Source organism: Pelmatolapia mariae, linkage group LG5 (genome assembly GCF_036321145.2).
Source record: "Pelmatolapia mariae isolate MD_Pm_ZW linkage group LG5, Pm_UMD_F_2, whole genome shotgun sequence".
In the NCBI taxonomy this organism is placed as follows: domain Eukaryota; kingdom Metazoa; phylum Chordata; class Actinopteri; order Cichliformes; family Cichlidae; genus Pelmatolapia; species Pelmatolapia mariae.
Genome location: NC_086231.1, coordinates 28,463,915 through 28,585,800, shown reverse-complemented (window position 1 = coordinate 28,585,800; position 121,886 = coordinate 28,463,915). Strand labels below are relative to the sequence as shown.

The following is a 121,886-nucleotide window of genomic DNA, read 5'->3' as shown; positions in this document are numbered from 1 at the left end:
AAGGCGCGTGTGTGCATGTGCTGTGCGTGTTCATGCAATTATGTGGCGTACATGTCTCCACACGAGCACGCATGTGTTGTGTGCTATCCACTGTGACCAGTCTGCTTGTGTATGCCACTAAAGGAACTGGAGAGAAAACAATAGGATCGTGAAAAAAAGTCCCGAGCCAGAATTTACTCTTCCTGTGAGTGTTTTCACATTTCTCAGCCAAAGGAGACTGGGAGGATGCAGATACTCCCGCTAGTGAAACACACGTCTTTGGCAGAGCTTTTATATAGTCTCACGCAAGTCTGGATGAAGGTGCAAGCACATTGTGCATTGAGTTATGCAACAACGTGGAACACAAGAAAGGATTTCATTTAACCCCATGGACAGGAGTCAGATGTATTAGAACGGCCGTCATTAGCTAGAGTGCCTCCACTCCAGTTTATTTTTGACAATACGCCAAAGCTGCAAATGAAAATATCATGCTTAAGGCTGCTTGAAGCTGTCGCATAAATAAGGAGACACATCCTGTTCAATGGCAGCACTAAAACATACGTCAAATCTCTGATAAATATAAATGAGCACTATTCATTCCAAGCAAACGCCTGCTCATAAACTTTTTGTTTCAACAACAATGGTAGCCACACATGCACGTTACAGCAACAACATATAACATATCAGCGGGGCTTTCCACTTTCTTCTGACAATGCACCTTTCAAGATATTGTCCTGGTGTGCAGATACGAGTGACCGATGTCTGCGTGCACGCATGTGTGCGCTCAGCCCTCCATTATCCAGATAGCTGCATCAGAGTGTGTGGAAAACACAGATGGCTGTTGCTTTTGCTTCTTGTGTGACCTTTTACACAAAGATAACAGGGTGGTCTCTTATCCCCATGACCCCTCCCCCTCTTCCCCCGAGCCCCCCAAAAAACAGCGAGGCCTGGCAGCTCAGACAGAGGACTTCCTCCCTTCGAGCTGTCTGATAGAACAATATCAACAGCCAGCGCCACAACCTTCCTTTTGTGTCTCCAGTAGGCTTTTGTTTTGGAATAATTAAGTCCTTTCTAATCACGATGGGTCCCTAACTGACAGGATATGAGAGATCTAGAGTACATTAAAACAAGATTAGGTTCAGGTAATGATGTAAGATACATTTAAACTATCTGGTGATATATACATGCATTTTTCACCGGCATTAGACACACTGTTCCCATCGTGCAGTGCACTGCAGTAAGCTTAAGAGCCTGAAACTGATATAAGATTGTTTTATAAAAGTTGCATTGCACTTTTCCTCTTATAATTTGTAGTTTTTAAAAAGAAATGGCACTTAAATATCACTTTATTTTAATTAACACTATTAAAACTATAAGCTACATTTATCCATAGATTCATAAATCACTTTAAGCACTTTCTCTCACACACACTCACACTGCCATGAATGCATCTGTGACATTTCAGGGTCCAGGATTTTGCCCACTTCAGCATGGAAACTGAGCAACAGTTTTCTCATTTACCATCTTTTACCAAACATCAGTTGATGGAGACATCAGATTTATTTATGCAGTTACTCCAAGTCTACTCATCATAGTTTGCATCAGGCAACTTTTGCTCACTAAAGGAATTTCGTGGGGGTTATTTTGCCCTTTTTTTCACTGCAATCTGATGCACAACTTCCCTTCATATCACCGTGACGCTCCCATTGGCAGGACATTTCTTCCCTGGAGCACTGGCATTTATCTGGAAACACAAGGTGACTACACCAGAGCCTGTTACCATGTAGACTTGAATTGAGAAAAAACTTGACTTTGAGTCTTCTTTGTTTTTCAATCCTCATAACGTCCTCTTTTATGCTGTTTTTTACTTTTTCTTTGTTCTTCGTTTTATCTCTTTCTCATGAACAAACACCCAAGGGGCAAGAGCGGTTTAGCTGTCCTGTCTCTGGTCAAAAATTTTGCTGAGGTGGTTTCAGCTGGGGCTTTCTGTGTATTCTCACACACAGAGAGAGCCTCGGGGGATGAGGGGCGTGTTGGAGGGGGGTGCACAGGATGCTTCATATACAAACTGGAGGGTTTTCGACAACATCAGCACAAACAAAGCACGCTCAATTTTCAATTATGGAACACCGCAAAACCAGTAAAGTGTAGAATATGCAGGAGCTTATATATGTGATCATGTTAAAATCATAACAGCAGCGCATAGGTCACAACATTGGCTCAGCAGTTTGGTTAAATTAATGATTATGAAAAAATAATATTTTGCAAATTGTGTCTAAAACTAATTTGCAACAGCAAAAATCCTTTTAATTACAAAGTTAGTGTAATTTGATCATTTTTTTTAGCTGGAACAGAAAATGTTGTTAATTTATGCATTTCACAAGTTGCAAAAATATCAGTACTGAAAATACAGATATAACGCTCAATGACAAACGTTTGAAACAATAAATAACTGGTGAGACCACAGCACTCTGCAGTGTTTTATGAATCATAAAGATCGTGGCTTGGCTTAATTCTGAAAACATCCACAGCAACCGGACACACTCTTTATTTGCATTAATCTTAAACAAGTTATGATTCTTTCCATATGCATTATCCTTAATCTATAAAACAAACAAACATTTGTGTGCCAAAATCAAACTACAGACCACAATCCAGTCACTGACTATGTTGCCATCTAAGCATAATTGGAAGTACAGCTTAAAAGACTGTAAATTTTGGCTATAGGGTGACTGTTGGCGACAAACAGATGAAGGAGAGTGCACTTAAAAGAACATTATCTGAAAGTGATATCTGCCCCAGGTGACAGGTGTCAGTCAGCAGCTATTGCTACTATATAGTGTTTCCATAGCAACATGGAGGTCAAAAGGGTGAACTTTGATACAAAGAACCACATTCGATCGTTACTGTCGTCACAACGCATTGGCTTGGTGATATTGTGCTGTCATTATTTGGAGCAATGAAAATCCTTCTTGCACGCTCTCCTGGGACTCACTTCTCTCCTCACCCCTCATTGACCCAGTGGCCATTGTCTGCAATGCCCACACACTTGAGCGTGGTCTGAGCTCTGCTGTGTTGTATCGCCTTATGAATCCAGCACTGTGGCGCCAGAGCAATAACAAAGATTTAGATGTCAGGTGATGGAGCCACTTTAGGCTTAAGTAGGTAATAAAGATGTATCGCTGTGAAAAAAAAGTGTCTCCGTGTCAAGAACGTAAAGGCTGAAATATCTGTTTTTAATTCATGTGTCTCTGTGTGTGTGTGTGCGTAGGCAAACAGATATTTTATCTATTGTTTCATTGTCCTCTAATGAGGTTAAGTGGCACCTAGATGCAGAGCACAGCTGAGGTCATAGCCAGACAGCCAGACAAAATAATTCGGAGCATTCATATATGTCACTTTTTTAATTCAGTCGAGCTTGCGTCCTTAAGAAGCCAAATTCAACCCAAAGTACTGAGTAGTAAATGTGCAAAAGTCTCCAGCAAACCCTTATTCCTTTAAAATTTTGGTTCCAAGGAGCCATACATTCTTGAATTTTTTTGAAGTGGGCTCCATCAAAAGGCCTCAAGGCTTTATGAAGGCCTTCCAAAGTTCTTCTTTTAACATTGGGTGCTTTGTAACTCATTTTCAGTCCAGTGCCTATACCAGATCGTTTTTAGAGGAATGGTTTTTTTTTTTTTTATTGTTTAACACTGACCTATGAACCATTCAAATATTAAAAAAGAAACCTAACTCAAGGGATGAACCACTCTACACATAACAGACAACTTAGCAAATAACCAATTTTCAAATTGTATATTTAGGTGGCCGGTTGCAGAAACACATCATTTGTTCCCAATTTTTTGAATCTATGAAAAATGCCAAAGATAACACAGTTCGACAGGCAAACGATCAACAAACAGCCATTAGCCAAACTCTTGGCATGTCTTGGCATGGTCTGCAGCAGAGCCATTGTTAAGTAAGGGAAATGGGGATAAAAGGCTGAGGTATGCCAAATTACACAAGAACTGGACTGAAAATCAGTGGAAACACATCTTATGGGGTGAAATTTGGGGTTAAAGGCATCAGCTGTTGCCAGTATGTCCATGGGAGGTTCAACAGTAAGCGTCTACAGCCAACTGTAAAACACAGTGGAGGCTCTGTCATGGTTTGGGACTGTATTTCAGTCAGTGGTGTTGAGGATCTTGTCAAAACTGAGGAATTATGAACACAGAAAAGTGCCATCAGACTTTAAACCACCATGTAATACCATCTGGAAAGCATATGTTTGGCATTACAATGATCCCAAACACACTGCCAGTTCAGTAAAAGCATATCTGGAGAGAAAAAGACGCCACGGAGCACACAATTAGTCAAGGATTGGCCTCCCCTGACCCTAGACCTTAACATTACTCAAGCAGTGTGGGATCATCTTGGCAGACAATAGAACAAAAGGAAGGCAATATCCAAAAACCTGAAGGCTGTTACAATTGTTTCTATGTGTATTTGTGCATTTTTCAAACATCCATCACCTATTTCCCATTTTTCTTGCAAAAAGAAGTCACGAGTGGCTCAAGACTTTTGCACAGCACTGTATCTAACTGAAATACATTTTGTAATGGAAGCGACACCCAGACCAAACTAAAATGACTGAATGAAATGTGGGCGATCACATTAGATATAGTTCTTTTTCAGGGCACAAAGCTGTCGTTATCATCATCAGAGACTGAGTGAAAAAGCCATTTGTGTATAGCTTGTATCCTACATTAAAACGATTCAGCCTTGGAGTGAGTTGTGTAAGACGTCAGTGTTGTAAGTCATAATATTTGAATGTTCCTATCATATGTATCATTTCAAAATGTAGCTTCAAGAGTATCACTATCAAAAAATTAAATTACTTATCAATTGTTTTTACATTAAAATGAAACATTTAGAAAAGTACAAGCATCAGTGCTCTTTCCATTGTAGCAGCCATAGGTCCCCACTGTGAGAAAATCTGTGTCTTCAAGCAGTATGCACATTTTATGAGCTCCATTAAAAAGTTTGTGCTAACACCGACATAAAGAGGCCATAAAATGCACAATATCATCCTTGGGGCAACCCTCACTATTGGATTCCTGTTTTCTCAGGATGGACACATGCTTATTGTGCTAAACCAAACCTTGCTCTCTTTAACACCTTTCAGCACTTTTCCCCTTCCTGCCTTTGGGATGTGTATTTGTGTGTACATGCGGGGAAGCGGCCCACATTTTATCTACAGCGGCACTTTTCATTACTCTCGTAAGGTGAGGTCAAAGGGTCAGGTCTTACAGCGTGGGTGAACAAGTATTGTCAGTGAAATGAGATGTAATATGTGGCAGAGTAGCTTTTATATATATATATATATATATATATATATATATATATATATATATATATATATATATATATATATATATATGAAAGTGGCTTTGTGGCAGACACTGAGCTGAGCAGATGGTGACAGGCAGGGAAATGAAGCTTTAGGTGACAGCTGAGATGGAGCAAGAGATGTCTCAGTCAGATAGATAACAGCAAACAGCAGAGCCGCTGATCCCTGCAGAGACCGTCAGCGGAGCGAAACATAAATCACAAGAAGGACACATTTACACTTGTAGGCAATGTGGTGACCAGACAGGCGAACAGAAATTTTCATCAGAGACGTGCTTTGAACATTTGAGATATCAAATTTGATGATATTAAAGCAAACTTCTAAAACACATTTCCTTTTATGCAGCTGTGACCACCGTCCTAACCTGCGGAGGACAAGGATGTCCCAATCTCATCTCAGATGTGCATCCATTACTGTGTGGAATTATAATGGGACAGAGTCACTACAAGGGCAGAGTCAAACACTAACATGATTATGGTAATGACTGCCAACAGCTACTCCTCCAAGCGCAAGGGAGATGACACTGAAAAAGCCAATTCCTAACAATTAATCAAAACACATAAGTAGACATAATGTCATTGACTTTCACTCTTGGCAGACAAGTGATTGGTGAATATTGTTGATACCTCTAAAGCTATTCAATCACTGTGATGCAGGTGGTTGGAGGTGGAGGAATTTGGCAGGCTATGATACATCATGTCAACATTTACCTTACACTTTGTAAGCAAATGTAATTAGCCAGTATCACAGTTTCTCAGGTCTCTTGCATGTAAAATGGTTGGTTGCATTTCGGATTTAACTGACCGAAGGTGTTCCTGCTGTGATGACAAACTGCAATTTTCCTCTAATGTGATGTGGAAAATTGCTGAAAATGATGCTTTTAACCGTGTAAAGCAGGAGGGCAGTGAGAAGTTTAGACAGTGGAGAAACAGAGGCTAAATAAACTTGAGTCCTCAGCTATGCTAACAGCTCTGTGAGAGCTACCTATAGAGTGTATATGAAAGATGAATGAAGCCACCATGAAATCACCCACTAATTCCTGCACTCCACCTCTTTGTCCAGAAGTGAGGACTAGCGTGCAACTGTTGGCTACAGATGCCTGTGTCAGCACACCGGTCAATCAAAGCCCAACTTTAGGCCTTAGCAAAAATCCAAATGGATGAGTTCTTTAAGCATCTCCTTAGGAGTTATTAATTATTAAAGAGGAAACTATTCACTGAGGTTAAGCCCTTTTTATATCACTTGGTAAACTTGCTATTAATGCTGTTAGCTTGGACATTTTAACATGGGAATTTCTGGGGACTGACTTATTTTTAGAGCCAGTCCCATGTGACCAAGGACCTGCAGCTTTGCCACATAAGCAGTGGTTTAATTTTTCAGTTCTGGGAACTAACGCTTGACTTTCAGTCATGCTAGCAGCCCTGTGAAGTTGCACATGCACAGCTAAGCTTTGAGCTAAATGCTAACATGGCAGCAAAGGTAATCTGTCCACATGTTGTTTATCTTAGTTTAGAATGACCAGAAGGGATGGAAATTATTAGAAATAGATTAGTAAGAGAGGCAAAGATGAGCTGGTTTAGACACACTGAGTTGAGAGACTGTGGATATACAGGACAAAGAAAGTTGAAGATGGAGCTACCAGGCAGGAGGAAAAGTGGAAGACCATGGAAAAGATTGGATGTAGTGACGGAGGACATGCAGAGGGTTGGTGTGACAGAAGAGGAGGCTAAGGATGGTGTGAAACAGGAGGAGGTGATCTGATATAGCTACACCTTAAGGGAGAAGCTAAAAGAAAATAAAAATTTGTCTTCTTCGTTTGTGCTTCTAGGTTTATCTTTGCTTCTAGTCCTTGGTTCCTTATGATTTTAGTTTCTTTCTATGTCCAGTCCTTAGTCTAAGTCTCATTCTGCGTCTCCTGTCTTGTGTGTGTGATGTTCAGTTTTCTTTCTCCAGCCTCATCAGTCTGATTTTGTCCAGCTGTGTTCCCCAGCTGTGTCCACTCCATCCCAATCTCCTCATGTGTATTTATTGTCTGCCTCTCCCTTTGGCTCTTAGTCTTGTTCTCCCTGATTATAGGTGATGTTTCTGTTTATCTGTTTTCCTTCCAGTCAGTATATCATGTCCTGTTTACTTTTGCATTTTGCTTTTTCTTACTGTTTTTACCAGCAATGAAACTGTGATTTTAAGTTTTGTTCTGTTTAGCTGAGTCCTGCATTCTTGGTTGCCACACACTTGCTTAAATGACAATTTGCTGAACACAAAATACAGCCAAGGCAATGTCAATGTCTATTTGCTAATGACCTTGGGATCAAGTGAAGTGAAATGGACCAGTGTCAGCAGTAATGCAGGCATGTACTTGTCTTCTGAACAGGAGCTGAGTCAAAAGGTGAAGCTTTCAATTTACCAATCTAAATTTCAGCCCTCACCTACAACCATAAGATTAGAGTAATGATCGAAAATGTAGGGTCACAAAGATGTGGCAGAGTCAGCATTAGACTTTGCATTAGACTCTAGGGTTGACTCTGTGGCAGAGTCAACTGTAGAGTCAGCATTAGAAATAGAGTGAGGCACTTGGACATCCAGACAAAGCTCCCTGTACAGGTGTTCCACATTGCTCAAAGGAGCCAGTTGAGGTGGTTTGGGAATATGGTCAGGATGCCTGCTGCCCACCTTCCTTTGAAGGTTTGGAGATTATAGATCGCATCTGGCCTGGAAAAGCCTTGCGGTCCCCCAGGAGTATCTCAAAAGGGGTGACGGGTTTAAGTGGAAGATGATGGATAGATGGATGCTCAGTGAGAAACCAAAGAAATCTTGATGATGATATTAAAGGTTAGAGGATGAGCAAAGAAAATACATTCCATTTAAAGGAGGACACGAATGCTGATGCTATTAATATAGCATTATAAAAATGTCTTGTACACAAGGAGCTTTTATCCTAAAACTGGGCTTATCTGAGTGTGAAGCTTATGAAAGCAACACTTTCCTGGCATGCCATCTTCTGATTGGATCTTCCACTGCTCACTAGAGCAGCAGTTACCTACACCGGGTGTAAAATGCCTTTGAGCTAACTTTTTTTTTTTTTTTTTTCACAGGAACATCCCACCTCAGCACATACGCTTGGTGATCTGTGTGATCAGTCGAACATATGCTTGAATGCAAGTGTTCAGTACTTGGTCCACAGAGACAGATGGTGCTGTCTCTTTTTCACACCCCCTTTCTCTCCCAGTCTCTCCCCCTCTCCTTCTTTGAAAAAAAAATACATGGCTTTGATTTATGTTCTCCACCCATTAGCAACTTTCTCTTTTCACCCCCTTTCTTTTTAATTGCCACAGTATTTTAGTCTGTCACCACTTTCTCTTTAGGCTTTTGGGTAGGAAATAATAGGAGAAAGAGCTACTATTTGTGAGGTTACAATAAAGCTGTTGTAGTATGTGGCTGCAGGCTTTGAATTTAGTGATAAAGCCTATCTTGTGCTTTTCTACCTAAAGCTGCACCTAAGGACAAGATTGGCATCTAAGAGGATTTTATATATATATATGTTTCATATAAAGTACCCTAAATGTCTTGAGGGATGTTTCTGTTTATCTTGCTCGTGCCAAGTTATTGAAAACTCTAAAACCACACTAAACAGTAATCTTTTTCCTTTAGCTTCATTTATGTTTCTGTCACTTTCCTCATAGCACATGGTATAATACTTCAACCTCAATACTGCTATGGGGGATGTACAACCAAGACACATATGGGTCTTATCAAACAGTATCTGTATTTCAGCGAAGGCCTATCACCACTGCATTATCTCAAGAAAAATATAATACTGGAACAACTGATCTTGTCAGATTTATTATCATTTATTTGGAGGCATGCACAATATGTTTTTCTTCTGAAACGACAGTAGAGATCACTTTTCTAGACATTCTTTGCCTTCAAGACAGCTGGAAGCACGACTTCAAATGCTGCCGATAGGCCAGGGGCAGGTTAAATAGAACCCCCCCCCCCCACACACACACACACACACACACACACACACACACACACACACACACACACAAACAATATGTGATGTGTGCGACCACATCAGAAGAGAACAAAATTTACTAATCCCGCAGAATGGTCAGTGTGTCGTGGATTTGGTTTGCTCAAGTGGTCTTCAAGTGGGTGATGGTTTGCATTTATTAGAACTGAGGGAATGGCTTAGTCCTGATGGAGTCGTATCGATCCTCCGTCAACATCCCACATGCTAAATCCTCATCTTGACAGCTCTGATTGAACACTTTACAGATGTTTGCCTGTGGGTTGTGTGTGACAGTTCTATGTTAGAAGTACAAATTGACTACAGCACTTCTGCATTTGTAGTCAGGCTTTCGTCCAGGTCTTAGGGGCTGAGAGGAGGTTGTGTGGCCTCCATCTTAGTGCAAATGTGATATTGTTGTCTAGGGTTAGGGTTACCCTTGCTAAACCAGGTACTACAGTCATGAAGTTCAGTTGAATACTGTAGTGTGCTGAACCATTAATTAGTGTTGATATGTTTTTCCAGTTTGGTATTTCAATGAGAAGCTTTCATTTTAGATTGCTAGTGCTTATCAAACAAGCTAATAATGTGCATGTTACGGTCTCCAAAATATAGCATAGTACTAACGACAACTGTCTGTCCCCTGCTGTGTTAATAGATTACTTCACTTTGAAAACAAGTAAATTAACTGTAGGGAGACAAAATAAGAAACACAAAAAGCAAACAGATACACTAAAAACTAAGGGGCCTGCCCTAGGCTGCTCATAAATTGTTTGCAGTGAAATCTGTGCACTTGTGTCAATTGCCATTTTTTTTTCTACATACCTGTGTGCACAAGCTGTTTGTTGTGTAAATGATTTCGACTCCCAGCAGGAGTCTTTTCCTAGTATCTGATTCAGTGAGCTTGCACGTACACTTTAAGTAATGCTGGTTTTGCAATAGTGGTTGCTCCAGAAATGCACCCACCAGGACATTTTAGGAACAAAAACAAATGTGGGATGATGTTTTTAAACCATAAATTTTGTATACGTCTTATTGTCTTCTCTTCAGGGTAGCACTTAGTTACCTTTTTCTATCCTTACGTTTTATGCCCGTTGTTTATTACTTTCTCTTTACAAGAGACAAACAACTGTTGGCAACTCGTAAACTAGGTTTTCAATAAAAAAAGTTATCCAACTCCCCCAGTGGCAGAAGATTTCAAGGGCTTCATTTATAATCACGCATTCTGGTGACTTTGTGCCGACTGTTATGATCACTGGCAGAACCATTATCTACTTCTACAGAGAGATATAAACTTAATGAGTCAGCATAATCTCATTTTCCACAACATTATTAATCTGTTCCTCGGCAGCTGTTATCAGGAGGGGAAATCTGTTCAAAATGAATGGCTATATCATGCTTGTTGCAGTCACGGTGCAGGGTGTTCATCGCGTCTCACTAGCTAATAATGAACAAAAAAAGGTATGATATCATCTGTGAAAAATATATTAGTGTTATGAAACAAAAAGAAACCTAAACTTATACTTTGATCTTGCAGTGAAAGGCATGAGATCCTAGGAAAAGAATAGCAATATGCTGATTCAGATGAGCTTTAATTGTGTAAATAAGCAGCTGCAAAGTCTTAGTGTCCATATGCACAAAGACAAACATGTGTGTTGAGGGTTAATCCAGCATTGTAGCTCTTCCACCAAATTCAAAAAGTTACCGTGTGCATGAAAATATACTTATAATGGATAATTTGAGATCAAACTGCCTGGCACACCACTCTCACCCACAGGCGAAGACTACAGCTGTGGGCATGCTGTTTTTGGAAAAGCTGTAAATCCCCACTAGATGAGGTGTAATGAGGGAATGCTGAGCTGATCCCCTCTGTCTGGGCTTAATATGGTAATACCTGCCCCCACAATGCCCTGGCCATGGGCAGAAAATACAAGCAGGATTTACTCTCTTTATTACCTCGGTAGAGCATTTAATTTCCTGGGCATTTGGGTGGGTTTGTGGTACAAGCAGGCGGGTGTCATGACTGGCAATCACTCAGGGTGATGCTGGGAGACAGTGACATACTGAGAGATACAGAGAGAGAGAGAGAGAGAGAGAGCCTTTGTTTGTTATATTGAACCACAGCTGCCCTGGGTTGAGAAACGGGATGTGTGCAATGTACACTTGTAGCTGTTAAATATAAATGTGTGGGTGTCCCTTTGTTTCTGTGCAATATAAGATACATTCAGTAATGCATAAAGAGACAGCTATTACTTCACTGAGAGGCCCACAGGAGCAGATGACACTGTTTGCCCATCATCCTAATAAATAAGTTAGCATCCAAATTGCTTTAATAAACATTCTCCTTTTAGTTGTGCATTTGTTATGGTGGGAGGGGAGAATGTGAACTAGACACTAGCTGGCACTCTGCTTGCATCTGCACAAGGAGAAACACAAATATGCCATTACAGCTGAATGAGTGAAGTGAATGTACAGGTATAATAGTTTCTACAGGTGAGAGGATGGGGTAGGAAGCTTTCTGTTTACCCTGTTAGTTAATTTCATCTTCTTTTACACTTTTTTCCCCCCACAAGTGATTTTCTAAGTGCTTCGCATGCTGCAAAGTTCACCTCTCATTTATTGTAATTATGGGTTATATTCCTTGCATAGTTCAGCCTTATGTAGACATCATTTACAGGTTATGTGGGCTGTAAAATGAAACTCCTTTTTCATCCTTTTATTTTCTCTCTGCTTACTGTGTAGTTACACAGTATTATGCCTATAAATTAGGGGAGTTCTCTTTTCAGTGTGATTATAAGCAAATGTTCGGTAAGGAGACTGTAACCATATTAGTAAAATGTATTTATGGATTAATTGTCTTGGCCATCGATTTAATATTTTACATCCCTCAAATGAATACGCGTATTATTAATGTTTGATATGTGAACAAGGAGTCTCATGATTACAGCCCACCACTTAAAGTACTCAGTTAAAATGGAATAAAATGTTACTACTCTTTTCATTAGTCATTATGAATGCATTTAAAAATCAATTATTGCTTCAGTAAATATCACTGATATGACCAGATAGAAGGCAAATATTAAAAAGCTAAATAGATTTTATTAGAGATGCAGTGAAGCTGGTACAATAGAAGAACCTGTTTTACTTTTACAATGCAAATCTCGTGAGCGTTTTTACTTTAGTGCAGTTATGCTGCCAGCTAGGCTGCTGAGTATTTCAGTATTGCAATCTTCTGTGACTGCTTTGTGTGAATATTACCTGAATACATCTCAGTGCAGTGATGGAGGAGATATGCTTTAAGTTGCTTGTGGTTTCTGAATTCTTGCCAGTGTTGCGGAGACACAGCCATCCAAACCCACGGCCTCTCCCCTCAGTCATGTTCTCATTGGAGAGGAAGGATATACCCCACTTCCTACAGCTCCACCCTGGCCCATGCTCTGTAGAGGAAGAGGGAGAAAATAAAATGAAGGGCCAAAGATCTCATAGTGAAACCTTAGGGTGGGAACTAGCATGACCCTAACCCTCTATTTTGGAGAAGACAAAATGTACTTTTTTGGGGAAAAAAAATAGGTTTTGAAATGTCATTTAGAATGATTATTTTCTTGTCTTCTTGTTGCCAAGACTTGGGAGAACAATTAAACAATACATATCTGGATTGAATTGAAGATTACTTTTAGGGTTGGGGTCATCACAGACGATGACTTGGACCTCAGAGGGTTACATTCAAACAAAACTCGCCACAAATAAAGAGGTCAGAGGAAATCACTGATGCAGTTTTCATTTGCTGACTACATGAGTTCTGCAGTAACTCTGGGCCTTACCTTGTTCTGTCAAAAACTAGAATACCAGGAGCATTAAGGTTGTTGAAGCAGAAAGAAAATTACATTTCCTGTGTCACAAACATCTTTTGAGGGCATTTGAATGGGAAATCAATGAGACTTCTTTGGGGTTATGATATATTTTCTGCCCTACAGTGACATAAGAGTAACACGTGACAAGTGCAAAGTGGTGAAGCGCACCTCTTTCTTGTCGTTTATGGACTGCTAGTCAATAGATTTAAGAAAAAAAAATGTATGTTCTCTGTTCTGCATGTTCTTCTATTTTATGTTTTCTTTTGTTTTGCAAGAGTTGTTTGTCACTTAATTCACTTCTGTGAGGAAACTGTAACTGCTAAAGGACTGGATGTTGTCGTTACTATGTACAGTGTCTCCTTCAGGCATGCAAAGGACAACGGGGATGGAGGAACAGTAGAAATGGCAGAGCAGGAAGCATACCGAGGAGGCCAGGAAATAGGAAGTACAAGCAGGAATAAAAGCAGTTGAAGTAGTCAGAGGGAAATTCTGTCTCATGGTCTTAAGGATTCCCGTAATTCCTCTGGAGTCCTTGAAAGAAACCTAGAATTAGCCTCTCCCAAATATCCGTTAAAAGGAATATATCAGCGTTGCTATCAACACTACACAGATGCAAACCAAGAAAGATGACAGATTTTCCAGATGCTAGAACAAATAGCAATAAGCTACTTGTTCCAATCCTATCCCCAAGGTAAAGTCTACTACTAAGGTATAGATGTCTCAACTCAAGCAACCAAGAGTCGAAATGAAAGTAAAAGAATTACAGAGAAAGAGAGACACCTCTCCCATGTTTATACATTGTTATTCTCTTAGCTTAAGATAAACCGGAGAAGCAGTGACATCAAAAACTCACTAGCATAATATATTTCATGTGATTCATTTCCTGTGTACTTCCAATTTTCTGTAAAGACTAGATAATGAAACTAATCATCTACTGACTGAAGCTTTAAATTTAGTGTAAGGATGAGTGTGGTATGCTATATATAATGAAAAGTAACAGTCCCTTTAAAATCTAACAAAACAACAGTAAATAAATAATAACATAGTGCTAAATACACCCAAACCAGTGGAATGGCTGTGTTTAATGAGTTGAGTTACATTTCACTGAGCACAGCTGTATACCTTTTGCTTTAAAGTCACCTTATAGTTGTTGCTCTTAATGTTTAGCTCTCCCTCCAGTGCAGAAATAACTCTATTGGACAAAATTGGGAAGTTAAAAGAAAGAAGAAGAAGCAAAATCACAACAACAACAAAACACCATGTGCTGCAAGGTCAGAGCGAGTCCCCCTCCCACGTAGGCAGGAAGTGTCAAGCACAAATTGTCTGTGGGCGCTGCCCATCAGCAACAGGAAGAACAAAGTGCAAACCAACAATGACGCCACACTCCTCACATCATAGGATGATGGATTATTTGATTTGAACACCTTGGAGACGGTACAGCCACCCTGAACTTTCTATTTCACTTCAGAATGGTGGCAACAATGCTAGCCTAAAATTAAGAGCTGTTTCCATACAGTTTAAAAAAGGAGTTGGATCATGTAATTACTTTTAAAGTATACATTTAGTGGGCTTTTAATCTTCTAAATTGTCATTATAAGGTGAATTTTAGATGTGCTCTGTGTCTTTCCACTTCTCCTGCCATACTAAGGACATCTCGACAGACCAAAAATCCATTGACCCAACCATAAAAACAGCAAGGGTTCATTTTCACAGCAAATATCTACTCGCAGAGCATCCTGGTAATAGCCAAGTGAAAACACTCCAGACAGCTTCAGTCAAAGGCAATCCATCATACACTGAATAAATCTTGTATCACGTGCAGCACATTTCCTGGCTACATTTCCTACTTTAAAACAGAAAAGTGTGCAAGGTGAATTTGCTTTAATGTGAATGTATTCACACTTGGCAACCATTTAGATGCACATCAGCAAAATATACTGTACTAGATGTATGGCTATGAAGATAACTCATAGCACCCACAGGCACAAAAAACACACCCACACTTGCTGGCATCCCACAGTATAGCAGGACAACACTGTTTTGTTGAGTGTATATAGAGTCTAATTATATTGTGAGCAGTGGCGATAAATCACTGGAGTCTTAATCAAAGCACTAGAACAGAGAGAGTCATCAATCACCTACAACAGCACAACACAACATCAGCCTGAAGCCTCTCCTTGTCTTCTTGGCTGGCAGCTCTGCTTTGTGCCTAACTAGGGCCATATCGCTGTGACACATTATCATTAGCACAATCAACTCTACTTTGGATGTCCTGACAGAAAGCAATCAGATGGCAAATGGATGTGAGATATATGGAGCTATAAAGCTGACAAACTCTGATTCCCATGTCACTACATACAGAGGAGAAAGCAAAAGATCTCTTTCCCTGTTTTCCGGGGAGTGCACGCAGCTCCTCTGAGGTTCTACTTCCGAGCAAGGTGTCATTGTTTTGATAGCCTGCCACGATCTAGTGAAGGCCTGCTTAATTCTGATCTCTTCGGTCTTTGCATGAACCTTAACTGCAGTTGGCTGTGATGGATCGCCAAGAGTGGGGTCACCTCAAAAGCACAGTAGTGACATTCAAAATGTCCCAGCTTAAGGTGGGGGAGTGACAGATGGCATTTCAATGGAATCTATAAAATGTGTCAGCACCAGAAGATTTTGACTTTGCCCTACTTTTCAACTAGTGTACATCTAAAATAACAATACAGGGAAAGCCAACAGAGCTGACACTGCTGCAGTCTGGAGCATACCTAACACCTTAATAAAGTGCCCAGGAGTAAACCCACGGCAATGGGTTTCAGTCATAACCAAACTGGTTTTCAAGTGTCTTCTGGGAATCTGTTTTCTTTTTTTTGATGAAACGTTATCACATCATTCTGCTGTTTAACATGAGAGCATGTCCGAGGTTAAATGAAAGAGGACAAGGTGGATAGCACAAATCGAGAGAGAGAAGGGCTGAAATGGTGGGCAGTCAGCTATGAAGGACGTGGCCACAGCAGTTATTTTTAGTTATCAGTTTTCAGAGGCTGTCATTCGGAACATCTCATTAAAAATCAGTTTTGAAAAAAAAAAAAACCCTCCAAAAAACACCACCACATTCAAATCAAAGAAACTCTGAGGCTTGTGTCCTGCGCACATATGAGCACACACCCCAGCGTCAAATATTATGAGCTCATAAGGTTATCAGCTATCAGCGCATACATTAGCAGACTTCTGGTGACCTCTGTAGAAGACACCTTTTCCACATTTGCTTTAATTTTAGAGGCGGTGTAGACAGGTGGATTAATTATGTCCACAAACCCACAGGCACCACTCTTAAAATGCAAAGAGGCCAATCCAAGGTTTATTAATCATTCTATAATAAGAGATTCATTAACACAATTTGGACACATTAAATCAGATGCTGAAGGTAGATGCCCTTAAGTAACATAATACCAAGATTTAAATTTCCTGTCTCATCACTGCAGAGTGGAAAACAACTCAAAGCAACAAATTAATTACTTTTTATGTAGTGTAGTAGAAATGCAGAAGAAAGGGTGCTGTATATTTTAGGACTTTATTTTTCATTCAGTTACTTTGCATCCACTGTGGACGATAAGATTAATTCATCAGATAGTTTTATTCCACTCAAGCAGGCCATTTCGCTCTTTAATGCTCATTAACTGGTTTTATAGATGATTGCTAGTTGCGGGGCTAAAGCACATAAACCAGAGCAATTATCAGGTAATTACTAGTATAGACTTTATTTAACTCTCAGTGCCATTGTTAAACTCCAGTGCCCCACGGTGATTTAGAAAAGTTACACTAAGATTGCATGAAAAGTATCAGCATTCGAACAACTGTGCTAAATACAATCGCTAAAAATTGATTTCAGTGATATATAGTGACAAGAGTTTAAAAGTAAGTGTGCACAAATATACGTGGGCATAATTATTAAAAAGAAATCAATCTTCTTAAATCATTTGGCACTAACAACAATAACTTGTTTTATGAATGAATGAAAAAAAGATTCATACTGGATACTTCACTGTGGTCCAGCATTTTAAAAGCTTTAAATCATTATCCTGTTAAGCGATAGAGCCATCTAGCTGTATGTTTCTCCCCATATGTGTCTCAATAATCTCCTGATTTTATCCTGCAAGGTGCCCTATGGCACACACAGCAAAGCATCCCCATAAGACAACTGAGCCGCCTCATAGATCACAGAGGGCAGGGCGTGATGCTCCTTAAAAGCTTAATTCTCTCCTGTGAACATGATGACACTTACTTTTTGTTTCTTCTGTTTGAAAAGCAGCTGCTCAGTAAGGATTTTAGAAAAGCAGAGTTTTTGTAATGTCTCCCTTTCAAAAGTGGGCTTTTCCTGTTGTATTCAGAAAGGGGCGCACAGTACAGTCACAGTGTTTTGATCTCGGAGGTCAAGTAGTGTATGTTTTGAAGTTTTTGTTGTATTTTTTTCCTGTGTCAAATAGGCTACAGCCACATCTAAGGAGTTTAAATATGGTCCCATAAACTTCAATGTCATACAGAGATCAGATGCTAGCAGAAGAAATTGCAGCCTTTACCAAGACCATGCATGGCAATTATTTTCTTCCTCTTCTCTTGTTTTGTTTCTTGTCTCTGTTTACTCTGGTGAACACAAGAGCACAAACATTTTTTTTTAATTTTAAATAGCCTGAATGACACAACACATGATTGAGAATCCCTGTATTACAAAGCAAAGGCAATAATCTGCGTGAAATGTCACATTTCACAACATATTTGTGGAATACCCTTAAGCATTTAATCTCTTTTCACAGTTTTTTTTGTTTCTTTGCATGCCCAGTTGATAGTATGCTAGTGTTTAGCACAGATGTTTTAATTTCAACACTTATCAGGATGAGCAGAGGACCACTTCAGTAAGGTGTACAGTGTAAGGGTACTGTATTGTACCAATATGGACAGTATTGATACCAATACTGGCACTGGTATCAAATCGATGCTAGGTGATAGGATCGTTACTTTGTTTTTATCAGTATGTATTGTGAATGAATGAATGATGTCAAATAATTGTTTTGGAGGGGGGTGAAAAAATATAAACATGCACTATTAAAAATGTCTGAACCATTTTGTTTTGACTGTCACATCTATTTTATTTATAGCCTATTGCACATGTAAACAACAGATGATGAAAGCTTGAAAAGATGAAAGGTGTGTTTTGTTACATTTACTAATTATTGTGGACAGTAAAAACATTACAGTGGTTGATGGTCATTAAAATGTGTTCAGAATTTGAAAATGAATAATTCATCTCATAAATCATGACACACTGCCCCTCCTACATAAGCATCGGTATTGGTAATACTGGTCCTTGATTTACTTGGTACTGGATCAATACTAAAATGTGCAGTATTGCCCAGCAATACAAGTCTGCGCTTGAAAACTGGTGAGTTGTGAAGCCGTAACAGGTAAATACTACCATCTGTTGGAGCTTCGATGTAATTTCCGCCTTTATGGCCAACTATTGACAATGCTACCTTCATGATAATGGGAATATTGAAATTCCACCTAAGTAATAAAATTACAACTAATTTAGCATATATAGATTATATGCTCTACAGCCTATAGCTGCGGGACATATTAATTCTAAAACTGTAAACCAGAACATTGTCAACAGAGACTTTTATCCAACAGTAACGCTATTGTTGGTGACAGATTTCTTGTTTACTACTGCTAAATTGGACATTTGAAGTTACTCAAAGATGGCGGAGACGGACGAGCCGTAAGTAGCTGCCGAAGAAACAAGCAAGAAACCCCGAAAGATGCTTTCAAGTCACCTTAATCTGCGAAAGCACAGCATGAATCAACCTTCTTTTATTCTCTCTTTTTAGGGAGAAGAAAAGAAGGAGAGTAGTGGAGCTGACTGAGAAGTTAGTGATCAATTGGTAGAACTGGCGCAAGGTTTGAGGTTAACATTAGGAGGAAGGTTAACATTAGCTAGACGAAGAGCTAAGCTAATGCTGGTTGTAAATGAAACTTGTGAGTAGCTAGTTGACAGAAATATCCTGCCTAGTTGACCGTGAATAACTAACACGTCTGTATAGTGAATTAGCAGTGGTGTTAATAATCTCTGTGCGAAGTCTGAGGTCTGTTGTACCTCCTCACTGTTGACATGTTAGCTATCCACTTAGCTTAGCTGCCGGCAGGCTGGGAGATATTACCCAAAATTCAGTGGGTCAGAAACGCCCACCCGTGAGACAGGCAGTTTTAGTAAGATGTTTAAAGGGGACAAATTATGCTCACTTCCAACTCTTTGCTGACTATTTTTAATTTTGGACTCTTTTCAAGAAGTTCATTTTTTTTTTCATCTTATACTGGACCTTGGTGTAGCCCCTCAGGCATTCTGTCCAAAGCCCTATAATCACTTTCAGCTCCCGCCCTTTAAAGGAGCTTTCATCTGATTGGCTGCTCTTCACAACTAGAAAGTTTTAACATGAGGTCGGTGGGGCTTATGTGGTCACGGCCAAAGTTGTGTGCCTGAGATGACCATATAAGTAGAAACAAGCTTTTGAAACTGAAAGCTTTTGGCTCAAAGATTTGGCCATGTTTAATGTGAGCATCCACCGCCCCTTTAAAAGAGTCATATATGTGAGAGAACAGAGGTTGATGTAGAGTAGAGTAGACATTAAAACATAAGTGAATGATGCCTACTTAGTTTCCTAAAAGTCATTTAATTTTCTGCTGTAAATAGCACTCTTCCTGTTAACATTAATCACAACATTGAGCATAGGATTTGGTTCATTTCCATGCTGTACAATTTAAGTAGCGATAAACGTTTTGTATGTTATGGGGCCATATGTTGCCATGCATGCACTATTTAACATTTTTGTCAGAGATACTGTTGATAATGCATCCTAAACACGAATGCCATCCTTAGGATGTTGGTGGATGGAGACACTGGAAGCACCTCTGACTGGGATGACCGTTGGAACCATATCAAGAAGTTTTTGGAAAGATCAGGTCCATTCATGCATCCTGACTTTGAACCCAGCACAGAGGTAATATTTGCAGTGAGGAATCTGATACAGATATCTCATTTTTTCTGTCCTGTGCCATATTTGATATCTCTGATATGAAATGTATTCTCCTACTTTAGTCCTTGCAGTTTATGTTAGAAACCTGCAAAATCTTGGTCATTGGTGCTGGTGGTTTGGGATGCGAGCTGCTAAAAAACCTGGTATTATTATTGTTATTATTATTATCATCATTTGAATGGTATAATTATAATTGCATTGAATATTTCAGTAGTATTTCAGTTTCATCTTTTTGTTCATCTTGTGGCTCAGGCCTTATCAGGCTTTCGCAACATTCATGTTGTTGACATGGACACCATTGATGTTTCCAACCTAAATCGACAGTTCCTCTTCAGGTGAGTAGAATCAGTCAGTTCTGTGTAAAGTCTGATCCTTACTGTGTTATGTTTTATCTTTGATTTTCATGTGTCTGTAATTTTCACTAGAGCTAAAGATGTAGGTCGGCCCAAGGCGGATGTTGCTGCTGACTTTATAAACAGCCGTGTGCCTGGATGCTGTGTAATCCCGTATCCTTTTGATTGAGCAACCATTCTGAGACTTCAAATGCTTTATCACGCGCACATGGCTAAAATTTTAACGTACAGTCATTGTGGACAAAATGTGAAAAATGTTCAGATATTACAGTTTAAGAATGCAAAGACACCATACTACTTTTCTGTGATGCGAACAATATGAAGTGAATATTGTGTTAAAACCCAAACCTTTCCTAAATGTTTTGTGCAGCTATTTTAAAAAGATTCAAGACTTAGATGAAACATTTTACAGACGTAAGTATCAACAGGGCAATCCATTACTGGCTTTTGTAATGTCTGAATGGATTTGCTCACTTGAGATTAATTTTGTTTCACATTAAATATCTCACTGCAGTTTAATTTATTTTTTTTTAAGTGTGTGTAACTTACTCTAAATGAAAAGCCATTGCACCACTTAATAGAATAGAGAAATGTACTTCACATGTCCACTTTCCTGTGATGTAAACCAGCTTCTTAATGATCTCACTTGCCATTAGCAATTTACATGTTAACTATAGTTACTTGAAAAAGAAAGTTTTCACAGGACCCCATGAAATCCTATGAAAAATCCTCTGTGATATTCTTAAAAACCCAAGGGCTTATAGCAATGTTCCCTCTAATTTTTCATGTGTCTGAGCAAACACATAAACTCCCTGAGCGGTCCCTTGGACCACTGTGAGGAACAGCAGATGTGTTCACTGTGGTCACGCCAGTATCGAATCCATCCAAGTTACATGGTTTATTAAAATAATCAAATTACAGCATTTATGTTAGACTACTTTTAATTAAGTGCTTTAGCCCACTTACAATAAAAATTAAAAAAAGTCTTGTTCATGACCTGTGTAGTATGTTAACAGTATTGGAAGTAAAAATAACTTGAACTCCAATTTTGAAAACACAACTTTCTTCTTTTTTTTTCTTCTTTTTTTTTTATATATAAAGCTCTGACTTGTATTATGAGTCTGTGGTCTGGGAGAGAGTCCTGTAACTCTGTCTGCAAAATATAGTATATAATGACCAATGTTGGGCAGTTAATTATATAGTTACTTCTTCAAAAAAGTAACTGAGTTTTGCAAACAAAGTTTTTTGCAGCTGTTTACCTAAAAATGCAGCCAGGGCGTTTTTTAAAATAAACATTTCAAACTATTTACAGAACAATCAGCTGTTCTGCATCAAATTTGATGCCACACAAATTATTTGTGCCACTCCAAAAAATAATTTCTGTCCACTATGAGATAAAGGAGAACAACAGCCTGATACCTGCAGGCCTGACAACAGGAGATGTATCACTCCTGTAACACCTGTAACATTCAGCAGTCGCCTCATTGTTCTGACACACACAACAAAACTACTGACTACACTACACACTAACTACACAAGATTTGCGCTAAATGTCGCAAATCTCTCACATCTCAAAACACCGCCGTCACTCCTAAAACTTCCCCCCTTCCTAAACAATAAATGCCATGTTGCCATATCATTTTTTGATTGGTCGACATGGTACATTTTTCGACCAATAGGAAAGGGTGCGGTTTTTTGGTTTTGTTTTTGCTGACAGGCGGAGAGTGCTTTCAAGCGTTTTACTTATAAAACGCCGTTTTTACCGTTTCTTCCCGCAGTAAATATAAACAACGATAGTATTCAGGAAGAAAACCAAACATTGCATATTTTTTTATCGTAACTCTGGTTTTACGTGGCCTATCAACACAATTTAAAAACTGGTATAAAGTCCACACTTTTTCCATCAATTGTTCCGTCTGTCCTGCTCACATCTCCAATGGTTGTACACGTTGTCATTAACGTGGCTTCACTCCACATCAGCCACGCCGCTTTGCTAGCTAAAACACCGGTGTCGGCACATAAGGACGCTGTCATAGCCTGTCAACCACGTTGATTAGCTGCGTATATACGAATGTGAATCGCATTATTGGCTGGACTATGGGATAAGGTGGCATCGTTCTAATCCCATACGGGAGCAGCCAGTCACTTACTGACTAACACTGCAAAACAGAATTGTTAAAGTATTCATTTTAATTTCAATTCAGGTTAGATTTTTTTTTTTTTTGTGCGCAACGCAGACTTTCTGTGCGCAGAGACCGTGCCAGCAGTGCGCAATTGCACACGCGTGCAGCTTGGAGGGAACATTGGGCTACAGACTCTATAAGTCTCAGTTAACAGGTCAAATGCTAAAGTTCATGACAGCACAGTTAGAAAAAGACTGAAGAAGTACAGTTTGTTAAGAAGGGTTGCCAGGAGGAAACCTCTTTGCTCTAAAAAGTGGGTGATGATTTTGGATCTTTTTGCAGCCACAGGACACTGGGCACTTTGCTGTCTTTGATTCAACCATGAACTCCTCAGTGTACCAAACTATTCTGTGAGGCCATCTGTCTGATAGCTAAAGTTCACAGCAGCGAATCTATAACAGAAAGGTTGAAAAAGAAAAGGAAGGACTGTTACTAACGCCCAGTCCAGATCTGAACCTAGTTGAAATGCTGTGACAAGACTTCAAGAGAGCTGAGCATCTTAGTGCTGCTAACGGTGGTTCTGAAAGCTACTGAATCACAGGATGTAGTTAGTTTTTATACTTTATACTCCACTTTTTGATACCTCCACTTTTTTGACATTTTCTTCACAAAATTTGAATTAAAAAAACAATTAGATTAGAAAACGTAAAAAATTGGATTTGACTTTGTCCCTCTTTCTATCTTTACCTAGAATTCCATATAATTGTGTGTGGATTGGACTCTATTGTGGCGAGGAGGTGGATGAATGGTATGCTGGTAAGTTAAATCTCTTTATTGTGATCTTTAACATGATCTGTTTAGCTCTGCACAGTTAAAAATGACTGGATTTCTATCTGTAAGACAATGCTAGCTAAAGGGAACATATTTTAAATGTAAACTCCGTGTTTCTGTTTTTGTGTAGCTATCTTTGCTGGTGTATGAAGATGGTGTCTTAGATCCATCATCCATCATCCCTCTGATTGATGGTGGGACTGAAGGCTTTAAAGGTAATGCCAGAGTTATTTTCCCTGGCATGACAGCCTGCATTGACTGCACCCTTGAGCTTTACCCTCCCCAGGTAAGGTAGCAGATGTTTATCTAAAATAATGATCATAGCCATGAGTTAATTATCCTTCAGAACCAGATCCCAGTCAGTTTTTCAGTGCTAAACCCAATCTGTGTCTGTAGATCAACTTCCCCATGTGTACAATAGCCTCAATGCCTCGTCTGCCAGAACATTGCATTGAGTACGTGCGAATATTGCTATGGCCGAAAGAGATGCCCTTTGGAGGTAGGAAGTCACACCATATTATATATATTTTTTCAATAATAATTACAATTATGAGGTAGTCAAACCTGTGAACAGAAAGTATGTTTCAATTTTTGTTTATTTTATTATTATTTTTTGTTTGTTTTAATGTGGATTAGATGACGTGGCTCTGGATGGAGATGACCCAGAACACATCCAGTGGGTGTACCAGAAATCTCTGGAGAGGGCAGCAGAGTTCAGCATAACAGGAGTCACATATAGACTAACACAGGGTGAGCTTGCATAAATAGCATTTCTGTGGACATGAGGTGACTGTTATTTTTCTAGCTACTCCTGTGGAAGATGAGCCATATAAAACACAGCAAGCTGATGGTGCTTTCATTTTGTGTGGAAACTCTTATCTTAGTTTGTGTCAGTAAAACATTACAACACTCCCTAAAGTTCATTCAGATCAGATGATTTGTACAGCTTTTCTTTCTTTTGCCCAAACTGCATTTTCCTCTTTGTTTTCTTTCATGATTAGAGATATAAAAAACTCATTGGCTTTAAATGTTTCAGGGGTTGTTAAGAGGATAATCCCTGCTGTAGCATCCACAAATGCTGCCATTGCTGGTAAGTAGTTAAGATTGTAAAACCTGTGGACCTGATTCCTCTATGAATGATTATAAAAGTTAATCATTCACTCGTAGTGCTCTGTAAACAGCATTCGTTTTTTTCTCTGCTTTATTCGATGCAGCTGCTTGTGCAACTGAGGTTTTCAAAATAGCGTCAAGGTGAGTTTGCAGGTTGTTTGCCACATGTCAAAATGTGTTTAAAAACTGAATGCACATTTCACAGTTTCTAATAACATTACTATTACCTTTTTGTACGCAGTGCATATTTACCTCTGAATAATTACATGGTCTTCAATGATGTTGACGGCTTGTACACCTACACCTTTGAAGCCGAAAGGAAGGTTTGTGTCCCACTCGCATCTGTTAGTTCATGACAGAGTTGCCTGTTTGGATAATGTGTGCATGTTTGTGGTTACTCTTATTTCAGGAAAACTGTTCAGCTTGCAGCCAAGTACCTTCGGACCTACACTTTTCTCCATCTTCCAAACTCCAGGAGGTGTTGGACTACCTGACCGAGAGCACCTCCCTGTACGTTTACCTCACTTACTGTGATGCCCTAATATTAGTTCCCACCTTGTTTGTATCACACTACCAGCTATATTCAATTTACTTTATGTTGCAATGCCTTCAACAACCAAATACAATGGATTTTTTCAGACAAATGAAATCACCTGCCATAACAACAACAATGGATGGAAAGAATAAGACTTTATATTTACAGGTAATTAACCTCCCATTTAGTATAGTTTTGTATTCAAGTTCAATCTTTGAGCAATTTGAGGTGTTTTCTGGAGAAGTTCAAGTTTTGGTTGTAGCTGAAGTATTTTGTTTTACAGTCGGTTGCTTCCATTGAACAGAGGACGCGGCCAAATCTGGCCAAAACCCTGAATGGTGAGTTGGTTTATTTACTGAAAATGTTTCCACATTGGTCATATGAGTTCACTGTGAATATGCTGACTCACTTATGTTATGAACATGTTTTCCAGAGCTGGGGCTGGCTGATGGACAAGAGCTGGCTGTAGCTGATGTCACCACACCTCAGACTGTGTTGTTCAAACTCTGCTTTACCTCATAAGACAGAATCAAGCACCTCTACAACTCATCTAAGAGCTACAACAGTTTACTGCTTATTCAGTCAAAATGTCAACCATTATAACCTATTTAACTGTTCCAGTACAAGTATTGACTAAAGTTAACATTTTCCACTGAAAAGCCAAATCTTAGTTCAAACTTGGTCATGTTTTGGTGATACATTGATGTCAGATTTCTGCATTAATATTATTTTTGCTGGAGCCTATAGCATGTTCTGTGCAATGACAGATGCAAGGGTTACTGTTTTAAGATTACTTTGTACTTGTTTTACAAATTAATATTTATTTATTTCAACTCATTTTTTTAGATGTTTAGCCACTGAAGTGGTAAAACACATCGACAATGATGATGTGTGAACTGGAATAAAATAATATTTTTTTTGTTTGTTTTACAAAGTTTGTGTGCACTTAATGTGTGGCAGGAAGAGGAAAGACAAGTGTTTTGTTCGGGTTTTTTTTTTTTTTTTTGATTTATTAATTAATTATGCAGTAATTCACACATGCATGTTCCTGAGGAAATACATTTTATACATTCATTTTAATATCTTCTATTCATTTAGACATTAAATTTGACTATTGTTTGATAATTAAAAGGAAAATGAAGAGAATAATTATAAATAAATATTTGTAAATGAACTATTAATCCATTAAATAAAAATCTTTTTTTTAAAGAAAAACTGATTTTCAAAATCTTGGAAAAAAAGGAAAATATTGGATTCAAAATTTGAATTGGTAAAACCATATAAAACCAACTTTCTGAAATTTACATTTGTGATTCCTCCACTTTTTGATTTAGTGTCCTTTTAGTTATAGGATTAAGGTCAGTGGCTGCCAAAGGTTCTTTTATTCATATTAACATATTTTTTTAACATTAGTGATGACAAATGATCAGTGAGAGCATTATCAGGTACCAGTACCTCTGAAATGGGACCAAAAGTGCTCAAAACATGTAAATTCCTGCTGTGACAGTGAGTGACTGTTTCAAAAATAAAACGTTCCCTTAGAATTTTGTAATTCTGATCTCAGTGACAACTATAACTTTATAATGGGACAGCTGCATATCTGCTAGAGGATAAAACTGATCTCAGAAGTTGACCTCCACCCCTAGAGGTAAGACCACTCTGCTGATAGGATAGAACTATTGTTACCACACTATAAAAAAAACAAAACAACAACAACAAAAAACAAATACAGTATAAGGTGCTAAATGAATGTGAAGGATTTTTTTTGTATTAGTTATTTAGAGTTATTTTTCTGTATTTCTTAACTACTGAAATGAATTGTGGGAGCAAGAACCCCAAAAGAGGGGAGGGGGGCATTTACATTGTAGATTCTTTTTGAAGGCATCAAAATTATGAATGAACACTTATGGAATTATGTAATAAACAAAAAAATGTGAAATAACTCAAAACGTGTTTTGTATTTTAGATCGTTCAGAACAGCCACCTTTTGCTTTGATTACTGCTTTGCACACTCTTGGAATTCTCTCACTGAGCTTCATGAGGCAGTCACTTGAAATGGTTTTCCAACAGTCATGAAGGAGTTCCCACAGGTGCTGAGCACTTGTCGGCCCTTTTGCCTTCACTCTGCAGTCTATCTCATCCCAAACCATCTCAGTTGGGTTTAGGTCAGGGGACTGTGGAGGCCAGGGGATCTAGCAGAGCATGCCACCACTCTCCTTCTTGGTCAATTAAACCTTACAGAGCATGGAGGTTGTATTTATATACCACTACTGTTGTGAGATTTGTCTATATTGTCCTAGTAAGGCTACCAGAGGGGGCGGCCACGGCAGGACTCTTTAGGACAGGCTATGCTACTGAGTATTGATATAGCCATGTACGCTCCTGCTACGGTTCAATAAAGCAAGTCGTGTTGAAGATACCCTGTGTCTTATTACTTCATATCATGACAACTACTATATGTCATTAACCTTTCTCTTCTATAACTAATAGGTGTGGTTTGTCCTGTCTCTGTATGCTTTCCTTTTTCAAGTCTTGTTCCATTAACAGCCCCAGTTGGACCCAGCAGAAGGCTGCCCCTCCCTGAGCCTGGTTGTGCAGGAGGTTTCTTCCTGTTAAACTGAGGTTTTTCTTCCCTGGTCTTGCTAATTGCTTGCTCACAGGGGATCATTTGATTGTTGGGGTTTTTGTCTTGAGAACTGTAGTTGGGAATTATTGGCTATATGTGGTATATATAAAAAAATGAATAAAATTTAAGTTAATTTGAACATAACTCGTAACCGAACTTCAGTTGTCTAATCCAACAGACATACAGCATAATAAAATAAATAAGATGCAACAAAATCGACCAATATTCAGTTGAGGACTGACTATTTTGAGTCTCCTTTCTGATTCATTTTCTTGATTGTCGATTATAACCTGTTCATTTGACTGATTATACAATTTGCCATGTTGGCATTTCTCATCTCCTTGTCTTTACTTGTCCAGGTCTGAATATAACACTGGTATCAATGTTTTGGTGTGGTAGCATCTCCAGTGATATGATGAAAAAAGAAATACTTCAAAACCAAGAGGAAAAATTGGAGAAGCACTAATGTTAGGGGTTTTGTTACACTCTGTATTCTCATTTCCTCTTTTTCTGACATGCTGAAGCGTCCTCCATCTGACTATGAACCTATAAGTAACCAAACTTATCCCATAGCATGACAGTAAATGTCTTTTCCTAAACTACAGGGATCAGCCCTGCACCTTCTTCCTGTTAGGTGTTAGCTGTGTTAGCTGCTCAATTAAAAAAAATGACAGATAATGACAGATAAGCCAAACCAAAACAAAAAAATGTATAAATTCTACTGGATTTGCTTCTATCAAACAGGTGGAGCATAGGTGTCTAAATCTTCGAAAACCTCTCCTGGAATGTCAGCATCTCCAACTCAAAAAGCCATCAACAGCAGTTACTTTACTGAGGTCCTCCTCACATCCAAAATCTACCAGAGGAGCAGACCAGCAGGCGTTCTATTCATTTTTTTAACCTAATCATTTTTATGTTGTTTATATATAAATGTCAACACAAAAGATGTTACTGTTTTGTTATATGGCTCCATCTCTAATTAAATCACCTGTATGTGTGGTGGGAAGCCAATTTACACTTGATATTAAACATCTTTGTAATTTTCTTTTTTTGGATGAGGTGGAAACAACTAGAAACGGTGTTAGATGTAAATGTACACTGTTGTTGTTGCTCATTTCCTAGAAGTTAGTTAATATTAATGTATGGTTTGCCTACTTATATATACCACTACTTAACCAAACTCAAAACCATGACCCCAATCCCTGCTCCAACAGTTCAGATGATCAGCTGGGTATTAAACATGGCAGGTGCTTGATAAATGGATCTGAATCGGGTGTTTTGGAGCAGGTAAGCATCTAAAACCTAAAACAAGCAGTCTCAAATACCAAAGTTTAGAGGCACTACTTTATCAGTATTGCCCTAAGAAAGGTGATTTAACTGCATAGTGTCCCTGAGGCAACAAACCAGAAAATACAGTTTTAGCAAACACATTACATCAAAATCCACCTTTAAATAACCAAATATTTTTCCTCACATATTCAAGCACATTCACATATTTTTAAATATAGATATTTCCATTTAAATGTGTTATAATGAGATTATTCTTAGCAGGAGTTGGCACTACGTCCTATGTGGATCTGGTTCCCAAAAGGATTGCTCAAGAGCCAGGGTAAAGGTCAAACCTTATTTCAGAAGCTTAACATATTTACATACAGCCTTTGAATGCCAGGGTTATATCACAACAGAGCACAGAAAAAATATAGGAAAGCTAAAAAATTTTTAGTTTTAAGGTCCTCAGTCGTTGTGCTATATTGCAAAAGTTCCTGATAGAAAAGTTCATCTAGTTAAATTAATGTGAAATTTTTCCAAAAAGATGAGCTGAAAAAGAGAAAAAAACAAAATATATATATTTTGTTCATGTTCTTATTTTCAGACCATATTGCAATGTCCTTTCTTTAAAGCTGAATTTTTGGTTTTGGTTTTCCTTCTAAGAAAGTTCTTTGCATCAATCAAACAAACATTTTGGTTAATAAACACTAATGAAACGAATGACAAATGGTTTCAAAGTCAAACTCTCTTTTACTCCTTATTTTACTCGTATCCCGTGTTAATAAATAAAACACAAAAATAGATTTAAGAGACATTTTAATAACCAATGATACCGTTTACTGGCTGCTGTCTGTTGTGCTAATATTTACGGAAGGGGAGGGCCACGGACGCACTTCCTCGCTGGCCCAGACCGGATAATGACGTCACTGTGCTACGTGGAAAAGGAAGCAGCGAGCAAGCTAATGCTAGCATTGCTACAAGTTGAGAGCGACCAAAACAAACGATGACAACCAAGGAAAGTAGCCGTGAAATTTGGGATTAAACGTGAGAATGGTCTGAATTTGCGATGGTCGCAGAGTTCTGGGGATAACTGTATTCCTGCATGACTGGCCTTTGGCGTGAAAGCGATTTTGAGGGCCAGCTTGTCAGTTTTCGATCTGAAACTATCGGGCATTGGTGCTGTCCATATACACCAGAGGTATGCGTTGCTAACTAGCTGTTTGGTAACTTGCTGTCATCAAAGCTTGGAGTGGACAGACCGTTTTTTGACAGTGCAGATTATTCCCACCCGGTCGGCGTTGCTTATATATCTGTATAAAAAATGGAAAAACGGAAAAAATAAACGTATTCTTCTGCTGACGCTGAATTCGCTCTAACATCCGTGTTACAAATCCTGAACTTGGAGTTTGCTTGCTGTCTTGCTTTATAAGCAAAATGAGTTGGTTCAACACATCTCACCTGTCCAGCTTCGCTAAACAAGCTTTAACATCAGCTCAGAAGTCAATCGACCGAGTCCTGGACATCAAAGAGGAGGACCAGTGGGGTGGTACAACTGTAATGCCCCACGACGGTAAGTAATTAATGTAATATAGCGCAGTAACAGCTAATGTTGATGTATGTAAATGATATGCAAATGTAACATTAGAAGCTAAAGCTATCGAAAGACTTGACATAAATAATCTTTCTCAGCAGATGTCACATTACCTGGAAAGCTTTCATTAAGTGCAGGCTGGGGGCTGACACAGTGGGAAGCACCCGCCGAGGAAAAGACCATCACACCACCCCCTTCATCGGAAGCCATCACTACTCCCGTCACTCGTACTGTTGTGGATGAATCCGAAAATTTTTTCAGTGCCTTTTTGTCACCTGGAGATTCACAGGCTGTCACCAAAACTCAGGTTGTGTCTGTACCTCCTACTAAGTCTCAAAGGCGGCCTCAAGAGAAAGAAAAGCAAAGCAAAGAGGCTGTTGTCCAAAAAGATGTGGAGAGTCAAATGTCAATCGTGGTTGAGGGACCTCAATGTGGACCTGCTGATAAGGTCCATGAGAGTCAGAAAGCTGCTGAGATCCAGGTGGTGGAGATCAAGCCCTCACCAGCAGATACTGTCCTCCTGCAGCCAGTTTCTCCTGTTTCCTCTTCCAGTGATCTTCCTTGTGACTCTGACAGTAAAGCAAGCAGTGTGAAAACAGATGCTGACTCAGTACTTTCTGTTGACTCAAAATCAGAGCAGTCACACACTTCAGTAGAACAACCAGGGAAGGATACCACAGATTCCCCTCAACCTAAGAGTGCTGCCCCTTCTGATCTGTCACCTCCCGTATCCACTAAGGAAGTACTCCTAGAGCATAAAGACTCAAAGACAGAGGATCGTCAGAATGATACACCCTCTCCTCCAGTTAGTGCTTTCTCCTCAGGAACCTCAACCACCAGTGACATTGAAGTGCTTGACCATGAGAGTGTGTTGAGCGAGAGCTCAGCCAGCTCTAGACAAGAAACCGGTGAAGGAAAGACTGGCCTTCACCTAATGCAGGGCTCCTTCCAGCTTCTCACTGCCTCCACATGTGGAGATTTTCCTCGACTTGAAGACTACCCAAAACTCACGGAGAGCTGCGGTTCCTCCTCAGATGCATTTGAGCGTATTGATTCCTTTAGCGTGCAGTCACTGGATAGCCGGAGCGTCAGTGAGGTCAACTCAGATGACGAAATCCCTGGCAGTCGGACTCTAGCATCAGTCACTGCGGGTCCTGCCCCTTTAACAGTGCAACAAGCTGAATGTCAGAAGCAGGAAGGTGGAGAGGCAGCAAAGGAAGATGAAAAGGAAGAAGATAAAGAGGAGGGATTCACTGAAACAATGCGGGAGCAGTCGCTGGATGAGATGGAGGAAAGCGGACGAAGTGCGACACCTGTGAATAGCGAGCAGCCCGAAGACTTGACAGAGCAGGAGGCTAATCTCACACTGTCTGATGCCACCGCTGCAGCTGAAGAACAGATCACTCCACCAATCACTGTAGAAATGAAAAGTGCCTCAACTGTCCAGATACTGGAGCTTCAAAAGGTAACCAAATGCTATCTGCATCTGGTCCTGTCATTTGAAAAGATTGTTTATGCACATGCACATACTGCCAGATCTAGTTGAAAAAGTCCATATTGCTTCTAAAATCCATTGAATACAACCTGGTCACATTTAAAAATAATATATTTACAAAAAACATTTTTAGCACAACAACATTTTGCATAGTTTTTCTCCGTATGCAAGAAAGGAAGGAATTGCTTTGGTAGATTGTTATGTCACAGCATCATGACAGCTCGTGAACTGTACAGCGCTTGTTCTTCAACGCATTTAGCGTGACTTTAGGTACTTTGTTTTTTCTGTTTAAGATTATTTTAAAGCTGCTTTTTAATCAGCAATTTTATTAAATATTTGCTTAAGAAAGGACTAAATCGTTCACTTGGTATTAATAAAAAGTAGTCATGGATTCATTTTCAGTGAATTGAATAACAGTGCTTATAATCTAAATAATGTTTCTCTTTAGCCATAAATGTGTATTTACCTGACAAATCGGAATCTTTATCGATAAACTTTAAGAATTTCGCTTCTTGTTCAAACAGAACCAAATTACTTCTTTTGTGACATTTTTAGACTCTTCTGTATATACAGAGCATGTTGTGGTCACGTTATAGGTTATTGATGAACTATCGGGGCGCCTTGAGAAGAGAGAGTCTCAGCTGCTGGCAGTTAGCAAAGACAAGGCCAGACTGGAGGAGGAGTGTGACAATCTGAAAGAGTGAGTATGAGGCAGACACCTGGTTCACAAAGGAAGTGTAAACAATCTTGCCAGGAGTGCTGGCCTTCCTGATATGTAGGTGAGATGAAATGTCACCATCATAATGCCACTGTGCAAGCACTGAGAAAGCAAGGGGAGAATAAGTCAATCTGATTTAATGAAATGGATTTCTAAATTGGCATGACAGTACTGTAAGAGTCTGCTAAGAATTTCAAATCCTTTTTTTTAAATTAAGTGATTCTGAATTGTCATTGCTAATCTACTAGTATGGATTTTTAAAAGCTGGCTTGGTCTTGAGGTTGTCTTTCACAATGAGCTTTTAAACTAATGAGGCCATTCATCCTCCAGTGAAGTGATAGGTCTGAAGGAGGAGAGCTCCACTGTTCAGTCCCTGAAGGAAGAGTTCACCCAGCGTATAGCAGAGGCAGAAAGGAAGGCTCAGCTGGCCTGCAAAGAGAGAGACATAGCTAAGAAGGTAATGCTAAGAGCTCTTAGTCTGTGACTTGTTAACTTATGATTAACAAAATAAATAAAGTTCTCCAAGGGCTGTGCTGACCTTTCATGTATTTCTCCTACCAAATATTACTTCTAGATGGACAATTAAAATTTTACATGTCCAAAATTTTTGTGGCAAAGATTTTATTTTATTCTTTTGGTGCTACAGGAGATAAAGGGTTTGCGAGAGGAGCTTTCCACAAGACTAAACGCCAGTGATACAATGGAGATCATCAAGGAGAAGGAGGAGCAGATCAGAGGTCTGCTGGAAGAGGGTAAGACTTGTTTACAGAACATGTTTTTCTTCACCGCAACCAACAGATGGCATAATCAACACTAGGTCACACAGTAGCTCTTACTTGTTACAGGTTAGGTTATTACTGATTACTTTGCATCACATGTCGGCTTTGTTAAAGTGTCTGAATAGGCTTTTATTTTTCTCACTTTTAGGTGAAAAGCTGTCCAAACAGCAGCTACAGCACAGCAACATCATCAAGAAACTGCGTGTGAAGGAGAAGGAGAGTGACACAAAGATCATCAAACAACAAAAGAAAATCAAGGATCAAGAGGAAGAGCTGAGACAGCTCCAGCAGGTAGGGATTTGGGATGTGTTCAGCACTACACTTGAATAAAAGTTTATACCCGACTGTTATTTAAAGCATTTTAGTTTTAAGGCAGTTTAGTTTAGTTTGAGTTTTTGTGTTTAATTTCACTTTCTTGGATCAACTTTTTTTGTTCTCTCTTCCTTCCCTCAACTTTAACTGATCACAGCAGATGGCTTCCAATTCTTCCTGTTAAGAGGGAGTTTTTTCTTTCCACTGTCGCCAAGTGCTTGTTCATATGGGGTTCATCTGATAGTCGCTATTATTTTAGGGTGTTTACCTTACAATATAAAGTGCCTTGAGGTTACTGTTGTGATTTGGGGGTTTATATATACAAGTAAATTTAATTTACAATAATTTTAAAGAAAATGTTATCATAATTTTTTAATTAAAAACAATAATATTAATATTATTAATAATTCTTTGTTTTCAGTGTTTAGTAGTTTAATCTTATGTTGGAAGAATCGAAAGGTACCTGGTAATTACAGTTTATAATTAAGCTGAACTTGCTTGTAATTGTGTTGGTTGGGAGCGTTTTTATTCTTCAGCTCTCATTTTATGGGAATTCATTTGGTTTTATTACAAGAGGGGTTTACTTTTATTGCCTGTTTTGGCATGTCCTTTCAGTAATGGTACTAGACGGGGCTTGTTTTGAAAATGAAAGTAATTCCAAAATGCTTTCACGCTTTCAACAGCTGTCACCTCCTTCGCCCTGTTTTAAATGAAAAAGCCCCCTGAATCATACTCTTGAGACTGTGGGAAATAAAAATGTCACTTTCCAAAATGATGACTAAATGCACACCTTAAGAACACTGTTACATTTGCTTACACTGTTAAACAATGCTGCGCATACTAGTTTTCTCAGTTTGTTATGGTAGTGTGAATTGTGGCTTCAACATGGTCACGTGTAACGCAGGGTATGTCAAGCCAAAGTCTTATACTTTGTTTTCTTGTGATCTCCTGCAAGAAAACAATGTTGTAAATCGGGGCATTTACTAGTCATTTATTACTGGTAAATGTAACATGATAAAGTCACTTTTTCTCAGGTTTTTTTTTTCTCAAACACATTTGTATCTCATTTGCCTATCCAGTGTAGACAATTATTGATATTCACTTCAACTATATTTAAAATGATCGTGGTTTACTGTTATGTGCAGGTTCTAGATGGAAAGGAGGAGGTGGAGAAACAGCACAGAGAGAACATCAAGAAGCTGAATGGTGTGGTGGAGCGCCAGGAGAAGGAGCTGAGCAGGCTGCAGTCAGACACTGAGGAGCTGCAGGAGAAAAACAGGAGCCTCGAGGCTGCTCTGGACAACTCTTATAAGTAAACAAACTAACCTCATAAGCTTGCTATTGTGGGTTGCTTTTTTTTTTTGGCTATGCTTACCATCTATCTACAACATGACGAATCCTTTGCAGATCCTAAACGTTCACTTTACTGGTAAAGATCTTCATATGTTAACCAGAGCTATTAGAGTGCACTCATCCATGTTGTTTTCTTTTTGCAAAGTTTTTTCTCTCCCTATGTTTCCCTTGATACTATTTCCTCATTGGCATATTTATACTGTGAAGATACAAATTTTGGCCAAAAGCCAAAAACTAATTTGTGTGAGTCAGGCTGATTAAATGTTTTACAACCTTGAGTTGAACTTTGATATATATTTTAAAACAGAACAAGCCATGTGGTTGTTTTTCCACATGCCTTTCATTTAAAGTGACAATTCATGGCCATGCTCGTTCCATGTACACTAAGGCATCTCATTATTATATTACCTTAGAGCCGGGACCTGATTGTAAAATTTATGGAAAGTCACAGTGATGATGGTCTTTTTCAATATCTCTGTTAGGGAGCTAGCAGAACTACACAAGGTAAATGCCAGCAGAGCCAGTGAGGCTGAAGAGGTGGCTCTGAGCAGGGAGACGCAGGCTAGAGAACAGCTGAGTCTGGCTCTGGAGAAGGCTCAGGAGGAGGCCAAGATACAACAGGAAGCCCTAGCAAACCAGGTAACACTGGGCCACACACTAAATATATAAAACACATGTGATAAACATCAAATATAAGATACTGGTGCAATTTAAAAAAGGTTAACTCAACATTACAGTGTTGTCTAATGCTGTGTACAGGTGGCTGACCTGAGGCTGGCACTGCAGAGAGCAGAGCAACAGCAGGCCAGGAAAGAAGATTATTTGAGAGAGGAGATCAGTGAACTTCAACAGGTAACATACTATTTTCAACTAAATTATCTCAATAGACGAAAAATACATTTTGATAGAAGAAAATAATTTTACAACAATTTCGTGGTACATGTACAATGACAGTAAAGGGCTAATCTATACTCCCTTTTTATTTATTTATTTTTTTTTAAAAATATAGCAACAGGATTCTTTTTTTAATGCATGCCATCATTTCTTGTCTTCTGTCAGAGACTTCAGGATGCAGAAACTAGGAACCAGGAGCTCAGCCAGAGCGTTACCTCTGCCACGCGACCTTTACTGCGACAAATTGAGAACCTACAGGCCTCACTGGGTGGTCAAACGGCCTCGTGGGAAAAACTTGAGAAGAATATCTCTGACAGGCTTGGTGAGAGTTAGGGATTTAAGCTTGTACTCCATGTCTGTGTAAAACAAACACCAAATTACAGTATCGTAGAAAGCGGGGAATAAAAGCTTGATTTGTTTTTGCACCCCCTCTCAACAGCGGATGCCCAGGCGCAGCTAGCCATTGCTGTGGAGAAAGAGCGATCAGCAACAGAAGACCTGTTGTCCATTAAGTCCCAGTTAGCCTCTCTGGAATCCCAGAATTCCTTGCTTCGGCAGGAGAAAGCCAGGCTTCTGGCACAGCTGGATGCTGAGAAAAACAAGAGGGAGAAATTGGAAGATGAGAGCAGCAGGTAATAAATAAAAAAAAAACAACCAAACAAACTGAAGTCTACAGGGTTAAGTGCTTGTGTAGATCATCCCCATCATCATGTATACCGCATTTACTGTATGTGGCTTATGTGTGGTTAGTTTGTTTGATAATGATCAATTTTTGCAGTTTGGTTGCTGGTGGCTTTTCTTTGCTTTGCACAAAAAAAGTGTTAGTGTGACTGTCAAAAATGGGATTGTTCTCCACATTGTCAGAGAGGCTTTGTGTAGAACTTAGAGCCTGACTTTGAATTTCATTTGTCTTTTTTCGCTGTGGTTTTTCTTATTGGTTCCAAAAAAAAAAAAACTGCTTTGAAACATCAGTTAACAACACAAAGAGTTTGAGCAGCACAATGAAATGCTGCATTTATTGCATTCAGTTGCTCTGAATGAAATGAAATCTCTTTGGTTGTGGTTTTCTGTTGTGCCAATAGAAAAATATTCTGTGTCAAGATTAATGGTGAAAAACATCTTACAGTCTCTGCTAGGCTTTGGTTGTAGATTGCAGTTTGGTTTTGTTCTTTCATGTGTATGTGAAAAGAAATGAGTAGCTCGGGTCTTTCTCAGTGAGACAGAATGGGAAAACTGAGTCACAGTAGTCTCGCTTGTAATGCTAATCCTTCCTGGAGTGCTTTTGTTTTTCAACAAAGCCATTTGTGACTGTGAAGCTGAGGCCCCTCAACACCCACTCATGTGTCAGCACGTGGTTTCAGTGGCAGACTGTTTTCTTTGATGAGGAAAGCAGAGGGTGTGGTGGGGCCAGTGGCGCAATGGATAACGCGTCTGACTACGGATCAGAAGATTCTAGGTTCGACTCCTGGCTGGCTCGTCACTGTTTTTGGTCTTTTAACAAAAAACAAGTTGTTGGAAATATAAATACATTAGATATAAACCTTTTTTTTCTCCCCGAGGAACCATGTATCTTCTCCTTGAGTAGAAAAGTAATCCTTTATATCACACAGTTAGGCTTTCATTTGTAGCATTTCACAGATGTATTGCACTGTTTTTATTGCAGTTTAATTTTTTTGGTGACTTCTTGCTCGTTTTATCAATGTAGGGATCATGTTGAATTGGAAAACCTGCGAGGAGAACACAATCGAATGTTAGAGGAAACAAAGAAAGAAAAGGTACCAATAAAGCTATTTGCTACTTATGATGTTGTCCTGTATGAAAATGATTTCTCATGGGCATCTTTTTTTGCTCCTTCTACCAGTTACTGCTGACTAATCAGTTAGAGATGGAGAAGATGAAGGTAGAGCAAGAAAAGAAGAAATGCTATTTGGCACAGGAAGCACTCAAGGAAAAGGTTTGAGAGAATCTCTTATATGTTGTTTTTTTTTTCTTTTCTTTTCTGTTTTGACTTTTCTTCATTCAGTCATGACTTCATTATTTCAATTGTGTCCTATCAGGAGCGAAAGGCCACGGCACAATCAGCTGGAGAGGCCCCAGCATCATCTACACCCTCCCTGTCTCGCTCCAGCTCGATGAGTGGGGCAGACAATGGGCTGCACACCTCTGTTCTTTCACAGGTGCACTCTACTTTTCTCATAGAGGTAGTTAGGAATAACGATAAAAAAGGTTAATATCTGTAAACTGAAGATGAGTTTTTAAATGCTGTGATGTCCTTTTGTATATTATTTTTCTCCTTCTTCTTAATCCATCCACAGGATGACTCTTTAGACCATTCGCTGGGCACTATGACTATGTCCGTGTCGATGAGTGGGACCAACCTGTATGAGGCGGCCAGACTGTCTGGAGGCTCCAGCATCATAGAAAACCTCCAGTCTCAACTCAAACTGAGAGAAGGAGAGATAGCACAGCTGCAGGTAATGTCAAATTAAAATTTTAGTGATTAGGCTGTTACTTCTGCTATCAGCAAATGCACACAGTTATTTGTACTGCACCTCACCTTTTTTTCCTTTTCTTTTTCTCCCCTTTTTAGCTTGAGATCGCTAATCTGGAGAGGAGACGATCTGTGATGGCACAGGAGCTGGTTCGACTCACAAATCAAAACGATGAGATGGAGGAGAAGGTGAAAGAGATCCCCAAGTTGAAAGTTCAGCTGAAGGTACAAGGCTGTACAGTGCAGGGAATTAATGTTACACATTTTCCATGCTCCCAGATGTCAAAACTTGAATTGAATCATATTTCCTCTTGAGAGGGCTTATTGGCAGAGTGTCTTCTGATTATTGTGGCTGTGTATTTCAGGATCTGGAGCAGAGGCATAACACCATTCTGCAGATGTATGGAGAAAAGGCTGAAGAAGCAGAGGAACTGAGACTGGACCTTGAAGATGTAAAGAATATGTACAAAACCCAAATCGACGAATTGCTGAAGAACCAGAAATAAACCAGTTTCCTTTATGTGTTATTTTGGGGCACGAATCAGCTGACAATATTAACAATAAATGCATTCACAAGAAACAATTAGGCAGAACTTTTAAGTTGAATCACTGTGTAAGAAGGAAATTCATTCATATTTATGTTATTTTGTTTTAATTGATTATCATATACTTTATTTAAGTGTCAATATTGGAATTGTGCAAAGCATACAATGAATACAGAATCAGTATGTGAAGAATTGTCGACGTTGACTTGACTCGTCCATCTGGATCTTAGGGAGTTTGCTTTCAAAATTTCTTGTGATTGAACCTTTGACATAGTATTGTATAGTTTAAATTGTATGAGCTGGTGAAGGTTTTTGCACTATATGAATTCATCCCACATTTCTTCATAATCAGAAGGGTTTAAGATATATATAAAATGCATTGTACAGAGAAATTTATGTATTGTTCTTAACACCTTACAGATCACAAAGTGTGGTGTAGGCCTGAGTAGTCTTTGAGTGAAATCCTGAAGATTGGATTTCAAACTTTATACATATGTAAATTAATATACATTTATTAGGGTAGTAAAAAGTAAGTTGGTTCTTTATTTAAATTGTTAAATCACACATTAGAAGATCGAATTTTCATCGCATTCAAACAAAACACTACATCTCAGTGCAACACAACAATAAATCTGTTCTGAACAATTATATGTGTCTCTCTCACTTTTTGGAAAGACTAAAACTTAAAAAAATGACTGATACAAATTACTAATGCCATATTGTAACACCTAGAATGTGAGATGATATTCTGAAACTGAGTGGTCTTAGTTACGTTTGAATAATATTCTGTAAGAGACAAAGCACACTAACAAGTTTGCATTAAATAATGTCGTTTTATTATTAAACTGAATGATGTATTTTGTAATAATGTGGAGTGTGGAGAGCGTTATAGTGCCGTTTACTATCAAAAAACTGTGGTGGACAGCGCCACCCTATGGCCGAATGTTCGTATTACATGCCGGTGTAAGGTTTCCGGTGTTATGGCGACCGCCGGTCACTGCATCGCTTCAATCTGGGGAAAGCAGACTGCATTCAGGTAAACTGTCTCTCATATAAACTTATAGCAATCTTTTATAGGCAACCACTGATAAGGGTCTCGTTTCTTTTAAATGTTTTGTTTCTCGGAAAAGTAAAAACATTTTTTCTTGCCCCTTTTCTTGTACTGCCTCTTTAGTCTAGCTTAAAATTAACGTTAAGGGGGCTCCTTGTCTTTGTCAAGAACTTATAGGCTAGATGTTAGCCTCTGCATAGTATACTTCAGACACCGGTTAGCCTCAGTTCGTATTTTCCTTTTTTATCCGCAGACGAAGAAACGTTTAAGTAATGCGTTATAATCACAACAGCTCCTCAATCTCATCTCACGTGCCTGTTAGGTCACTATTGAGGGTCGCGACGTAGAGGTAAAGTTTAGTTAACTTGCTAATTGACCGGAAGCTAGCTAAAACTTAAGAATTAATTAAGCGCTCTAAAAACGAAGTTTTCATGCGCTCGGAGAGCTCCTGCACGTCAGAAACTCGAGGAAATGAAGCCAGAAGCCAGATTTCTCAAGGGCTTTTAAAAAATACTCCTTTTACAGATTTAAAATATACCTAACCATAATCGTAATCGTAAAAAATAGATAAAATTCTTCGGTGACGTGTTTTAGACTTACTTGTGTTCCACAGGTATTACTGAGTTTGATCAATATGTGCCGAGCCGGTGCTTCGATGTAGCGCTCTTAATTTCATGTCTCCAGTTACATCAGTACCACCGCCTTAACGTCACACACATTTAACCTTTACCTAACTGTCTCAACGTTACCACCAGGAGAATATGTAATTAATGACCGATAACGTTAACCTTCACCACCTATTGTTACCGAATGTGCAGCATAAGGCAGTTTCCTCGTTTCCCTCCCTTCCTTTGAATGTGAAACTGTGTGGGAGCCATTTGTTATACAGCACAATGTGGTATCTACTTTAAGAAAGGTCACACTGTAATGTTCAATCATCAGTCAATGGTATTGGGACGAAGACTCCAGGCTGTGCAAGAACATGCATACTTTTAACAAAATAGCATTGATCATGTAAATTTGGCTGTTGTGTAAATACCAGGTACTGCACTGGCTACCTTCATATTAGGTCACAGTGAATAGTTCTCATTTGGCCCTGCAGCCTCAGTTGTGCTTGCTAACGGAAAAAGGTCACTAACACTAACAAAAAACAAAAAAACGTTTCCTTTTGTGAAGCTTAGATCTGCCCGGAGCTACACTCCCATGCACTTGCTTGTACCCACATGCTTGTATACTCCAGTGTTAAGTTTTACCCATTGCAAGTCTGAGTCTGTTTCTCTGCCTCTTGCCTTTTCACAGTGTGCGGTGAAGGGAAGCATCTATTTCGCATGTCTGTGTAATTCTGACTATGCTGCTCCTGGTAGCACTGAGCATAGTTTTTTCACCCTTTGTGGTAATCACTGAGACGCCTGGAAACCCACACCACAAACCACCAACACCACCTCTCAACTACAGCAGGATCTCCCTGCCACCAGAGCACGTACCCTATTTCCTGAACAACAACAAGAGGGTCGCCAAGCGATGCCGCCTGGACCCGCTCTGCCCTTTTAAAGTAAGATATGAACTTGGTTGGAGTTAATGTTTGTTCCTTTTTGTGCTTTACTTTCAGAATAAAAAAATATAACAGGTAACCTTGTTAACTTATGACTCACATGAAAATGGTTAATTAGTTATTTTGCCTGTGAGTATAGGCATTATGCGAGCTATTTCCTTGTGATCCACACAGTAGCAATTTTGAAATACTGGATTTCTGTGCATTGGTTTGCTTATTAATAGATATTGCTTTTCTGAACCCAGAAAGAAGATACTTAACAGTTTATTTTACTTTGTCTGTGCTTCTTTACAAGAGAGAGACTGCTCTAAATAGCAGCAGCTGAATTAAAAGCTTGTTAAAATCTTATTTTGGTGAAACTGCAAACTTTCTACGTGGTTTTTGTAAGACTTAAGTGAATAAAGTTAATTCCGTTAATGCTTCAAAATAACTGCACAACTAAGTGCCTGGGGCCATTGCTTCTAGACAGACTTTGCATCAGCTTAGTTAGGTCATTAAATGGATTAGCAGATAATCCATCACCACTGCTGTGTCTTTCACATTGCATATTACATTCTGTTTCTAATGGATTTTCTAAAAGAAAGATAAGATTTAATGTAACTTTTCTTTATTTCTTTCTCTCTCACACCCTCTCTCTCCTACATACACACACAACACTGCTTATATTAATTTGTATTTTTACAGCAGGATGCACTCCAGGATCTGTCTTTTTGTTGGGGTTATGAGAAGAACTGTGATCCAGAGAAACGCTTCAGCTATCCTATGTGCACCAAAGCTGACTCTGGATGGTACTATCCCTCACATCATATTCAGTGAAATTACCAGAGTTATTGTCGTGATTTTTAAATTAAGAAATTTTGGATTTACTGAGTTGCAGTGTATGTAATTTTCCACAGTAAAAGTGGTTTCATGCAAAGTGTGCGTCATTGATGGTGTAATGGTTGTGCTTTTGCTGATTTGTCTGAATCTGTCAGGGCCCGTTCACTGGATGACGCCCAGGAACTTTTCTGGAAGCAGGCTGATTTCGGCTACGTCAAAGAGCGCCTCTCTGAGCTCAAAACACTCTGCAAGGCTACTCGGCCAGTAAGTCTGCTCATTTCCTTAGTTCCCACACGCCTTGTGAGTCAACAGGAAGAAACAACAGGTAGAAATAGACGCAGCATTCAACAGGAGTTCACAGACAATGAGTCTAAAATAATTTCAAGTTCAAAAGCAGTGGTATAGAGAGAACCTAGTAAAGAGACCACTCTCATGGCCTTTAAGGTCCACATTTTGCTGGTCACCTGAATACTAAATATTTATGAATTTGCATTTTTTTCCAAGGGGGACTCCTCATTAAAGTGTTGTAGTCACACTAGATTCTGCAAGGCTACAAATCTTTATCTGGACTTACGAAAGCCACGCAGAAGTCATGAGAGGTCAGTGCAATTGAAAATACAGTTTTTATTTTTATTTTTTTAAACATCAATGAGTATGCTTTGAAAGTCAACTGTGTTTATGCTGCAGGTACAAAGAGGACTTCATTCAGGCAGGAGAGATTGGTGGACACTGCAAACTCAACAAGGAAGCACTTGTTGGAGAGGGCGACCACAAAAGCCCCTTGCAGTCTTGGTGAGGCAAGACAGATACATTCACATGAATCATACACTTAGTTATCAAACTACAATGAATGGCTTCTGTTGAAATCTTGAGCTTGTGTTAATAATCTTCCGGAGCCACTGTTAACAAAAGAAAGCTGGATGTTTGTCCCACTGACTTCCTTGATTTACGAATATAAAACACAATGTCAAGTACTGAAACACATCCACAAATGATTTTTAATTTACCTTTCAGAGAGAGAAAAAAACTTTCAGTTGCAAACTGTACTCCCACATCACTGGTGAGAGTGCACTGTGTGATAGTTTTAGACTTTTGTTTTTATACAGACTATTACAAGACTGTTTAATTATTTTTTCACAGTTGATGCCAGAATTTTGCTGAATGGGTATCATTGTAATATACATCTCTATGCCTCTCTGCCTTTCACTATATGTGAAAGTCATTTTAATAATGGCTAATTACTTTGTGTCAGACCAGCAAAGGTTGGTCTGACACAAAGGTCAGCAAAGGTAGGTAAATACAAAATCAGCTCATTATTCCATAAATAAATTGCAATTTAATCTTGTTCAAACAGTTTGAGGAGGTGGCTCTACTTGTGACAAAATGTACATTTTTCCTGTCATAGCAGCTATGCAGTGTACACTACATAGCTGCTTCCCAAAGCCATGCTCAAGAGGAAATGTATAGCATAGTCAAATAGAAGTGAGAGCGTTTTGGGAAAGGTATTTGAGCAGGAGATTTAGGTGGCGGAAATGTATTTGTAAGTGTGACTTTTGTCAAGCAGCTTGAGGGCCAGAGGTGCAATGGATAACGCATCTGACTATGGCTCAGAAGAGTCTAGGGCTATGTCCACACTAATGTGTTTTTGTTTGAAAACGCATCGTTTTCTCTCTGTTTTGGCCTCCCGTCCACACTGAGACGGCGTTTTCACTCATGGAAAACGCAGCGTTTTCAAAACGCTCTCGAAAGCGCGTACATTTGAAAACTGTGCTTTCGCGTCGCAGTGTGGACAGCAAAAACGCAGACTTTCTAAAATGATGACGCATGTTAGTCATATGATGCAGTCATGTGACCAATTAAACTAAGATAGGGGAGGGCATTATACAGCAGTTGTTTTGTTTGCTCTAAATTTTGACAGCCCTATTAAAGATTAATATCAGTCTGTACATGCTCCAGATAGCTTTTCTTCAAGTTCTTTAGCTCTTACTCGCTTTTGCAACTTTGTACTTTTGTGTTACTCGCAGCAACAACTCCACCTCATTAGTCCATTTAAAAAACTTGGTGTTTTTCCTCAACATTTTGCCGCGAAGTTTCAAAGAGCCAGAAAGTAAATAAGCAGCAGACAAAAATGAGGCAGGTCGAATCTTCTTGCGTTTCACGCATGCGCAGTACTGCAACGTAAGCGTTTTTGGCTGATTCAATGTGGACGCGCAACTCTGTGAAAACGACTGGACGCGGAGCGTTTTCAGACGAAAACACCATTTTCAATTCTATCCGGGCTAATGTGGACGTAGCCTAGGTTCGCCTCGTGGTTTTTGTTTGTGTAGTGAGAAAGGGAAAGATAAGAGCATGGCGTTCCCAGCTGCCTACCGACGGCTTGAGGACTGAAGCCAAAAGCCTTTCGATATTGTATGTAGCACAGTTGATCATGCAGATAAATTACCTCCTGTTTATTCAACTTAGGCAAACCACAGAGACTTGCTGTAGCTTCCAGACAAAATCTTTACCCACTTGTCTACATCCTTGGTGTGTGCGTCTCTTTAACTGGCCTTGGAGGACCCTCTCTGTCGCATGCCAATGTGTCTTGTGCACAGTAAGTAGATGAGCCTGCCTCTACTCCCTGGTCTTTGGCTATTTATGCAGTGTTAGACAGCATGAAAAGTATGACTGAATTCACTCCTCAGTGAATTCAATCACCTTTGAAGCGTTTTGTCATCTAGAAACGTTGCAAGTCTTTTTGGGCCCAGCTCCTCTTTTGGTTTTAAAACATGGTAGGTAAATAAATGTATCTCACCAGTTCGTTGAGCATCTGATTCTGTGGCTTTGGGAAGATTTTAGTAGCTTGGAGTCCTTAAACAGATGATGTCATTTGAAGACTTTAAGGAGTAATCCCAGCCTGTGTAGATCTGAGGCTAAATCTCAAGCGGTTCCTGTAGACTGCCATCTTACATGCCACCTGCTTATACTCACGTAGCAGCTTCAGGCAGTCCTTGCCAAAGGGAGGCAAAATGTCTGGATGGATGTTCAACCAACCGCGAAAGGAAATCCGACAAAGTTGATTGTGCTCACCTGGAAACTTGAAACACTACATCCAGATAAACGGAATCAACACTGTGGGATTTCCTTACCTGGATGTTTTGAGCCTGCATCAAGAGATTTTGCTGTCTGCAATATTTTGAAGGATTATCTTTGAATTTTGCCGGCGATCAAAGTGTGACCTGACCTCAACTGACCTTTCAGGGGCTGTCGTGGGGGGGCCAGTGGCGCAATGGATAACGCGTCTGACTACGGATCAGAAGATTCTAGGTTCGACTCCTGGCTGGCTCGCAGCGCATACTGTTTTTCGTGTTGGAATGGATGTGCTCTTAACTATTGTAAAAATTCGGTCAGAGAACAAACTTTGACCTCACCTGACCTTTTGATTTTCTTGGTGGGGGGCCAGTGGCGCAATGGATAACGCGTCTGACTACGGATCAGAAGATTCTCAGTTCGACTCCTGGCTGGCTCGCAGCGCATACTGTTTTTCGTGTTGGAATGGATGTGCTCTTAACTATTGTACAAATTTGGTCAGAGAACAAACTTTGACCTCACCTGACCTTTTGATTTTCTTGGCGGGGGGCCAGTGGCGCAATGGATAACGCGTCTGACTACGGATCAGAAGATTCTAGGTTCGACTCCTAGCTGGCTCGAACTGTCTGCTTGCTTTTGTGTGTATTGGGAGCGATGCTGTCAGTTTCGGAGGGTGAAAACCACCGAGGCACAGCGTTTTCAGACAGTGCATCTGAGCTCCCCTGATACTCCTAAAAACATTAGGGATCACCAAAGGTTTTCTTTTAGCCAGAGCTTGTCCTTCGTCTCGCTCAGTTCACCCGTAGCGTTCTTTGGGTACCTTCCAAGGTTGAACAAATATCCAGCTAGAATTATCACATTTACTCACAGCAGCCAATCTCATGGTGTTCCCTCTGTCTTATAGCGTCCTGATGACATCTAGGTCGTGCTAGGTTGTGGATGATGAGAGTCAAACCTTAAGTACTGTATGTGTTGGCTTACACTACGCAATGACTTTCAAATGTCCCCTATTACTGATGGCAATTTCCCAGTCTAAGAAAGCTAGCGTGTCATTTTTCATATCCTTCCTGGTGAACCTGATGTGTTTTTCCACCACCTTAATGTCATCTGTGATTGGTTTTACATCCCGAAATTTGACTTTCACCCAGGCGTCATCCACATATCTGAACCAGTGGTGTTCGAGGACAGGATGACTTAGCAGTCTTTTTTTCCCACTTCCTCCTTATAAGAGTTAGCCACAATGGGTTAAACTGGGGAATTCATGGTGCACCCACATTTCTGCTCGTGGCAATGGCTCCTGTATGTGAGTTATATGGATCGATGACAGAATTCCAAGAGCACATACACACACACACACACTCACACTTTGTTGGTGTTGAGGGTGGTCCTGTTGGTGAGGGTGGGGTCATCCTGTAAGCTCTTACGAACTAGCACCACTTCTTCAGTAGCTGTAAGACAACTGAAGAGAGTTCTACCCTTGTAAGTGACCGTAGTGTCATCTGCCTACATAACCATATGGCTGACCTTCTTCATGAAATCCATAGTGTTCTGAGCATGGCGTTTCCAGCTGCCTACCGACGGCTTGAGGACCGAAGCCAAAAGCCTTTCGATATTGTATGTAGCACAGTTGATCATGCAGACAATGGGTCTTTAAATTACCTCCTGTTTATACAACTTAGGCAAACCACAGAGACTTGCTGTAGCTTCCAAACAAAATCTTTACCCACTTGTCTACATCCTTGGTGTGTGCGTCTCTTTAACTGGCCTTGGAGGACCCTCTCTGTCGCATGCCAATGTGTCTTGTGCACAGTAAGTAGATGAGCCTGCCTCTACTCCCTGGTCTTAGGCTATTTATGCAGTGCTAGACAGCATGAAAAGTATGACTGAATTCACTCCTCAGTGAATTCAATCACCTTTGAAGCGTTTTGTCATCTAGAAACGTTGCAAGTCTTTTTGGGCCCAGCTCCTCTTTTGGTTTTAAAACATGGTAGGTAAATAAATGTATCTCACCAGTTCGTTGAGCATCTAATTCTGTGGCTTTGGGAAGATTTTAGTAGCTTGGAGTCCTTAAACAGATGATGTCATTTGAAGACTTTAAGGAGTAATCCCAGCCTGTGTAGATCTGAGGCTAAATCTCAAGCGGTTCCTGTAGACTGCCATCTTACATGCCACCTGCTTATACTCACGTAGCAGCTTCAGGCAGTCCTTGCCAAAGGGAGGCAAAATGTCTGGATGGATGTTCAACCAACCGCGTAAGGAAATCCGACAAAGTTGATTGTGCTCACCTGGAAACTTGAAACACTACATCCAGATAAACGGAATCAACACTGTGGGATTTCCTTACCTGGATGTTTTGAGCCTGCATCAAGAGATTTTGCTGTCTGCAATATTTTGAAGGATTATCTTTGAATTTTGCCGGCGATCAAAGTGTGACCTGACCTCAACTGACCTTTCAGGGGCTGTCGTGGGGGGGCCAGTGGCGCAATGGATAACGCGTCTGACTACGGATCAGAAGATTCTAGGTTCGACTCCTGGCTGGCTCGCAGCGCATACTGTTTTTCGTGTTGGAATGGATGTGCTCTTAACTATTGTAAAAATTCGGTCAGAGAACAAACTTTGACCTCACCTGACCTTTTGATTTTCTTGGTGGGGGGCCAGTGGCGCAATGGATAACGCGTCTGACTACGGATCAGAAGATTCTCAGTTTGACTCCTGGCTGGCTCGCAGCGCATACTGTTTTTCGTGTTGGAATGGATGTGCTCTTAACTATTGTACAAATTTGGTCAGAGAACAAACTTTGACCTCACCTGACCTTTTGATTTTCTTGGCGGGGGGCCAGTGGCGCAATGGATAACGCGTCTGACTACGGATCAGAAGATTCTAGGTTCGACTCCTAGCTGGCTCGAACTGTCTGCTTGCTTTTGTGTGTATTGGGAGCGATGCTGTCAGTTTCGGAGGGTGAAAACCACCGAGGCACAGCGTTTTCAGACAGTGCATCTGAGCTCCCCTGATACTCCTAAAAACATTAGGGATCACTAAAGGTTTTCTTTTAGCCAGAGCTTGTCCTTCGTCTCGCTCAGTTCACCCGTAGTGTTCTTTGGGTACCTTCCAAGGTTGAACAAATATCCAGCTAGAATTATCACATTTACTCACAGCAGCCAATCTCATGGTGTTCCCTCTGTCTTATAGCGTCCTGATGACATCTAGGTCGTGCTAGGTTGTGGATGATGAGAGTCAAACCTTAAGTACTGTATGTGTTGGCTTACACTACGCAATGACTTTCAAATGTCCCCTATTACTGATGGCAATTTCCCAGTCTAAGAAAGCTAGCGTGTCATTTTTCATATCCTTCCTGGTGAACCTGATGTGTTTTTCCACCACCTTAATGTCATCTGTGATTGGTTTTACATCCCGAAATTTGACTTTCACCCAGGCGTCATCCACATATCTGAACCAGTGGTGTTCGAGGACAGGATGACTTAGCAGTCTTTTTTTCCCACTTCCTCCTTATAAGAGTTAGCCACAATGGGTTAAACTGGGGAATTCATGGTGCACCCACATTTCTGCTCGTGGCAATGGCTCCTGTATGTGAGTTATATGGATCGATGACAGAATTCCAAGAGCACATACACACACACACACACTCACACTTTGTTGGTGTTGAGGGTGGTCCTGTTGGTGAGGGTGGGGTCATCCTGTAAGCTCTTACGAACTAGCACCACTTCTTCAGTAGCTGTAAGACAACTGAAGAGAGTTCTACCCTTGTAAGTGACCGTAGTGTCATCTGCCTACATAACCATATGGCTGACCTTCTTCATGAAATCCATAGTGTTCTGAGCATGGCGTTTCCAGCTGCCTACCGACGGCTTGAGGACCGAAGCCAAAAGCCTTTCGATATTGTATGTAGCACAGTTGATCATGCAGACAATGGGTCTTTAAATTACCTCCTGTTTATACAACTTAGGCAAACCACAGAGACTTGCTGTAGCTTCCAAACAAAATCTTTACCCACTTGTCTACATCCTTGGTGTGTGCGTCTCTTTAACTGGCCTTGGAGGACCCTCTCTGTCGCATGCCAATGTGTCTTGTGCACAGTAAGTAGATGAGCCTGCCTCTACTCCCTGGTCTTAGGCTATTTATGCAGTGCTAGACAGCATGAAAAGTATGACTGAATTCACTCCTCAGTGAATTCAATCACCTTTGAAGCGTTTTGTCATCTAGAAACGTTGCAAGTCTTTTTGGGCCCAGCTCCTCTTTTGGTTTTAAAACATGGTAGGTAAATAAATGTATCTCACCAGTTCGTTGAGCATCTAATTCTGTGGCTTTGGGAAGATTTTAGTAGCTTGGAGTCCTTAAACAGATGATGTCATTTGAAGACTTTAAGGAGTAATCCCAGCCTGTGTAGATCTGAGGCTAAATCTCAAGCGGTTCCTGTAGACTGCCATCTTACATGCCACCTGCTTATACTCACGTAGCAGCTTCAGGCAGTCCTTGCCAAAGGGAGGCAAAATGTCTGGATGGATGTTCAACCAACCGCGTAAGGAAATCCGACAAAGTTGATTGTGCTCACCTGGAAACTTGAAACACTACATCCAGATAAACGGAATCAACACTGTGGGATTTCCTTACCTGGATGTTTTGAGCCTGCATCAAGAGATTTTGCTGTCTGCAATATTTTGAAGGATTATCTTTGAATTTTGCCGGCGATCAAAGTGTGACCTGACCTCAACTGACCTTTCAGGGGCTGTCGTGGGGGGGCCAGTGGCGCAATGGATAACGCGTCTGACTACGGATCAGAAGATTCTAGGTTCGACTCCTGGCTGGCTCGCAGCGCATACTGTTTTTCGTGTTGGAATGGATGTGCTCTTAACTATTGTAAAAATTCGGTCAGAGAACAAACTTTGACCTCACCTGACCTTTTGATTTTCTTGGTGGGGGGCCAGTGGCGCAATGGATAACGCGTCTGACTACGGATCAGAAGATTCTCAGTTTGACTCCTGGCTGGCTCGCAGCGCATACTGTTTTTCGTGTTGGAATGGATGTGCTCTTAACTATTGTACAAATTTGGTCAGAGAACAAACTTTGACCTCACCTGACCTTTTGATTTTCTTGGCGGGGGGCCAGTGGCGCAATGGATAACGCGTCTGACTACGGATCAGAAGATTCTAGGTTCGACTCCTAGCTGGCTCGAACTGTCTGCTTGCTTTTGTGTGTATTGGGAGCGATGCTGTCAGTTTCGGAGGGTGAAAACCACCGAGGCACAGCGTTTTCAGACAGTGCATCTGAGCTCCCCTGATACTCCTAAAAACATTAGGGATCACTAAAGGTTTTCTTTTAGCCAGAGCTTGTCCTTCGTCTCGCTCAGTTCACCCGTAGCGTTCTTTGGGTACCTTCCAAGGTTGAACAAATATCCAGCTAGAATTATCACATTTACTCACAGCAGCCAATCTCATGGTGTTCCCTCTGTCTTATAGCGTCCTGATGACATCTAGGTCGTGCTAGGTTGTGGATGATGAGAGTCAAACCTTAAGTACTGTATGTGTTGGCTTACACTACGCAATGACTTTCAAATGTCCCCTATTACTGATGGCAATTTCCCAGTCTAAGAAAGCTAGCGTGTCATTTTTCATATCCTTCCTGGTGAACCTGATGTGTTTTTCCACCACCTTAATGTCATCTGTGATTGGTTTTACATCCCGAAATTTGACTTTCACCCAGGCGTCATCCACATATCTGAACCAGTGGTGTTCGAGGACAGGATGACTTAGCAGTCTTTTTTTCCCACTTCCTCCTTATAAGAGTTAGCCACAATGGGTTAAACTGGGGAATTCATGGTGCACCCACATTTCTGCTCGTGGCAATGGCTCCTGTATGTGAGTTATATGGATCGATGACAGAATTCCAAGAGCACATACACACACACACACACTCACACTTTGTTGGTGTTGAGGGTGGTCCTGTTGGTGAGGGTGGGGTCATCCTGTAAGCTCTTACGAACTAGCACCACTTCTTCAGTAGCTGTAAGACAACTGAAGAGAGTTCTACCCTTGTAAGTGACCGTAGTGTCATCTGCCTACATAACCATATGGCTGACCTTCTTCATGAAATCCATAGTGTTCTGAGCATGGCGTTTCCAGCTGCCTACCGACGGCTTGAGGACCGAAGCCAAAAGCCTTTCGATATTGTATGTAGCACAGTTGATCATGCAGACAATGGGTCTTTAAATTACCTCCTGTTTATACAACTTAGGCAAACCACAGAGACTTGCTGTAGCTTCCAAACAAAATCTTTACCCACTTGTCTACATCCTTGGTGTGTGCGTCTCTTTAACTGGCCTTGGAGGACCCTCTCTGTCGCATGCCAATGTGTCTTGTGCACAGTAAGTAGATGAGCCTGCCTCTACTCCCTGGTCTTAGGCTATTTATGCAGTGCTAGACAGCATGAAAAGTATGACTGAATTCACTCCTCAGTGAATTCAATCACCTTTGAAGCGTTTTGTCATCTAGAAACGTTGCAAGTCTTTTTGGGCCCAGCTCCTCTTTTGGTTTTAAAACATGGTAGGTAAATAAATGTATCTCACCAGTTCGTTGAGCATCTAATTCTGTGGCTTTGGGAAGATTTTAGTAGCTTGGAGTCCTTAAACAGATGATGTCATTTGAAGACTTTAAGGAGTAATCCCAGCCTGTGTAGATCTGAGGCTAAATCTCAAGCGGTTCCTGTAGACTGCCATCTTACATGCCACCTGCTTATACTCACGTAGCAGCTTCAGGCAGTCCTTGCCAAAGGGAGGCAAAATGTCTGGATGGATGTTCAACCAACCGCGTAAGGAAATCCGACAAAGTTGATTGTGCTCACCTGGAAACTTGAAACACTACATCCAGATAAACGGAATCAACACTGTGGGATTTCCTTACCTGGATGTTTTGAGCCTGCATCAAGAGATTTTGCTGTCTGCAATATTTTGAAGGATTATCTTTGAATTTTGCCGGCGATCAAAGTGTGACCTGACCTCAACTGACCTTTCAGGGGCTGTCGTGGGGGGGCCAGTGGCGCAATGGATAACGCGTCTGACTACGGATCAGAAGATTCTAGGTTCGACTCCTGGCTGGCTCGCAGCGCATACTGTTTTTCGTGTTGGAATGGATGTGCTCTTAACTATTGTAAAAATTCGGTCAGAGAACAAACTTTGACCTCACCTGACCTTTTGATTTTCTTGGTGGGGGGCCAGTGGCGCAATGGATAACGCGTCTGACTACGGATCAGAAGATTCTCAGTTTGACTCCTGGCTGGCTCGCAGCGCATACTGTTTTTCGTGTTGGAATGGATGTGCTCTTAACTATTGTACAAATTTGGTCAGAGAACAAACTTTGACCTCACCTGACCTTTTGATTTTCTTGGCGGGGGGCCAGTGGCGCAATGGATAACGCGTCTGACTACGGATCAGAAGATTCTAGGTTCGACTCCTAGCTGGCTCGAACTGTCTGCTTGCTTTTGTGTGTATTGGGAGCGATGCTGTCAGTTTCGGAGGGTGAAAACCACCGAGGCACAGCGTTTTCAGACAGTGCATCTGAGCTCCCCTGATACTCCTAAAAACATTAGGGATCACTAAAGGTTTTCTTTTAGCCAGAGCTTGTCCTTCGTCTCGCTCAGTTCACCCGTAGCGTTCTTTGGGTACCTTCCAAGGTTGAACAAATATCCAGCTAGAATTATCACATTTACTCACAGCAGCCAATCTCATGGTGTTCCCTCTGTCTTATAGCGTCCTGATGACATCTAGGTCGTGCTAGGTTGTGGATGATGAGAGTCAAACCTTAAGTACTGTATGTGTTGGCTTACACTACGCAATGACTTTCAAATGTCCCCTATTACTGATGGCAATTTCCCAGTCTAAGAAAGCTAGCGTGTCATTTTTCATATCCTTCCTGGTGAACCTGATGTGTTTTTCCACCACCTTAATGTCATCTGTGATTGGTTTTACATCCCGAAATTTGACTTTCACCCAGGCGTCATCCACATATCTGAACCAGTGGTGTTCGAGGACAGGATGACTTAGCAGTCTTTTTTTCCCACTTCCTCCTTATAAGAGTTAGCCACAATGGGTTAAACTGGGGAATTCATGGTGCACCCACATTTCTGCTCGTGGCAATGGCTCCTGTATGTGAGTTATATGGATCGATGACAGAATTCCAAGAGCACATACACACACACACACACTCACACTTTGTTGGTGTTGAGGGTGGTCCTGTTGGTGAGGGTGGGGTCATCCTGTAAGCTCTTACGAACTAGCACCACTTCTTCAGTAGCTGTAAGACAACTGAAGAGAGTTCTACCCTTGTAAGTGACCGTAGTGTCATCTGCCTACATAACCATATGGCTGACCTTCTTCATGAAATCCATAGTGTTCTGAGCATGGCGTTTCCAGCTGCCTACCGACGGCTTGAGGACCGAAGCCAAAAGCCTTTCGATATTGTATGTAGCACAGTTGATCATGCAGACAATGGGTCTTTAAATTACCTCCTGTTTATACAACTTAGGCAAACCACAGAGACTTGCTGTAGCTTCCAAACAAAATCTTTACCCACTTGTCTACATCCTTGGTGTGTGCGTCTCTTTAACTGGCCTTGGAGGACCCTCTCTGTCGCATGCCAATGTGTCTTGTGCACAGTAAGTAGATGAGCCTGCCTCTACTCCCTGGTCTTAGGCTATTTATGCAGTGCTAGACAGCATGAAAAGTATGACTGAATTCACTCCTCAGTGAATTCAATCACCTTTGAAGCGTTTTGTCATCTAGAAACGTTGCAAGTCTTTTTGGGCCCAGCTCCTCTTTTGGTTTTAAAACATGGTAGGTAAATAAATGTATCTCACCAGTTCGTTGAGCATCTAATTCTGTGGCTTTGGGAAGATTTTAGTAGCTTGGAGTCCTTAAACAGATGATGTCATTTGAAGACTTTAAGGAGTAATCCCAGCCTGTGTAGATCTGAGGCTAAATCTCAAGCGGTTCCTGTAGACTGCCATCTTACATGCCACCTGCTTATACTCACGTAGCAGCTTCAGGCAGTCCTTGCCAAAGGGAGGCAAAATGTCTGGATGGATGTTCAACCAACCGCGTAAGGAAATCCGACAAAGTTGATTGTGCTCACCTGGAAACTTGAAACACTACATCCAGATAAACGGAATCAACACTGTGGGATTTCCTTACCTGGATGTTTTGAGCCTGCATCAAGAGATTTTGCTGTCTGCAATATTTTGAAGGATTATCTTTGAATTTTGCCGGCGATCAAAGTGTGACCTGACCTCAACTGACCTTTCAGGGGCTGTCGTGGGGGGGCCAGTGGCGCAATGGATAACGCGTCTGACTACGGATCAGAAGATTCTAGGTTCGACTCCTGGCTGGCTCGCAGCGCATACTGTTTTTCGTGTTGGAATGGATGTGCTCTTAACTATTGTAAAAATTCGGTCAGAGAACAAACTTTGACCTCACCTGACCTTTTGATTTTCTTGGTGGGGGGCCAGTGGCGCAATGGATAACGCGTCTGACTACGGATCAGAAGATTCTCAGTTTGACTCCTGGCTGGCTCGCAGCGCATACTGTTTTTCGTGTTGGAATGGATGTGCTCTTAACTATTGTACAAATTTGGTCAGAGAACAAACTTTGACCTCACCTGACCTTTTGATTTTCTTGGCGGGGGGCCAGTGGCGCAATGGATAACGCGTCTGACTACGGATCAGAAGATTCTAGGTTCGACTCCTAGCTGGCTCGAACTGTCTGCTTGCTTTTGTGTGTATTGGGAGCGATGCTGTCAGTTTCGGAGGGTGAAAACCACCGAGGCACAGCGTTTTCAGACAGTGCATCTGAGCTCCCCTGATACTCCTAAAAACATTAGGGATCACTAAAGGTTTTCTTTTAGCCAGAGCTTGTCCTTCGTCTCGCTCAGTTCACCCGTAGCGTTCTTTGGGTACCTTCCAAGGTTGAACAAATATCCAGCTAGAATTATCACATTTACTCACAGCAGCCAATCTCATGGTGTTCCCTCTGTCTTATAGCGTCCTGATGACATCTAGGTCGTGCTAGGTTGTGGATGATGAGAGTCAAACCTTAAGTACTGTATGTGTTGGCTTACACTACGCAATGACTTTCAAATGTCCCCTATTACTGATGGCAATTTCCCAGTCTAAGAAAGCTAGCGTGTCATTTTTCATATCCTTCCTGGTGAACCTGATGTGTTTTTCCACCACCTTAATGTCATCTGTGATTGGTTTTACATCCCGAAATTTGACTTTCACCCAGGCGTCATCCACATATCTGAACCAGTGGTGTTCGAGGACAGGATGACTTAGCAGTCTTTTTTTCCCACTTCCTCCTTATAAGAGCTAGCCACAATGGGTTAAACTGGGGAATTCATGGTGCACCCACATTTCTGCTCGTGGCAATGGCTCCTGTATGTGAGTTATATGGATCGATGACAGAATTCCAAGAGCACATACACACACACACACACACTCACACTTTGTTGGTGTTGAGGGTGGTCCTGTTGGTGAGGGTGGGGTCATCCTGTAAGCTCTTACGAACTAGCACCACTTCTTCAGTAGCTGTAAGACAACTGAAGAGAGTTCTACCCTTGTAAGTGACCGTAGTGTCATCTGCCTACATAACCATATGGCTGACCTTCTTCATGAAATCCATAGTGTTCTGAGCATGGCGTTTCCAGCTGCCTACCGACGGCTTGAGGACCGAAGCCAAAAGCCTTTCGATATTGTATGTAGCACAGTTGATCATGCAGACAATGGGTCTTTAAATTACCTCCTGTTTATACAACTTAGGCAAACCACAGAGACTTGCTGTAGCTTCCAAACAAAATCTTTACCCACTTGTCTACATCCTTGGTGTGTGCGTCTCTTTAACTGGCCTTGGAGGACCCTCTCTGTCGCATGCCAATGTGTCTTGTGCACAGTAAGTAGATGAGCCTGCCTCTACTCCCTGGTCTTAGGCTATTTATGCAGTGCTAGACAGCATGAAAAGTATGACTGAATTCACTCCTCAGTGAATTCAATCACCTTTGAAGCGTTTTGTCATCTAGAAACGTTGCAAGTCTTTTTGGGCCCAGCTCCTCTTTTGGTTTTAAAACATGGTAGGTAAATAAATGTATCTCACCAGTTCGTTGAGCATCTGATTCTGTGGCTTTGGGAAGATTTTAGTAGCTTGGAGTCCTTAAACAGATGATGTCATTTGAAGACTTTAAGGAGTAATCCCAGCCTGTGTAGATCTGAGGCTAAATCTCAAGCGGTTCCTGTAGACTGCCATCTTACATGCCACCTGCTTATACTCACGTAGCAGCTTCAGGCAGTCCTTGCCAAAGGGAGGCAAAATGTCTGGATGGATGTTCAACCAACCGCGAAAGGAAATCCGACAAAGTTGATTGTGCTCACCTGGAAACTTGAAACACTACATCCAGATAAACGGAATCAACACTGTGGGATTTCCTTACCTGGATGTTTTGAGCCTGCATCAAGAGATTTTGCTGTCTGCAATATTTTGAAGGATTATCTTTGAATTTTGCCGGCGATCAAAGTGTGACCTGACCTCAACTGACCTTTCAAGGGCTGTCGTGGGGGGGCCAGTGGCGCAATGGATAACGCGTCTGACTACGGATCAGAAGATTCTCAGTTCAACTCCTGGCTGGCTCGCAGCGCATACTGTTTTTCGTGTTGGAATGGATGTGCTCTTAACTATTGTACAAATTTGGTCAGAGAACAAACTTTGACCTCACCTGACCTTTTGATTTTCTTGGCGGGGGGCCAGTGGCGCAATGGATAACGCGTCTGACTACGGATCAGAAGATTCTAGGTTCGACTCCTAGCTGGCTCGAACTGTCTGCTTGCTTTTGTGTGTATTGGGAGCGATGCTGTCAGTTTCGGAGGGTGAAAACCACCGAGGCACAGCGTTTTCAGACAGTGCATCTGAGCTCCCCTGATACTCCTAAAAACATTAGGGATCACCAAAGGTTTTCTTTTAGCCAGAGCTTGTCCTTCGTCTCGCTCAGTTCACCCGTAGCGTTCTTTGGGTACCTTCCAAGGTTGAACAAATATCCAGCTAGAATTATCACATTTACTCACAGCAGCCAATCTCATGGTGTTCCCTCTGTCTTATAGCGTCCTGATGACATCTAGGTCGTGCTAGGTTGTGGATGATGAGAGTCAAACCTTAAGTACTGTATGTGTTGGCTTACACTACGCAATGACTTTCAAATGTCCCCTATTACTGATGGCAATTTCCCAGTCTAAGAAAGCTAGCGTGTCATTTTTCATATCCTTCCTGGTGAACCTGATGTGTTTTTCCACCACCTTAATGTCATCTGTGATTGGTTTTACATCCCGAAATTTGACTTTCACCCAGGCGTCATCCACATATCTGAACCAGTGGTGTTCGAGGACAGGATGACTTAGCAGTCTTTTTTTCCCACTTCCTCCTTATAAGAGTTAGCCACAATGGGTTAAACTGGGGAATTCATGGTGCACCCACATTTCTGCTCGTGGCAATGGCTCCTGTATGTGAGTTATATGGATCGATGACAGAATTCCAAGAGCACATACACACACACACACACTCACACTTTGTTGGTGTTGAGGGTGGTCCTGTTGGTGAGGGTGGGGTCATCCTGTAAGCTCTTACGAACTAGCACCACTTCTTCAGTAGCTGTAAGACAACTGAAGAGAGTTCTACCCTTGTAAGTGACCGTAGTGTCATCTGCCTACATAACCATATGGCTGACCTTCTTCATGAAATCCATAGTGTTCTGAGCATGGCGTTTCCAGCTGCCTACCGACGGCTTGAGGACCGAAGCCAAAAGCCTTTCGATATTGTATGTAGCACAGTTGATCATGCAGACAATGGGTCTTTAAATTACCTCCTGTTTATACAACTTAGGCAAACCACAGAGACTTGCTGTAGCTTCCAAACAAAATCTTTACCCACTTGTCTACATCCTTGGTGTGTGCGTCTCTTTAACTGGCCTTGGAGGACCCTCTCTGTCGCATGCCAATGTGTCTTGTGCACAGTAAGTAGATGAGCCTGCCTCTACTCCCTGGTCTTAGGCTATTTATGCAGTGCTAGACAGCATGAAAAGTATGACTGAATTCACTCCTCAGTGAATTCAATCACCTTTGAAGCGTTTTGTCATCTAGAAACGTTGCAAGTCTTTTTGGGCCCAGCTCCTCTTTTGGTTTTAAAACATGGTAGGTAAATAAATGTATCTCACCAGTTCGTTGAGCATCTAATTCTGTGGCTTTGGGAAGATTTTAGTAGCTTGGAGTCCTTAAACAGATGATGTCATTTGAAGACTTTAAGGAGTAATCCCAGCCTGTGTAGATCTGAGGCTAAATCTCAAGCGGTTCCTGTAGACTGCCATCTTACATGCCACCTGCTTATACTCACGTAGCAGCTTCAGGCAGTCCTTGCCAAAGGGAGGCAAAATGTCTGGATGGATGTTCAACCAACCGCGTAAGGAAATCCGACAAAGTTGATTGTGCTCACCTGGAAACTTGAAACACTACATCCAGATAAACGGAATCAACACTGTGGGATTTCCTTACCTGGATGTTTTGAGCCTGCATCAAGAGATTTTGCTGTCTGCAATATTTTGAAGGATTATCTTTGAATTTTGCCGGCGATCAAAGTGTGACCTGACCTCAACTGACCTTTCAGGGGCTGTCGTGGGGGGGCCAGTGGCGCAATGGATAACGCGTCTGACTACGGATCAGAAGATTCTAGGTTCGACTCCTGGCTGGCTCGCAGCGCATGCTGTTTTTCGTGTTGGAATGGATGTGCTCTTAACTATTGTAAAAATTCGGTCAGAGAACAAACTTTGACCTCACCTGACCTTTTGATTTTCTTGGTGGGGGGCCAGTGGCGCAATGGATAACGCGTCTGACTACGGATCAGAAGATTCTCAGTTTGACTCCTGGCTGGCTCGCAGCGCATACTGTTTTTCGTGTTGGAATGGATGTGCTCTTAACTATTGTACAAATTTGGTCAGAGAACAAACTTTGACCTCACCTGACCTTTTGATTTTCTTGGCGGGGGGCCAGTGGCGCAATGGATAACGCGTCTGACTACGGATCAGAAGATTCTAGGTTCGACTCCTAGCTAGCTCGAACTGTCTGCTTGCTTTTGTGTGTATTGGGAGCGATGCTGTCAGTTTCGGAGGGTGAAAACCACCGAGGCACAGCGTTTTCAGACAGTGCATCTGAGCTCCCCTGATACTCCTAAAAACATTAGGGATCACTAAAGGTTTTCTTTTAGCCAGAGCTTGTCCTTCGTCTCGCTCAGTTCACCCGTAGCGTTCTTTGGGTACCTTCCAAGGTTGAACAAATATCCAGCTAGAATTATCACATTTACTCACAGCAGCCAATCTCATGGTGTTCCCTCTGTCTTATAGCGTCCTGATGACATCTAGGTCGTGCTAGGTTGTGGATGATGAGAGTCAAACCTTAAGTACTGTATGTGTTGGCTTACACTACGCAATGACTTTCAAATGTCCCCTATTACTGATGGCAATTTCCCAGTCTAAGAAAGCTAGCGTGTCATTTTTCATATCCTTCCTGGTGAACCTGATGTGTTTTTCCACCACCTTAATGTCATCTGTGATTGGTTTTACATCCCGAAATTTGACTTTCACCCAGGCGTCATCCACATATCTGAACCAGTGGTGTTCGAGGACAGGATGACTTAGCAGTCTTTTTTTCCCACTTCCTCCTTATAAGAGCTAGCCACAATGGGTTAAACTGGGGAATTCATGGTGCACCCACATTTCTGCTCGTGGCAATGGCTCCTGTATGTGAGTTATATGGATCGATGACAGAATTCCAAGAGCACATACACACACACACACACACTCACACTTTGTTGGTGTTGAGGGTGGTCCTGTTGGTGAGGGTGGGGTCATCCTGTAAGCTCTTACGAACTAGCACCACTTCTTCAGTAGCTGTAAGACAACTGAAGAGAGTTCTACCCTTGTAAGTGACCGTAGTGTCATCTGCCTACATAACCATATGGCTGACCTTCTTCATGAAATCCATAGTGTTCTGAGCATGGCGTTTCCAGCTGCCTACCGACGGCTTGAGGACCGAAGCCAAAAGCCTTTCGATATTGTATGTAGCACAGTTGATCATGCAGACAATGGGTCTTTAAATTACCTCCTGTTTATACAACTTAGGCAAACCACAGAGACTTGCTGTAGCTTCCAAACAAAATCTTTACCCACTTGTCTACATCCTTGGTGTGTGCGTCTCTTTAACTGGCCTTGGAGGACCCTCTCTGTCGCATGCCAATGTGTCTTGTGCACAGTAAGTAGATGAGCCTGCCTCTACTCCCTGGTCTTAGGCTATTTATGCAGTGCTAGACAGCATGAAAAGTATGACTGAATTCACTCCTCAGTGAATTCAATCACCTTTGAAGCGTTTTGTCATCTAGAAACGTTGCAAGTCTTTTTGGGCCCAGCTCCTCTTTTGGTTTTAAAACATGGTAGGTAAATAAATGTATCTCACCAGTTCGTTGAGCATCTGATTCTGTGGCTTTGGGAAGATTTTAGTAGCTTGGAGTCCTTAAACAGATGATGTCATTTGAAGACTTTAAGGAGTAATCCCAGCCTGTGTAGATCTGAGGCTAAATCTCAAGCGGTTCCTGTAGACTGCCATCTTACATGCCACCTGCTTATACTCACGTAGCAGCTTCAGGCAGTCCTTGCCAAAGGGAGGCAAAATGTCTGGATGGATGTTCAACCAACCGCGAAAGGAAATCCGACAAAGTTGATTGTGCTCACCTGGAAACTTGAAACACTACATCCAGATAAACGGAATCAACACTGTGGGATTTCCTTACCTGGATGTTTTGAGCCTGCATCAAGAGATTTTGCTGTCTGCAATATTTTGAAGGATTATCTTTGAATTTTGCCGGCGATCAAAGTGTGACCTGACCTCAACTGACCTTTCAAGGGCTGTCGTGGGGGGGCCAGTGGCGCAATGGATAACGCGTCTGACTACGGATCAGAAGATTCTCAGTTCGACTCCTGGCTGGCTCGCAGCGCATACTGTTTTTCGTGTTGGAATGGATGTGCTCTTAACTATTGTACAAATTTGGTCAGAGAACAAACTTTGACCTCACCTGACCTTTTGATTTTCTTGGCGGGGGGCCAGTGGCGCAATGGATAACGCGTCTGACTACGGATCAGAAGATTCTAGGTTCGACTCCTAGCTGGCTCGAACTGTCTGCTTGCTTTTGTGTGTATTGGGAGCGATGCTGTCAGTTTCGGAGGGTGAAAACCACCGAGGCACAGCGTTTTCAGACAGTGCATCTGAGCTCCCCTGATACTCCTAAAAACATTAGGGATCACCAAAGGTTTTCTTTTAGCCAGAGCTTGTCCTTCGTCTCGCTCAGTTCACCCGTAGCGTTCTTTGGGTACCTTCCAAGGTTGAACAAATATCCAGCTAGAATTATCACATTTACTCACAGCAGCCAATCTCATGGTGTTCCCTCTGTCTTATAGCGTCCTGATGACATCTAGGTCGTGCTAGGTTGTGGATGATGAGAGTCAAACCTTAAGTACTGTATGTGTTGGCTTACACTACGCAATGACTTTCAAATGTCCCCTATTACTGATGGCAATTTCCCAGTCTAAGAAAGCTAGCGTGTCATTTTTCATATCCTTCCTGGTGAACCTGATGTGTTTTTCCACCACCTTAATGTCATCTGTGATTGGTTTTACATCCCGAAATTTGACTTTCACCCAGGCGTCATCCACATATCTGAACCAGTGGTGTTCGAGGACAGGATGACTTAGCAGTCTTTTTTTCCCACTTCCTCCTTATAAGAGTTAGCCACAATGGGTTAAACTGGGGAATTCATGGTGCACCCACATTTCTGCTCGTGGCAATGGCTCCTGTATGTGAGTTATATGGATCGATGACAGAATTCCAAGAGCACATACACACACACACACACTCACACTTTGTTGGTGTTGAGGGTGGTCCTGTTGGTGAGGGTGGGGTCATCCTGTAAGCTCTTACGAACTAGCACCACTTCTTCAGTAGCTGTAAGACAACTGAAGAGAGTTCTACCCTTGTAAGTGACCGTAGTGTCATCTGCCTACATAACCATATGGCTGACCTTCTTCATGAAATCCATAGTGTTCTGAGCATGGCGTTTCCAGCTGCCTACCGACGGCTTGAGGACCGAAGCCAAAAGCCTTTCGATATTGTATGTAGCACAGTTGATCATGCAGACAATGGGTCTTTAAATTACCTCCTGTTTATACAACTTAGGCAAACCACAGAGACTTGCTGTAGCTTCCAAACAAAATCTTTACCCACTTGTCTACATCCTTGGTGTGTGCGTCTCTTTAACTGGCCTTGGAGGACCCTCTCTGTCGCATGCCAATGTGTCTTGTGCACAGTAAGTAGATGAGCCTGCCTCTACTCCCTGGTCTTAGGCTATTTATGCAGTGCTAGACAGCATGAAAAGTATGACTGAATTCACTCCTCAGTGAATTCAATCACCTTTGAAGCGTTTTGTCATCTAGAAACGTTGCAAGTCTTTTTGGGCCCAGCTCCTCTTTTGGTTTTAAAACATGGTAGGTAAATAAATGTATCTCACCAGTTCGTTGAGCATCTAATTCTGTGGCTTTGGGAAGATTTTAGTAGCTTGGAGTCCTTAAACAGATGATGTCATTTGAAGACTTTAAGGAGTAATCCCAGCCTGTGTAGATCTGAGGCTAAATCTCAAGCGGTTCCTGTAGACTGCCATCTTACATGCCACCTGCTTATACTCACGTAGCAGCTTCAGGCAGTCCTTGCCAAAGGGAGGCAAAATGTCTGGATGGATGTTCAACCAACCGCGTAAGGAAATCCGACAAAGTTGATTGTGCTCACCTGGAAACTTGAAACACTACATCCAGATAAACGGAATCAACACTGTGGGATTTCCTTACCTGGATGTTTTGAGCCTGCATCAAGAGATTTTGCTGTCTGCAATATTTTGAAGGATTATCTTTGAATTTTGCCGGCGATCAAAGTGTGACCTGACCTCAACTGACCTTTCAGGGGCTGTCGTGGGGGGGCCAGTGGCGCAATGGATAACGCGTCTGACTACGGATCAGAAGATTCTAGGTTCGACTCCTGGCTGGCTCGCAGCGCATACTGTTTTTCGTGTTGGAATGGATGTGCTCTTAACTATTGTAAAAATTCGGTCAGAGAACAAACTTTGACCTCACCTGACCTTTTGATTTTCTTGGTGGGGGGCCAGTGGCGCAATGGATAACGCGTCTGACTACGGATCAGAAGATTCTCAGTTTGACTCCTGGCTGGCTCGCAGCGCATACTGTTTTTCGTGTTGGAATGGATGTGCTCTTAACTATTGTACAAATTTGGTCAGAGAACAAACTTTGACCTCACCTGACCTTTTGATTTTCTTGGCGGGGGGCCAGTGGCGCAATGGATAACGCGTCTGACTACGGATCAGAAGATTCTAGGTTCGACTCCTAGCTGGCTCGAACTGTCTGCTTGCTTTTGTGTGTATTGGGAGCGATGCTGTCAGTTTCGGAGGGTGAAAACCACCGAGGCACAGCGTTTTCAGACAGTGCATCTGAGCTCCCCTGATACTCCTAAAAACATTAGGGATCACTAAAGGTTTTCTTTTAGCCAGAGCTTGTCCTTCGTCTCGCTCAGTTCACCCGTAGCGTTCTTTGGGTACCTTCCAAGGTTGAACAAATATCCAGCTAGAATTATCACATTTACTCACAGCAGCCAATCTCATGGTGTTCCCTCTGTCTTATAGCGTCCTGATGACATCTAGGTCGTGCTAGGTTGTGGATGATGAGAGTCAAACCTTAAGTACTGTATGTGTTGGCTTACACTACGCAATGACTTTCAAATGTCCCCTATTACTGATGGCAATTTCCCAGTCTAAGAAAGCTAGCGTGTCATTTTTCATATCCTTCCTGGTGAACCTGATGTGTTTTTCCACCACCTTAATGTCATCTGTGATTGGTTTTACATCCCGAAATTTGACTTTCACCCAGGCGTCATCCACATATCTGAACCAGTGGTGTTCGAGGACAGGATGACTTAGCAGTCTTTTTTTCCCACTTCCTCCTTATAAGAGCTAGCCACAATGGGTTAAACTGGGGAATTCATGGTGCACCCACATTTCTGCTCGTGGCAATGGCTCCTGTATGTGAGTTATATGGATCGATGACAGAATTCCAAGAGCACATACACACACACACACACTCACACTTTGTTGGTGTTGAGGGTGGTCCTGTTGGTGAGGGTGGGGTCATCCTGTAAGCTCTTACGAACTAGCACCACTTCTTCAGTAGCTGTAAGACAACTGAAGAGAGTTCTACCCTTGTAAGTGACCGTAGTGTCATCTGCCTACATAACCATATGGCTGACCTTCTTCATGAAATCCATAGTGTTCTGAGCATGGCGTTTCCAGCTGCCTACCGACGGCTTGAGGACCGAAGCCAAAAGCCTTTCGATATTGTATGTAGCACAGTTGATCATGCAGACAATGGGTCTTTAAATTACCTCCTGTTTATACAACTTAGGCAAACCACAGAGACTTGCTGTAGCTTCCAAACAAAATCTTTACCCACTTGTCTACATCCTTGGTGTGTGCGTCTCTTTAACTGGCCTTGGAGGACCCTCTCTGTCGCATGCCAATGTGTCTTGTGCACAGTAAGTAGATGAGCCTGCCTCTACTCCCTGGTCTTAGGCTATTTATGCAGTGCTAGACAGCATGAAAAGTATGACTGAATTCACTCCTCAGTGAATTCAATCACCTTTGAAGCGTTTTGTCATCTAGAAACGTTGCAAGTCTTTTTGGGCCCAGCTCCTCTTTTGGTTTTAAAACATGGTAGGTAAATAAATGTATCTCACCAGTTCGTTGAGCATCTGATTCTGTGGCTTTGGGAAGATTTTAGTAGCTTGGAGTCCTTAAACAGATGATGTCATTTGAAGACTTTAAGGAGTAATCCCAGCCTGTGTAGATCTGAGGCTAAATCTCAAGCGGTTCCTGTAGACTGCCATCTTACATGCCACCTGCTTATACTCACGTAGCAGCTTCAGGCAGTCCTTGCCAAAGGGAGGCAAAATGTCTGGATGGATGTTCAACCAACCGCGAAAGGAAATCCGACAAAGTTGATTGTGCTCACCTGGAAACTTGAAACACTACATCCAGATAAACGGAATCAACACTGTGGGATTTCCTTACCTGGATGTTTTGAGCCTGCATCAAGAGATTTTGCTGTCTGCAATATTTTGAAGGATTATCTTTGAATTTTGCCGGCGATCAAAGTGTGACCTGACCTCAACTGACCTTTCAAGGGCTGTCGTGGGGGGGCCAGTGGCGCAATGGATAACGCGTCTGACTACGGATCAGAAGATTCTCAGTTCGACTCCTGGCTGGCTCGCAGCGCATACTGTTTTTCGTGTTGGAATGGATGTGCTCTTAACTATTGTACAAATTTGGTCAGAGAACAAACTTTGACCTCACCTGACCTTTTGATTTTCTTGGCGGGGGGCCAGTGGCGCAATGGATAACGCGTCTGACTACGGATCAGAAGATTCTAGGTTCGACTTCTAGCTGGCTCGAACTGTCTGCTTGCTTTTGTGTGTATTGGGAGCGATGCTGTCAGTTTCGGAGGGTGAAAACCACCGAGGCACAGCGTTTTCAGACAGTGCATCTGAGCTCCCCTGATACTCCTAAAAACATTAGGGATCACCAAAGGTTTTCTTTTAGCCAGAGCTTGTCCTTCGTCTCGCTCAGTTCACCCGTAGCGTTCTTTGGGTACCTTCCAAGGTTGAACAAATATCCAGCTAGAATTATCACATTTACTCACAGCAGCCAATCTCATGGTGTTCCCTCTGTCTTATAGCGTCCTGATGACATCTAGGTCGTGCTAGGTTGTGGATGATGAGAGTCAAACCTTAAGTACTGTATGTGTTGGCTTACACTACGCAATGACTTTCAAATGTCCCCTATTACTGATGGCAATTTCCCAGTCTAAGAAAGCTAGCGTGTCATTTTTCATATCCTTCCTGGTGAACCTGATGTGTTTTTCCACCACCTTAATGTCATCTGTGATTGGTTTTACATCCCGAAATTTGACTTTCACCCAGGCGTCATCCACATATCTGAACCAGTGGTGTTCGAGGACAGGATGACTTAGCAGTCTTTTTTTCCCACTTCCTCCTTATAAGAGTTAGCCACAATGGGTTAAACTGGGGAATTCATGGTGCACCCACATTTCTGCTCGTGGCAATGGCTCCTGTATGTGAGTTATATGGATCGATGACAGAATTCCAAGAGCACATACACACACACACACACTCACACTTTGTTGGTGTTGAGGGTGGTCCTGTTGGTGAGGGTGGGGTCATCCTGTAAGCTCTTACGAACTAGCACCACTTCTTCAGTAGCTGTAAGACAACTGAAGAGAGTTCTACCCTTGTAAGTGACCGTAGTGTCATCTGCCTACATAACCATATGGCTGACCTTCTTCATGAAATCCATAGTGTTCTGAGCATGGCGTTTCCAGCTGCCTACCGACGGCTTGAGGACCGAAGCCAAAAGCCTTTCGATATTGTATGTAGCACAGTTGATCATGCAGACAATGGGTCTTTAAATTACCTCCTGTTTATACAACTTAGGCAAACCACAGAGACTTGCTGTAGCTTCCAAACAAAATCTTTACCCACTTGTCTACATCCTTGGTGTGTGCGTCTCTTTAACTGGCCTTGGAGGACCCTCTCTGTCGCATGCCAATGTGTCTTGTGCACAGTAAGTAGATGAGCCTGCCTCTACTCCCTGGTCTTAGGCTATTTATGCAGTGCTAGACAGCATGAAAAGTATGACTGAATTCACTCCTCAGTGAATTCAATCACCTTTGAAGCGTTTTGTCATCTAGAAACGTTGCAAGTCTTTTTGGGCCCAGCTCCTCTTTTGGTTTTAAAACATGGTAGGTAAATAAATGTATCTCACCAGTTCGTTGAGCATCTAATTCTGTGGCTTTGGGAAGATTTTAGTAGCTTGGAGTCCTTAAACAGATGATGTCATTTGAAGACTTTAAGGAGTAATCCCAGCCTGTGTAGATCTGAGGCTAAATCTCAAGCGGTTCCTGTAGACTGCCATCTTACATGCCACCTGCTTATACTCACGTAGCAGCTTCAGGCAGTCCTTGCCAAAGGGAGGCAAAATGTCTGGATGGATGTTCAACCAACCGCGAAAGGAAATCCGACAAAGTTGATTGTGCTCACCTGGAAACTTGAAACACTACATCCAGATAAACGGAATCAACACTGTGGGATTTCCTTACCTGGATGTTTTGAGCCTGCATCAAGAGATTTTGCTGTCTGCAATATTTTGAAGGATTATCTTTGAATTTTGCCGGCGATCAAAGTGTGACCTGACCTCAACTGACCTTTCAAGGGCTGTCGTGGGGGGGCCAGTGGCGCAATGGATAACACGTCTGACTACGGATCAGAAGATTCTAGGTTCGACTCCTGGCTGGCTCGCAGCGCATACTGTTTTTCGTGTTGGAATGGATGTGCTCTTAACTATTGTAAAAATTCGGTCAGAGAACAAACTTTGACCTCACCTGACCTTTTGATTTTCTTGGCGGGGGGCCAGTGGCGCAATGGATAACGCGTCTGACTACGGATCAGAAGATTCTAGGTTCGACTCCTAGCTGGCTCGAACTGTCTGCTTGCTTTTGTGTGTATTGGGAGCGATGCTGTCAGTTTCGGAGGGTGAAAACCACCGAGGCACAGCGTTTTCAGACAGTGCATCTGAGCTCCCCTGATACTCCTAAAAACATTAGGGATCACTAAAGGTTTTCTTTTAGCCAGAGCTTGTCCTTCGTCTCGCTCAGTTCACCCGTAGCGTTCTTTGGGTACCTTCCAAGGTTGAACAAATATCCAGCTAGAATTATCACATTTACTCACAGCAGCCAATCTCATGGTGTTCCCTCTGTCTTATAGCGTCCTGATGACATCTAGGTCGTGCTAGGTTGTGGATGATGAGAGTCAAACCTTAAGTACTGTATGTGTTGGCTTACACTACGCAATGACTTTCAAATGTCCCCTATTACTGATGGCAATTTCCCAGTCTAAGAAAGCTAGCGTGTCATTTTTCATATCCTTCCTGGTGAACCTGATGTGTTTTTCCACCACCTTAATGTCATCTGTGATTGGTTTTACATCCCGAAATTTGACTTTCACCCAGGCGTCATCCACATATCTGAACCAGTGGTGTTCGAGGACAGGATGACTTAGCAGTCTTTTTTTCCCACTTCCTCCTTATAAGAGTTAGCCACAATGGGTTAAACTGGGGAATTCATGGTGCACCCACATTTCTGCTCGTGGCAATGGCTCCTGTATGTGAGTTATATGGATCGATGACAGAATTCCAAGAGCACATACACACACACACACACTCACACTTTGTTGGTGTTGAGGGTGGTCCTGTTGGTGAGGGTGGGGTCATCCTGTAAGCTCTTACGAACTAGCACCACTTCTTCAGTAGCTGTAAGACAACTGAAGAGAGTTCTACCCTTGTAAGTGACCGTAGTGTCATCTGCCTACATAACCATATGGCTGACCTTCTTCATGAAATCCATAGTGTTCTGAGCATGGCGTTTCCAGCTGCCTACCGACGGCTTGAGGACCGAAGCCAAAAGCCTTTCGATATTGTATGTAGCACAGTTGATCATGCAGACAATGGGTCTTTAAATTACCTCCTGTTTATACAACTTAGGCAAACCACAGAGACTTGCTGTAGCTTCCAAACAAAATCTTTACCCACTTGTCTACATCCTTGGTGTGTGCGTCTCTTTAACTGGCCTTGGAGGACCCTCTCTGTCGCATGCCAATGTGTCTTGTGCACAGTAAGTAGATGAGCCTGCCTCTACTCCCTGGTCTTAGGCTATTTATGCAGTGCTAGACAGCATGAAAAGTATGACTGGATTCAATCGCAATGGCTAACGCGTCTGACTACGGATTAGAAGATTCTAGGTTCGACTCCTGGCTGTCTTGCAGCACGTGCTTTTTTTCGTGTTGGAATGGATGCGCTCTTAAATATTGCACAAATTCGGTCAGGGAATAAATTTTGACCTCACCTGACCTTTTGATTGTGTTACGTGAACTTCTTCAAGTGAGCTAAGCTCATTGCATAACATGATTTTGTCCAAGCAGTTAACAGTAAACACTTGTGACAACAGCTCAGAAAATGATGTGTTTGTTTTCTTATATTGATTATTCTGCATCACCAAAGCTTATAAAAGAATAATTTGTTTTGATGTCTTAATTTGTGTGTTTGTTTTTATTGGTGTGTTCATGTGTTTTTTTCATGGTGTCCTGCCTTTCCAGTTACATATATAATTTTTATAATTTTATAATTTTTCTGTTCTATTTTCAATAGTTGTTTGATGTTCTTGTAGGTATGCTGAGCTGCAGACATATACAAATCTGGACTTTCATCCCATAAAGGATGGTTACTGTGACATAATAATTGAAAAACCTACAGTTTTCATGAAACTCGATGCTGGTGAGTAATAAAGATTTACTGGACTCAAATTAAAGCCCTGAAATCTTAACAGAAAGCTTGATTCTTTTACTCTTACTATACTTGAAAGTGACGCATTTAAAAACTCATTTAAATTTTGCAGCAATGTATTGACAGCATTTTTTCTGTTTTTATCCACATAAATGAATACTAATGATATTTTTTGTTTAAAATCAGATGTTTAAAATTAAAGAAATCAAAATAGATAGTTCGCAATCTGCCTTAAATGTGACTTTGCATTGAGCAGCCAAGCACACTGTGCTTGTGTCTACCAGCTTGAATAGGAAACCAAGTCAAGGTGAGATGGAACTTTACCAAAAATAACACTATTGTATGAGGGGTTTAGGGTAGTGAAAACATAGAATAGGAGAACTCAGAATAGTCTTTATTTGTCTTATACTAACCGACCGGTTAATTTACTTTGATCATGATTTTTGCTCTCTTTAGGCCAACTTTCTGAGTGTGCATTCTAAACACAAGCTTTGGTGTTGTACAGGGCCACAGTTGAGATGACAATATTAGTGATATCCCATTTCTATGACATTATAGAGATCTGAGAATTAAAAAACTGTCTGAAAGTATAAGAGTATATATAATAATTATTATTATTTATATATATATATATATGTCTTTTATTTGTGTGTGTAACAGGGGTGAACATGTACCACCATTTCTGTGACTTCATCAACCTATACATCTCCCAGCACATTAATAACTCCTTCAGCTCAGATATCAACATTGTCATGTGGGACACGGTGGGTACCTGATGCTTGCCACTGCTGTTTCAGTGGTGGTTTTAAGCTACAATGGGTTTGTTAATTAATTATTTCCATTTAAGGGAAATAATAATGGATAATGAAGTAAATACATGTTAATAACCTTCCAAATCTTTGTTTTGCTGCACTTAATGCCTAAAATGTTTATGCCACACTTGTCTGTCAGAAGAAGACACAGGGCTGGATTTTCCCGTTGTCTTTATTTCCCCATGAATTTATAAACGCCTCTTTAAGAGTTAGAGAAAACTGGCAGGAAGAGGGAAAGCAGTGACCTTTCATCACAAATTGCACAGTGCTGCAGGCTGCCGCATAATAGTGTGGTAATAGATTTTTGTATAAAAGCAAAACTTCAGAAGAAAAAACAGATGACTGCCTCTGGTGGTGCTTGAGGCATAATGTAGTTAATTTGGATTTTATTGCTTTGTTTTTTTATTTCTGCTGTGACACTGATTGAATCAACATTTGTTCCCTATTTTATATGTTTCTCCCAGAGTTTTTATGGTTATGGAGATCTGTTCAGTGAAACGTGGAGGGCCTTCTCAGAGTATGACATCATCCATCTGAAGACTTTTGACTCAAAAAGAGTAGGTATAATCACAACTCTGGCAAACCAGGTATTTTTAGAGGTTCAGGAGAAGATGCCCTGTACCTACAGAGCTGTCCTGGAAAATAATTTTGACATTATTCTCTGTTGCTGAGGCCAAACTATAAATGTTCTACCTTTTCTTTGGTGCTTGAACTGCACTATGTTTACATAGTCTTACTAATTGCTTAACATGGAGATACACTAATTGACTGGGCAGAAACCAGAATCAGAAAATTATGAGCAAATTCAGCCCTGAAATTTGTTCAAATAACAAATTGTGACCTCACCTTACATTTGCTCAGTTTCAGAGGGGGTCAGTGGCACAATGAGCTCAGAAGTTCTTGGGTTTGACTCCTGACTTGCTCTGAATGTGTGTGCTTTTTTTGTTTGGTGTTTTTTTTTTTTTTTTTTTGGTAGTGCGAAGGATGCTCTCATGAATGTTTTGAACGATTAGTCAGAGATCAAAGTCTGATCTCACAATTCTCATAAAGAATTAATTTATTAAACTAATGAAATCAAGCCAAGTTGCTTAAGAATGGCACAAGGAAGTGCTTCCTAGAGGGTAGAAAAAATTTAGAGTTGATCACTGTTTTAAAGTCAGCTTCCACATGTTTAGGATGATACTACTACTTGTATTTATAATGGCCAAAACTGAAAATTTTAAAAAGTAAAGAAGAGATGGGAGATATACTCAACACACATATTTAAAAATGCTACAAACATGACAACCAGTGGTTTGATGAGGGATAAGGTAAATAAAAAACTAGGAATAACACATGTTAGGAAAACCTGTTTATGTTTAACATGTGTGAAAGGTAAAGAAAACATCCTCGATATTGTTATATCTAATTTTTAAATCCCCAAATATTGGTAAGGGTATCAATCCTAAAAATCCTTTACTGGTCAGGATTTAATATCATTCCAGTGTCACAAACAATGTGCTGTTTTTGAAAGAGTTGAAACCATCATGGGATTGTTTGGCTTTTCTGATACGGTAGTACAAGTGTTGTTATAGACTCCCAATGCATGCATGCATGTAGATGTCGTTATTACAACTTAACAATCATTTCTGCGCCATATCAGTTAGTTAAAGTTTGATCTCTTCCCATTTGTGTATAGGTTTGCTTCAAAGATGCCTTCTTCTCCCTTCTCCCAAGAATGAGATATGGTCTTTTTTACAACACTCCTCTTGTAAGTTACCCCCCGCATGAGTGTGTGTGCGTGTGTGTGTGTGTGTGTGTGTGTGTGTGTGTGTGTGTGTGTGTGTGTGTGTGTGTGTGTGTGTGTGTGTGAATTAGTGTAACTACTGAGATTCATATATGTATTTGCTATATGAAAACTGGAGGGTCTTACATTTTCAAAACTGCTTTGTTTGCGTCTCTATCTATTTTTATCTCACATTCCATATATATATAGGTCTTTCCTAAATTCAAAATATCTGGTGTAGTTGTAAACATGCAGTTTAGGTCAAATATTTATGTAATATATTCAAAGGCTCAGCAAGTGCTTATGTTATTTAAATGATAATTCCAAGGAGATTACTACAAAGAGGATCCCACGTAAATATGTGTCGTCCTGTGGTTCCAGCCTTGAGGTGTGAAATATTGATAGGTCAGCCTCAAGCTGCTTTTGATTGCCCCTGCTGCACATCATGTTTATATTCATGTGCTCACATTTACAGCTGCAGTACATCGGTGTGTATGTGATATTCTAAAACCTGAGAAATGCCTCATCTCATATGATACTCACTCCAGGGAGATAAGCAAATATCTATACAGCTGTCAGTTTCCCTGTGTGTGTAATATACAGTATATATTTCTTTTATTATTTCTTTTTATCACCGCCCAGTGCAGTAATGTGATGGTATTGCTAGATTCAGTTAGTTTTTACTTCATTTCAAATTTCAGAGTTGTATTTATGTATGACTGCATACATATTCTAGTACAATATTTGATATTAAACAGTTAAAAATAGACGTTATAAATGTTATTGAAATTGACTCTTTATGTACGGTGTTAATGGCAGATCTCAGACTGCTACAGTGAAGGGATGTTTCGGGCATTTTCCCAGCACATCCTGCATCGACTCAACATCACACAAGACAAGCCAAAGGTAGGAACAACATCTCTAGGGAAACACATCAATTACTTTTCCTGTGTCCGAGTTATACCATATAATATACATAACACCAAATAATTTCTCATAAATAACATTATGTCTGCACTTCACCACTAAAGAGAACCTGTGAAAGCATTCAGAAGTTTCTTTCTTGTGCATAGATCATACTGCTACTGAATCAAGCCTTTGAACCTTTTTGTAGTTAAAAAGTTTTCCGTTAAAAGCTCGTTTGCGACCACTTCTGTGGACTCACTGTTTGCATAACAATTAAGATATTGTTTCTTGAGCAGACTTTAGGGAGAGCAGTAGCGCCTCTTACCCTATGTATTCACAATAAAATTGTGGGACTATGTAAGATAAAAGTACTTACTGAGCTGCTTTGGTGGTCTCAGGTAGAATTTGATTTGCTCATTGATATCATGGGTTTGACAGTGGGACATTGACTAATACATTCAATAAATAAAGACTAAGCATAAGTTGGATGTATTTTACAACTTTTTCTTAGCTAATGCACTTTTATCTCATCTTATAATGTCTATATTAAAATGTTTATGTTTCTGTAAAGCCATTTTCAGGGTAATGCCTCTTCAGGCTATGAGTTTAACAGTAAGAGCAGGTAAAACATTATGAGTGAAGGATGGTCTCCTTTTGAGGGATTTATTGCCACAGGTTCAGGCTGGTGTCTGTTTGTTTAGTCTTTGTCTTTGACTTCTCTAGAGAGGTGGATGGGACTTTTGTCTTCTGTTAGAATTGCTAAGCTTAAAGACTAACAAAAGCACAAATAGGAACAAAACATTTTGCACATACATTTTAACATTTTCCCCCAGTGACAGTGCTTATTTTATTGTGTCTTACTTTGTCTTTGTCTTAGCTTTCATGGCACTTAATGTTCTTATTTCTTTTAGTCTTTTTGTGTACAGTATTGTGTGACTGTTTGTTTGTGAAAAGCACTTAGTAAATAAACTGTACTTATTTTATTTACTTACTTGCTTACAGCTACAACCTGTGGACAAGGGTCTGGAAAGTTCGTCATAGAGCCTACAAATGGCCAACGCACTTTTAAGGACCTGTAGTTTTATTTTTTTCTTGTTTTTTTTTTTACAGTTAACATGAATATGTGGAAGCAAATAGCCCACCGGTAGAAGTGTCTTGAATCTTCTGCAGCCAGAGTCTCATTAATGGTCTAGTGGTTAAGATTTGGTGCTCTTGCTGCCATAGTCTGGATTCAATTTCTGATAGGGAATGTCAAGTTTTTTTCCAGGTTGCAGTTTAATACCCTAAAAAAATTTCCTTTTCCTAATTCTGTTTCTTTTTGACAGCGGTTAGCTCAAGGCTTTTCATATTGTATGATTATAGCCCTGTAATACAAGAGGGTCTCTTCTTTCTAACTGCTTTTTCCTCACTTTGGTGGAAAATGTAATGAAATTAAGGAAAGGTTTGAAGAAGATTTTACAAGGTCTTAGGAAAATAGAAGCATGTTGCTTAAAGAATCCCAACTGTACTTACCAACTCCCTAAGAGCGTGATGGGAGATCTGTGCCATTTTGAAACTAGAGTTTCAAAAAGATGGACTACAAAGTGAATATTTTACTTTACCTCAACGTGTTCTCACCATGTTTTTTTCATGCGGGTCATATAGTACATAATATAATGTCATATTCTTAAAATATGACATTATATTATAGAAAATGAACATATAGCCTATAAAAGAAAATACATTATTCTTTCTTTCCTTTCCCAGTGATTCAGTTCCTCCTTTCTGTAAAGGCTTTTAATGACTGAAATGCAATTCCCTCCATTAATCAATTATCCAACTCAGGGTGGGTGGGTAGGCGTCTGGGTCCTATCCCAGCTGACCTGAAGTAAAAATTAATTTACTGATAATTCGAAATGCTTGCAATAATGGAAACGGAACTATGGCAAACCGTAAATGTGGTTTATTTTAATACAGTATAACACAACCTATATTCTTCACTCAAGGCAACACCTGAACAGGAAGCAGATTTCACTGCAGCATTGAAAACAATTTATCAAGTTAATGCATGAGGTGGAAAACAGTTTTAATTAACATTTACATGGTCTGTTCTATCTCTTGTGTTTTGTTGATCACTGCTCTAAGTAGTAGGACGGTATTATCGTAAGGATAGTCCACTGCAGCTTATGCTAAATGAGGTAATTAAGAAACAAGGTAACTAAATTTTCTTTGTATCTGGAGAACCGTAGTCATCTCTTTCTTTGGCTACCACACAAATACTTCCAGGGAACCTTCCTAAGCAAAACTGACTATTCGGCTGCACCCATAATTTGTAGAAGCAAATTACACACGTGGACGCTTTAATGCTTGGCAGTTGAGTATTACATCTACATTATGGATGTGCACTATAAACTTCAATAGAAAGTCTTTAGGAATAAGGAAAAGAAACATAATTTCCTCTTCCATATTCTGTAAGTAACATTCAGAAACATCTGGCCCAGACTCTGCAAAAGTCCACGATCGATGCCTTTAAAAATGTTTGCTTTGATTGCACCTCCTCTTTTGCACTGAGTGTGCCATCATTTGCCATCAGCAGTAAGTGTAACATAACCACGATGCTGACTTCTACAATAGTTGATTGGTTGTTGGATACTAAGTGCATCAATGACACTACACCTACCCCAACACCCACCTCACCCCAACCTGATATAGTACTTTCTGAAAGAGTACATGCATAACTGTATACTGACAGTGCCATGCACTCACTTACTTATTCATATTCTTCATCTATAACTCTCCAGACCTCCTCATAAGTGCTTTATGGTGCCATGCTTGTAATGATTGACTGTATCTTTATGACCAGCGAGGCCCGATAACTTCTTCCTTCCTGTGAAGCAGCTCATTGGGTATTCATATTCTTCACTGGAAATATGCTAAGAGGCTTTTCAGTGAGACACGGGGCTACGGGCGATAGCAGGCTGGCAACTGAATGAGAGGTCTTCCCAGCCCTGACCCTCTTCCCAGCTCTTCCTTTCATCCCTAGATTAATGACATCAGGCAGAAACTCACGCTGCTCTCCTTTATTGTGTCCTATCCATTTGCTACTGCCATCCCACTCCTTCTATCTCACCTCATCATAATTTGCTGTCTTTTTGTTTTGGCTTTTCCCCAATACTCTTTGAAATATATTTGAATTCGAAAAAGAGAAATTGTGTCTGTACTGATTGCATATATAATTACCACTGAGGTATAATAGTTTGGTTTTTTTGTATTTAGATTATTTCAGAGGTTTGAACTTCCTGCATTTATTTTGATGATAAGATAATGAAGTGTGACCCCTCCAAAAGTCTAAATACTCTTTCTGATCACAAGATGGCAGTAGTAGACCGTGAAAAGAAATATCTCTAAGCTGGCTGTCTGGACTAATAAGATTATTTCAGGAAAAAAAATCTCATTGTCACATTAAAAATTGGACTCTAAACGTGATTTTAGACTATTGAGATTATCCACTGTGCAGTAAGTGCATTAATTTGTATGACCACCATGTTTTCCCAGCTGTCTATCTTTTGTTTGTCCTTGGCTGATTGTTTATTGGGTGCGTTGCTGTTTCCAGGAGGGGCGTGTTCGTGTCACCCTGCTTGCACGCAGCACAGAATACAGAAGGATACTAAACCAAATGGAGGTGAGTCCAGCACCACTGGCCCTTCTCTTTGTCTCTTTCTTCCTTGTACCTGTTCTTCACTCTGCAGGACAGGCAGCACAGAACTCTCCTGTTTTCTTACTGCTTGTCCTCCTTTTTCTTTCTCTTTGTCTTCTGTCTCTTTTACATTTCTGTCTTTACTTTATACAACTCCCTCACACCTCCTCCTCCTTCAGCTATCGATTTACTGCCCACCTCTGTTAAGTGCCTATTTAAAATCTTATTTGTTATAAAAAGCATGAGTAAAAAACAAGGCTTGTGATTTATATTGTCACTGTCTGTATTTGTTTGCTGTCTCATTGATCACAGAACCTGTTCTTTTGTTGTTGTTACAGCTGGTAAATGCCCTCAAGACTGTGCCTTCACTGGAGGTCAATGTGGTAGACTACAAATACAAGTGAGTTATAGAGCGCTGGCTACACGAGTCTAGGAAGCTTTCAGTGCTGCTCAGCATTGGTCACCACACATTGTTATACAGCTGTGTGTAAGAATAAAGGAATCAGTCACAATGACTGATGTGTAACTCATTGTCTGTCTTTCAGGGATGTTCCCTTCCTGGAGCAGCTGAGGATCACCCACAACTCTGACATCTTTATAGGGATGCACGGGGCTGGTCTCACCCACCTCCTCTTCCTCCCTGACTGGTCTGTCATCTTTGAGCTGTGAGTGACATTGTCCATCTGTGTGTCAGCTATACACATGCATGTGTGTATAGTTGTGTGTATGTGTGAGTAAAAGCCAGGTGGAGCACAGGCACGGGGAGAGCAATTTGTTTGGCAGCCTGCTCTGTCCAAAGTACCCCTCAGCCACTTGGTATATGACTGTGAAATACTGCCTAATTAAGCAGCCCCTCATCACACCTGGCAATCCTCAGCGAAGGAGCTACTTGAAATGTGTGTGTGTGTGTGTGTCTGTGTGTGTGTATGTAGAAGCATAGAGAGAGTTGGGTGTAGATTTTGGAGGGTGACACAAAGGAAGAAGCACTGTGTGCATAGAGAAAGAGAGACAGAGAGAGAGAAATTGAGCTAGAACGAGGGAAAGAGAGGCAGATCGAGAAGAGCAAGAGATAAAGTGTCTGCATCCGTCCCTCCTAGATATAACTGTCAGGATGAGAGCTGCTATCGAGATTTGGCTCGGCTGCGGGGCATTCGATACGTGACTTGGCAGAAAATGGACAAAGTGCTCCCACAGGACAAGGTAGGGGAAACTCCTGTATACGCCATTAGCTTCCCAGTACCCCAGCAGCAGCTTTCGTAATTCATCTCACCTGTGTAACATAAGTGTACACACACTTAACCTCACATGTGCACACTGAATTATGTGCAGTTATTGGTGCAACAGAACAAATGTAAAGACGTCATTTCGTACTTATATAACGTCTTTGTCCTCTTCCTGTAACAGTGAGGTTAGCCTGTAAACACAAACACACACGCCTATGCTCTTATGTTCTGTTTCTCCTGTGCTTCTGTGTTTCACACATCCTCTCTAATGCTTCTCTCAGGGTCACCATCCCACCCTTGGGGACCATCCGAAGTTTACCAACTACTCCTTTGATGTGGAGGAGTTCATGCGCCTTGTGCTGGAGGCAGCCGATTATGTCACGCACCATGCTAAATGGCAGCGCCGTGCCCTTCGTGATGAACTCTAGCGCGTCTGTGAGTGGACCGAGGGGGCGCAGACATCTGGCTGCTGAAGAACTCTAAACTTTAACCTGCTTTTTTTCTGTGATGGGAAAAAAAACCTTCACATTGGCAGAGTAATCGTTAAGGTCTCTTGAAAAGTTGCCACATTTACCAGTGAATCACAGTGGTGCAGCGGGTTTTTTGTCACCTACTATCTGCTGCATTGACAGGTCTGGATGAATGAAAACAGTATGGCGGACAGCTCGAGTTTGAATGGCTTTCACTAGCTCTATTAGTGTCAAATCAGTTAAAGGACTAGGCGTGTGTAGTGGAACCATCTGGAAAGCAATAAGATGTGTCCTATGCTTCTTCATTACCTCCCTGCGTCTGCTTCATTCCACGTCGCCAGAGTTAGCAAATGAGCAGCTGTTACGACATTCCTTCACATGCGACATCTTGTCCCATTTGATCAGTGTCACGTTGACGGGAGCCTCTAGAGTTGTTGACAGTCACGCTAGAATTTCTGCGCACATCCTGCATAAACCAGTCTAATATGGTGAACAGTATTCACACACTGGATTCTCACATCCAGTTGTAGTCTGACATTTTGAAATCATGTGGTTTTAAGTTACAATCTCATCCCAAACACATAGAAGTCTAAATGGTAAGATACAGCATGTGTATCAGTATTAATGTTTGTGTGTTTAAATGCAGGAACAGTATTTAGAACAGTAACGGTGCATACACGTATGTGTATGTTGTATGTTAATATGTATGTGTGTGTAAACCTTAACACTCCAAACATACTGATAAAGACTGTTTTAGGATGAAAAGCAAAAATGTTTAACTGGCTTTGTGGCTCTCCTCTTTGCTGCTGGATCTTTATTTAAATTTGACCTGGTTTTCTTTAATATTTGTCACATTTATTATTTAAAAATATGTTGTGCTGGTTTGATTGAATACCTTTTGATGCCAATGCCTTTTTCATTATAAATTCCTTTGCATTTTACCAAAGGAAATGTCAGCGTCGTTATGGTCAAATAATGAGAGTGCTGCTATTATCTGTTACCTTTTCCAGAGACTTCTGAATGCTGTTAATTTTGTATTTTACGATAAATTTGTCTGAATTGGAATGACAATTTGCATGCAGTCTGGTGCTATCCACAGGAGTATTTTGAGCGATCACAAGAAAATTTTCATATTTCTTGGCCTCTGTGAGCCTGATGTTTTATTTATCCATGAGACTGTGTTGGACTGAGTCAGACACTTGGTTGGGGCTTTCCTAGACTTGCGGGCAATTTCATATTCAGGAGCTGTGTTAAATTTTAAAATAAATAATTAAAAAAAATGCTGAAGCATATATTTGTGTCTATGTAGGCCACATTAGGCATCAGAGATTTAATTTGTCTTAATTTAATCAATCATCTTTTGAAGTCTGACCTTGGAGGGAAAAACTGAAGCCTCTGCCTTGCCAGTTCTTGCTGATGCCAGACAGCTCTTTGCTGTGGGTTTCATTATTTTACTGAGTTCAGGTCTAAGGAGGGAAAGGGCTCCTCGCAAAAGGGCACTTGTTCAGTTTTTACTGTCACCGTAATAAATCTGGATGACCTCAAAAACTACCCGAAGTACCCGCGTGACGGATCGTGGCCACATGGGGGCAGTACAACACCACACATGAGGCCAAATCGTCAGCCTGCGCTGTGTTATCGTTCCTGACAGACTTGGTTCAACGGTGTAGACACTGAGAATAATTTATTCACAAACGTACCCAGTGGGTCACAAGGAGACAATATTTGTTCAAAAGCGTTTGCTTCAATATCCCAAGTTTGCTGTCAGCAGTCGTTCTTCTGCGTGTTCTTTTCGGATGTTGTGTCTGAACTTTCAGAGTATTGACAGACACCGGGCCTGTCTGGGGTGGACACTATTTATGGCCCTGCTCGGGTTACTGCCAGTGACCTCGTAAAGAAATGAAGAATCTTGATGCAGAGGGGGATCAAAAGCAGAGGAACCAGGATGTCTGTTTTCATTAACCTTCATGACCGCTGCGAATCGATGAGTAAGTCGTGCTTTTTAGCGCAAAACTGACCAAAGTGCATTCAAAATGGATCGTCTGAATGGAAGAGAAAGCGCACCCGGTCACCCAAACCATTTCGAGCATGAGATAAACTGCAGAAAGTTACAAGTACGTAAAACTTTCCCTATGTGTGCGCACACGACAGCTTTTGCGCAGGGTACCTTCTCTTGCCTGTCAGGTCTTGCCTTTCTACCTTAGGCCTCAGTTCAGACTTCTAAGGATGCACATTACGGCTTTTCCCCCGTCCTAGAAATGTGGATTTTGTTTTTCTTCAGTGAGAATTAATAATAGCGTCAAGATGATAAGAGCGATTTCAAATAAAGACTGAGGTTTAATTACTGGATGGAATTCCAAACAAAGCGATTGGATCACGTCTGAGCCGTCAGTCCTTCATTCTTTCATAAAGCCATTTCTTGCTGTAATTTGCAGCACGATCATTAGCATAGTCTAATATATCTCAAAAGACAAACATTTCTCACGCCGAACTCAGACAAATCAATTGCAGCCCGCTCATCTTACCATGGCCACTTTTCCAGGCGTGCCCACACCAGAAAAAAAACAGTGCATTTCAGCAGGATTAATGCAGGAATATCGATCTAGCAGTAAGAAATATTCCTCAAGTTATGAACAGACATTTCCCTAATGTTTTTCTCCCCTGTGCGACGGTTATTGGGGGGGGGGGGATAATTCCAAACGATATCCTATAACCCTGGTCTCTCTCTTTACATGACATGCCAGGAGGCCTTCAAGCATATACTCTTACTTTTTCCACAGCACAGAAGGACATTTCTGCGACCTTTAACATGTCATGTTAGCTTAAACGCCAAAACGGTTTGTTTTGTTGTTGTTGTTTTTTAGGAAAAATAAATCTGGTGACTTTTAAATCTCTAAATGCAATGTGAGGTAAAACGCAAGGAAATTAAATTTCACACCATTCGGCGCTCTCCAGAAAAGTGGCCAGGTCCACATGATGCAGCTTCCTTTTATACTATCTGACCCTCTGACGAACGATAGATGAGATAAGTGCTGTGGGCTGTTGCATCCATTAGCTGCCTCACTTTAAGATAAAAGGCCTCCGATCCCCACTGGGACACACAGGTTCAGGACTGTAGATACAATCACTTGCCGCTACAAACAGGATATAGTATCAACTTTTTTCCCGCCCCCTCCTTTACTTACCATTTACACCGTTAAACCACTTTTATCTGCAAAGTGGATTAGCCGCTTGACAGCAAAGTAAACCCACAGAAAAGCCCGGTGACGGAACACCGGAACAGTCTGGAGCTGTCCAACTCGCTGAATTTGTATGCAGTGCGTCTTAGCGCTCTCCGTGGTGCTGAAACTAGGATACTTGCTTCGGTTTAATGTTTTTTATCTGGATCTTGCGAGTAAAAGTGCTGCATGTACCTCACTCCTTGCAAACCTACATCAATGTCTAATCTGTTCTCAGTTCAAAGCCAGACAGATCGATTTGCAATAGATTCAAGCAAAGATTAATCGGTTCAAAGCAACACACTGGACTTTCTCACTCTATACACAGGGGGCAAAAATGGTCCCAAGGTGCTTAGGGCAGTGTCAGATGAGGGTGCCTGAGATTACCTATGCCTCATGATGCGGTTCACGGCGCGTGGTTCATTTTTGTATAAAATTTAAAGAAGCAATAAAAGGGAAAAAAAGCCATAACCTCAAAAAATACAATAAAAAATCCTCAGCTGACACTGAGTCCATCTTGCCGCGCAGCAATGCTGGCAACAAGAAGACAAGGAAGACATCTGAGTCTGTCGGATAGCCCTTACTTTTGGGTCGTTAGCAGGCATCGACCTCCCCAAAGTCTTAACGACTGCAAATGCAGCGCAAAGCAATCAATCGCCATCAACACACTAGAATATTCTGGGGATGGAATAATTGATAGGCTGTCTCCTGGTGCGTAACGGAGAGGCTGCGGTGATTAAATTCTGTTTAACATCTTGGTGGGTGAAAGGGAGGTGGTGATAGTGGGTAGTTTTACATCATCCGCGTGCATATCCGAGCAAGGAACCTAAGTATTGATATCCACCCACTGTTTGTAACATGAACGAAGTGTTGGGGCGAGGTGGGCTATTATTTGACGAGCACAGGTCAGCGATTCTTGCACAGTCGTGCACCTGTCAGTCACTCGGGAACAAAAGCAGACATTCCTACTCAACACACACACACACACACACACACACACACACACACACACACACACACACACACACACACACACACACACACACACACACACACACAAACAATGAAGTGGCGATAATTGAAGTGTGAATGTTCAGCTTGTGATCACTACTAGGCAAATCCATAGAAATCATTGATGTGCATTGTACGTGTACTTCGTACCTTAACAGACACTGAAACTACTGATCGGCTTAAACAAACAAGCCAAAGTGGGGAAAAATTATCTAAAATCCTTTTAGATCGACATCTCTGATTTCTCATTCAAATATGATTTTCAACTTGTGCCATATAGCTTATGTCCTGAAGAAATTTCAGGACTTAATATAACCTCAGCGTTTAAAAATTCTGGAAATCAAAAGTGAGATGGAACACCTTCTTAAGATTAACTAATGGCAATCCAAACCCCCCCAAAACAAAACAAAACCAAAAAAAAAAACAACCCACTGACGTGTGTCTCATCTCTCCTTGGACCTATACGTACGGTCCAGGCTACTTGTAAACTACATGACATCAGTGAGGAAGAAGGGGTGTACTAGGGAGCTGGTGAATTGGGCGGGCGCTGTTGCACGTGTTCTGAATGGGGAAGACGGGCTCGCATCGCATTTCTCAGGTCCAATCGATCCCTGCTCGGGAGGAGCGACGGGAGAGCAACTATCACTCCTATATCACTATACCATCACTCTCATCGGCATCTCCCCGGCGACTATAACGCCTCTGTGTGACAGACTCACGTAAGGAGATGAACTTGTGCGGAGTGTCATCAACCCGGTGTCGCTTTGGGGGAATTACGCACTTCTGATGACTTTCTCCTCAGTCTGGTTCTGAGATGGGACTCAACGAGATCATGGCAAGTTGGAGCACGTCCTTATTACGCGAGCCCTGTTTTCTAGCGCGGTTTCGGAGGGTTGGCTCTGCGGAGTGGCAGCATATCTCCTCACTCATTCTTTAGCGTGTTTGTGCGCGGGTACCCGGACAGAAGACTTATAAGGATTGCCCTGTTTGGTGTGAAAACAAAACGCCTTGGAGTTGAAACAGAAAGTGACAAAGCTCTACTATCGCCTCACCTGGACTCTGTACAGCTACCAAAGATCATGCCATCGCGGTTATAGATTTGGGTAAGATGTTTTACCCCCTTCTCTTTAGATTAAATTAGTATAATTCACGTTTAAGTTCTCTTTGTCTCCTTCATAACGCGCGGTCAGTAGGCTAACGCGTAGAGGCTAGGGTCAGAGGAGGACTTTGTATGTGGAACATTTTTCTATGTCGAGCAGGGAGAGAAGAGGTGGCGACTGACTGGCAAACTGAAAGCAACTTTGCTGCTGTTTGGCTCAGAGCGCAGCGGACACGCTTTGCTGGGGAACGATATGTTATTAACAGCGTAATTTTCAAACAAAACCTCGCCGATCTCCTGATCACTCATCTCTCCTCATTTTCATAGCTTTGCGTAAAAGAATGAAACACACGACGAGCCCGTTCAAACGGCCGTCCGTCTTGTGATAATGTGCAGCGCGTGCCGTTAGAAAGACCGCGGAAAAATGAGGTGAGATTGATGCAGTGTTTCATCACTGTGAGGTTAAATAAGCGATCGGTCGGAGCTCGGCTCCGCTTAGCACCTATTGAGTGATCCGCCAGGCTGATCCGCTGACCAGACTCTTTTTGCTCGCCTTCTAATCTCTTTGCATGGATTGAGATCGGCTGGGAATAGCGGGGAGCGCGCAGCTCAGACGTACAAGAGAGAAATGAAGTGCCGCCGGGTTCTCCAAGCAGATTGCGCACGGAGCCAAGGAGGTGTGTTGCAGAACCTAATGGCCACACTCTATTGGGCGTACACGCACAGAAGCGTCTCTCTCTCTCTTCTCTCCCTTTCTGTGTGACACACACACACACACACACACACACACACACACACACACACACACACACACAGCCCGAGTGGGGAAAATTACTCGGTGCATGTTAATGGGCGCAGTAATGAGACCCAACCCCTATCGTGTTGTAATTGTTAGTCATCCTTGTCTCCACCCTCCCTCTCCCATCCCATCCCATCCCCTCCACCCTCCCTCCCTCTCCCTCCCTTCGCTTGTATCCCTGCCCGTCCTGTGGCTCGGCTCTGCAATTTGTACTGTATTGTGTAATTATTTCCCCATTGTTTTGAGCGCGCCGGTAGTAGCACTCCACAGAAAGCGGTGTCATTAGTGTGACAGGGCCGACAGGCGAGGGAGAGGGGAGCCCGGTGGAGGGGATCGGTCCGGAGACTTAATTCTCATTGACAGTCACATTAACACAGGAGCAGCACTCTTAATCCTGTGGAGATTACTCTCTCCAACCTGACTCCCTGTCACCCACCCGTCCTCCAGGGGCTCACTCACTCACACGCTGTGACAAACACCTGTAAGAGGGTGGCACTCTGATATCTGTGCGTCTGTCTGCAGTGGATGGCTTCTCCTCTGTCTTTGTCAACCTTTTCCACCCTTCACCCCCTCTGCCTCTCTTCCTCTGCAGCCCCCCTCCAGATCCACGCGCATACACAGTTTTCACACACACAATTTTCACACACACACAATTTTCCTCATCCATACCCTTCCCTTTTTCTCCCCCTTCCTCTTGTAGCAGGTCCCAGTGATGGGACAGCAGGTATCCTCTGAAGACTATTCTGCTCTACATGTCTCAACAACCTCCTATCTACTTACCCCACAGAGAGCTGTTTGGGATGACTGGATGGGAATTAGGTGGGGAGGGATGGATTGTGTGCATTTGTGATTGTGCATGAGGACACAGCCAAGCAGAGAGGCCACGACAGCGAGGAGGAGGAAAGGGAGAGCAGGGGAGGCGAGAGAAATGAGCTGGAGAGACAGAAATGATGATGCAAGGGAAAGATGTGTATGTGCGAAAGGGAGAAACAGAAAGCCTATATGTGAAATGACGTGTGTCTGTAATAGCAGGAACTCTGCACAATGGCATCTTGTAACTCTGTGTACTTGTTTATGTGTGACGGAGGGGGGGGGGGGGGGGAGGGGGGGGGACGACGACACACTGCATATTTCAGATGATGATGATGATAATCTGTGCATGTGTGTAAAAGGTGTTGTGGGTGATATATGAATAAGCAAGAATTAGACATGTAGGACTGATGAGGTGACAGCAGCGTGACGGATTGGAGCTCACCTCCACATGTACGCACACACACACACACACACACACACACACACACACACACACACACACACACACACACACACACACACACACACTGGCATAAACAGATTTCTGTGATAAGTGGATACTTCCTGACTAAGAGGAGGAGGAGGACAAGGAGTGGTAGAAAAGAAAAAAGACCAGAGAGGAAGACTAGAGAGGCATGTCACTCTCCATGTCACCGGGAGAGGGATAGGGGAAAGGACCCTCATTTGTAAATGACAATGTCCTGGACAGCTTTTCATTTCAGGCAGCTTCTGGGGATATTGAGTCAGAAAGCACGAATAGGCGTCATGTAATGGCACTGGAAAATAATGCCGTCACTCATTGTCATGAAACCAGGCTCAGTGAAAGCCAGCTCTAAGAGGACTATTGTGTCTTCTCAAAATATGAGATCCATGACTTTAATGGAGGAAGGAGCGATATTAGATCAATAAGTAAGAGTGTGGTATGCATCTCACTTTTGTTTCAACCACAAAACCACAAGTGGACAGAAGTCATGACCTGTGGTGAAAAAAGAGTAAAGTTCAGCTGGTGCTTACAGGCCAGGGGGATAACATTTGATACATCATTAACTGTGAAAGGTGGCTTGGAGTATAATGATATCCAGAGTGTATCTATCGGTTAATGAACGATACATGAATTCAATTCAATTCAATTCAATTCAATTCAATTCAATTCAATTCAATTCAATTCAATTCAATTCAATTCAATTCAATATGTATAGTACCAAATCACAACAACAGTCACCTCAAGGCGCTTCACATTGTAAGGTAAAGACTCAACAACAATACAGAGAAAACCCGGGCAATCAAACAACCCCCTTTGAATTAGCACTTGGTGACAGTGGGAAGGAAAAACTCCCTTTTAACAGGAAGAAACCTCCAGGAGCCATGCATCACATGCTTCACTGTACATTCTAATAAAAATGCCCTCAAACAAACATTTTATCAGATTATGAAAGCATTTTAAAGCATCTCATGTTTTAACGTTTTCTTTCACACAGCAATCATTTTCTCATAGTAGGCTCCAGCTGGTCCCGGCAGTAAAGATCTCTTGTTGGAGGGCCACAGTTGTTCTTTACCTTTCATCCTGTCCTTTGTCAGACAGTCAATCAGTTGAAGACAACAAGGCCTTGGTTTTTCTGTGTGGTGTCATAACACCAGCCCTCTGACTGAGTCTAGCAGGTCTTGCTTAGACTGGCAGCTCACACTGCCACATGAAAACTCCTGCTGTCCAGCTCAAGAGAAATGGTGAAAGACATAGCAGTGTATTTCAAACTTCTCACTTGTCTTGAAAATAGTAATTTGACTAGGAGTTATTGGATTATTGTCCACTTTGTGTCAGGAGCTTTTAAAGAATCTGTCATGTACTACTGAGGGATTATTTTTTTAAAACAGCTGTTTGGAATTTTGGAGTAATTCATTTATGTTTTAATTTGAGTCACTTCCAATTGGAAGAGACTTTTGAGAATGTCATCATCCCTTTGCAAACACTGAAAATAACTCCACCTTACAGCCCTCAAGGTGATATTCTCTGTAGCTCCGACTCACTTTGACCATGACAAATCTCCCTAAGTGATAGTAATGATTGTAATTGAACAGGCACAGTTGCAACCCACAGTGCTCTATCTATCACCTTGGATGCAATATGCTGCTTCCACTTGTGTGTGTATGTGCTTGGATTTTTTGTGTCCATCTGTGTGTGTCTCTTTGAGAGACTGCGTGTCCCTGTTCGCGGCCCCTCTGGCAGCTGGCAGATGTGCTGTTAACTGTGAGCGACAGTGTGAGTGTGTTCGTGGGATTATGAAAAGCTCCCACTGTGCTGTGCTGCCCGGGTCCACTGTAAAGCCGCTGCGAAGAAGCCGTGTGGCGACGGCAGAGCCTGGGGCGGTCATCACAGCAGCCCTCAAACAACGCAACAGCTCGTGAGGGGGAAAGAGGGTTTCACCCCTGCGGGATTGGAGCTTTAAAAGGGAGAAGTTGTGAAGAACAGGAAGGGATAAAAAAATAACAAAAAAACCCCCCCACAGAGTTGAAAGAGAGGAAGTGAGAGAGACGGCCTAATGCGGGAGCTGAATGGGATGCTGAAACTGAATGAGTGTATAAGAGAAAGACTTCAACAGGGAGGAGCATGATAGTCACGAGACATTCAGAGGAATGTGTGTCTGTGTGTAGGGAGTAATGGCTTCGTAATGAAAACAGCAGCCAGCCAGCGGTTGAGTGTCCTTCCTCCTGGTGGCTGACTGATGTCAGTCACTGGCAGACAATAGCCTCTCTCAGGGATGGATTTTGATAAGGATGAATGATTGTTGCACCCCTTTGTGTGTGTGTGTGTGTGCAGGAGAGAGAGAGTAAATACCCCAAATCAATTCAACTTAACCGTAATTTGCTGTAAATCATGCATGAAGTGGAATTGTGCAAGCATGCTATCTGTTGCCCATATTCCCCTGTATTGAACAATATATTATTTTTCCATCAGATCTAGGGACCCTCTAAAAAAATAGCACCATGGGTTCATTTAAAAATGTGTTTCCTCAAATGCATTTTGTGGACTCAGAGACGACAGCTAACCCACGCACAAGGACACTAATATATTTGTGCAATCTAACATCCTCCTAAAGGGTTTTGTGTGTGGTGCGAGCTTCCACATGGAATCACAGGCACTGGTGTAATTGTATTAAAAATTTCCTTTGTCAGTAGATCTGTTCCTGATATCTGTGTATGATCCTCACATAGAATTGCTTTGTAAGAGTGTGTGAGAAGGTTAAAGGCCCCGCTTGTCTCAGGGGAGCACAGTGATATGCTGTCATGCCCCGGAGACTCACAGACAAATTAATTCACTTATTGACACTGCTGACACGTCTCAGTGACTTTGTAAAATGAACAATTGATCACCCCTCCCAACACACACACACCTCTCATACTCTCGGCCTCTCTTTGTTTTTTCTGACTTCTTTTTCTCTTTTCATTCCTTCCACTCTGCTATTTCCACTGTCTACAACTCTTTTATCTGTAAGCTGCTTCCTTCCCCCTGCTTTCACCCCTTTCTCTTTCCTACACACACCAACCTCTCTTTTTTAATTTGACTGGCCAATTGACAGCCATGGCACGTATGGTAATTAATATAATTAAACACAAGCTGGTCATTAACAGGAGTGGGGACTGAAATAATCAAGATGTCACTTGTCTGCATATCTGAGTTTCAGTGGGGATGTGCTCAGACAGCAAGAGAGTGAGAAATAACGTGCGCGTTTGCACGAGTGTGAGGGAGAAGAAGGGGAAAGGGAATGTGCTCCTTTACCTGTGTGTGTGTTTGTGTGGGCATTTAATTAAAACAATTGTGTGAACGAATCTAGCCGCCCAGAGAGTGTTCAGAGAGTGTTTGTCCAGTGCTTTTTTCTGGGTCAAAGCAGTACGCACAACTAGAGGCCAAAAGCTCAAAGAAAATCAAAGCCAGCTCCACATCAAGGCTGTTTATTTTCCATTAATCATAATTTGGGCACAAAACAAAATGAATGGCTGCTACTCTCAGGGGACTCTCTGTCAGGGCCCGGGTCTCCTTTTGTTTGGCTCCAGGCCGCCATTCAATACCAGCAGCCACAGAAGAAGGGTCCAGTCAGAGTTAGCAATACACTGCAGCATGCACACTTTGCTCTTGACTCTTTCATTTTCTTATTCTTTGCACAGAAAGGTGAAGGGATCAGTCGCTTTATTACTACACTAGGTCATGCTGTGTCCTTCCTGCCTCACTGTGGTTAACCAGTTTTCTTCTTCATATAAGTCTTCTTCTATGGCTTGGGGAAAACAAGAAGAACTGGAAAATAACATATACTTACAATGAAAGCGTAAAGAAAGAGAAGAGAAAACAGACAAGGAAATATGCACACAAGACTAAAAAGTTGCTTTCCACTTCATGCTAAAACCATGCAGACACACTGAGTGCACGATTACTAATTTGGCACTGAAGAAACCGAGACCGTGAAAAGCTACTTCGTATTTGTTTCTGTGCACGACACGATGAGTAAAATGTGAAAGCCTGCTATGCAATCATTCTAGCACGAAGGCAGATCAGTTGCGGAAATGGAGAACTTACTGAGCGAGCAGAACAGTACATAAAGATTGCGCTTCACCCCCCTAAATCACAGTCTCTACTTGTTTTTTTCTTCTTCTTTATCACAAAAGCAAGCTATGGCAAGAATAAAAGAGGAGTAACAACAAGAGAGAAGCATCAATACTGCAGATACCTAGTTTGTCTCGAGTGGAAAGGGGGGAAGAAAAGCTGCCAAAATGGGTGTGGGTGTGTACAATCATCAAAAAGTGTCTCTTATTCTTTCCTCCTTTCCATCCATCTTCCACCGCTGAGGGACACTGACTTTTAATGGCCTTTTATTGCTTTATTAGGGTGCGGCAGATTTACTGCTGGACCGTGCCTCTGTCTGTCAGCAGCTCTGAGGAGGATTTCTCTGATCTATGTTGGCTCAAGCTGGCTGTCTAGGTTTTAAATGACAAACTGAGGAAGCCAGGGAGTGGGCCTTGGCCACAGACTTGTTGTATTAGTGAGCTAATGTTTATTAGCCTGTTAGTGCCTACGCTTCATCTTTTATAAAATAACTAACAGCGTACTCCCTCTCCCTGCCGCCCAATTCAGTGGAAGAGGATGCTAAAACACTTTAATGACACTTGTTAGCAATGTGGGAACATGACAGGTACATTTAGCAACCTTAGAAGTGCTTCTGCTGAGTTAATCTAACTGTACAACAGGTGTGATCTGCATAGGTGGGTGTATCAGTAAAACGGCATGTTTGTGAATGGGTGACATGTGTACACCAGCTTATGAGCGTCATCCAGACTCCCAGGAGTGGCCGGTCGCCTGCTGCAGCACATGAAACGTATAGTGGGACTCTGATCATTTCTGGCTTTTATCTATGGAAGTGAAGGAGTGGAAAACAGCGAGGGAGAGGAAGTAAGATAAGTGCTGAAAAGAAGGGGATGTAGAAGTTGGCAGAGAGAGAATGAGAGCGGAGCCAAAGAGCAACCTTCGAAAACACACCAAAGAATAGAGACACAAAATAGATTCATTCTCTAGCTTGCTGCACATACCGCTCTAAATACACGTATATTTCTTGGCCGACGGATTCTGAGACGATAGCTTGTGCAACAAGGTGGGATTTAGACTTAAGTGCAGGCCGATCAATTGAGTCATAATGGTACCTCAGTGCCAAGGCCATTCTCTGAACTCTGCAGTCGATACCGGTGCCAGGTAATGGTCCCGAACTCAGACTGTTGCTCGCAACTCTGTCTCTCCTCTCTCTCTGTCTCCTCACCTGGCCATTTCAGCAAATGTGGGGTCTTCCATTTAATTGCTTGCTGATTTATTGGAGGAAGAAATACAGTGGAGGAGGTGTGATGTTGCGGGTGGATGACAGTAAACAGATTCAGTGTTGCTCTGTATCTTTCAGGTGCCTTCTGACCCCCCCACCATAAAATATTTATAAGAATCATGTGCTATGACGTATTATTAATCCTCAGCTGCTGTGTACCTCACACAGAGACCTAGTGCAGATTTTATTATGCAGTTATGCACACTGTCATACTGATTCTACCAAAGATTATACTTAAACGCCTGTTCATAATATGTTGACAGTACAAAACAAACTAAAACAAAGTAATTTAGGATTTTAGGCATCAACTAAAAATTCTGTAGACGCTGTTGTTAATGTGAAAACAAAACATGCCTCAGTTCTGAAGATTTTCTGAAGGGTGGCTTGGATTTTATGCGTGTCCTTCATATGTCTGACTCACATGCGTAATGTCTGACATTTTAAGATGTCTTCTTCATTATGAGTTGAAGCAGAGAGATTGTTGGGGTGTCATTAGAATTTGCATTTGGGAGGTATTGAAAAAAGCAGAGATGCTTATCTGCACACTGAGGAGAGAAACGAAAAGGCACGAACGCACACACACACACACACACACACACATACACATAGACACCCACACACACATAGACACACATGCACGTAGGCAAGAATCCTTTGGCGAGCAAGGGTGAGGAGGAACAAACAAGAAGCAGGAAGAAAGTGAGCTGGGCAAAGGAGGACAGACAAATGCAAAAGGCTGTGCCGTATGAATGCATACCGCAGTGTTAATTTAAGTTTGTACATTGTGTCTCACTGTGTGTAATAAAGTGCATTTGTGTGTGGGCACACACCCGCTCTATCTGCCCAGCGACCCAGAGGAAATGGCAAGGAGCACCATGCCGTATTGGTTTTAGAGCTGAAAGCAGACAAATATATAGAAGCAGAACATTACACATCCTAACTGAATGATAATACTGTGCATATCGGCAGAAATCTGAAACGCTTCACATAAGATTCCACTGGGCTTTGTGCTTTTGCCCGTTTCATTTTCAATATCTTTCCGCCTTAGGGAGATGCACTTTGTTTTACACTGATATGCTTTTTGTCTGCTTGGTCTTTGTCTGGGCAGAGAAAATCAGCATACTGAGATGCTGGTGTGATGCTTGTGTGGTCTACAATCTTATTGTGTTGTTTTTTTTGTGTGTTCACATTTATTGGAGTTCACCCAGAGACTACGTTCATGTATCTGGTAGTTCTACTTTTCTGTTTTCTTTGAATTTTGTATTCTATTTAAATAGTTTTAAATTCCAAATAAACCACTAAAATCCAATACTGAAAACTAATCTTGCCTAAGTAAAAAGAGTCTCATGAAATTGAACATATTGCACACACACAAAAAAAAATAAAATAATTTTTTTTGTTAGATTCTGTTCAAGGTCCTTGTATTATCTATTTGCTGAAGAAACAGTACACAAAACTCCTGCTAAATATGTAATTTGCAAGCATTATTTCTGAAAAGGAATCACAAAGAAATGAAAACAAGACAAATAATATACTGTTTTTATGTAACTGATCACGAGGATCTGTCCATACATTATTTGGCTTGCAGTGATATATGTTCAAGTTATTCATGTAGCTAATCAAATAAACATGCACATGTAATATAAATGTATATTTTATACATATATTTAAAACCCATAAGACCCATTCAGATCTTACACAGATAAAAATGCATATCTATTTTTAACATTGATTGCACAGGGACAAAATGTTTATGATCTGACAGCAGTAAATATCTAGCATTTAAAATAAAGCCACCATTGGCCCAATACAGCCAACATAACAATCTAACTGTAACACAAACAGTCAAACCTAAAGGACTATCATTACCTCTCGCCGTGTAGTGTTGGGCAGACGAGCAGCATCTTCAGTCTTGGGGTAGTGTCAGAGGAAAGGCCTTGGGATCATAAAAAATTTAAAGTGCAGTTCATAATGTGAGTCTATGCTCATTTAATTTTTATGTAAATTTTTATGTTAATTTCATCCTGCTTATTTTGATTGTGTTACTTTATGTGTTAGTGAAATGTGTTCAGCAGCAAGAACGCTCAGCTGTTGTTAGTTGCTGAGAATTCCTTCGTCCAAACCACCATGTTTAATGGATCGCCATCATCTTTTTGGTGGCTGGCGAGGCAAACATCAGCCTGTCAGTCAGTCTGATGGCTAAACTATCCCGTCAATCATCTGAAGCAGACTTCAACAGATAAAAATCTCCTTCTTGTTTCTCATTCATTTTTAAAAGACATTATTTAATATTACAGAAAATTTCACAAAGCCTGCCTATGAACACTGGTGCATACAAAACAAGAGACACTGAGGCTATCAAATAATGATATGGCGCCTGTTTTTGCAGTTCTGCCGAGCCGCGACTTCCTGTGCTGCCCTGACAAATGATATAATCTGTGAGTGACAAACAGCACGATGTCACGGTAAACCCTTCCTGCGGGAAGTGTCTTAGCCTTTTATTTCTGATGCACAGCAAACATCTTTCCTGATGAGGTCAGAGACTGTATGCGGTATAATACATGCAAGTATAATTTTGCAAGTTCACGGGTGCATGTTCGTGATTGTGCACGCGTGCGTGCAGAGCACGGGCAGATGATGCTGTTTGGATGCAGGGCACACAGGATGTATTTGTGGCAGAGGTAGGATCGTCTCATTGCATGACAATAAGCCGGCGTGTCAGTCCTGTGTGTGTTTTCTGCAAGGAGTGACACAACCCAGGCCTCAAGACCTTGCAGGCGCCTGGTGAGAGAGGATGTGGAAGGGATGATACAGAAGCAGCGATTATTTTAGAAAGAGTGAGGCTTGATGTTCTTAGATAAACTTGAGGATGTCGTTGCACTGTTTGCTAAAGTGTGCATGTCCTTCCTGCCAAACACAACGAGCCTTCACGGTGATGATGACCAGCTGAGCCCCACGCACACGTCATCTTGCTTTAACATAATGTCACCAGAGACTTTGGCCTTTTACTGCAGTGTGTATGTTTGCTGATTCACACTTGCTCACAAATAGATACAAATAGATCTAGATATACAGTATATATAAGGTACATTTATTACACAGTTAAATGGCTACAATCTGTGGTCTGTGTAAGACACAATAAAGGTGACAGTATTGCTGTTACTGATGGCATATTTCACTGAGTCCCAGTGGGCTGCATCTGGAGACCACACACACACACAAAAACACACACACATAAACACACATTCATACATATACACATGCACAACTGTGCTCTCTTAATGAGTGTTTCAGAGAACAAAGCTGATAAAAATGCATGCCATAACCCAGCCTTTAAAAAGGAATGTGAAATAGTCTTGCATGCAATTGTGCAATCATGCAGCGTCCTGATCCCTCCACACAGCGCACACAACTTGGATACTGTACTAGAAAAAAAAAACAACCCAAAGAGACACACATACATATACATAGACAGGAATATAGATAATGTGATACAAATATAAATTTAAAACACACAAACAATATCTGTTTGTGTGTATCTGCCCTCTTCTCTCTAACCCATGCTGCTGCTGCTTTCAATGATAATTCAATAATAATAACTCATTCACATGATCTTTTGCTCGCCTTCACTGCCCAGCTACTTTCTCACTCTTGCCAAAGCAACCTCCTGTTTTCCTGAGATTTGTGCCCTTTGCTGTTTGCTTCTTTCCCACTAGGGGGCAGTGGTACTACACAGATGGCTGCAGGTGTGGAGGGAGCTCCTATCTACTCGGGAAGTTTCTCAGCATGTTAGCGGACTGACCTGCATATAAATGAGTTATGATGAATAATGAAGGTTCGAGGAGGGGGAGAACATTTTGTTATTAATGTGAATCTGTTGTCTTTCATTTAGATTGCAGAGTTTGTCCCTTTGTAAAGAGAGGTGTGTTGACACACTCTTATGGCGGGATGGTAATTTACTCAGTGTGTGGGTATGAGAGTGTGCAGACAGCAACATGCATCAGTAGCTGTCACTCAGCTGTAATTAGAAGGGTCTCTCTTGCTGTCCTTAGATAGGCTTTGAATTTACTTAGCAAACACTGTGTAAATGTGCTCTGTGCGTGTGTGTGTGTGTAGAGAGAGAGAGAGAAAAAGCCTGTGTTCATGGCTTGTTTGATCATCTGATTTGTTGCAAGCAAATGTTTCAGACTGCTTTTTTGGCATGTTTCTGTTACACAGACCTATTTTCGACCCAGTTTAATTTTTAGTGTGTTACACACACACGTTTTGAGTTTTTCCATTAGTGTATTTACGCACATGACAGAGTGTGAGGGTTTGTGAGGGAGAAGGGGAGAGACGTGTGATGTCTAGAGTGGGGATCACATTCAGCCTGGGGGTAGGTGAACCTATTGTAAACAATGGATCTGACAGAATCTGGGCCTTCACATCTCCACCCCCTGTGTGTGCGGGTGTATGCTTGTTTGTGTGTGTAGACCTTCATGCAAGGCCATCCGAGGCCACTGAGGAACTCCAGGGCAGCCTGGCCTCTCTGACTGAGCGTGTCTTTGTACCTCCTTTCTCCAGAGCCTTCTTCTGTTTGAGGTGAGGAAAAGGTGGAAGCAGGAGGAAGAAGAAAAGGAGGAGGTGATTTGAGGTGGTGCGCGTGAATGCAGCCATGGCCTGTAGCCGCTGTTCATAAAGAAGCCACACAGTGGAAGCGAGACCAAAGGAGACAGATGACCAACAGGTGAGATGGCGTCCCGCATCACGTACTGGCAAGTGAAACACATCTCGTGCTGCAGCTAATTACTGTGCTGTGGTTTTTGTTAACGAAGTCATTGTTTTAACAATAAAACAGAGTAATTATATGACTTGACAAGTTCCTACAATTCAAGGTAACATGGTGAGACGGTTTCTTTTTTTTTCTTTAAATTAACTGATGAATAATTAATCAGTAGATTAGATAAATGAATAACTTTATTTTTTCCAGCAAAAATGCCAAAGTTCACTCAATGTAGCAGCTCAGATGTGAAAACCTGCCTAAGTTAAAAGCTTATCTTTTAGATTTGGGTTGTTTACCACAAAAAAAACAACAACAAAAAAAAAACAAGAAATTGAAACAATTCACCTTTGGCCTTTTTGGACATGTTTAACAGTATTAACCAGCTAATCAAGAAGCAACAGCAGAAAAAAAGTCCAATCATTAACATAGTGATTAGTTTCAGCCTCTTACCATGTATTACTGTTTCTGGGTTAGACATGTTTCCTCTGCTCCAACTCTTGTAAAGTCAGCCCTTTTGTAATTTGCAGCTGCAAGAATTTGAAAACTTTATACTAACAGGATGCTTTTAGCGCACAGGTCCTGCAGTTCCTATATCTAAGTCTTCCTATAGTATGTAGGAAGGAAATTTTTTGCAGGCCTAGTCTGTTCTCAAGCTTCTCATTGCTTCCTTTGACCTTTGACAGTTACCTCTCACATTGTTTCTGCTTCTTGGAAAAACCAATATTTTTTGTGTGCTCTGCTGTTGCCTCCTGTTTTTTTTCTCTTCTTGTTTTGGGTACAGGTTCTGACCTCTCACGATGACCTTTTCCTCCTCTTCTCTTCCATTTGTGCCTCTTTTTGCTCCATTCCCTCTCTCTCTCAGGATGAAACTGAGGGGGAGGTCAGCTTGGCCTTGGCAGGTGGCCTTCCTTGTTGCCTTGGTGATGCTCTACGTTGACCCAGTGTCTGCTGGCAACCGTAACCATCGGGGACCGACAGGTACACCAGGTCTCGATCCAAGCTCCCCTTCCAACACCAAGAGAGGTTAATTACACTGTCACTTCAGAGGTGTAACACATGTTCCCTGAGCCTGTCGCTGACTGAGCCATCCACGTCCTGGAGGAGGGGGACGAGCGGGCACAATTTGCTCCGTTTCGCAGCATGACAGAATGTAATCTAGACAAGACCTCGTTTTAGTCTTGGATGCAAATACGTCTCTATTTGAGTGATCCAGCCTGTACAGATACAAATGGCACTTAAGCTGTCAGGGGCTGTCAACACAAATAGATCAGTGTGGGTGAGATCTGATCTATTCAGAGTGCAGACATGCAGCAATTCGGGGCCAACGCTGCGGTTCTCAAGAGGCCTCTTAGCGGTTTAGTGTTCGCAGTGCCATAAAACAGGGTGTATGCCTTACGCTGAAGAGACCCGTCGGCTCATGACTTCTAATCCTCAGGCTTATAATTGTCAATGCTCACATTAATATGCACAACTCTGCAGCCCCCGCTTAACTTATTCCTCAGAAGAAGAAGATAGAGACCATGGCTGACTTAATTCAGGCCTGCGAGCTACATCTCTACTCTAGCTTTAATTTCCATAAGTCATGGAGACAAGCCACCCTAAGCCAAAAAAAATAAATAAATGACCAACACAGTCTTATTAAAATTTCATTGAGGCTGACAACGGGGACAGTTGTGCTGAGTCACAGCATCTTGTGCTACAACTTGTTGGCGGCAACCTCCCCTGTCACCTCTTCCTCGCTCTTAATTATGACAATTTCTTTAATTATCCCAGTTTCTTCACTATCGCTGCTCGCGTTTTGCAAGGTGACCTTTATATGCCACAGAAAATGCTACCAGCATTCAGTCTGTTCACTGACTGATGGCATTAGTTTCCTTTAGACAGAGAGGAGGCTGCCTGCTTACGGCAGGGACACTACTAATTGCAGGCCTTGTGTGTTGTGAAGGTCAGCATCGGTGCCTGCCCCCTTCTTAGTTTCTCTCTCGCGGTAAAACAAGATGTCTTCCTCTGAAACTGACTCGTGCTTTTTATTTGAGGGTTTCCTCTAATTGCTGGAAGTTTAGGACTTTTCAGTGGTGAATACAACATGACACTCATAATGCCGAGGCTGAGGAATAATTGGACGTGTGTTATGATGGCTGTAAAGATTTTCCAGAGGCAGTTTTACTGCTGTTTTGTTTTCCTGATCATTCAGACATTTGCTTGTTCATTGCGGTTTTACCATTTGCTTCCACATGGTGGCTCTATAGGTCAAAAAATACTCTTGTATGTTAAGCTCATTCAGCCAGTGTTGGCTCTCGGGCAATCAGTATTTTTTCAATCAAGCAGACATAACATAATTAAGAGTTTTTTAGAGGAAAGGAAGAACATAATCCCTGTAGCTCAGGTTAACAGCACAAAGTGCAGATGATTAATTTGGCGCGGATAGTATCCGTCTTCTTTGCACACCTGCAAGACACACTCAGCACATGAGAAAGATCATCTAGCGTAAGTCTTGCCTTCACAGCTCATTTCGCAGTTTGCCCCCTCATGAGCAGAACAAAGCTGTGTAGCAACACATACTTGAACACAGCTCCATTTTTAATGCTATTCCTTTCAACACACACCATTTTTCTTTCTTTCTTTCTTTCTTTCTTTCTTTCTTTCTTTCTTTCTTTCTTTCTTTCTTTCTTTCTTTTTAAAAAAAAGGCAAATAGAGAAATTCATAAGCTGCATTACAGGAGCAGTAAATGTAATCCAAGACATACCAGTGTCACGTACTTTTGAAACATAAGCCTTTCTCAATGATAAAGTCATTGTCTGCGCTCATACAGCAGTGCTTCGCAAAAACATCTGAAATTCTCTTTTCTTTTCTCGGTTGAATGCTTGAAATTAGATTATTTGAGATTAAATTCAATCACTGCCTTGCAGAACTGATATATTTCCGTACACTCTTATCACAGCTTGTTATAGTACACTTAATCTGGGAACCCATCAGCTATTGCCTGATATGCAGATATCTGTTTACAGAGATTAGAGGGTGGTTGGCAAACCACACATTTTGTTCTCGTGGAACAGTTACTAATCTGGCACCCCCATCATAAATCAATTTATAGCGTGTTGATGGCTCTTCTTTGCCCACCCTGTTCATGCCAGGAGCCTCCTTTTAGCTTTAAACTGTCTCTATTAGACTTAAACAAACATTATGTCCATCTACTTGAGAATACTGCCTGTTTTTGCCTCCCCTTTAGGCTGTTTCTAAGATAACTCCTCAAAAAACATAGCAGGCAAGGTCAAGGGAGTAGGATTTATTGGGGACACTTTTGTTCCACAGAAGCACCTGTTGTGATATTTAACATAAATCTGTGTTGGGCCTGGTGTGGACTTGTGAGACATTGATCCTGTCAGAAGGATTGATGGGTGGTGCAGGACTGGAGTAGAGAGGAGATGGGGCAAAGAAGGTTAAAGAGTGGGCTCAAAAAGCAGAAAATAGGAGGATATGGAAATTTAAAAAATATAAGTTTTGAGTATATTTTGTAAAGGAGAAGTTATGAGACCTGGTCTTGTGAGCTTGCTCTGTTGAAACTTAAAACTTGACCTGTGCGCTCTACCAGAGACAGTCAGTATGTCTTTGCTAAACTGGCATTGCTGCCTCTGACAGATTTGCTAGATACCTGGCCTTTTATAGCAATGTGCATGCTTGTCAGGTATTGACAAGGGATAGACACAGGTTTTTTTTTGATAAATTGTACAATGCTGCTGCTTGCCAGTGTCTGTCAGAATACATCAATCGCCTCGCTAACCCATCAGTTCAAGGGAGCTCCGTTTGTCGGCCGTCCGGCTCTCTCCCTTTCGCAGGAATAGAAGCGTTTAGCCTTGCCAAGTCTTTTCATCTCACCAGGCTCTATTTAACCAAGATGGCCATAACAGAATGATTTAAAGGCAACACTATGACATTAGATACACTGTTATTGTATGTATATAGCTGGAAGCTGGCTGCTCACCACATGAATCTTAAGCAGATAAAGGGTGAGAAGCAGAGGCTGAATGGGAAGGGCAAGGGCTCAACTCTGAGGGCTCACAGTTGAGCTTTAGTTGTTAATACTCTTACCGCTACTGTTCTGATGATCAGACTCCTTTTTTTTGGTTCAACTTTATTTTTTTTCTTCTCAAATTATCCTCTGAAGATGTTCCTTTTAGTGGTAAAACTCAAAGCAAGCAAATGCAAGCTAACAAGTTAGGCAACACAGGACAGCACCAAAAGAATTCGATGATAATGAAGGCAGAGAAACACATGTATCCATTTGTGAACATATCCACATGCCACCGGTGATATGGAACAACAGGTGAGGAACAAAGGGAACAGAAATGAAGTGATGAAGCTCTAAAAGCACGATAAGTTTTTTGTGTGCAGTTAGTTTCACAGCAGCAGGCTCGACTGTAGGGTGCAGGTGAACTACATGATTTCCTACACAACTGTTGTACTGTCGCTTTGAGTCCTGTGAAACAGACTAGGTTTTTATATATGAAAGAAGAATCAAACAATCAAAGTTTCATTATTTGACTTTACTTTTTACATCAGGATGCACTATATTTGGTTTCACTGAATAGCTCGCACTACGAGTGGCTGTCAGATTCAGCCTTGTGAAAACAGGCTGTACAGTAGACTTTTTGTTGAACTCTAACCAGATTAAATATTGTAATAAGATTTTGGTGACACGTTGGAAGCATTATGTGGATGAAACTGTACATGAAATGGCCAAATGTGAGCTACATTTTAAATAAAATTTAAATATGGCATTAGGTCTCGCCCCTAATGGGAAGCCAAATTGCCACCCATGCCCTAAAATATGCAATTCTTTAATAACTATTTCACTTTTAATAGTACCATAAGCAGACAACATAAATGTATATGGGAACTGTATCATATATCACATTACTGGTAGGGTCATTTTTTTCATGGTATTGTGCTGCATTCTCCAGAGTGAGAAAACTACAGTGGCCCTGAGAGGCCAAACGGACTGCAACTTAAGAAAACACCAGCAATAAGAAAAACACTGCAAAAACGCACAATACACAACGGAAATAGGAAAAACGAGAACAGGAATAGGAAAAACGAAAACAGAAATAGGAAAAACGAAAACAGAAATAGGAAAAAACAGATTTCCAAAAGCACAAGGGAAGTGTTTCTGGGGAGACAATAACCCGACGGACCAGTTGCAGGAACCAAAATATGCCAGGTAAGTGTGTTTTAATCTCATGATTCATATAATACTGATGACGGATTTTTAGGCTAATAGTTAGGCTAACACACTTACCTCTCATCTTTTCTTTCCTCACAAAACCGATAGATCCTCCACTTCTTTTAAGTGTCTCCCAGCGCAATTCTTAGCATATTTTGGTTCCTGCAACTGGTCCATCGGGTTATAGTCTCCCCAGAAACACTTCCCTTGTGCTTTTGGAAATCTGTTTTTTCCTATTTCCGTTTTCGTTTTTCCTATTTCCGTTGTGTTTTGAGCGCTTTTGCAGCGTTTTTCTTATTGCTGGTGTTTTCTTAAGTTGCAGTCCGTTTGGCCTCTCAGGGCCACCGTAGCGAAAGCAAAACTACTGCAGAAATACCAAAAAATGCAGTTCCTAAACTGGCCACTTGAGGTCTGCTCCAAGAGCGTGTCAATCCCCATAGAGTACCATGTTAAAGGGCTCAAATTGATAGCGTTCAGAAGCAGAAAACTAAACACTGGTTTTGAGCATATTGACTGTGCCGTGTTGATTTTTTTTTAACTCAGATGACTCAAATGCAGATTTTGACTGACAGGTGTGCCAACACAAGCCTGTTTAGGCTTCCCTAATCCCACTTAATATTCTGATCCTCTTGATCATGTTTCGTACCATCTGGGGCATTTTTAATGGAAGTTTCTGCCAAACCATCCAAAAAACTTGTGCTTCAGTCTTGGTGAGTCAAATTCTAGTATTTTATTAGTTGTTACTTAACGCTAATTAAGATAACTAAAGATAAATAAAATACGAATTAGCAGATACATGAATCTGTGCAGTTCAACTTGCTAATCACACTTGCTAGGTTTGATAACTTCTCACTTCACCCTCTGATCTAAATATGGTTAACACAAAATCAATGTTGATTTTGACAGCAAATTTTCATCTATAGTTTTAGTCATTATTGAGGCAAATCCTAAATATCATGCAATACAGTGGAGTAAATCTGAAGTATGCTATACATATTTTCCTTGACATCAAATGTTAAATCTGTCCATGTGTCTACTCTTCTTTTCCTCCCAATCGCTGACATTTTGTCACGTTTTTATGAGAAACGGGGAGCATTGGAACTCCCACTCTGTGGAGAATGAGATCAAAGTGTGCATCTAATCTATTGCACAAGGAGATTAATTCTGACTGGCTCACTTCCAAACTTGTCCCGCCTTTTTACACAACTTAATTAGTTCTGATTGGATATTGTCTAGTAGTTTAGTTATTAGTTTTTTGTTTCGGTATTGTCTTGTTTTCGTCAGGAAAAGAGGTCATTGATGAAAACTATGGAGAAAATTATTAGTCAACAAAATTAACACTGCATTTTGAAGCTAACATGTTAACCATATTAACATCGTACCTTCAAAATGCAGAGTCTAGAATTTTGGAGGTTGACATAATTTATATACAGTCAGTATTTGCCAGCAGTGAAGTAGCCCAAACTGACTATTTTGCAGCTTTCTAATATGTTGTATTATTTAATTTTGTTTACTTTGTTACTGTTATTACTGTCTTGGAGCAATTATGATCACGTAATATCTTGTGGTATAAGTATTCTGATTCTGATTAAAGCACCAGCACCTGCCTCACTTTTCAGACCCAGAGACTGCGTGTGCATATGCTCATAAACTAACTGTCACTGGGGTTGCAAGCCTGTTGTTTTCTGGTTGAACTGGGCTTCTTTTGACATGTTGCTGCAGTCCGCTGGTTGGATTAGACCCATTGTGCATGAAAATTGCATTCGCGTCTATAAAAAGCAAACGTTTTATTTTACCCAAATCCCACCAAACTGAATCCAAATCAGCACGTTAAACCACACTATCACACTTACTGTGCACACACATGCACATAAACACTACAAGTTAAATGCTCTGTCCTCATTTAGTTATATTACACCACAAAGACTATATAGGAACACTGTATGATTAACATTACACTATGAGAGAGTGAGAATGAGAGTGTTTGCAATGATACCAAATAAAAGCTTTACTTTCTTGTTTCTGGGCAACAAGAGTGGGCGATGTTGAGTTGATTCCTCCAGCACAGTTTTGATGGATTTATATAGCACTTTTCTAGTCCTATTGACCACTCAGAGCACCAAAAGGATGCATCCTTTTAAAAAAAGATTTTTTTGATGGAACCTTTTCCTATGACCCCCACTTATTGATTCATTAGAGGTGCTAAAGTTCAGTGTCTTGACCTAGAGCACTTCACATACAGACTGCAGGAGCCAGGGATTGAACTGCTTTCTGATTAGTGGATTGTACTACTTGCCTGCTGTATGGCTCCCAAACCTTTTACTGACTGAAACATTTTTATGTTGAATGGTATAACCACAGCCAGATCTAACTGCCGGCTACCATGCATGCTTACAAACTTATCAGTGAATCAGCTCATCTTGTATAATATTTTCCAGAAATTAGTTTATTATTTTAACCCTTTCCTCCTAGTTAGATTCAAGTAATCCCCCCCATCTTTAACATAACAAAGATAAATTTTTTTTTCTGCTCATTGCATTCTTTTTACTTTACTTACAGTTTAATGGATATTTAAAGGCTATTTTGCACCTAAACACTGGACAGTTTTTCAGTTTTTGCTCCTACTGAAGCAAATCCCTTCACCATTATATGAAAACTGTATTTTATTTTTTTATTTTAAATTTTAGCCACATAATGTCACCATAGATTTTCTGAGTTTCACATCAACAAACCACAGGCAGTCTAAGCAAAGATATGTTTCGGTATGCAGTGTGTTGTGTTGCTCCTCGATGAACGCGACAGTGGCAACATCTAAAATACTCTGAAGTTGTTTAGAGTGTCCTTTAAACTGTCTATGAAAGAAAGCCTCTTAAAGCATTTACTTGAAGAGCACCTTGGTCTCTTTTTTTTCTTCTTCTTCATTAAGCTGCATATGTATACTCTAAGAAAACCCAGCAGAGGCTTTCTGTCTCCTGTCTTCCTTAAATAATGGAAATCACATTAAGAGAAGGATGTGGGCTGTTCTCATACCTTACATTTGCCTCATTTGCATCCATTTACACTTCGTTGAGATTTTAATTAGAGTACGTGCCACGGACAGACAAAAAGAATGTGCATAAATGAAGCTGGGATGGGTTTATCATCCACTGCTCAAACATACCCTCAAAGCTTTAAAGTTTTCAAACGTAAACATCTTCTGCCCAGTCCTGATATAGGCAATAAAGAGAGAAGGCCAGTGCACCTCCTGACCTCATTATGCCAGCGGAAGGCGAGCTGCTCTTTGTTCTCTCTGCTGCCTGTGACACTGCTTTCCCTCCTCCTGCTTGACTCTCTTCCTCTCTTTCCTCTCTCGTGCTAACAAGCTGCCTTTTTCCTGAGATAAGGCCAGCAGATTGAGCAGTCTTACTCAGTTACAGTTCTGCAACAGCAGCAGAATAATTTCTTATTTATTTTGTACAGGCTATACAATAAGGGATTAAAAAAAATCAAGCGTCATTGTGCTTGAATTAGATTTTCTTGTTTTTACGCTGTTACTTTGAGCTTCAGTTGTGATTATTGCTGTTGTAATTATGACTTAATGTGTAGTTCTTGTCCAGTTGACTTGTGCTGAGTTTGATCTTTTCTTGATTTTTATCATTACACAGAGCCTATATATATGTTTGTGTGTGTCAGTGAGTGCATGTGCAGTGCACGGGTGTAATCCGGCAGCTGCTCCAGCCTCAGGAGAGCCCGAGACAGAGGAGTGAGGGAAATGAAAGTGGAGGGATGATAGCGGAGGGGCGCCCTCGGAGAGCCAGGGATCATTGATGGGGCTCTCTGGAGAAGAGAACAAACAAACTTTAAATCAGAAAGGATGAGAGGGGCCATGGCCTGCAGAAATGGAACCCTCTGCTGAGTGTGTGCGCTGTATGAGTGTGTGTGCTTGTGCACACTTTTGTGTCTGCCTGCAAAGCCCATTCAGCTTACCATGAAAAGTTTTGGAGTCTGGGTATAGTCACGTACATAAATGAAATCTGGGCTTATGGTACAGTATAACCAAGGTTTTTCCAGGGCTGTAAAGAGGCTTATAGGTAGTTATGTCGCCAGCAGGGTTTGCTGTGCTCAGGAAACGGTGCCAGAGACTCTCAAGAGTGCACAACAAGCTTTGAGAGGGAAGATAAGGCAGCTGGAATCCATTCAGAAGCCATAAGCAAAGCTTAGATTCACTAAACATTGTACCCAACAGTTTTGGTTGGCTCATTTTCCTTTAGGTAGGCACAAAAATCTTTCTCCTAAGGGATTCATGGGTTTATTCATGTGCTGAGGGGAATGTAACATTAACACAGACAGTGCGCATTACACACTTCTAAGCATTACTATGTAACATAATTTACAAGTCATCCTTGCTGCCTTGTACATGTGACAGATCAAGTTAAAGTATAAATGACTGCTCTCGTGAGCTTACTCCTAAAATGAAGATACAGTCACCTTTTAGTCCCCGAAGACTCTGAAAACAAATCATGTGTGAGGGGGCAAGATGTTCAGAAGGAATTCAACAAAAACATACTGAAACAGTCACACACATAATACCACATTTTGCCACTGTGCAGAAAGCTTTGGGTTTGCGCTACAACGCCTCCGGTTCGCTTGCTGTCCGGAGAGTCTTATAATTAACCAGACCAATGCCTGCTGGGAAGTGAGAAGCTAATAAGAGACATTTGTTGTTGGAGGTGTCAGGTAAAAACAATTATTCTCACATATATCATGACTTTAAGAAGCACACACAAATGCACAGAACCAAACACACAGACAGACGTGCATGGAGAAAGAATGATAAAAACGAAAATGCGGATGCAAACGTGACAGCGATTTCCTCTAACTAAATAAAATGCACACGTCTCTGCTTAGATCAAGTGCTTTGTCTGAAAGGAGTGAAAAACAAATGATTATTTTTTTCAACATTTTCTGCTCTCATTTGCTTTTTGCTTTATTTTTATTTCCCTCCATGCACACCATCACGAGAACAAGAGTCGCCTCTGTGACAGAGTTAATGAGGGCGCTGGGCTGAGAATAAAAGCAAAATATCACTAAAAAGTGTTTACTTATGAATCAAAGACTGAGACCGGAATAAATCGAGGAGTTTAAACAAAAGTAAATTATTCAGCAGATCTGTTTAATCCTCAGAAAAGCTGGCGCGTATTTGATTGTTATTTGCGGCGCAAATGTATTTGAATTTCGACTCGATTATTTTCAACAACAAACGCCAAAACACCAACAAAATCTCCCTTACAGTCGATGAATTTCAAGCAAATAATCCCCCCACCCTTTTTTCCCCTTCTCTCTCTCTCTCTCTCTCTCTCTCTCTCTCTCTCTCTCTCTCTCTCTCTCTCACAGCATCATACCAAGTGAAGCAGGGGACATGTGAGGTGGTGGCGGTGCATCGCTGCTGTAATAAGAATAAGATTGAGGAGCGTTCTCAAACCGTCAAGTGTTCCTGTTTCCCGGGGCAGGTCGCTGGCACGACCAGAGCCAGACCCTCCTGTGTGGAAGGTAAAACTACGTGTGAGTGTTAGTGTGAGTGTGTATATCAGGCCAAGCGCCTCTTCCAGTGGTTCCTCATTTATACAAAACAAAACCCGATGTGAGAATCTCTTGAAATGAAGTAGAATTAGTGATTCTAGTGGAGCTGATCACTGACCAACAGCCTGAGTGGATGTTTGGGCTGAAAATCAGCCCCGTCTTCTAACAGCGCACAGGCCTGAATTTGTTGGGCATTGTTGCTTTGTGAAACACATAAACAAGTCGGGTGTGCTTTCGGTTTCTGTGTTTTGTGCATCATAATGCAGACATCTCCCCCACAACACTGCAGCAGAGCCTCTCCATTTCTGCCAGATCTTTTTGGTATCTGTTGGAAACCTTTGCGAGCGTGACTGGAATTCCAAATGAAGATTTTGCAGGTTTGGACGGTGCTTCGCTGCACAACATGTTTTTGTAATAATTGACACGCTGCTGAATGTGGCGGGGTCACGAAGGCTAAAAATGTTTTTAATCATCTTGCATCATTAAAGTTTCTACATGAAACTTCTCACCTAAAACAAATCATTACTAGATTCATTTTGGAGATATTAGAAACGTAAATAGATGAGTTTAAATTTGCTGCCAGGTTGGATTCTGTGTGAAAATGACTTTTTTTTAATGGCACACTGCTGCTGGATTGACGACGGTGCTCGTCTACTTCCGCAAACAGAGCTTTAAAAATCATGAAAATGTATTTTCAGTTTATTTCCCTATAATAGAAGGAGTGAGATTGAGAATGAATTCCCACCATTGTCTTTACTTAAATAATGATTGGATGTTTACTGGAAAATGAATGTAAAGCACCTTTAAGTGGGTCTTGAGTAATAGGATTTTTAATGTGTTGTAGTGCTAAAGTAAACCTGGATATATCTCTGTCCTCTTTCACCAGCGGTTTGGGGTTCATCGCATCCCAAGGAGATAATATAACATGAAAAGTTAAAGCCACTAATGCCGGTAATGTTTCTCCTTGCCTTGCTAATTCCCCCATGCCATATGAAAGGAGAATCAAAAATATGACATCAGATTGGATACTTAAGCTGCGGTTTTAAAGGAATGATGGTATATGGGACAGCTTAACGTTTCATATCCAGTCAGGCCGCGCGAGTATTTGACAGATGGTGATAGAGAAAGTATTTTCTTTGCATGTTTTTATGGGTTCAGAAAGAACATTTGGGTGATTAGCGAGAGGAAAGTTTTTAAAAACAAATAAAAGCATGACATCAAACCCTTATGTTGGTTATGATTTTCAAGTCAACAGTTAAATAAAAATGTTGTATTCTGAAAAACGACAACAACAAAAATATCATCAAAAGCAACATCAAGCTAATTAATCATCCACAGACTTTCGCTCAGATACACAAATGTGTCTGTTTATACATGCTGAGTGTGTGGGTGTGTGTGTGCGTGCGGCTAGTAGCGAAGATGGACAGACGAAAGCTGCGGGTCGTTTTCATAGACCTCTGTTGCACCCGTTTGTCCGCTTCGAGAGCTGCTGCCCAGCAAGAAACAAGCAGTGTCACTGACCCCTATCATCCGCAGACGCTCCGCTGAGATCAGACACACACACACACTGTGTCAGCCAACCTCATCCAATCGCACTGTATTAGCCCCCTACCAGAAGAAAATACACAGTTGTTTAATACGTGAGCGGAGACACTACCTCTCCAAAGCATGAGGGTTATTCATACTGTTAAGGTCACCTCGGGAGGGGGACTGGAAGCTGATTCCACACTTGCAAACAAATAAGTGATGAATCTACACAAATAGAGTCTTTGATGTGAGATCTGTGGGCAAACTTAAAGTGATGTCTCTTTTTTTCTCTCTCAGATTTGGAGCTAGATCAGATTTCACAGCGTTTGGTTTATTTTCCATGAAAAATAGCGTATTAGCCCCATTATCACTCTAATGCTGTAAATGAATGATATGGTAATTATCAAGAAGGGTAAAAAACGAGCCAAAACAAATCTCATTCACCCCGGCTTGCTGTTTGTTGACGTCTATTGACAGACAGTGCAGCACACAAACAAGAAGTACTCACAGTCATTTAGTTTGGCAAATAGCAACTTCTTATTAAAATGCACATTATTTTTGACACTTGGTTCCCAATCCTACCGCTGTGCTATTGCTACATACAATCAGCTTTAATACAACTTCCCATTTTCATTTGAGTCTTCGTTTTATCTGACTTTGCAAATGCCCGCACGCTTTCCACCTTTACTAGTCAGGGCTGTCCACACACTGCCAGTCTATGCCAACCTCCAGGCACTGAGTTGCTATTGCTGTGCGTGACCAGTAGACGGTGCTTTCCCCATTGAAATAACTTTAGTAACAAGCATACCTGCTGGTTCATTTCAGCACCATTTTCACCCAATAAAAAAGTAGATTTGTTTTTTAACCTCTTTGATGAGTTCCAAGATGGGAACTATTGCTTGATAATGATAAAACCAGGCAACCGTAGCAAAGATGATTGGCTTTGTAATGAAAGCCAGGATAAACAAGGAATCACGTGAAACTTTGCTAACCCTTCAGAGCAGGCACTGCACTGATTCCTTGCTTTTATTTGTTTACTTCAAAGACGTGGTCTCGTTTGCTAAAAGGAGGAGTGACACTAATGAGAACCTAATGCACTCTGCGTGTGATTGAGAGTTAGTGATGGATTCTTTTTGATGGTCTTAATCACTTTTTCGACTCACACGCACGCACAGACTGTGCGGTTCTGCCGTCACACCGGTCATGAGGCTTTCTAATTTTCTATTCAGATCTCACCTCGGACTCTCACCTCCTCTCACTTCCAAATCCAGTGCTCAGCAGCACTTATCTCATGAGTCAGGCTTGACCTCTGAGTTCACAGTTCCAAAAGATCTCACCTCATCCGGGGTTTTCTTACGCACACAAACACACCTCAGTGCACGCACACATCCACACGTGCTTCTCTCTCCCCTTTTTTTTGGCTGGAGCACTGATGGAAAGAGACAAACCCCTCTCAGCAGGTAGCCTTTGTAGAAAAGCCATAGTGTAAATGGAGTTACATTATTGATGCTGGCTGAAAGAGGAGTTAATGGTGAGAGGTCCCATTACTGGGCTGCTGCACTGCATGGTGGGATACGCTTTTTCAAGTGAACTCTATTCATCACAACAACCCTGAAACCCACTTCTGTATTGGCTTCTTTTCTTTTTCTTCTCTGTTGGAATTAGTGCTGGTGGCGTGTGAGAATAAAGGGTTTGTCCTGCAAAAAGTAAGGTCATTTGGAAAAGTCTAAATCTGCACGTGAAGAGTTTGCAGAGGTAGAATTGTTAACCGGAAAAAAAATAGAAGTCAAGCGGTGAAGCTGTTTTCGGGCTAACGCTGTAGGATAAATGCACCCAGTCCACTTCTGAGTGGATCACATATATTTTATATTTATATATCCAAAAAACAAACAAAACACAGGTCGATGTCAAGAAAACATATGCAGTAGCAGAGTTATGTTATGGAAATGTCAACAAATATCTTTTTCCTTGGTGTCACGGTACGCTAATCTATCTTTGAAGGACAGGAACAAACTGTTGCAAATTGTGAACTGTAACAGCAGCTTAGCCCAGAGCCTCTTTATACCAGACAGCTGCAGAGGATGACCAGTTCCATCGTAAATGCTGATGGCCACCCCTTATTTGACGAGGTTAGCAGTCCCTAAATGCAGGACAAAGCTGTAAAGAAACAGCTTTGTCCCATGTTGCTATTCTTTATCTGAATAAGTAATATCGGTTCCATTCATTTTTAATTTGTGATTTATTATGATATTGTTTTTAGCTTCTTGGCCTTTTTTTATTGTATTTATTAGTCTGAAGGTTTGAAGTTGGGGTTTTAGTGAAGCCTGGAGCCCTCTCTCTTTTCTTTCTTTTATTTTTCTCACCATGTGTTTGTGAATATTGTCCAGGGTCTGTGTTTGATGTCTGGTAGAAGGGTTGTCTGCTCTTTTAACTGCAAAACAAATATGCCTAGAGGTGCCAATAAAGGAACCTTGAACCTGAAGATTGACCAGATTCACTAGATGTAAAGGTCCCAATTGTGAACACTATCACACAGTGTGAATTTATTGATGTAAGCAGCAATTTTAACAATATGTTATAATAAATAAACCTCTGCACTTGTATCATCAGAGTAGCACCTGCATCCATCTCATCTGCATTCTCTGGAGTACACTTCTGTACAAAAGCAGAAAGTTGCTCAGAAAGTGAACTGCATGTTTTTTATGGTGGTTTTTTTGGGTACCAGACAAAATGACTTTAAATCTTTTCACAGTCACTGTCATTAAAGTGTGTTTGGCGGTGGGGAACGAGAGAGAGCACGGCGACCTGATAAAAACGGTGGCTGAGTGAATTTTGCTCGCTGTGTGATATGGTGACAGACAAACTGTGTTTCATTGCTGGGCCAAGAAATTTAGTTAAGTGTTTCAGCACACATCAACCTGCTGTTGTTTACAATAATATCTGCTCCTTAATGTCATGCTTTTGAAATTTTGCCAATCTGTTCTGGTGTATGTGCATAACCATAAACCGCGTGCAGTCTTTGTCTGACAGTTATACCGATGTGTTTTTCACTTTTTTGCTTCTTCTTCTTGTTTTTTGTCCACATACCTGGGTGTGCTGGCATGGATGTGCGAGCTGGGGCAATGGAGATAAAGTGTGTTAGTAAATCATTGTAGAAAGAGATGGATGCCGCTCTCCAACTGCTTCTGCACTTCAGGATCACTGAGTGGAACTGTTACAAAGCCTGGGAGCATTCATGTATCTGGGTCCACCTCCAAACTGCCTATGGGTGTGTATGGGTTTGAGTACATGGAGGTGCATCATATTCCCTTTAAATAGTGATGACCTCGGAGCAAGGGCACAGGAATGCTCTGATTGTGCATTATAGCTTACACTTACTGAACATTTGGGACTGTATAGAAGGACACATGAAAACCACATTACATCTATAGTGCTCAACAGACATGTGCGCACATATAAATGTGTAAGCACCCAGACACAGACACAAAGAAACCCTCCTCTGCTGTAGTGTGTATATAGTCAGCTGCTCCATCGTGTGAGTTCAAGCAGTGCCTTTGTAAAGTATTAATGGGGATACACTCCCACAGACACATGCTTGAGTGTGCACAGTGTGATAGGATGTCCTGGCTAACATCAAACAGGCTACAGTGGAGTTACACAATTGGATAGGTAGTCATTAAATTAGTTTTGTTATATCAAAGGCTAATTGGTTACTTTAGATGAAAAGGTTAGGAGTCAGGGAAGTCCATTTGAACTTGGTGACTTTTTTGCGTTCAATGTGACAGATACATTTTTTGCCCACTGATGAACTGAGGATGAGGTGGGAAAGGCTCAATCCATCAAAAAAAGCTGTATGGATGAAAATGTACATTTTCTACTGTGGTATATCATAAAAGGAAAGGTCATGAGAATAATGAATAATGCACTATAATATAGCTAAACTATATTCATTACCATATCTTACCCTTAGAGGGTAGGCCCTGAGTAGAGGTGCTACATTCAAAGCAGCCAGTTGAGGCGTTTGGGCATCTGACCAGCACGCTGCCTGAGTGCCTCTTGGTGAGGTGTTTTGGGCATGTCCAACTGTGGGGAGGCCGCAGGGTAGACCCAGGATATGCTGCCGAGGTTGTGTCTCTCACTTAGCACAGGAATGCCTTGGTGTCCCCCAAACTGGAGGAGGTGGCGAGGAAAAGAAAGAGAAATGATTTAGATTATGCATAACAGTTTTTTTTTGTATTTTGAGAGTTCAATTGTGTTGACCTGGTAAAAATCAGAAATTAAAGCAGTGTTAGAAATCAGGTTTATATTTTTGGCATCGAGGTGAATGGAGGTGGTGTTTTTTTTTTTTCAGTCAACGCTTGTTAATTCACCTGCTAAGCTGGAGCACAGCATGCATTCTTGAAGTGCTAATTGGCAAGAATCAAGGCACTGCATACAATAACTGAGCAACGTTGTGCCACAGGGATGTGAACAAAACATCTTCTTGCTTTTATGCAGTGGAGAAGGAGACCTGCAATTTCAACTTTGTCCACTTGATGTCACAAACATTACAATATCAATGCAAGCAGTGGCAGAGAAGGCATGAACAGAGGCGGCGCTGGGATGAATGCTCATACGGCTGACATGCTTGTTTGCACACACAAAAATGAAAAAACTGAAGCTACAGCTGGCAGAATGCTGAGTGACATTTACCAGGTGTAGATTGACATGTTGTGATCAGTAGCAGGCGAGCAAAAGCTGTAGGCACCCTTGTAGCATAAAACATCCGCAGACCTTATTTAGACAACCCAGGAGACTCAATGAGAGCCAGGGGAATAACATACTGTAGCTCCAGTCCCTTCTGTTGCCTAATCACCTGCACCTTAAACAAAGCCCTGTCTAGACATTTGCCCTCAGCTGATCCCATGCTGAAAGTTTGCAGGAGAACTTAAAAGGCATTCTGAGTGCAGCTTCTATAACGACTGCGAGTAGCTGTGATGAAATGTATGCCTGAGCTGCAAACCTTTTTTTAATTAGCATGGGCACCTTTTGTGAATATAAATGTAGAGTCTTAATGAGACTGATGCAATTAGAGTACGTAGAGCTAAGGGGGAGTTCATGTGTTAAATGCATTTTTCCCTAAAAAAATGGCTTTCTGTTTGACGAACTTGGCAGTGATTCATTTTCACATGTACTTGTTGAACATTATTGTGAAAAAATTACAGGCAAGACTGTGGAGACGCAGTGGAAAGTTGTCATTGTCACATTAGCTTAATAATTTTAAAAGCAACTCAGCTGATGATTGTTTTTCCACTTTGTTTTGTTTTGTAAGAGAGACTTTAACTGAGACCAAAGAACAACCATTTTACATGAGTCACGAGTCATGTGGTATGAAGCAGCAAGCAGTAGGTACTTAATGTTGCTCCCTTATTTTCTTTGGAGCCCCCACAGCGGCTGGATCTGCCTATTGCTCAGGTGCAGAGTTTTGCCACAGATGTCCTTCCTGATACCCTTATGTGCCCGCTATGTCTCAGGCCTCAGTCACACAGGCCGAGAGACCTGTTGGCGACCATCTGGCAGCCGCTGATCATGAGGGGGAAAATGTGCACCTCCTGACTAGTTGTGGATCATTTCTTCGGGTTTTCCTGCCAGTCACTAGCATGAAATGGATCACAAAGATGTACATGATGCTGCACTGAAAGGTCCGTTGCAAATGCTTTGGATGGCAGCAGATTCTCACCTTTGTTGTCTGTAGCTTGCATGGAAGACACAAACTGTCTCATTTTACTCTCTGAGCTAAAATGAATCTGTGCGATGCAAACTGGAAACGGAGACCATTTGTCTTCAAAGTAAAAGTTGTCCTTATCGCTGCAACCAACACATCCCAAAAGGCACAGATTTTCTTCGAAGGAAAACATTCTCCACTGCTTAGTGAGTAGTTTGTGTCTGCAGACAAGTTGGCGTCTTCCATGCAAACTACTGGGTGACAATAGCAGTTCCAAGGAACTTTTCAGTTCAGCACCATATACACCTCTTTCACCAGTTCATGTGACCAATTTCAGGTTAGCAAATGCCAACAACCTCCAGCAACTGAATTTTTCCTTTTTTCTGGTGACCAGTAGCTACCAGGGCGGGTCACTGACAACTGTGTGGGGCTTTAGCATTTGATTTCAAAGTGACTGCCAGCAGCCATCATTTACTATTGACAACCAGTAGGGGAATGCACATTTTTCCTGGTGGTTGCCAGATGGTCGCCGACGGGTCTCTAGGCCTGTGTGACTGAGCGCTAAGACAGCACACAGTCTTCCATAAATCCATCATGTATTGCTTATACGCTTTTTTTTGTTTGTTTTTGTACATAAAAGGCATATGTATATGCCATGCAGTTTAAGAGTTTTGATAGTGATAGTGGATGAAGTTGATTATTTTTGGACAGGTTGCTATTTAAGCCTGTTTCTGGTCTATGTGCCAGTTAAGCTAGCTGGAGGCTGTCTGTGGTTTCATATTTACTGTAGAGGCTCATGAGTGTCAGTAGTGTTAATATAGGTGGATTAGTGAACTATTCAAGATGACTATCTAAATCTTCTAAATGTAAATATTGAATTTCCGTCATTCAAACCGTTGTGCACCTTAAACGCTTCCTACTGGCCTCTAAACTTCCTCCATCAGTACAGCGAGGAAAAATACGGCTCCGGTGGAGATAATTTCAGAACTAACTGGTGCACAGTATCGCTGTAATCTTTTTACCATTGACCTGTTGAGATCTCTGTCTGAATGCCGTCCAGTACTTGAATTATCCATGACATCACAGGCCACGTACAAACTCATGTCCATTTTCTCACTTGACAGGCAGGTTCTTATGTGTCATGCCCCACCCTCCTAGTAATAGCATGAGATAAGGTGCAATAAACACTAACTCCATAATAGCACTCAAAGGCCATGCCTAGTAGCTCTATATAACACTCTAGCAGTACAAAGCACTGTCGTTGACACTGTAATGGCCACATTAACAATCATTACACAGCCATTGGTTTTTAGAACCGCTTACTGCCACTGAGCTCATGTATCATAACAGTGTGTTCAACATTACGCCTCATCATAGTGGCGAGAGGTTTTTTTTGTGTTGACTGGGCAGCTTCAAGTTAGCTTTCTGCTTCTCGCCAATTTCCACTCCGCCTCAATTTGCTACTCTCCTTTTCCTGTGTTTTCTTTGTTTAATCTGCTCCTTTCACCACTACACTCAGTGCTAGTCATCCTCAAACGGCCTCTTTCCTTTGCACCCTTCGCTCTGCCTCCCCGAGTTCCTCTCACTGCTCATTTCCTCACTACAAAGATGTTTTCTTGGTGAACAGCTATTATTTAGTCTTGTCTCCCTCCCGCCCTCCTCTCCCTCTTTCTCTTAGTGGCACTGTTTTCTTCTCCCAGAATGCTTGAGAGAATTGGCCCATGTTCTTTTGCATTATGCAGTTGAAAGTCCATTTTCATCACAATACCAGCTTATCTCATTCATTTGTTGGAAACAGCAGATATGAAAAAAAATTCTTTCTAAACACCATCAGTCCAGCAGCTTAATGATGATGAAGTTGGGGAGATGGGATTCTTTTTTTCTTTCTGCATTCACCTTTGAGACTAAAGGATGGACAGATGATGAGTTAGGAGAGCGGGGACTGAGTTATTCTCAGCTGTCAGACTGTCTCTTGTCTAGAAGGTGGGGTCAAATGATCTGTGAGATTTGAGTGCCAGCTGCTAAGATGGAGGAAACTTTAGCTTTTAATACCGGATAAACTATAGCTCAGCCCAGATTGCATCCACTTTCCTACCTGTGCAACAGGATCCAGTAGCTCAAGACCATATTTACCAAATCAGGTACATTTCCAGTTGTGTGAGGAAATGCTTGAAAAACTATAATAACATGACATTCACAAAAACATAGATTCTGCACTGTATCTAGATGTGCAGTCAAATATGAGCGAATGTGCGGCATTGACCATGTTACCTCCTCTGTACACTCAGGTTGACTCTTCAGGCTTGCTCATCTAAATCCTTGTGTAGTCACTGTTCACCCACATGAGATAGTATTGCATTAATATGAACCATGGCACTGGAACTAAGTGAATATGTCAGATGTGATACCGTTATTCTACAGATAAAAGTGTCAAACCACGGCTGGAATGACGGTGGGAAAGTGTTTTACCTTAACGTGATCAGTTTTCACCCGAGACTACAATAAGAGAAGAAGGGTGCATCAAGCTTTGTTCACTGAAACACAGAAAAGCAGCTTTGTAACAGATCCAGGAGTTGCTAACAAAGAACCCAACGCCACAAACAGCAGTTCTGTCAAAGCGGCAGCTCTCTGAAACATTATCATGCTGGGATGATATGAGTTATTAGATTTGGTTCAAATATGTCCTTGACTGGATGCTGCCATTAATCAAAACTTAGGTAATTATAATAATTAGAATTATTTTGTTTAATACGATTAGAACAAATATAAAATCTTCACAGATGTTTTGTTTTTGTGATCCTGCATGCATATCCTGCCGTCCAAGTTTTTCTTAGTTTGAACAGAATAAAAGTTGTTGCAGTCAGTAAATAAAACACAGCTTCTAATTGTTTGCTTTAGTACAAAGAGCTCTTTTTGACCTGCAAAAATCATACAGCACTTCAGAATCAGCATGTTGTCTTAAATAAATGAGCCTTTTTTTATTGATAGAATTTCTTCTTCATAATCCTATTTTTCCCTTGGTCTTATGCAATATGAATAATGCTGGTTCCATTCACTTAATGTGTTTTGCTGATTTTGCATGTAACAAAAGGCAATTAAATGATAAGCAGAAATTTCATTTGAATTACAGGAAGTGACTGTCAGCTCCTCATGCAAATTCACACATCTGCACAAGAAGCAAAAAAAAAAAACAAAAAAAAAAAAACACAAACAAGTGAACATCAGCAGCGTTGCAGGAGGGAACTTCTCAACTCTTCTCATTCTACTTATGAATAAAAAACCCAGTAATTTTTATTTACAGTGTGCTGTCCATGGTTCTGGTGGTTTCCAGTGATCAGTGTTAATTATTGCATGGTGTGCTGGTCACGTTGGTGTTGTAAATTTGCCTTATTGTAGCCTTTTGCTCTTCATGTCATATAATTCATTTACTAACCCACCGTCTTTAATTTTCTCTCTGAACATCCGCTCACTACTCCAGCGTCCATTGTAGCCCAGAAGTGGTGGTGTCAAATGCAGCCATGTATGGATGGGGAGGAGTGTAAGGTCCTTCCTGACCTGACCGGTTGGTCCTGCAGCACTGGCAACAAAGTCAAAACCACCAAAGTAAGAAGAATGCATTTGTCTGTTTGTCTACACCTGCATGTGCCTGCGCTCTCTCTCTGATGTGAAATCACTGATCAACGCTTCTCCTTTTCATGGATTTCTTACCTGTGTTTTTTGCGCTTCTGCACCGTGACCTACGTGCAGTGTGTAACTCTAATTATAGCGTAGCCTTTGAAATCTTTTCATCAGCGTGCTACAACAAAGCGTGTAAAATTATCAGTGCTCACATCAAAAAGTCCCACGAGAATCATGTGATGTCCAAAAAAATAAAATAAAATACAAAAAAATGCATGTATTACCAACCTAACTAACATTTGATGTAGATAGATATGACCTTGATCTTCAATTCAATTGATTTCTTTTGTCTGTGAAACGTCTTGCTTTAATTAGTATTGGGTAAACAAACTTTCAACTTGATGACTCTTGCTGGTGTTCATATTGTATATGCCAGCATATGAAAAGAAAGAACTCAGAAGGGCTTACCAAGCAAATTAAAGATGATCTTGTAAACAGAGATTGTTTGGATCTTCAAAATGCCCACAGAAGACCGCAGTCTAATTTAATCACTTATTTCAGAGATCATTATAAATTACAAAGAAAATACAGCGCTAATCAACAGGCAAGCCTCCAGGTGATTGTTTGTGGAGCTCCTGTAGCCGTATCTCTTCAGGTAAGACAAATCAAAAAGAACAAAAAACAAAAACAACCGTCACAGTAAACCCGAGACCTCTGTACAATCTACCCCACACAACCGCCATGTGATGTCGAGTAAACTGATGCTATTCATATGAGATAAATTGATTTAAATGAGGGCCCTTCATGGCCCTTTGTAATCTGCTGAAGTGTGAAAGTTAATTTGTGGGTCTGACGACCGGGCTGTGTGTGTGCATGCGCCAGAGTGCGTGCCGTGGGATGGAGCAGGTGTTTATTTACAGGTGAAATATAAAAAGAGAAACAGTTGGACAGTTGGCGCAGGCGCCATAAGACTAATTGCTCAAGAGATGACATAACAGAACAACATCTGTCGCATTCATTAGAATGCATTATGGCTGGGGCCTTCCACAGAGGCTTCACAATTAAGAGTCATAATTAAATTGGTGAGTGGGGTAGACTGAGGAACAGAGGCACTGCCGAGCTCAGTCACAGGCAGTGGAATTAATGACCCTGGGCCTAACACCAACTCTGGGACTGATAGGTGCAATTATCCCTATTTTGTTGCACGTTGCCGTCTCTCTTCTTCTTCACTCCCTTCCTCTCCTTTTTGTCCCTCCTACCTTGTCTGATGAGGCCTTTAAGCTAACTGCATCAGTGGACATTAATTGTGAATTTGCAAGGTGCTTCGGGACTGGCGAGCAGTTACTTGGAGACTTGGTGGCAGATGTCACTGTAGATAGTTGCAATGAGACATCGATTCCTTGGCAACTGCTCACACGGCCCTGCTCTCTTACTTTCTCTGCAGCTCTGTTCTTTACACAGGGCCTCTCTTTCTTCCTCTGACCTCCTTGTACCACCTCAGCATATTATTCACCATGATGATCAGTATATGTCAATCTTTCTTTCACTCCCACACGGCGTAGGTGTGTTGTAGAAAGATGCATAGATTGCCTGACTGAGGCATCATCATTTAACAAGAAACAGCAAAAACACCACACCATGAGATCTGTATTTTCATTCTTACTTAATGTAACTTTATTTGCAGGAGTGGAACAAGCAGAATTAATATTTTATGCATGAACATATCTGGTCATTGTACAGCATAAACACACACCAGACTGGGTTTGCTGATAGAAACAAGTTCTTTACATCTGCAATTACACTCCTTCAGCTCTCTGTTCAAGTGTAAACAAACCATTGCAGCTCCAAGACATGTGAAATTCAGCTTAACCAGTTGAGACACTGTTGGTTCTTGCAATCAGACCACCGGCTAGACTGCCAACAAGCTCTTTTGGTCCAATGAAAAGGACACAGAGGCAGAAATAGAAAGGAAATTGTTTGACTTTAAATATTCACCCCTGACATCCGATTGTCTCTTTCAAATAGAAACATTTGTTCAGCCACTGTGAAGCACTTCATGTGATTAGATGTCTCTGCGACCCTGATTCTCTTCTCTTCTCTCTCTTTTTTTTCTTTTTAGGTCACCCGATAGCAAGAGAGCCACCGAGCCATGAGGAAACATGAAGCTTTCCATGTGGAAAGGATGGATGACTCACACATATTGTATTTACTGTAAGATGCGGGAAAGGAAAGGACTGCTGTCAAGATATCCATCACAAAATAATGGGATTAAACGTACTCATCACAAACTATGTTCACTTGGCAACATGGAGCCACGTGTACAGCATATGTAATATGCTGGTTGTTGAGACCAATGGACTACAATCAGGGTACCAGTGGACAATAAGGGGAGTCTTTTTTTCCAATAATGAACAGTTTGGATTAATCAGAAACGTTTGATTTCAAACTCCAATTAAGCATTTCAAAGTATATATTTCAACAAAGCTTTTTGGGACGAGCGTAAGATGTGAACTGAGAGTGTTGCTGGACACGGTTCAGACCTGTTGAACATATACCGGAAACACTGGCGGCAGTCTGGATGGGTACATGAGAGTTAGCAGCTTATAACTAGCAAATAGCAAATTAGATTTAAACGGCTCTTGTGGGTCAAGTCACTACCACAAAGACTGTTTTGCGGGAGTCATTTTGCAGTTCTAATTAGGAATTGCAATAGGATCATAACAACATATTAAAAATTCATGTAAGATATTTGCACTAGTCGAAGCCGTTTGGGAATGTTTTGTTTTTCTAGATATCGCCCATCTTTTTGCTGTGGATGTCACATGAAACTGAAGGTGAGCATTTTGTAAAATGTCTGACACTTGAAGTAGATAAATATGTATATCACACCTCACTCATTCTGAGTAGTTATTTGTTTAAAAAAAAAAAGGCTCAGACTGTCGAGCTTCACTTACATACAGCTTGGTACAATATGAACTATTAAAGTGTGATTCATCCGTCTCATTTTTTTGCCCAGAGAAATTTTCCAGGCTCGGCCTTCAGAGTTATATATCTTTGATCTGTTTTATTCAGTACTGCGACATCTCTTATTTTGACTGTTGAAAGGAGGACCATAAATGCTCAAACAAGTGTGACCTGTTCTAATGTTGTTATTTCTTTCTTCCTTTTTTTTCCTTACTGAAAATGTTTTCTAAATATTCTGGTTCTTAATCTTTAAAAGCACCGCAGATACGAACCCACCACATGATGAGGTTTCTTTTTAGCTTCTTTTTATTAGACGTGTTAGTTTTTTGCGCGCACGCTGCCTATTGATTTTCTCCAGAATTACCCTCCGTATCAAAGCTTGGGTGAGACATACTGAAATAATTGCCACAGATAATGGCAGTTCAGTTTTTGCAAACATGTTTTTTTTTCTGTACAAGG

The 121,886-nt window shown here is 41.3% G+C and overlaps 4 protein-coding genes and 20 non-coding genes across 27 annotated transcripts; all 24 read left to right on the top strand.

The window, feature by feature from the left end:
- Positions 1-18,964: 18,964 nt before the first annotated feature.
- uba3 (ubiquitin-like modifier activating enzyme 3) lies at positions 18,965-27,195 on the top strand. 2 transcript variants are annotated; one of them, XM_063474609.1, is made up of 18 exons: positions 18,969-18,989; positions 19,099-19,137; positions 20,145-20,265; positions 20,364-20,444; positions 20,554-20,636; positions 20,727-20,807; positions 21,025-21,068; positions 23,529-23,593; positions 23,739-23,894; positions 24,005-24,107; positions 24,245-24,358; positions 24,645-24,698; positions 24,823-24,859; positions 24,960-25,041; positions 25,128-25,228; positions 25,358-25,421; positions 25,537-25,591; positions 25,687-27,195. In XM_063474609.1, exons 1-18 carry the CDS (start codon positions 18,970-18,972, stop codon positions 25,773-25,775), a joined length of 1,389 nt encoding a protein of 462 aa, XP_063330679.1. In that variant the 5' UTR covers position 18,969; the 3' UTR covers positions 25,776-27,195. The 2 variants fall into 2 exon arrangements, with proteins under 2 accessions (XP_063330680.1, XP_063330679.1); XM_063474610.1 differs by lacking the exon at positions 19,099-19,137 and having other exon boundaries at positions 18,965-18,989.
- A 2,866-nt stretch (positions 27,196-30,061) lies between these two features.
- On the top strand, positions 30,062-40,098 carry tmf1 (TATA element modulatory factor 1). 2 transcript variants are annotated; one of them, XM_063474606.1, is made up of 17 exons: positions 30,062-30,718; positions 30,838-32,204; positions 32,831-32,934; positions 33,283-33,409; positions 33,599-33,704; positions 33,880-34,022; positions 35,189-35,355; positions 35,879-36,035; positions 36,156-36,248; positions 36,456-36,612; positions 36,730-36,922; positions 37,996-38,065; positions 38,152-38,244; positions 38,348-38,467; positions 38,606-38,764; positions 38,881-39,006; positions 39,147-40,098. In XM_063474606.1, the coding sequence occupies exons 1-17, from the start codon at positions 30,583-30,585 to the stop codon at positions 39,285-39,287; spliced, it is 3,459 nt and encodes a 1,152-aa protein (XP_063330676.1). In that variant the 5' UTR covers positions 30,062-30,582; the 3' UTR covers positions 39,288-40,098. The 2 variants fall into 2 exon arrangements, with proteins under 2 accessions (XP_063330676.1, XP_063330678.1); XM_063474608.1 differs by having other exon boundaries at positions 30,841-32,204; positions 39,147-40,097.
- On the top strand, positions 37,695-37,767 carry trnar-acg (transfer RNA arginine (anticodon ACG)). Its single transcript has one exon. It is a non-coding gene; the product is annotated as a tRNA-Arg (tRNA).
- A 186-nt stretch (positions 40,099-40,284) lies between the features above and the next one.
- On the top strand, positions 40,285-80,520 carry eogt (EGF domain-specific O-linked N-acetylglucosamine (GlcNAc) transferase). 2 transcript variants are annotated; one of them, XM_063474605.1, is made up of 16 exons: positions 40,285-40,362; positions 41,677-41,929; positions 42,617-42,717; positions 42,904-43,012; positions 43,253-43,347; positions 43,436-43,540; positions 70,309-70,415; positions 71,085-71,188; positions 71,701-71,793; positions 72,915-72,986; positions 73,821-73,907; positions 77,500-77,568; positions 77,922-77,983; positions 78,129-78,248; positions 78,681-78,783; positions 79,088-80,520. In XM_063474605.1, the coding sequence occupies exons 2-16, from the start codon at positions 41,726-41,728 to the stop codon at positions 79,232-79,234; spliced, it is 1,578 nt and encodes a 525-aa protein (XP_063330675.1). In that variant the 5' UTR covers positions 40,285-40,362; positions 41,677-41,725; the 3' UTR covers positions 79,235-80,520. The 2 variants fall into 2 exon arrangements, with proteins under 2 accessions (XP_063330675.1, XP_063330674.1); XM_063474604.1 differs by having other exon boundaries at positions 42,614-42,717.
- On the top strand, positions 46,003-46,075 carry trnar-acg (transfer RNA arginine (anticodon ACG)). Its single transcript has one exon. It is a non-coding gene; the product is annotated as a tRNA-Arg (tRNA).
- On the top strand, positions 46,365-46,437 carry trnar-acg (transfer RNA arginine (anticodon ACG)). The gene has a single exon. It is a non-coding gene; the product is annotated as a tRNA-Arg (tRNA).
- Positions 48,288-48,360, top strand: trnar-acg (transfer RNA arginine (anticodon ACG)). Its single transcript has one exon. It is a non-coding gene; the product is annotated as a tRNA-Arg (tRNA).
- On the top strand, positions 48,650-48,722 carry trnar-acg (transfer RNA arginine (anticodon ACG)). The gene has a single exon. It is a non-coding gene; the product is annotated as a tRNA-Arg (tRNA).
- trnar-acg (transfer RNA arginine (anticodon ACG)) lies at positions 50,573-50,645 on the top strand. Its single transcript has one exon. It is a non-coding gene; the product is annotated as a tRNA-Arg (tRNA).
- On the top strand, positions 50,935-51,007 carry trnar-acg (transfer RNA arginine (anticodon ACG)). Its single transcript has one exon. It is a non-coding gene; the product is annotated as a tRNA-Arg (tRNA).
- Positions 52,858-52,930, top strand: trnar-acg (transfer RNA arginine (anticodon ACG)). The gene has a single exon. It is a non-coding gene; the product is annotated as a tRNA-Arg (tRNA).
- On the top strand, positions 53,220-53,292 carry trnar-acg (transfer RNA arginine (anticodon ACG)). The gene has a single exon. It is a non-coding gene; the product is annotated as a tRNA-Arg (tRNA).
- trnar-acg (transfer RNA arginine (anticodon ACG)) lies at positions 55,143-55,215 on the top strand. Its single transcript has one exon. It is a non-coding gene; the product is annotated as a tRNA-Arg (tRNA).
- On the top strand, positions 55,505-55,577 carry trnar-acg (transfer RNA arginine (anticodon ACG)). Its single transcript has one exon. It is a non-coding gene; the product is annotated as a tRNA-Arg (tRNA).
- On the top strand, positions 57,611-57,683 carry trnar-acg (transfer RNA arginine (anticodon ACG)). The gene has a single exon. It is a non-coding gene; the product is annotated as a tRNA-Arg (tRNA).
- On the top strand, positions 59,534-59,606 carry trnar-acg (transfer RNA arginine (anticodon ACG)). The gene has a single exon. It is a non-coding gene; the product is annotated as a tRNA-Arg (tRNA).
- On the top strand, positions 59,896-59,968 carry trnar-acg (transfer RNA arginine (anticodon ACG)). Its single transcript has one exon. It is a non-coding gene; the product is annotated as a tRNA-Arg (tRNA).
- On the top strand, positions 62,002-62,074 carry trnar-acg (transfer RNA arginine (anticodon ACG)). The gene has a single exon. It is a non-coding gene; the product is annotated as a tRNA-Arg (tRNA).
- On the top strand, positions 63,925-63,997 carry trnar-acg (transfer RNA arginine (anticodon ACG)). Its single transcript has one exon. It is a non-coding gene; the product is annotated as a tRNA-Arg (tRNA).
- trnar-acg (transfer RNA arginine (anticodon ACG)) lies at positions 64,287-64,359 on the top strand. Its single transcript has one exon. It is a non-coding gene; the product is annotated as a tRNA-Arg (tRNA).
- On the top strand, positions 66,391-66,463 carry trnar-acg (transfer RNA arginine (anticodon ACG)). The gene has a single exon. It is a non-coding gene; the product is annotated as a tRNA-Arg (tRNA).
- On the top strand, positions 68,314-68,386 carry trnar-acg (transfer RNA arginine (anticodon ACG)). Its single transcript has one exon. It is a non-coding gene; the product is annotated as a tRNA-Arg (tRNA).
- Positions 68,495-68,567, top strand: trnar-acg (transfer RNA arginine (anticodon ACG)). The gene has a single exon. It is a non-coding gene; the product is annotated as a tRNA-Arg (tRNA).
- A 3,605-nt stretch (positions 80,521-84,125) lies between the features above and the next one.
- tafa4b (TAFA chemokine like family member 4b) lies at positions 84,126-121,422 on the top strand. Its single transcript, XM_063473169.1, has 6 exons — positions 84,126-84,608; positions 96,635-96,797; positions 97,696-97,811; positions 107,429-107,584; positions 118,324-118,448; positions 120,583-121,422. Exons 2-6 carry the CDS (start codon positions 96,718-96,720, stop codon positions 120,592-120,594), a joined length of 489 nt encoding a protein of 162 aa, XP_063329239.1. The 5' UTR covers positions 84,126-84,608; positions 96,635-96,717; the 3' UTR covers positions 120,595-121,422.
- Positions 121,423-121,886: the final 464 nt, after the last annotated feature.

Bases quoted from the DNA above. Each gene is read 5' to 3' on its own strand.
- uba3 (XM_063474609.1), top strand. From the start codon at position 18,970: ATGGCGGAGACGGACGAGCC. The intron at 24,699-24,822 runs GTAAGTAGTTAA...TATTCGATGCAG, and splicing joins CACAAATGCTGCCATTGCTG to CTGCTTGTGCAACTGAGGTT. The intron at 25,422-25,536 runs GTAATTAACCTC...TTTGTTTTACAG, and splicing joins ATAAGACTTTATATTTACAG to TCGGTTGCTTCCATTGAACA.
- tmf1 (XM_063474606.1), top strand. From the start codon at position 30,583: ATGAGTTGGTTCAACACATCTCACCTGTCCAGCTTCGCTAAACAAGCT. The intron at 36,923-37,995 runs GTAATAAATAAA...TTATCAATGTAG, and splicing joins TTGGAAGATGAGAGCAGCAG to GGATCATGTTGAATTGGAAA. The intron at 38,245-38,347 runs GTTTGAGAGAAT...GTGTCCTATCAG, and splicing joins AGGAAGCACTCAAGGAAAAG to GAGCGAAAGGCCACGGCACA.
- eogt (XM_063474604.1), top strand. From the start codon at position 41,726: ATGCTGCTCCTGGTAGCACTGAGCATAGTTTTTTCACCCTTTGTGGTA. The intron at 43,541-70,308 runs GTGAGGCAAGAC...ATGTTCTTGTAG, and splicing joins AAAAGCCCCTTGCAGTCTTG to GTATGCTGAGCTGCAGACAT. The intron at 73,908-77,499 runs GTAGGAACAACA...TGCTGTTTCCAG, and splicing joins TCACACAAGACAAGCCAAAG to GAGGGGCGTGTTCGTGTCAC.
- tafa4b (XM_063473169.1), top strand. From the start codon at position 96,718: ATGCAGCCATGGCCTGTAGCCGCTGTTCATAAAGAAGCCACACAGTGG. The intron at 96,798-97,695 runs GTGAGATGGCGT...TCTCTCTCTCAG, and splicing joins AGGAGACAGATGACCAACAG to GATGAAACTGAGGGGGAGGT. The intron at 107,585-118,323 runs GTAAAACTACGT...TCACTACTCCAG, and splicing joins CAGACCCTCCTGTGTGGAAG to CGTCCATTGTAGCCCAGAAG.